At 42.4% G+C, this 115,710-nt stretch overlaps 3 protein-coding genes and 2 long non-coding RNA genes across 7 annotated transcripts in view; 3 read left to right on the top strand and 2 right to left on the bottom strand.

The window, feature by feature from the left end:
• The first annotated feature begins 11,168 nt into the window (after nucleotides 1-11,168).
• Nucleotides 11,169-11,990, top strand: ccl20a.3 (chemokine (C-C motif) ligand 20a, duplicate 3). The gene is made up of 4 exons (XM_034183181.1): nucleotides 11,169-11,290; nucleotides 11,395-11,509; nucleotides 11,591-11,665; nucleotides 11,756-11,990. Exons 1-4 carry the CDS (start codon nucleotides 11,224-11,226, stop codon nucleotides 11,796-11,798), a joined length of 300 nt encoding a protein of 99 aa, XP_034039072.1. The 5' UTR covers nucleotides 11,169-11,223; the 3' UTR covers nucleotides 11,799-11,990.
• Nucleotides 11,991-32,642: 20,652 nt separating this feature from the next.
• LOC117522254 lies at nucleotides 32,643-57,361 on the bottom strand. The gene is made up of 3 exons (XR_004564185.1): nucleotides 57,173-57,361; nucleotides 38,563-38,616; nucleotides 32,643-33,322 (listed from the first exon to the last, which is right to left on the bottom strand). It is a non-coding gene; the product is annotated as an uncharacterized LOC117522254 (long non-coding RNA).
• Nucleotides 57,362-60,580: 3,219 nt separating this feature from the next.
• Nucleotides 60,581-79,631, bottom strand: LOC117521109. Its single transcript, XR_004563891.1, has 3 exons — nucleotides 79,537-79,631; nucleotides 71,082-71,087; nucleotides 60,581-60,590 (listed from the first exon to the last, which is right to left on the bottom strand). It is a non-coding gene; the product is annotated as an uncharacterized LOC117521109 (long non-coding RNA).
• An 11,077-nt stretch (nucleotides 79,632-90,708) lies between these two features.
• ticam1 (toll-like receptor adaptor molecule 1) lies at nucleotides 90,709-98,053 on the top strand. Of its 2 annotated transcripts, XM_034183632.1 has the most exons (3): nucleotides 90,709-90,965; nucleotides 95,662-96,600; nucleotides 96,634-98,051. In XM_034183632.1, exons 2-3 carry the CDS (start codon nucleotides 95,783-95,785, stop codon nucleotides 97,598-97,600), a joined length of 1,785 nt encoding a protein of 594 aa, XP_034039523.1. In that variant the 5' UTR covers nucleotides 90,709-90,965; nucleotides 95,662-95,782; the 3' UTR covers nucleotides 97,601-98,051. The 2 variants fall into 2 exon arrangements, with proteins under 2 accessions (XP_034039523.1, XP_034039522.1); XM_034183631.1 differs by having other exon boundaries at nucleotides 95,662-98,053.
• Nucleotides 98,054-109,135: 11,082 nt separating this feature from the next.
• camsap2b (calmodulin regulated spectrin-associated protein family, member 2b) overlaps nucleotides 109,136-115,710 on the top strand; it is a 109,885-nt gene continuing 103,310 nt past the window's right edge. The window contains exon 1 of one of the 2 annotated variants that reach the window (XM_034184089.1): nucleotides 109,136-109,696. In XM_034184089.1, the coding sequence (XP_034039980.1) occupies nucleotides 109,567-109,696 (130 nt within the window). In that variant the 5' untranslated portion in view covers nucleotides 109,136-109,566. The remainder of the gene's footprint in view (nucleotides 109,697-115,710) is intronic. The other variant, XM_034184090.1, reaches the window with a different exon arrangement.

Raw genomic sequence — 115,710 nt, 5'->3', positions numbered from 1 at the left:
ACGAGAGCATAAGTTATTGACATGTGTTTCCCAGCTGAACTGGTTATCTAAGTAAATGCCTAAATACCTGTAAAAGCTGACCTGACTGATTTCTTTATCATGGATTACCAGAGGGGTATGATCACCAATAGAACGAGGGTCAATTATCATCTCCTTAGTTTTCTTTACATTTATGGTAAGAAAGTTAGCATCGCACCAGTGGACAAAAGACTGCACCTGCATACACACATTATCTATCTATCTATCTATCTATCTATCTATCTATCTATCTATCTATCTATCTATCTATCTATCTATCTATCTATCTATCTATCTATCTATCTATCTATCTATCTATCTATCTATCTATCTATCTATCTATCTATCTATCTATCTATCTATCTATCTATCTGTCTATCTATATATATATATATATATATATATATAGTTATTTATTTATTTATCTTAAAATGAATAGCTATTCCATTTTAATTATTTTAATTTGTGGTAAATTATTAAAATTAAATAACTTTATCATATATTTGATTAAAAATATGTGTGTCAAAAGGTACCTAATGTCTAATATTTCTAAATAAATGAGAAAATGCATGACCACTTTAACTTTTCACCTTTAAAATAAATTATTTCTTTTAAATGAGTAAAGTACATCATTCGTTTTAGGTGGGCTTCTGTGAATTATAAGAAAATGAAAGTGTATTTAATCAGGTTACATTTTATTTTATTGTGCAGTCATCAATGTCCATCTTTGTGTTTTCATGTACCGGGCAGAACAATAGCGCATGTTTTTAGTTTTGTTCGAATAGGTACAGGGTATTTTAAATGTGATTTTCTGTTGACCCATGGTTGGAGGAAAAAACATCAAACACTACCAAGGTGAAATCCAGATTGATTGTACCTACTAGATTGGCTAGCCGGGATGCCCCTTGGCTGACCTGGTAGGGTATTGGCCTTGTGAGTGAGAAGTCATGTTTGAAGCCCACCAGGAGCCACAAAGATATACCACTTGTGTACAATTACAGTTTTACCAAAAAAAAAAAAAAAAAAAAGATTCTTGGGTGGCTCAGATCATTCTACAGATTGATCTATCTAGATTTCGCATATGAAAGTGAAATGCACTTCCTCCCCCTTCATCTCCTTTTAGGTCACACGCACCAACCGCCCCTCCACACACTCACACAGCTCACGCATGCACACACAGATATACACACACGCAAAGATTTGGTTTTAAATTGTTTTGATGTTCTGATTTAAGCCTAAAGCAGAGTTTACACAAGGTTCTCATGTGTTTGATCATGTCTTAACCTGTCGAGCATGCCTGCATATAATGCTATTTCTGTTCCTGTATTACTCATTCCTTTATATCAGGAGCTGGAAGCAGTTTATCGAGAAATAAGAGACAACTTGGACATGTTTATATGTCCTTCTCCTGTACAAACGACACATCGGAATTGAATCAAACTTGGCACACACATACTTTGTCGTACAGGTGACTGACATAGGTTATTGAGTATAACCCCAATTCCAGTGAAGTTGGGGTGTTGTGTAAAATGTAAATTAAAAACAGAATACAATGATTTGCAAATCCTCTTCAACCTATATTCATTTGAATACACCACAAAGGCAAGCTATTTAATATTCAAACTGATAAACTTTATTGTTTTTGTGCAAATATTTGCTCATTTGAAATAGATGCCTGCAACATGTTTCAAAAAAGTTGGGACAGTGGTATGTGTGTTACATCACCTTTCTTTCTAACAACACTCAATAAGCGTTTGGGAACTGAGGACAGTAATTGTTGAAGCTTTGTAGGTGGAATTCTTTTCCATTCTTGCTTGATGTTCGACTTCAGTTGTTCAACAGTCTGGAGTCTCCATTGTCGTATTTTGCACTTCATAATGTGCCACACATTTTCAATGGGCGACAGGTCTGGACTGCAGGCAGGCCAGTCTAGTACCCGCACTTTTTTAGTACCAAGCCATGCTGTTGTAACACGTGCAGAATGTGGTTTGGCATTGTCTCGCTGAAATAAGCAGGGACGCCCCTGAAAAAGATGTTCCTTGGATGGCAGCATGTGTTGCTTCAAAACCTGGATGTACCTTTCAGCATTGATGGTGCCATCACAATGTGTAAGTTGCCCATGCCATGGGCACTAACACACCCTCATACCATCACAGATGCTGGCTTTTGAACTTTGTGCTGGTAATCATCTGGATGGTCTTTTTCCTCTTTTGTCCGGAGGACACGACGTTCATGATTTCCAAAAACAATTTGAAATGTGGACTCATCAGACCACAGGGCACTTTTCCACTTTGCGTCTGTCCATTTCAAATGAGCTCGGGCTCAGAGAAGGCGACAGCATTTCTGGATGTTGATGATGTATGGCTTTCGCTTTGCATGGTAGAGTTTTAACTTGCACTTGAAGATGTAGCGACGAACTGTGTTAACGGACAATGGTTTTCTGAAGTGTTCTTGAGCCCACGTGGTAAGATCCTTTACACAATGATGTTGGTTTTTAATGCAGTGCCGCCTGAGGGATCGAAGGTCACAGGCATTCAATGTTGGTTTTCAGCCTTGCCGCTTACGTGTAGAAAGTTCTCCAGATTCTCTCAATCTTCTAATCATATTATGGACTATAGATGATGGAATCCCTAAATTCCTTGCAATTGAACATTGAGAAACACTGTTCTTAAACTGTTGGACTATTTTTTCACATAGTTGTTCACAAAGTGATGATCCTCACCCCAACTTTGCTTGTGAACAGCTGAGCCTTTTGGGGATGCTCCTTTTATACCCAATCATGACACTCACCTGTTTCCAATTAACCTGTTCACCTGTGGAATGTTCCAAACAGGTGTTCTTTGAGCATTCATCAACTTTTGCACAAAACAAAAAAGTCTATCAGTTTGAACATTAAATATCTTGTCTTCCTGGTGTATTCAATTGAATATAGGTTGAAAAGGATTTGCAATCATTTTTTTCTGTTTTTATTTGCATTTCACACAACGTCCCAACTTCATTGGAATTGGGGTTGTACTTGGTGGTGGCCAAGTGGTTAATGCGCTTGGTTTCAGTTCAGAAGGTTCCGGGTTCAAATCCCACCCCTGCCACATTTCTCCATGTAATGTGGAGTTGCGTCAGGAAGGGCATCCGGCGTAAAACTTGTGCCAATTCAACATGCAGATCCACCTTGGATTTGCTGTGGCGACCCCAAGTGCAAACAAGGGAGCAGCCGAAGGGACTTACTTTACTTTAATCGTAGTAGTAGTAGTAGTAGTTGTATCTAAGGGGAGAGACATTTTTGTGCTGCAGAACTGAGCCAAACATAGCACACATATAGTTTGATATACAGGGACTGACGTAGGCTATTGAGCACTTTATAGTCCTGTCACACCTTGACCATTTAGCCTGCGTATGCCGACCATATTAAAAATGCTGGCATACACTGGCATGCATCTAATAAATTATGCACTTGTCACACCTTGACAAGTTATCCAGCGTATGCTGACAGTCGCGTTTCCACCAAGTGGTTCGGGTAAGTACTGCACGGTGTGGTGTGGGTCAGAAGAGTTAAGGCTGGTTTGGTTTGCATTTCTACCACCAGCAGATCCCTTTTGTTTGGCAGGTGGAACACTTAAATATTGACAAGCATGGCATCCAGCGCAGGTACGCTGTCACGCAGCTCCACACTGAGGCAAAACAGAGTCTTTTAACATAATTTTATTTTACTTTACTTTTGTCTTGGTGGCTCACAGGATTCATTGTCATTGCGTGCAGACTGCTGATGAGTCGACTGATGGTGGTAAATGCTGCCGTGAATGAATGAAGCACTGTGACTCTTTCAACTTTTATGTGCTGGCCACAGTCTGATCGGTCCCCTTGTATGGTCTGATTGGTCCCCTGTCTGATCAGTCAGACACAGGACCAGTCAGACCAAGACACCAGCATCCTCATGCTAAGAAACGCACCTAGAGCAGAAAAAGAGGGACTTGCTTTTAATGTGACGTTCCTGGCCATGACAAGGAACTAAAGTATTTTCAGACGTTGTTTTCCAAAATCAGGACTCTTTATGTGGATAGGTTTTTGGCCAGGTTGTGATGATGAATCTGATTGAAACAAACAGGTAAGATCAGAGTTTATGTTTACTTTATGTGAATGTTTGAAACAGTGTGTTTACATGAGGACTGCAGCTTTCAGCCAATCAATGGACAGCATTAATGGACGTATTTTGAGTTATGAGTAAATTACAAGAAACAGGTGTCAGCAATGACTAAACGTTTGTCCCGCATGTGCAGGACGTATGAGTCATATGTTGGCATACATCAAACATTTTAAGCATGCCCAAAAGTACTCAGCTTATTACGACGTATATCAGTGTGCTTAAACATTCTTCAACATGCTCTTAAACATAAAATACTTGCCCATAACTTATTAGATGTACACCCGTGTATGCCCAATGTTTTTAATACGGTTGGCATATAGTGGCTAAATCATTATGGTGTGGCAGGGGTGTTAGTAGTCGTAGTAGTACAGTATTTTGTTGCACCACCTCTGGCTTTTATAACAGCTTGCAGTCTCTGAGGCATAGACTTAATGAGTGACAAACAGTACTCTTCATCAATATGGCTCCAACTTTCTCTGATTGCTGTTGCCAGATCAGCTTTGCAGGTTGGAGCCTTGTCATGGACCATTTTCTTCAACTTCCACCAAAGATTTTCAATTGGATTAAGATCCGGACTATTTGCAGGCCATGACATTGACCCTATGTGTCTTTTAGCAAGGAATGTTTTCGCAGTTTTTGCTCTATGGCAAGATGCATTATCATCTTAAAAAATGATTTCATCATCCCCAAACATCCTTTCAATTGATGGGATAAGAAAATTGTCCAAAATATCAACGTAAACTTGTGCATTTATTGATGATGTAATGACAGCCATCTCCCCAGTGCCTTTACCTGACATGCAGCCCCATATCATCAATGACTGTGGAAATTTACATGTTCTCTTCAGGCAGTCATCTTTATAAATCTCATTGGAACAGCACCAAACAAAAGTTCCAGCATCATCACCTTGCCCAATGCAGATTTGAGATTCATCACTGAATATGACTTTCATCCAGTCATCCACAGTCCACGATTGCTTTTCCTTAGCCCATTGTAACCTTGTTTTTTCTGTTTAGGTGTTAATGATGGCTTTTGTTTAGCTTTTCTGTATGTAAATCCCATTTCCTTTAGGCGGTTTCTTACAGTTCGGTCACAGACGTTGACTCCAGTTTCCTCCCATTCGTTCCACATTTGTTTTGTTGTGCATTTTCGATTTTTGAGACATATTGCTTTAAGTTTTCTGTGTTGACGCTTTGATGTCTTCCTTGGTCTACCAGTATGTTTGCCTTTAACAACCTTCCCATGTTGTTTGTATTTGGTCCAGAGTTTAGACACAGCTGACTGTGAACAACCAACATCTTTTGCAACACTGCGTGATGATTTACCCTCTTTTAAGAGTTTGATAATCCTCACCTTTGTTTCAATTGACATCTCTCGTGTTGGAGCCATGATTCATGTCAGTCCACTTGGTGCAACAGCTCTCCAAGGTGTGATCACTCCTTTTTAGATGCAGACTAACAAGCAGATCTGATTTGATGCAGGTGTTAGTTTTGGGGATGAAAATTTACAGGGTGATTCCATAATTTATTCCTCAGAATTGAGTGAGTCTATAGTTTTTTCTCTCTGCTTGGTCTAAAAAAGTAACCGTTACTGACTGCCACAATTATTTTTCCTGATTTCTTATAGTGTTTCTTAAAGACAGAAAGTTGCCATTTGAAATGACTTTAGTTTTGTGTCATGTCTGTGATCTGCTTTTTTTCTACAGAATTAAACAACTGAATGAACATCCTCCGAGGCCGGTGATTCCATAATTATTGCCAGGGGTTGTAATTTATTTGCAAGAATCCCCCGCAAAGTCCCTCTGTTAAATAAAGAAGAGGTTACAATTTGCCAAAGAACACATCAACTGGCCTAAAGAGAAATGGAAGAATATTTTGTGGACTGATGAGAGTAAAATTGTTCTTTTTGGGTCCAAGGGCCGCAGACAGTTTGTGAGACGACCCCCAAAGTCTGAATTCAAGCCACAGTTCACAGTGAAGACAGTGAAGCATGGTGGTGCAAGCATCATGATATGGGCATGTTTTTCCTACTATGGTGTTGGGCCTATATATCGCATACCAGGTATCATGGATCAGTTTGGATATGTCAAAATGCTTGAAGAGGTCATGTTGCCTTATGCTGAAGAGGACATGCCCTTGAAATGGGTGTTTCAACAAGACAATGACCCCAAGCACACTAGTAAATGAGCAAAATCTTGGTTCCAAACCAACAAAATTAATGCCTCGCAGATGTGAAGAAATCATGAAAAACTGTGGTTATACAACTAAATACTAGTTTAGTGATTCACAGGATTGCTAAAAAAGCAGTTTGAACATAATAGTTTTGAGTTTGTAGCGTCAACAGCAGATGCTACTATTATTGTGAACACCCCCTTTTCTACTTTTTTTTTTACTAATAGCCCAATTTCATAGCCTTAAGAGTGTGCATATCATGAATGCTTGGTCTTGTTGGATTTGTGAGAATCTACTGAATCTACTGGTACCTTGTTTCCCATGTAACAATAAGAAATATACTCAAAACCTGGATTAATCTTTTTAGTCCCATAGCACTACTAGTATTCTGAATACTACTGTATCTGCCTTAAAACAGCCTAAAAGATAATACTATCTATAAATTCACAACCCCTATAAAAATAATATTAAAAATGTAATTATAAATGTGGAAACAAGTGTGAATGCTAAAGTGTCAAGTAAGAAGATCCTAGATGTGTCTTCTTCCTTATTAAGTACAGTGGTGGATGCTGGAATGAATGAGAGCTTAAGGTGGTTAATCGTACAACAACAACTGGATATTGTGGTACACTTTCTCTTTGGAGGATCCTTGGGTACTGCTGGAATGACTTTGTGTCAAACAAACGGCTAAGATTATCACTCACATTGTGATGGACCATCACCTGGAAGGAGTGGTGGCCAAGTGGTTTGTGTGCTTGGTTTCAGTGCAGAAGGTTCCTGGGTCAAACTCCACCCCTGCCACATTTCTCCATGCAATGTGGGGTTGTGTCAGAAAGGGCATTCGGTGTAGAACTTGTGCCAGTTCAATATGCAGGCCCTTCTTGGATCTGCTGTGGTGACCCTGAGTGAAAACAAAGGAGCAGCTGAAGGGGCTTACCTTTTTTGTGATGGACCATCACCTTTCAAAAGTAACCATAAGTGAATGCCTCTACAAGTTCTTATTTATTATTTTAGAGATGTGGGAATAGACTGGTTGTCTGCCTGGATGGTTGCCACGCCAGGACTCAAGGCGGTTCCGAGGTGTTATGGATGTGGTGAAGAGCAGCACCAGAGCATGCTACCAGACCAGATTTTACTTGACTTGACTCTAAAAGTTCAACCCTTTCATCACATACAGATGAAGTCATTAACACCAGGAAGTCATTAAAAACCTGGCTCTTAGTTTTGATCTAGCACAATTGCAAACCCAAACACGGATTCTTTATTCACCTTCTCAAGTGCTACAATCAGGATATTCATTGATTCTGCGAAGATCACAGCATCGTCCATGAAGTCAAGGTCAGTAAATCTTTCCTTGCCAGCAAAAGCACTTAAGTTGCTGGTTTCCTCAACTTTACCCAACATCCAGTCCATAAAAGCACTGAACAATTTAGGAGCCAGAACACACCCCTGATAAACACTAGTTTTCACTGGGGAAAAACCTCAGAGAGTCTGCCTATACGCTCCATACAGTACTCACAGTATCTGTGTTCCATGTGTACTCACAGAGCTGGAATGTGGTCGATGGTTGACGTTTTGGGTCTGAAGCCAGACTCTTCTGGTTGCTGAGCATCAAGTTGTTGGTCACTTTATTTCAGTATGTAGGGATGATACTTGTCTTCCAGACTGAAAGAAAGATGGGCTGCAATGACAGGAGAACATCTCTACCCACCTGGAGGAACTTAGAGGAACTGTAGATCCCTGGAGTGTCCCCTGCCCTCAGCTGTTTCACTGCCTTAGCAATTTCACTGACATTTGGTGGTTCACAGCTGAACAAATAAAAAAATATAAAACTTTTATGGTAAATATTGTGTTTGTATGCTCACAGATTATGTGAAAAAAAAAAAAATAGAGTACAGGTTTCTAGCTCAGTTTGTTCAGTTACATCAGCCATTGTCATTGGCTGATGCCGAGACCCTGATTCATGCTTTTGTTTCTTCCAGATTGGATTATTGTAATGTCTTATTTTCAGGGTTGCCGCAGTCCAGTATCAGGAGTCTCCAACTGGTTCAGAATGCTGCTGCCAGACGTTTGACACGAGCAGAAAGTTTGACCACATTACACCTGTTCTGGCATCCCTTCATTGGCTACCTGTCTCTGTGAGATCAGACTTTAAGGTTCTATTATTAGCCTATAAAGTTGTTCATGGACTGGCACCGACGTACTTAGCTTAAACTCTGTGTACCGTCCCGGGATTTTGCGCTCACACGATGCAGGACTGTTTGTGTTGTTGTTGGTATGTGTCGACGCGGGTGGAGGAGCGGACCTGCGTCAGACAGCACCCAGCGCTAAAAATAACCAGAAAGCGGTTCCAACAACAGAAACAATTTATTTTTCACCTGTGCATAATAATGTGTACAAAACTGAAAGAACGTCCTTCTGGTGGAGTGACTGTTGGCACGCTCTTAAGCGCCCAAAAGGATAGAAGCCCGGCGTTCCTGGACCCACTACCACCAGACAAACACCCCCCAGGTGGACACGACAAGCTGACTCTCTGTGAAGCAAGAAGAGGTGAGGTAAGTCAGCAGTTACAACAATATCTTTCAAAAGACACACGCTATCAGCAACACATTCAGGTCTGTATCTTTTTAACTTTATGCAAATGAGCAGCTTCTCACAACAGGTGGAGGATCACTTATCCTGCACGCCACAGCAGTGAGAAGCAAGCTGCACAATTCTCATCACAATTCAAGTATACTGTGTAACAAAACACCAAGTTACTATCAACAATTAATCAAACACTTAATTACCTTTAACGTGTGCTGACAGCATGTGTCCTCACCCTTCCTTGCTTCACGGGCTCGATGTGTCAAACCCAGGCGCGGTCCTCAGCGTCTCACAAACGAACATCACAAGGTCGAGTTCCCGGCAGTTCTGCTTGAATCACACATGCCTTAAATGCAGAACGCCATCCAATTATCTGCTTCAGCTGAAAGTCTTTAAGGTTGCATGTGAGCACCAGTCACAGGTGCTACACATGATGTTGATGAGGGTGAGGATTCTTCAGCCAGCACCTTCTCCACAGACAAATCAGTTCTCATGCCACCTGAAGAGCAAAGAAAAGAAAAGAACACCAAAACATCCAGCCACACCCCCCAACACACAACAGTTGTTTGTGCTACGGTTAATACAGTGTGTTGTATTTTATTCTTTTTAATTCTTTTTAAATTTTATTCTTTTAATTTTTTTGCTCTTTTTTTAATTGTGTTTTTAATTTGTGTTTTTTATCTCATTTTAAATTGTTTTTGAACTGTTTTGTGTGAAGCGCCTTGGGCAATGTTGTTGTGATTTTGGCACTTTTATAAACTGAATAAATTGAAATTGAAAATCACACTCACCAAATTTGCGATAATGTGAATCCCTGATATATTTTTTTTTCATGATGACCTATGAACTACTTTTAGAGAAACTGATGAAAATCCGTTAAATTGTTGTATCTTGGAATGATAAAGAAAGATTTAAAAAGAAAAAATCATGGATCCATCCCTTTATCCAGATCCAGTTCAAAAATTAATGGCTTCTATCTGGGGTCATGCTCCACCCCTTCACCAAATTTGAGGAAAATCAATTCAGTATTTTTATGGATTCCTGCTGACAGCCAAGCAGCACTGAAAACATAACCTCCTTGATCGGGGTAATAAACTTATCGATGAAGGTTTAAAAAAAACTATCAGTTGGTGGATGTAATAATGGTTTATGCACCCTTTGAGTGCCTTTCAACTTCAGAGAATTATTCTCTAAACTTGAAGGTGTTATGTTATGTATTATTATTATTATTATTATTATTATTAAAAGCCTTAGCAGTGAGGACAGGTAAATTCCTTTTCCTGACAGCTCTGAATGCTCTGAATGTTGTTAATGTTTTATTATTTCCTCTACAAACCACTATATGGTAAAGGAGCTACAATCAGACGAAATTTTTAATGAGCTAAAATATATGATATGATACGATACGATATGGTACGGTACGATACTGTACGGTACGGTACAGTAAGGTACGGAACGATACGATACGGTATGATATGATACAATACGATACGGTATGATACGATACGATAAGATACAATACGATACAATACGATACGGTATGATACGATACGATAAGATACAATACGATACGATAGATACGATACGGTACGATACGATACTTCTTCTTCCCAGGGTGAAAAAGAAGTCAGCAGGTCAAAGAGCTTTTTCTCATTGTGCACCCACCCTGTGAAATGAGTCTTTAGACAAGATTTAAAAGTCTCCACAGTATCCGACTGCCGTATGTGTGCCGGGAGATCGTTCCACAGAGCTGGGGCACGGTAGGAGAAAGCTCTGTGACTGGCAGACTTTTTATTCACCCTGGGAACACATAAAAGTCCTGCACCCTGAGAACGCAGGGCCCGAGCTAGTACATAGGGGCTTACCATGTCAACCAGATAGGGAGGTGCAAGTCCATGAATAATCTTATAAACTAATAAAGTACCTTAAAATCCGATCTTGCAGTGACTGGAAGCCAGTGTCGGGATGCTAAAGTTTTGCAGCTTTTTATTAAATCCATCCAACATGCTTCACAATAGGCTGACATGACTTCAGTAATAAAGGGGATAAATTCCAGCAGTCCATTGTGTTTGCATACCCGCCTCTTCATTTTGTAAATTCACTGGGGAAAGTGAGGGGAGTTTTTTTCTGTTGTTGCCGTACACTTGTGATGCGGGAAAGGAAAGCCCGTGTGTCTCTTTTATGAGTGGAAGTTTCCTGTTTCTCTGAGGAATATATAAAGCTGCTGTGATTAGCAGCGGCTCAGTAAAACCCGTCAAACTCCACTTGAGGACAGTCTAGTCGACAGCTGCCAATACAGAGGAAGAAATGGTGCAAATCAAAGGTCTAATCCTGCTCCTCACCATCTGTCTGTCAGATGTATGCACATCTGCAGGTATGTCCACACCTCAACATCTTTAATTAACTATTTAGACAAATGTCGCTGTCTGTCTTTGGTGTTATTTGTCATATCTGATCAGGCTGTCCTTTGATTCACAGCTTATCACAGTCACGGATGTTGTCGACAATACACCAGAGGCAAAATACCGCTGAATAATATCAAAGGATATTCAGTCCAGACTGTTAAAGAGATGTGTCCAATCAATGCCATCATGTGAGTGTCAATCACATTATGTTCAGCTGCTCTATAAATATGATAAGTTCAAATCAATCACACAACTCCTTATTTCTACAGTTTCCACACAAAAAGAGGCAAAGTGTGCACCAATCCTGCTTTTGACTGGGTGATGGACTATGTCAACCACTTAAGGTGAGCATTAAAAAAAAAAAAGTTAACCTGTTAATGTCAAAGATGTTCATAAGTGTAACAAAACAATAATTAAATGATTTATCGTTGCAGGAAAAAAGCAGAAATTGTTCACATCAAGACCTCGCAGGCTTAATGCGGTTAATGTGAGGAATGCAACAAAGCTTCACGTCTTCTTTTTTTTTCCTTTTGCTGTGCAATAAGTGTCGGCTCAGTTGTAAGAGCAGTGTACAATGTGAATGAATCTATTTTTGATAAACGTTTGTGCATGTAAGATGCTGTATTTGTATCATTTGTAAAGGTAGCAACATTAAATTTTGTTGGGGAAAAAAAATCAGAATTTGTTCAATTTGTGTGTGATGTTGTGGTATTTCACTCTTAAGTGGGTGTGACACTTTTCACATGCACTGCCAGCATTTATTTACTTCCTTGTTTGACCAGCTCTGGAGGTTTGCGTGCGGCAGTGAGAGACAACGTGGTAAGAGCAATGTGACATCAGCACAAAGAAGTTATGGGTGTTGTTTTTGCAGAAGTATTTCAATGCAAGCAGACGTGTTATTAACATTGACGTTAAATAAACTCCCATTCATATAATTATTCTAACCTAAATCCTAAAATATTTTATTCCTGCACAATTTCATCACGAGGACTTTTAAAATCAGTGCACAAACATATTGTGCAGTAGTTCAGTGTAAAATCATTGATATGTTTGAAAACACAGAAGTCTTGACTAGAGTTGAGTTAAACCTGTCAGCCTGTAAAATCACATTCTTAAATGATTCCATTCTAGTGCAGCAGAAAGGCAAAATGATTGTGCATTTTGTGACTAAACCATGAAATTTGACACACATATTCTAAATGAACTATTACTTATTTTCAGATGTGGAGGTATCCTGGAGCTGCCCTCTCATGACTTACAGGGGTCAATAAAGAATTGCACAGGGGTCAAAATTTAAAAATGTTCCAATCATATTGAAAAGTATATCATATTATTTGTCTGATCATAAGAATTCCAAAAAGGTATAGTTTAGACTAACCATGAAACAGCAAAAACAATGACAAAGGTCCATTTCAGTTTGTACAGGGGTCAAAAGATAAAGTTGTTCCAATTTTGGTAAAAAAAAAAAACTGATGCAAATTTTTGGTTCAGTTTGTTAGGGTTAGGTTTACAGTTGCAAAAAGGAATATTTAGAAAATTTAGAATTTCAAACCCTGGGGGGGAATTCAAGGAATCAGATGCTGTGACTAACATTTAGTAGATTTGGGAGTGATTTATAAGAAATCTCATGGATATTAACATAAGAAGGGTCACAAGTAATTTCAAAATCTCACACATGTGCACATGTGCTTCCTCCTGTAGTTAGTCTGTATGATGGCAATGAAGAAAAAGACAATATTCGCTATGGAATTCCCCCCAGATAAATATGTCCTTTTCATTCAAATGAGCTGTAATTTTGCATCATGTTACAAAAATAAACCCTTGGATTTTGAAAAAACTAAATTGTGTCAGAAAGGCCCTATACAGTGAGGAAAATAAGTATTTGAACACCCTGTGATTTTGCAAGTTCTCCCACTTAGAAATCATGGAGGGGTCTGAAATTTTCATCTTAGGTGCATGTCCACTGTGAGAGACATAATCTAAAAGAAAAATTCCGGAAATCACAATGTTTCTTTGCATGTTACTACTGCAAATACGTATTTGAACACCTGTGAAAATCAATGTTAATATTTGATACAGTAGCCTTTGTTTGCAATTACAGAGGTCAAACGTTTCCTGTAGTTTTTTACCAGGTTTGCACACACTGCAGCAGGGATTTTGGTCCACTTCTCCATTTGGGGTTTTCACGTATCCCATAATCCCTTGCGTGCCAGAGAGTCATTGCAATCAAAACAACATAGAGAATCCATACGATGACAACTGTATAAATGAATATTATACTACAAAAATGTCATTTTTTTATGCTTTTCATCACATTAATAAGAGACTGCTGCATGATACCCTGAAAACTTGCTAAAACAATTATAACAAAAAATCTGTGTCTACTACATTTAATCTGCGTGGAATTTAATAAGCGCAAATCGAATTTCAGACATATTATATATATTAGTCTGAAACAAAGAGGACAAACAGTGTTGTAAAGAACAATAATCAAGACGTTAAAGAGCAAACATCACTTTCCCCCAGAATGACCTGATCAGGAAGCGAGCGTAGCAGCTCCCATTGAAAATAACGGAGAGACAACCTGTGATTCTCGCATGTTTACATAAAACAAATGCAATAACATCGTCTAAAAAACAAGAGAATATATTCATGAAAGTTTTAGGCACAATATAAAAATATTTTTATGTTGCGATGTTAATTGTGTTGTCCGTGTGCAGCGGTTAGATCAGAGTGTCTCAATGCAGTTCTCAATGTTACTGAGATCTCACAGCGCAGCGACCTCTCTGAGGTTTTGTGGGATTTGAAACCTGAAAAGCCTCAATACAGATCTTCTCCAAATCTTTCAAGTTTAGAGTTTCAGCTTCCTCCAAAGATTTTCTATTGAGTTCAGGTCTGGAGACTGGCCAGGCCACTCCAGGACCTTGAAATGCTTCTGACGGAGCCCCTCCTTAGTTGCCCTGGCTGTGTGTTTGGGGTCATTGTCATGCTGAAAGACCCAGCCATGACCCATCTTCAATGCTCTTACTGAGGGAAGGAGGTTGTTTGCCAAAATCTCGCAAAACATGACCCCATCCATCCTCCCTTCAATACGGTGCAGTCGTCCTGTCCCCTTTGCAGAAGAACACCCCCAGAGTATGATGTTTCCACCCCCATGCTTCACAGTTGGGATGGTTTTCTTGGGGTTGTTCTCATCCTGTAAACATGGTGAGTGGAGTTGATTCCAAAAAGCACTATTCTGGTCTCATCTGACCACATGACCTTCTCCCATGCCTCCTCTGGATCATCCAGATGGTCACTGGTGAACTTCAAACGGGCCTGGACATGTGCTGGCTTGAGCAGGGGGACCTTGCTGCCCTGCAGGATTTTAAACCATGACAGCATCATCCATCTATCCATCCATACATTTTCTTCCGCTTTATCCGGAGTCGTGTCGCGGGGGCAGCAGTTCAAGCAAAGCCGCCCAGACCTCCCGATCCACACACACCTCCCCCAGCTCCTCCGGGGGAACCCCAAGGCATTCCCAAGCCAGCCGAGAGATGTAGTCCCTCCAGCGTCTCCTGGGTCTTCCCCGGGGCCTCCTCCCAGTGAGGCGTCCAGGGGGCATCCAGAAAAGATGCCCGAGCCACCTCAACTGACTCCTTTCGATGTGGAGGAGCAGCGGCTCGACTCCGAGCTCCTCCCGAGTGACTGAGCTCCTCACCCTATCTCTAAGGCAGCGCCCAGCCACCCTGTGGAGGAAACTCATCTCGGCCGCTTGTACTCACGATCTCGTTCTTTCGGTCATGAGCCAAATCTCATGACCATAGGTGAGGATCGGAACGTAGATCGATCGGTAAATCGAGAGCTTTGCCCCCTTACTCAGCTCTCTCTTCACCACAACGGTCCGATACAGCGACTGCATCACTGCAGATGCTGCACCGATCCGTCTATCGATCCCACGCTCCATCCGTCCCTCACTCGTGAACAAGACCCCGAGATACTTAAACTCCTGCACTTGAGGCTAGGACACTCCACCAACCTGAAGAGGGCAAAGCACCTTTTTCCGGTCGAGAACCATGGCCTCGGATTTGGAGGTGCTGATTTTCATCCCGGACGCTTCACACTCGGCTGCAAACCGCCCCAGTGCACGCTGAAGATCCTGATTTGATGAAGCCAACAGAACCACATCATCTGCAAACAGCAGAGACAAGATTCTGTGGTTCCCAAACCAGACCCCCTCTACACCCTGGCTGCGCCTAGAAATTCTGTCCATAAAAATAATGAACAGAACCGGTGACAAAGGGCAGCCCTGGTGGAGGCCAACGTGCACTGGAAACAGGTTTGACTTACTACCGACAATGCGAACCAAGCTCCTGCTGCGGTCATACAGGGACCGGATAGCCCTTAACAAAGGACCCCGGACCCCGTACTTCCGGAGCACTCCCCACAGGGTGCCCCGAGGGACACGGTTGAACGCCTTCTCCAGATCCACAAAACACATGTGGACTGGTTGGGCAAACTCCCATGAACCCTCGAGCACCCGATGGAGCGTGTAGAGCTGGTCCAGTGGGCCGCGACCAGGACGAAAACCACACTGCTTCTCCTGAATCCGAGGTTCGACCATCGGTCGAATTCTCCTCTCCAGTACTCTGGAATAGACCTTACCGGGGAGGCTGAGGAGTGTGTGACAGCATCATGTGTTACTAATATAATATTTGTGACTGTGGTCCCAGCTCTATTCAGGTCATTGACCAGGTCCTCCTGTGTAGTTCTGAGCTTTCTCAGAATCATCCTTACCCCACAAAGTGAGATCTTGCATGGAATCCCAGACCGAGGGAGATTGACAGTCATCTTGTGTTTCTTCCACTTTCTAATAAATAATCATAACAGTTGTTGTCTTCTACCAAGCTGCCTGCCTGTTGTCCTGTAGTCCATCCCAGCCTTGTGCAGGTCTACAGTTTTGTCCCTGGTGTCTTTAGACAGCTCTTTGGTCTTGGCTATGGTGGACAGGTTGGAATGTGATTGATTGAGTGTGTGAACAGGTGTCTCTTATACAGATAACAAGTTCAAACAGGTGCAATTAAAACAGATAAAGAGTGCAGAATAAGAGGGCTTCTTAAAGAAAAATTAACAGGTCTGTGAGAGACAGAATTCTTGCTGGTTGGTAGGTGTTTAAAAACTTATTTGCAGCAGTAACATACAAATAAATGATTAAAAAATCATACATTGTGATTTCCGGATTTTTTTTTTTTTTTAGATTATGTTTCTCACAGTGGACATGCACCTAAGATGAAAATTACAGACCCCTCCATGATTTCTAAGTGGGAGAACATGCAAAACCGTAGGGTGTTCAAATACTTATTTTCCTAACTGTATATCCTGGACAAACCCTCTGTGATTTCACCCACGGGTTTTTGGAAGAATAGATTTGAAACTTAAATAGTGCAGCTCTGGTTGTTACTCTCTTGGCAGTGCTTACTCTGCCGAAGTCTCGGCCAACCCATAACGTGTAAAGAGGTGAAGCATGGGCAAGACACCCCTATCTCAATTATCTAACAAGCTAAAGCTAACAGGAGACCTTGCAAAACTGCAGGGTGTTCAAATACTTATTTTCCTCACTGTAGCTTTAAGTCTCATGTATCTCATATTTGGGGCTCTATCTTCCATCAAAGCAAACAAAGCAGCACACAGTGCAATGTAATTGTCTTTGCTCATGCACAACTGATGCACTAGTTATGTGCATGTGTGCATCAATTGATGTGTTTGTCTAAAAATGAGGTGTAGCCAGAGGCAGCGCTGGTGCGTTAATATCAGGAAGCACTGAGCAGAAAGCGACTGCACTGAAAACCTGGTTGAACGCAGAGGTTTTAGCGACACTTACGTCAGCAGGTTCACAACACGTACACTCAGCTTGTACACACAGGCATTCACATTAGCAAAGCAAACTACAACAAAATTTAATTTAAAACAGATTTAACAATGAAATAAAAGTAAAAACTACTGAACAAATACCCCGTTATTGTACCATATTTTTATAGTAGGACTGGCTACTGTTAATAGGAGCACCAAGGACTGTGTGCACGTGGAGCTGCTACCACTCATAGAATAATTTCCTTATCAGACCACCTCTCATTTCTGAGTTCACCATCTAAATAGCAATGAGCCAAGGTGCTGGCTTACTTTTGTCTAAAAGGGAATGACAGATGACAACTTCATGCACAAAACACATTCAGGATTAATTAAGTGACTTACGCATAAATTCCACCTCTTTGCATCCTGAGCATGTTGTGTAAATAGTAAAGTGGAGTTGGACATACCCAAAATATACTTGGGTGATTCTTTAACTATGGGCACTATTGGCCTTGTAAATGTAATTTCCACCACACCATTGCCTTACAATATAAAGCGCCTTGGGGCAACTGTTTGTTGTGCTTTGGCGCTATATACATGTGCTCTGATGTCACTGTTTATCTCCATAGAAACTACCCAAACAATCTTTCATACAAACTGTTTAAAGGGACATTACAGTGTTGTGGTGGAAATTACGGCAATAGTGTGGGACAACTACATTTTGTTTAAAAAAAATCACAACAGTTGTATGACATTGAATACCCCAATTATGTTTTGATTATTTTACTGATATTTTACTCAGAGATATTTTAAAACATTAGAAAAAACGTTTCTTTACCATTCATTTTTATCATTGAAGATCAAAAGTCTGGGTGTGGGACAAGCACAAAACTGCAATATTTGCATATAATGATGCTGAAAAAAGGTGAAAAAGTCATCATAGACTACTACAACAAATTTCTTAACACACTTTCATTGTAAAGATAACTATAAAAGTGTGAAATTTCCCCTTTTTTCTGTTTTTCATACAATATGATGAAAGGACATAATAAGTGCCCATAGTCTAAGAATCACCCACTTATGCTTTGTGTGGACCATACACACCATAGATTGTGAAAATAGGTCCCTTGTCATGTCAAGCATTTTGAAATGTGAAACCATTTTTGAAACAAGTGGATCATTACCATTTTAGGAATTCTGACATAACTCATTTTTCTAAACAAACTGTTTCATTTGGCATGTTCAGGTATTTTGGTGGCATGGTGGCTTAGTGGTTACTGTTGCCTCACAGTAAGAAGGTTATGGGATCGATTCTCACCTGTGATCTTGATGTATGGGGCTTTTGTGGGTTCTTTCTGGGTGCTCCGGTCTCCCTCCCACATACAAAGACATGCAGGTTAGGTGGATCAGAAAGGTTAAATTGTCCGTGGGTGTGAATGTGTTTGTTGGTCTATATGTGATCCTGCAATAGACTGGTGTTCTGTCCAGGGGGAACCCTGCCTCACGCCCTGTGACTGCTGGGACAAGTTCCAGCCCCCTGTGATGCTCAGAATAGGGCACCGCAGTCTCGTTTGAACCCCCGTGTGATATCGCGGGATTTGACCACATCTGAGGACAGCCAGCACAAACACGGCAGAGACTAATCCCTGGGTGGCGTGTGGGAGTTTCAGCGCAAACCATTCGGGCCGGCTCGGTAAACTTAAAACATAGCGCCACCTAGCAGTCGTACCGGTTAAAGATGTGCCGGTTTAAAATGGTTTCTGCTGAACCCCCCATCCTCCAAATGGTTTGTGCTAACACTCCCACATGCCGCCCAGGTATTAGTCTCTCCCCACAAACATCATCACTAATGGGAAAATGGTGTTCTGTTTTGTTTTTGTTTGCAATCACCAAAGCAGTCGCAAAAAGTGCAGCTTTTTGATTCCCAGTGGAGAAGGGAAGACCAAGCAAATGTGAGAGGTTGTGTCGGTAAGTGTTAGCCTACACAGCTCCCAGACTAGCTGCGTTCTCTCGCCTGCAAATCTGCCTCGACATGTTTGAGCTCCGGGTCATAAACAAACCGCAACATATGTCCACTTTCCACTGCGTCGTCACTTTTTCTTTGCATTTTCACTTTGTTTGCTGTGTAATTTGTGCAAAAAATGTGAGAAAGTACCATGTTTCTGACGGGGAAATATGAGGGCTGCCCCCAGGTGTAGAAAAATTATGTCATATACGAGGTCTGTTAGAAAAGTATCCGACCTTATTATTTTTTTAAAAAAACCATATGGATTTGAATCACGTGTGATTGCGTCAGACAAGCTTGAACCCTCGTGCGCATGCGTGAGTTTTTTCATGCCTGTCGGTTGCGTCATTCGCCTGTGAGCAGGCTTGGAGTGAGGTGTGGTCTACCCCTCTCATCTATTTTTTATTGCGAATAAATGTCTGAACGATTTGGAGCTTTGCTGCATCAATTTTTTTCCAGAAACTGTGAGAGACCTCCAGGTGGACACCGTTCGAAAAATTAATATGGCTTTCAGCGACGATTTTATGGGGATTAAACAGATTACGGGGTGTTACTGCCGCTTTAAGGACGGCCCACAACTGCTGAGAGCGCGGCGCGCTCCCAGCCCCCATCGACAGGCTGACACACCCCGGGAACAACCAGATCATTTCCAACGTGAAAGCTTTGTTGATCCGGGACCTCGTCTGACTTTCACAAAAAGGCAGAAGATGTGGACATCAGCACTTTATCGGCACATTCCACCGTTACAGGAGTTTTTTTTCATGGAAAAAGAAGCGGAGGGACGTGCCACCGTGCCGCTCATGGCGCGGCACAAAACCACCTCGGTGTTGGTCTCACAGGACAGCTTACAGGTGGATTTCAGACGGCTGTCGGTTGCTTTTCAGTCGTGTGAATATCCAATTGTGATTGTGCATGAGCTGGACCTGCCCCAACATGTCCTGGAAGGCTTCATCACGGCGTTGCTTTGCGCCGAGCGGCTGCACCGTGACACGCGGTGGAGCAGCTTCTCTTTCCATGACAAAAACTCCTGTAACAGTGAAATGTGCCATTCATTTTTAAACTGGAGGCTGTCTTGATCCGGTATGTCATCTGACTAGCACAGGAATGGTGAAAAGACGTGGACATCAGCACTTTTCTGGCACATTAAGACAGACGTGTGGAGGAATTCCACGCGTCTGTCTTAATGTGCAGGACATGTTGGGGCAGGTCCAGCTCATGCACAATCACAATCGGATATTCACACGACTGGAAAGCACCCGAATCCATCTGAAATCCACCTGAAAGCTGTCCTGAGAGACCAACACCGAGGTGGTTTTGTGCCGCGTAATGAACGGCTCCGTGGCGCGTCCCTCCGCTTTTCTTTCCATAAAAAAACTCCTGTAATGGTGGAATGTGCCGGAAAAGTGCTGATGTCCACGTCTTTTCACAATTCCTGTGCTAGTCAGATTACATACCGGATCAAGACAGCGTCCAGTTTAAAAATGAACGGCTCATTTCACTGTTACAGGAGTTTTTGTCAACGCCGTGATGAAGCCTTCCAGGACATGTTGGGGCAGGTCCAGCTCAAGCACAATCACAATCGGATAATCACACGACTGAAAAGCAACCAACAGCCGTCTGAAATCCACCTTTAAGCTGTCCTGTGAGACCAACACCAAGGTGGTTTTGTGCCGCACCATGAGCGGCACGGTGGCGCGTCCCTCCGCTTCTTTTTCCATGAAAAAAACTCCTGTAACGGTGGAATGTGCTGATAAAGTGCTGATGTCCACATCTTCTGCCTTTTTGTGAAAGTCAGACGAGGTCCCGGATCAACAAAGCTTTCACGTTGGAAATGATCTGGTTGTTCCAGCGGGGTGTCAGCCTGTCGATGGGGGCTGGGAGCGCGCCACGCTCTCAGCAGTTGTGGGCCGTCCTTAAAGCGGCAGTAACACCCCGTAATCTGTTTAATCCCCATAAAATCGTCCCTGAAAGCCATATTAATTTTTCAAACGGTGTCCACCTGGAGGTCTCTCACAGTTTCTGGAAAAAAATTGATGCAGCAAAGCTCCAAATCGTTCAGACATTTATTCGCAATAAAAAATAGACGAGAGGGGTAGACCACACCTCACTCCAAGCCTGCTCACAGGCGAATGACGCAACCGACAGGCATGAAAAAACTCACGCATGCGCACGAGGGTTTAAACTTCTCTGACGCAATCATATGTGATTCAAATCCATATGGTTTTTTAAAAAAAATAACAAGGTCGGATACTTTTCTAACAGACCTCGTGTGTTATATTTTACCCCTTTAGGGCCCGCCCTCAAACGAGATTGCGGTGCCCAATAAAAAGATGAGTGAGTGAGGAATTTGTGAATATGAAGCAATTTAAAAACAAAATATTTCAGTCACTAGGAAACTGTAGCAGTCCTTTAAAGTTTTGATTATTTGGAAACAGTGGATCATTTTCAATAGTGACTGCTTCATTTGTGTAGTGTTTCAATGAAATAATCACATTGTGTTTTTCATATACTTGTATCCTTCTGAAGAAAATGTTTCCTTTATTATTTCAAGTGTTTTGAAACACCGAACCATTATTTGAAGCATTTGGTTCATTTTGTGTTATGTGCATTTTGAAACAGTAAATTATTTTCTCTTTCAAAAGGCTTATTTATTTCAAAGTTTCAAAATGTTTCTACCATCACTGTTGGTGGAACATTTTAGCATGGGTTTAATCCTAAAATTCAGCTTTTTCTATGCTTGGGGCTCGAAAAACAGTTTCATGGTTCTGGTTTGTATAACCATTTGATAAAAAAAAAAAAAAAACATTACCGTAAAACGTTTTTTAAATCATGGTGAGAGATTGAAGAGTTGTAAATATTAATGAATAAAAACCTCTTTGAACACTAGATGGAGGTATAATCACTTCAAAAAGGTGTTGTGAACTTTTGTAAAGCACATTCTTTTGTTGCTTATATCATTCATGAGTGAAACCTTTACATATGTACCATGGGACAATGCTCAGATGGAACTGGAGCACACGCACAACAGGGACTTCAGCTGTGTTTCCACACCATTTCCCTGACACTCATTGAGTACGTGCTCAGCAAGGTGCATCACACAGATGGATTCCGGGCCTTTGAAATGTGGTGATCCACGATTTACAATGCACAATATTTTTTTATGATTGCTGCATTTCGTGTCCAATCCCTGACCAGCAACTTTGGCTTTCGGCAACATTGACAAAGCTGAACAAACAGAGCATTTTCTCTTTTCACATGAATCTGTCCCAAATGACAGTTCGCAGCCACGCTCCCAGCCACTATATTACATCATCATCGCTGTTCTGCACCACTGCACAGAGTGCTTTTCCATGAATAATACAGAGAGACTGGGGAGAGTGGGACACGACAGCGAAAGAGAGAAATAAAATGATACAGACTATTGAGGGAGATGGAGATGGAAAAGGATGATGCACGTGTTCAGTTGCATCGCTGTCTGTCTGGATTGTGCGTCACAAATCATTGCTTGTTATATTTCTTTCCTTCAGGTGCTGCACTTTTACGTACAAGAACGGAAATGCTGTTGACTTGGCAGAAGCAAAATCATTAGCCCTGCCACATTAAGACAAAAAATAGATTGACACAGTTTGCAGTCAGTTGTAAGACAATACTGGATGGAACAAAAGCATTCCCTTTATGTAAATGTTAATTTATTGTTAGGGAAGCAACCTATTCAGTGGCCTCCTCATACTGCCAATGCTAGTTTATAGCAGTAGCTGTCATATTAGCTAGCACGCTACATAATCTTGTTTTTTTTAATCGACCTTAAAATATGCACAAACCATTTTAAAGCAGATTAATGTAGTTTGCAGTCAGTTGTAAGACAATACTGAACAAAACAAAAACCTTCCCTTTATGTAATGTTCATTTACTGTTTGGGAAGCAAACTATTCAATGGCCCAGTCATACTGTCAACGCTAGCTTGTAACAGTAGCTAACATAGCTAGTATGCCACATCATTTAATTTAAATAAAAATGCGACCCTAAAAATGTACAAACCATTTAAAAACAGATTAATGTAGTTTGCAGGACTGGGAAGTGCAAGTCAAAATTACAAAATGCAAAACACTGATACAAACGACAAAACACTTTTTCAAGTCCCCCAAAAATTTGCAAACAGCAGAGCCCACACAAGTCCCAAAACAAATTTACAAATGACAGATTCTGACAGAACAGGAATGTACCAAATGACAGACATTCCCCTTCATCATGTCCAATCAACTGAATTTTCCCCCAGATGGACTCCACTTAAGCTGTAGAAACATCTCAAGGTTGATCAGTGGAAACATGATGCGCCTGAGTTCAATTTTGAACTTCATGGCGAATATTGTGAGTACTTATGTACATGAAATTTCCTTGTTTTTTTATTATTAATAATAAATTTGCACCAAATCTTAAAAAAAAAAAAAAAACCTTTTTCCATATTGTCATTATGTGGAATTAAGTGTAGAATTTTGAGGAAAAATAAACTAATTTCATCCATTTTGCAATACAGCCATAAGAAAAAAAATGTGGCAAAAGTGCCGCGCTGTGAATACTTTCTGGATGCACTGGACAGACTATGATTCAGATCCTTCTGCAGAAGAACATAATGGTGACAGGATGTTATTTGTAAAACAGGCTCTTCACCCTACGGTCATATCTACAAGCAACAGAAGGAAAGCAACGACTTGCCATTCATTTTCAATCAGAGTGGGCATTTTGCAGTAGCAGGAGACAACGGATGCTCTGCTGCCATCTAAGCGGGGCCAAAATAGACAAGAATCCAAGATGGCCCAATACCTGTATTTCTGTATAAAGCTAATGTTTCTCAAATATTTTGTAAATGTTAGTGAGAAATAAACACTTCTAAATGTAAAGACTCTGTTTTTGCAATCAGATAATGCCTCTGAAGGGACTGACAAGACAATATACAGAGATGTTACCGTGCACGTCCCCAGAACATCCATCAATTGACAAAGCCAACTGCTTGTAGCGGCCATTTGTAGCTAATGTGACCATAGGGTTATGAAAAAAAGTGCTTCTAAAACAATATTCAGCCTTCTTTTTGTTGTCTAGGTAACTCCAAACTAATCACATTTTCGTACTTGGTCAGTGCCCTTTTCTGTCACAATGTGAGAAGTTAGGGACCCATGTTACATCATTTAGTGATGGGTGGGGACACTCATTTTTTTTTTTTTTTTTTGACAGCTGCATCATTTCTTTCTGACAATGCACGGAGCTATCTGCTTCACGTCTGAGTCACTTCATGTCATTTATACAGCGCCAAATCACAACAAAGGTGACTCAAGGTGCTTCACATTAGTAAGGTCTAACCTTATCAACCCCTAGAACAAGCACACAGATAACAGTGGTAAGGAAAAACTCCCTCTGATGATGTTGAGGAAGAAACCACAAGCAGACCAGACTCAGAGAGGTGACCCACTGCTTAGGCCATTCTAACAGTTTTTATAAAGATTTTTTAATCAAGCTGACGAAACAGGAAACAGAAAAAACGAGTTGCATCAAAAACAAAGTGCATTAGTGAGATGAGCATGCGGTCATTGGCACCACAGGCAGGGGGTCATCCAGCACCCTGGGGTGCAGGGCCTGCATCCATCCATCACATCATCAGTGGGCCACAGTACAAGCTGTCCTCATGGAAGAGTACACTCCAAAAGCAGACTTCAATGTGCTTCAGCCAGGGCATCTTGTGGTCAATCCAGCGCCCTGTGGTGCTCAGTCGACAGCCTTGTGTGATGTCATCAGTGCCTTGGACAGAGGGAAAAAGAGCAATCAATGTTTTGGTTAGGGTTATAGTTATGGTTAGGGTTAGGATTGGCATTTTCCACACGCATCACAGTGATGTAATGGGGTATACCCAACTACTCAGATTAATGTTTGTCAAAATGACCTGTTTGCATCGAAATGTGATGACTTTCATGTGAGACTAGGTTGGTCTGGCTGCTAAACACACTTCTTGGCTGGATAATACTATGCACATTATCTGCAGTATGAGACTCAATGTGGACTCTCTCTCAGGTCTCCTGTGCACTCTTTCTATGCTAGCTACCTATGCAGTAATACAGTTAATAGATGTTTTCACTTGGCAAGACTGAATAATGTACAACACCAAATCAGAAAGAGGTGGTACATATAAAAATGCAGATAAAAAAAAACAAAAAAAACACTACAACATTGATTCTTGCATATCTTCTATTTCATGGCAGACGGTATAAACCACAGATATGTGTGTGTGCTTGTGTTGTAATCATTTCATGTGGTAATATACTTCCATTTCTGTAAGAAGGTCTGGTGTTCAGTTCCACCCATGCCCAGTTTTTCTGTGTGGAGTTTATATGTTCTCCCTTTGTCTGCATGGGTTTCCGGCAGGCATTCCAGTTTCCTCCCACCATCAAAAAACATGCACATTAAGGTCTGGTCTTTTCTCTGCTTTTGACCAAGGCAGAGTCTACATCTGTAGTTGGTCCCCAGGCACTGGACTGTGGCTACACACTGCTCCTACTGGTTGGATTGTGTTTGGCTAGGATGGGTTAAATGTACAGGACAAATTTCATTGCATGTACAGTATGCATGTATGTACAATGACAATAAAGGCCCTTCTTCTTACATGGTTGCAGGTGACTGGTGACAAAATGAGCAATCAGGCAGATTGTGCGGGTGTTGTGAAGCCGCTTATATAAGGCACAGCTGATTGTTGTACTCTTTGTACACCACCGGACAGTGCTGGATTTTAGACCAGGTTTTTGGTGGCCTAAGGCGCCAACACTCTCTGGTGAGGGTCAATAACATTGTGCCCACTTGACAACTAATCGCACCTCATCTTTAGACAAACACTCCACATGAGTGTTATTGGTATTTTCGAGGATGTGGGCACATGTGCGAGGATGTGGTAAGTCTCGGCCAACCCTTAACGTGTAAAGAGGTGAAGCATGGGCAAGACACCCCTATCTCAGTTATCTAACAAGCTAAAGCTAACAGGCTAACCTTGTTTTTACCCAAAGTTAACATATGGCCATCGGATATTGCGAAGACCTGGCGTCCGTCCTTCTGTGCTCAGCATAAGTCCAGTTCTATTACTGCTACAGTCTTCAAAATCACAGGGAACATTCTTGGGACACAGACATTGGACAAGTTCAAAGAAAGCTAACCTTGACCTATTTTAAAAGGTTAAAATGTCACATTCTATTTGAATCTGTTTGGCTTTGTTTTGGAGTGGCAGGGGATGACAGCCAATCAGAGTAGAGCTGCACTATGATGTCAGTGGCTGGTCTCTTCAAAACCACTTTGCTTTGTGTATACGAGGTCTGTCCAAAAAGTAACGGACCTTTTTATTTTTTTCAAAAACTATATGGATTTGAATCACGTGTGATTGCATCAGCCAAGCTTGAACCTTTGTGCGCATGCGTGAGTTTTTTCACGCCTGTCGGTTGCGTCGGATTTTTATTGTCAGATCATTTCCAAACTGACCGCTGTTGATCCGGGACGTCGTCTGACTACCACAGAAATGGCAGAAGACGTGGACATCAAGACTTTTTCGGCACATTCCGCTGTTACAGGAGTTTTTGTCATGGAAAGAGGAGCAGAGGAATGCGCCACTGTGCTGCGAATGGCGCGGCACAAAACCACAGGAATTCGCGCGTCGGGACGGAGCCGCATGGCGCAAAGCAACGCTGTGCTGAAGCCTCACAGGGCATGTTCTGGCATGTCCAGCTAATCCACAATTTCTCGGATAGTCACACGACTGAAAAGCCACCGAAAGCCGTCCTGTGAGACCAACACGGAGGTGGTTTTGTGCCTCGCCATTCGCGGCACGGTGGCGCATTCCTCCGCTCCTCTTTCCATGACAAAAACTCCTGTAACAGCGGAATGTGCCGAAAAAGTTTGGAAATGATCTGGTTGTTTGAGCCTGTCGATCGCCGCTCGGAACGCGGCGCGCTCTCAGCCGCTGTGGGCGGTCTTTAAACCGGCTGTAACACTCCTCAATCTGTGTGATCCCCATAAAATCGTCCCTGAAAGCCATCTGAATTTAGCGAATGGTGTCCACCTGGCTGTCTCAGTTTCTAGAAAAATTTGATGCAGCAAAACTCCAAATCGTTCAGACATTTCCCTGACAATACAAATCCGACGAGGGGGGTGGACCAGTGCTCACTCAAAGCCTGCCCACAGGCGAATGATGCAATCGACAGGCGTGAAAAAACTCACGCATGCGCACGAAGGTTCAAGCTTGGCTGATGCAATCACACGTGATTCAAATCCATATAGTTTTTGAAAAAAATAAAAAGGTCTGTTACTTTTCGGACAGACCTCGTATATGCATGTCTCTCAAATATTATGTAAAAGCTAGCGAGAAATAAACACTTCTAAAATCCAAACATGCCATTTCTGGAACCTAACAACACCTCTGAAATCACTTTGCAGATGTTAGCCTGGTGATGTCACAGGGTGGTAGCTAGCTGCAAAACTGCTTTGTTTGTGCCTAAATATATTATGTAAAAGATAGTGAGAAATAAACACTTCTGAAAGTGAACCTGATAACACATTTTGCGAAGTTAGCGTGCACGCTAACTTCTGATAACTCAAAGCTAACTTCCTATGGCGTTAAATTTGTCTCATTAATACCAGCAAATGCACAGAGGGTGATCTACAAATATTCCTTGATTTGCATAAGTTGCACTTTGTCAAAAGCTCATGTATATGCACGCGCAAAGCCTCCTGCAGACGCTGTTAAAATGATTGACTGATTAATAGAGGGGCTTCACTAAACATGTACAAATTGTATGTAAGACAACAGGATCTTAATTAAAGAACTGCAAATTATAAAGAACATAAGACAGCTGAGGGAATTTTAGCATTGCGTTATGTATTTTTTTATTAACACATTTTTGATAACTGGGTGGTGGTTTTTATGACAGATGGCTTGGGTGTAGGTATTAAAAATTGTGACTGGCTTATTGCCTCAGTAAACGTGGAGTAACAGTGGCACCAACATCACCAAGCTACTGAAACTGACTATCACCGAAAGCACGTGTCACGTTGATGCATCATGTCAGACGCACTGAACTTACACTTGTCACCAAAGAACTGTGCCCCAGTAATGTGTGATGCATCAACATGACACATGCTTTCTGTTAGATATCTGTGCTAATTATTTTATGTTACTGATCAAGTATTTGCCTTTGTTATTTCATTGGAAGTCTCTGAGATCTGGTTTAAAGTTTAAACATGAGTTAAGTTTCACTTCCGTCATGCATGTGCAAGTTTCAGATACAGGGAGGGCTCCCCCTATCTGTGACAGCCAGTAACATTAGAATTGTGAGACTAAGCCACACCCACCCATAGGGTATAAAAGTGTTGTGCAAGCTACATTCGTGGTGCTTTCACAAGATGGATGCCGTGTGTGGAGACCCCTTTCAAGTTTCAACGTGACTTTTAATAAACTCAACATGAGGAACATAACGTTTTGGTCAAGGGCGCAATTTAGAACTAGAAATTGGGGGGGACAAAGTGCAAGGCCTGCAGGGCCGAAGCCCATAGGCCGGGGGTCTGGGGGCCACTTTAGGCCCCCAGAAGCCAATAGTTTCGAGATACGCTCAGATGCATTCTGAGCATCCAGAACAGTAATTTTAATGTTTTGAGAAGACCATAAAGTGGACACCATTTGACTTATGCAATTTGAAACTGTGGATATAAGTGCTTTATTCTGAGAATAGCCAACATTGATTTTATTAACATCCTGGTGTAAATAAGGTATCACCATTCTTTTTGAGTTCTACACATGTGTAGAACTCAAAAAGAATGATAGGTTGAGTTTTCATTTAAAAAAAAAAAAAAAAAAAAAAAAAACTGCAATGTGGTACAATATATTCATAAATATGAAAGAACAGGCTCTTAATTATTAACTATCGCATACTGTATTTTTTTTTCCACAAGATTTGTTTTTGCATAAGTTTGAAAAAACAACAGATCATAAGTTTAGGATAAATTACTTATCATGAATTTAATTTTCGAAGTGGCACTAATGACAACACTCATACTGAACATAATTTCGCTTGCATAGATTGATTTTGGAGATCAAGCAATAATTGCAGATGGGCTTTCTGAGGTCCCAGATAGCTTTTCTGATTTCCTTTTCTAACTTTCAGAATTTAGTAAATTAGCATATGGTCCATTGATACTTATGTGTAGACACTAGTCCCTAGAGGCAACTATTTTTAGTTTCAAATCAGGGCGAATGCAGTCCCAGAAAATTCCAAATGTGACAAACAAGAAACAGGTGTAAACAAGTCAATGCTGCTAAAAATACAAACTTACAGAAACAAAGATACTATTCTGACATGGTTTGCACATAAGACTGGCATAGCATGTTTCAAGTACACACATGTCAGAAGGTGGGGGGGGACATACCATATTCTGTCCCCCCTGGTTGAAAAGGTGGGGGGGACATGTCCCCCCTATCCCCCACCAAATTGCGCCCATGGTTTTGGTTCTTGGAAAGAGGCAGTATTTTACATAAACTGGGAGAAGTTACACTTTCCATGATAGCCATTTAAAACTGCTAATAGTGCTAACCTTATTGCAGATATTTGCTACTGAACCATAAAAGTGCTAACTTGGTTTGGGTGTTTTATTAACATATATATTTTGTGAACTTGGTGGTGGTTCTCATGATGGGTGGTTAGGTATTTGGATTTACATTTATGACTGCCTCAGTAACCATGGAGCTAACGTCACCAAGTTACAGTGCTAACATACAAACTAAAGAATACGAAAATTTTACTCAGAAATGCTGAAGCACAAACTTTAGATGTTCTGTTAGTACAATTAACCACACAGCAAGCAAGCCATATTTTCTCAGATATTTGTAATAAAATCCTCAGAGAAGACAGACACTATTGGTCCACAACAGCTAGTAGTCAGTGACAGCGGTCACCACTAACATGTCTAAAATGATCATTTATTTAAAAAATGAAGTCACCCCCAGTACAGTCGTCATCAAGGGCAAAACCTTTGTTTTTCGTAACAGGCTATAAACATGTTTATTTCTGCTCTCAAGTTGGGAATTGTCACAACTCGAAGCATCTCACTTTTAGAGTCACCCTCAAGTGGGCATTCAAGGAACTGCAAGTTTTTCCATTTTTGTGTTTGCGTTCCTTAACAGGACGAGAGGTTGGGGCTTGGCTGAGGTTTGTGCTGGGTCAAGATATAGCAGTAGAGTATCATGCAGGCAAACGGACATGATCACAACTAATAATAGCAATACAGTAGTGTTCAGAATAATAGTAGTGCTATGTGACTAAAAAGATTAATCCAGGTTTTGAGTATATTTCTTATTGTTACATGGGAAACAAGGTACCAGTAGATTCTCACAAATCCAACAAGACCAAGCATTCATGATATGCACACTCTTAAGGCTATGAAATTGGGCTATTGGTAAAAAAAAAAAAAAAAAAAGTAGAAAAGGGGGTGTTCACAATAATAGTAGTGTGGCATTCAGTCAGTGAGTTTGTCAATTTTGTGTAACAAACTGGTGTGAATCAGGTGTCCCCTATTTAAGGATGATGCCAGCACCTGTTGAACATGCTTTTCTCTTTGAAAGCCTGAGGAAAATGGGACGTTCAAGACACTGTTCAGAAAAACAGCGTAGTTTGAATAAAAAGTTGATTGGAGAGGGGAAAATTTATACGCAGGTGCAAAAAATTATAGGCTGTTCATCTACAATGATCTCCAATGCTTTAACATGGACAAAAAAAAAAAAAAGAAAAACAGAGACGGGTGGAAGAAAATGGAAAACAACCATCAAAATGGATAGAAGAATAACCAGAATGGCAAAGGCTCACCCACTGATCAGCTCCAGGATGATCAAAGACAGTCTGGAGTTACCTGTAAGTGCTGTGACAGTTAGAAGACACCTGTTTGAAGCTAATTTGCAAGAATCCCCCACAAAGTCCCTCTGTTAAAAAAAAAAAAAAAAAAGACGTGCAGAAGAGGTTACAATTTGCCAAAGTATATGTACTGTATATGTTGCGGACATGAAAGAGCGAAGCTCTTCAGCATCTCACCATGTCATTTCCGGTTTGCGGCTTCGTCTACCATCAGTTTGTGGCTTTTTACGACAATGTTGTTCAGTTTGTGGCTTTTTCCTCCACTGGGCAGATTTTTTGTGCCATTTCCGGTTTGTGCCTTCGTCTACCATAGAGCCAGCTTCGCGCTTAATAATAATAATAATCCCAAATTCGCACCTGGATCCCAGTCATTACCAGCACTTAATGGTGTTCTTCCTCGTGGTAACCTTAATTATTCCATCGCATTTCTTAGAGATTGGTTGAAAACATTTTACAAAGTATTGTAAACAAACAAACAGAAAAGCAACAGCAATCACAGAACCTCCTTGGCGAAGTTGGTAGTTTACAACCATTCCACCTGCTCGGATGATCCATGTGTCAAGTTTGGGTGTTTGTTCAATGCATTGAATGGAACCAAGGACAAACATACACCCAAATAGGGTTGAATACTTAAAGTACACCCAATCTGTCAGCATGGCTAATGATCACAGCAAATGCAAGTGTATGGATTTCAATATAACTTTATTGAATTATTCATCCAGTATTGTAAAAAAAAAAACAAAAAAAAAAACAATAAAACCATACAACCTTGTTTGACGAGGTCATAATACACTCATGCAACACTGATAGAGGATACAGAATGAGACAGTTACTACAGGAGGGACAATGAGAAATGGTGGTAGTGTGGCCAATCCCAGACAGTCTGAAGGTAGACAAGGTTATAGAATGCCTCCTCCCACAAGGGAGCAGACGTTACTGTGTTGGCTAATAACATATTGCAGTGTAAGATCAGCAGACAGGTCGTCTGTCATGGCATACAAGGAAGCCAGACAGGCTCTCTTGGAAACTCAGACACATAATGAGACATCAGGCCAAAAAAAAAAAACAAAAACAATTGAAGATCATATATCGGTGGGTTTACAGGAGCAAATACTATACAAAATACATTAACAAACATTATTTTTGCTGGCGTCCGAATCTTTATCCCATTTTAGCTTCTTTCATCCTCTGTCACTTGTTCTTTCGCGCAAACACGCAGTTAACACGGAGTTAACCAAGCACAGCGTATAATTAAACAAACAAAAAAGAGAGGGATGAAACATCTGAAGGAGAAGAGACTCCAAATGATTACACATTCACTCCACTTCCTTCCCCTTCGCTACACACATAACCACCAATTACAGGAGAAGAGAGGAGGACGAGGACAAGTGAAGCAGCCAGAAGTCTATTTGTGTATCTCTCGATCTCTCTTTTCTCTTTTCCTCTGAAGCCTCACAGCACCAGGAGGCGAGGAAGAGAGGAGAAAATACAAGTGGAAAAACAAGAACTATATATATATATATATATATATATATATATATATATATATATATATATATATATAAAGAAAGAAATCAGAGTGTTTCACATCTGGTTGTGGGATTGGCTGAGATGTAAATCAGGCAGATCTGGGCCACAGTTGCACTCATTGTTCAGTGAGCTTTTCTGCACAGTCCAACCCAGCGACAGCAATGAATGTTGATTGTGACCTTTGGCCTTCGGGTACAGTGAAAACAGCGTCACATTTATGGAAGCGTGCGTGATTGCACGCTCCTCTGGATTTGCATGCGCCCACTTGCAACATTCAGTGTTTTCTAGTCGTTTGTGATGTCGTTGGAGCGCACCTCAGGGCACAGTCAACGGTCGATGGTTTTTATGTGTTCCATACCAAACTCACCGACAGCGTTGAATGTTCACCGTGGCACGCGCAAGACTGCGTCCGTGACCCAAACAGACAGGCAGGACGGGGCCCGGCGCAGGAAGGGTAGACAGTTCTGCAAGCGGCGTGGGGGACCAGGACAGAGCCGAGGTGGTCAGCCAAACGGCGAAGGTCAGGTCACAGAGTGACACAGGACAGCAGCAGAATGAGTCGACTGTGCAGGACAAGGCTTTTTGGGTTCAGGTCTACAAATCATTAATCATGTATGTTTAAAAGTGCAAGATTATGCATGAGCACCACTGCAACAATCGGAGGAACTTGTAGTCTTTCATCTTTAGTTCAGTGCTGGTCAGAGAGGCATCTGAAACACACAGGAGGAAGTTATTAGCACAGCACGTTGCGCGGTGTTATTTCAGCGTTGCAGCATGTGCAATAGAAGATGGGAAATTAAAGGTCTACTTGTCCTGGAAACACTGTGTGCTGAGAACAAGCTGAGCCTGCTACGGTTCTTATGGATATCTAACCGAGAACAATGCCGCGCTGTCGCGCTGCGCAGCCAAGCCAAGCTGAGCGCTCCCATTATCAGGAGCAGGTCACTGCTGGAGAACAACTACCAATAGTGTCACTCCGCTGCGGCACAGACGCAGACTGACGTCAGGATGATAAACGCCGATCTGTGTTCATTCATTGCCCCCGTTTCATCGACCTACGGCGCTGATGTCATTGAGAAGACGCGCCTGCATCCATTACTCGGCTGGGCTGGGCAGCCAACATCAAGCATGTGCGAGATAACACACTTGCTACAATGGATGACTAATGCATGACTTTATTGCAGCTATAATTCAGAAAGTCATAAAACAGAGAATTTGGTTGTGTGTTGCCAGTACTGAAGCTCTGTGCACGTTGTTGTGGCATGACATCCTTTATCAGCACACAAAAGGCACTTACTGATTTGTGGGATGTGGGGGGGGGGGGGAAGCATGAAATTACAGTGAGGTAGTCCTGACTGCAGTATATTACTGTGTCTGTGAATATTAAAAACCCTTTTAGCATTTTAATGTAGTTATTTTATCTTAATATTGCCACTATTCAGAGTAACTTATTAATAACCTCATCTGTATAACTGTGGATTATTCTTTATTTTAAGATACTGTAAAATGTGTAATATACTGTACATACCACCCAATTCTTCTTGCTATATTAAATCTGATACTTCAAAGAAAGAAAAAAAAACTACCCAAAATTACAATGTGTGTATGAACGTGTGGGTGATTCTTACACTACGGGCACTTATTATGTACTTTGATCATATTGTATGAAAAACAGAAAAAAGGGGAAATTTCACACTTTTATAGTTATCTTTACAATGAAAGTGTGTTAAGAAATTTGTTTTAGTAGTCTATGATGACTTTTCCACCTTTTTTCAGCATCATATGCAAATATTGCCGTTTTGTGCTTGTCCCACACCCAGACTTTTGATCTTCAATGATAAAAATGAATGGTAAAGAAACATTTTTTTTCTAATGTTTTAAAATATCTCAATAAAATATCAGTAAAATAATCAAAACATAATTGGGGTATTCAATGACATACAACTGTTGTGATTTTTTTTAAACAAAATGTAGTTGTCCCACACTATTGCCATAATTTCCACCACAACACTGTAATGTCCCTTTAAAAAGTTTCTATGAAAGATTGTTTGGATAGTTTCTATGGAGATAAACAGTGACATCAGAGCACATGTATATAGCGCCAAAGCACAACAAACAGTTGCCCCAAGGCGCTTTATATTGTAAGGCAATGGTGTGGTGGAAGTTACATTTACAAGTCCAATAGTGCCCGTAGTTAAAGAATCACCCATGTACTGTTGATCGTTGTGCACCATGTGTCTCTGCATGTTACAGAACTGAAGGGAAACACCTTCATATTGATGCCAGTGCAAAACACTCCCAAACCAAATTTTTTTTTAGCATTTTTCTATTCTTTTCTTTTTGAAACAATACACAGGTGTATGTGAATGAATAAATGAGTTTTATTCAGCATGCACCATGCCCATGTCTATGATGAAAGACATTGGAGAGGTGATCCATACCCTGCATGCACATGGTTTGAATTATAGGAGGCACACACACAAAAGGTAAAAACATTCATTTGGGGAGGGGAGAAGGGTTCAAAATATATCTTCTTACCTGTAATATTAAATATTACAACATATTTCCCATATTCAAGCCTAGAACAAACTTGCAATGTGATTCCAGATGCCCCTAAAATGGACCAAAACATTTGCTAACATTAGTTGAACATCTCATATATGTCTGCCTCACTCCCATCATTGCAATAGCTCATTTAAGTCTACTGTCCAATGTATGGTGCAAGCAAAAGTATACTGTATACGAAGTAGCCATCTAGGTTATTTAATATAATTTACAGTCTTACCTTCAAAGGTTATTTAACTGTGTCAAGTGTCCACAGATGAATGCTCACAGTGAGTTCATAATTTTGTCTGAAGTTACAGTTTAACTTACTAACAAGTAGCTAAAGCTCAGGGTTTCCTGACCTAACTAATTTTGGATAAGGGCCCTCCTGACAGTCCTGGCAGAGAAGAGAAGACGGGACAAACTGATGGGCATTATGGATGATGCCAGTCACCCTCTGCACACCATCATCAGCAACCAGAGGAGCCTCTTCAGCCACAGACTTCTCCTTCCCAAGTGCAGGACCAACAGACTGAAAAACTCCTTTGTCCCTCAGGTCACCAGACTGTAAAACTCCTCACTCAGGGGGAGGAGGAGTAACAGGAAGACATGGGACAGGAACAGTAGTAGCAGGAAACCAGTATGTCTGGTATTTATATTTGCAAACTGTTTTTACTTTCACCTTTGATTAATGGGATTAATAAAGTTCCATCTAATCAAATCTACAGAATAGGGCAGACAGGTTTAGTGGGTGTGTTTCACAGAACATGCTGAAGTTCAGCTGTGGACTTCTGTGACATATGTCACAGAATCTTAAAACAAGACATTTCAGGTCAATTGTAAATATAGGAAGTGATTTCCTAAAAGAATGCTGGAGAATTGCAAAGTTTTATGGATGTTTAGCTGATTCATATAAGCTTTGCATCACCTCCATGGCACCATTGGATTTGGAGCTATAATGCAAAATGCTGTTGTTGGACAATTATGACATCATTTCATGGTATCTTTATGATGTTATCCAAACATTACTCAATCCAGCAAATGATCTACTGAATGATTTAAGCTTTATGGAGGTGATGATGGTTTAAGGATGGTTAGAGCGGTGGGCTCAAAACCAAAAGATCCTCGGTTCAGTTCCCTGTCACCGTAACAAGCCTGGAAACAGGTTTACAGAGACTGATGACTAACTGGCCTACAGGTGTCAGGGTGAGCATACAGGTTTTACATGGTGTCTCTAACCCTACTGGTTGTGGAGATATCCAAGAAAATGTGTTTTCCCAGCTATATTTTTGATGACTTCGGTATTGACCTTTGACTGATCTGATCGACTCCTACAGTTAATCATCTGAAGACACTCACCCAAGAAATATTCCTACCAAATTTGCTGAAAATCTGCTCACCTGGGTCTGAGCTATTTGTGCACAAGCAGGCACACAGACTCGATTTCGATAACGGGCACTACTGCTGACTCATGAAAGTGTGCCAGGCAGCATGGTGGATTAGTGGTTTTGCCTCAAAGCAAGAAGGTGAGTGAGCACTGGTGTGTTGCAGCTCCCAGCAGTGACCCCTTAACTGGAATAACCTGGTATAGAAAATTAATGAAAGTGTGCCCCTTTACAGGGGCCATAATATGCACCTATTCGGTGAGCTATTACAAGGGAACAAGTGTCTTAAAAACTGAAATTTATGTTTGAAACCCCAAATTAACCCACAGACATCAAGATGATGGATCATAAAAAAATCCCATTTTCATTTCCACAAAGCTAAATTTGCTTCTAGCAGAGGAGTTTCTCCACACATATTAATGGGAGGATGATCCGAATTGTTTGTGAAACTTTTATGAATTAGGTTATACTTTTATTAGTCACATAAAGTTAACACTGACTAGGCTTAGCTGACTGGCTGGAAATGTAATATATAACTGTGGAACTGACAGCGATATAAATCTACTTACCAGGAATCTCAATAAGTAGCATTTAATGTCATCATTCTACTTTTGTCAATGATTTGCAGTCATCTTTTCTGACATCTACCAGCCAGCTGGTTCAACTGTAGCCCTGCACCCTCTAATTTAACTAAATATCTGTGTTTTACTTCGTTTTCGAAGCCATTAAAGGAAGTGCGGCTCATTCCGAATGCTTGTATTGACAGGCAAAATATTCTTGGATATGCCGTGTTTCACTCAAGATAAATCCTGCTATTTTTCCTTTCGCACTGCGTTGTTTCAAAGCAAGATTTATGGTGCAATTTCGCCATGGCTGCTGCTAACGGGCGGTGACGCTGCCCTCCAAACACCCCCCACCACCACTAATAGAATTTGCGTGATTTGGAGGATGTTCAAGACTACATTTTAACTTTATTTAAATGTAAACTGTATATTAAAAAAGCACGATTTTGGACATTTTGCATAAATTGCATAAGTTATATTAACAACCCCCCCCCCACAAAAAAAAAAAAATACACTTACGCCTCACCCGACAATAAGACCGAAAATGAAAAATAGGCTGAGGGTCGAGGGAGAAGGGACAAGGGGGCTTTGTCATGGCAACCCCAGTGTCAGCCAGCCATTTCTTCTTAATCCCCCCGCGGTTCAATGTCGTGCCCTCTGAGGGGGAGCCTCCCCCTGCCTGCCCCGCGATCCTACAGCTGAATATTTCTTTTGTGTTTTGTAACTGTGTGTGTGGGTGCACATACGGGGAAGGAGGGAGGTTTCATAGACGTGGAAGGACTTGGGTTGGGGCGGAGATCATAGCTAAACCATCTTAAAGTGGGAGGGGTCAATCTGCAGACGAGAGTCTCAACATTACACCAGAGTGGTTAAAAACCAAAGATCAAATCACACACATATGCACATTTAAACACTATATTGATAGAGGAAGATAATCTTTTGAAATAGCAGATAATTACTGTACACCATATGGCAAACAGCCGGGCCTTTTCCGCCTCAAGCCTATCGCCGACCAACCCTGCACTTTTAGTTTCTGCTATGAAATTCTCATGGTCTCTGCCTCTGCCTGCGTGCAGCACTCTACATTACTGACAAAAGCGGTTTTGGACGAGTGGGATGGGAGAGATTTAAGCTGCTAGACAAAATAAAAAGCCGCTATTTGTTCCTGACAATAAAATGTCCCCGTCTCAGAGCTCCTCCACAGCTGCAGCCAGATAGGCTTTCGTTTCCAACTGCAGACGAACAGGCAGCAACGGCTCCTTCCTCTACTGTAAGCGGATTTACTGAGCGTGATGAAACTCGGGAGGTTTATAGTCGTCAATCTGTGATGACTAGAAACCTGAAATAGGAATGTGGTGTGCAGTGAAACAGGCACACCCCCCACTCCTCACAAAAAAAAAAGAAAAAAATGCATAAGAAATTTATGAAGGCGTTTTATTAGAGGCGAACGGTGTCTACCTGATGGCAACAGTCTTCGGGGAGTCACTGAAGTCTGCTACACAGGACGAACATCTGCAAAGAGACAGACACATTTAATAATAAAAGACACTCAAGGACATGAATTTCGCATGGAACAAAAATGGCACTTTCGTTGTCGTCTTGGAGTCTAAACAGTTTAAAATTGCAATTAGTGTGATTTTCACTGGCAAAAGAAAAGATTAATGCTCAGTGTATCCTGCGGAAATCCCAAAACACATTTCCCCTTGAGGCTGAGCGGCGGCAGGGGTGGAGGAAGTGCCAGCGGTGCGTCTCTGGGGTGGTCTGACGCGGTCGTGAGTGCAGCTTTAATGTAGTAGTGCGTCCACTCCAGTGTATACTGTACGTTTAGTTGTAATGACTAACAGACATGCCGCCTGTCTGTAGGGGCCTCACATGTCAGGCCGTGCCTACACATGTGAATGCTCTACTTTAATGGCGGTTTTCAGACTTTATGAAAAGTGTGCTTTGGTGTTCACAGAAGTGCAGTGTGGATTTTTCTTAGCGAAGGGAAAAATACAACATATCAAGAAAGTAAATGGTTGATCCCCAGTGGGTTTGATGACATAACGTGGTCATATGATTCAATTTGAAATGGAGTAATTCTGCACTCTGTGTTCAGTGCAGTGGCAAGTACAGCTAAGCTAAAAGTTAGCTTAGATAACGGCTAATTTGCCAACTGAAAAATTAATTCTGATAATGTAAAACCGCTAAAACAATGAATTGAAGTTACGGATAACTACTAACTGCTAATTTTATTATATTAATTTAGGTTTAGCTTGATATTTTTGGCTTCAAAACCCTCAAAAAAATAAACTTAAAGAGCTGGTTGTTTGATCCAATTTAAAATGGTACAAAATTATACCGTATGTTCAGTGCAGTGATGAGCACTGCTAACCTAAAAGTTAGCAGATAAGCAGTTATCTAAGCTAACTAAAATGTTAACTGTGAAACTAATAAACCACTAAAACATTTAGCTGAAATTAAGGATGCCCACTACTTCTACCTTTTATGATATTAATTTAGCTTTAGCTTGGTATTTTTTGCTTCAAAAACCTCAAAAATAAACCTAAAAAGCTGGTTGTTTGATCCCATTTAAAAATGGTACAAAATTATACCATATGTTCAGTGCAGTGATGAGCACAGCTAACCTAAAAGTTAGCTTAGATAACTGCTTATCTGCAAACTAAAAAGTTAACTGAAATTGATAAACCACTAAAAAAAAAAAAAAAAAATTAGCTGAAATTAAAGATGCCCACTACTGCTACCTTTTATGATATTAATTTAGCTTTGGCTTTTTCTTTGTTGCTCTAAAACTAGAGTTGCCAATGAAAATAAAGGACCCCCCCCCCACAGTTCCTCAGGTTCACTACTACCACCCAAGCATTGGTATATTTAATTTTGAACAAAGCATTTAGTCATATTTAAATGCTTTATAATCACAAAACTGTTAATGATAAACTGTGCAGTCACTGAAGTGTGCAATAACAAACAAATAATATTAAGGAAAACAGACATTTTTACTTAAAGAGGAAATAAAAAAAATTGTTAAACTTATTTGCCTTGTACCCATTGCCACCAACACTGTCAAGCCAGGGGTTTGACTCTTCCCACTCACGTCTGTACATTTTCAAACATTTTTGCTTTTTGGCTGTGGTGGGGTTTCGGGTGTAGACATGCCAGGCAACCTTTGACAGGACCACAAAGGTGACAAGGAAATGCAGACGTGAAAGTCAGGTCTATCCGCTGTAGCAAGGACCCGATGCGAGGTACAGAGTTGACCTTGGCAGTGCTTAATATTTCCTGTTTTATTTTGTTCATTATTCAGTTTTGATGAGTGTGTGAGGGACATTTATGAAAATATGGAAGAATTTACGTTCCGTATTGAATCATTACGAGATGCAACAATTAATTATCAAATAAAGGACAATTCTATATTTTAAAGGACAGGCAGCAACCCTATCTAAAATCCAAAAATAAACGTAAAGAGCTGTTCATATGATCTCATTTAAAAATAGTACAATACTACACTGTATGTTCAGTGCAGGAGTGGCCACAGCTAACCTAAAAGTGAGCTTTGATAACCACTAATCTACTAACTGAAAAGTTAACTGTGATAATAATAAACCGGTAAACAACTAAAATACAGTATGTCACTGAAGCTACCCAAAACAACAATCGCCAACTTTTATCGTATGAATTTAATGCATAAAGGAGTGGAACGTTGTTGGCGCCGTGTATGACAAAAGAACACTGAACATCAATCAACTTTTATTTATATAGTCCTTTACATAGCACAAAGGGTGACCACAGTGCTTTCCAGTATAACTAAAAACAGAAAAATCAAGGACAATATACACACACATCTTGAACTGTTTATCCAAGATTGGGTCATGGGAGGCTGGAGCCTATCCCAACAGTGACGATGTACAATGATAAAATAAAATCAAAGACAAACAAGTGTGTACATAAAACCAGAATAAAAAGTCACAGCACTATTAAGTATTAAAAGCCATTTTAAAAAGAAAAATCTGTAGTTTTAAAAAAGACCCAGATCAGTGATGTTGCATAGATGAGGGGGGAGCTTGTTCAAAAGTCTGGGCCCAACGACTGAGAAAGTCTAGTCACCCCAATGTTTCAGGTTTGATCTAGGGACATCCAACAGATGGAAATTGGATTACCTCAGAACCCTGCCTTGGTCACGTACCAACAATAACTCACTCAAATATGGTAGTACAAGACCATTAAGAGCTTTAAAAACAGATATTAAAATCAATTTGACAGCAGATCGGAAGCCCGTGCAGAGAGTATATGTGCCCCTCCATTCGAGGCCGAACAACCTAAAGTAACAAACTAACCTCAGTTTGGGTGCTTAATAAATCACACTTTTGGGGACTGTGCAATGGTCCTCATAACTATTTTCTATCCTGTGTCATTTTAAAATCCAGCACCATTCCACTGTTTTCACATAATTTATTATGTGATCAGTATAATATCATCTGAGGGAGTACTTATGTGCAAAACTGCCCTTGTCAAACTCCCCTTTATACGAGAACTGTCAACACCCCTCAAGGTCAATGTTTAGACACAAACTAGACCACAATACAATGCGCAGCACCACTTGGCTGCTATTACTGAAATAATGTATGGAGGGCAGCTTCCCTAGAACCCGTCTGGGAAATTGCATGTGATATACGAGGGCTGTCAATAAAGTAACGGTCCTTTTTATTTTTCAAAAACTATATGGATTTCATTCATATGTTTTTACGTCAGACATGCTTGAACCCTCGTGCGCATGCGTGAGTTTTTCCACGCCTGTCGGTGACGTCATTCGCCTGTGAACACTCCTTGCGGGAGGAGTCGTCCAGCCCCTCGTCGGAATTCCTTTGTCTGAGAAGTTGCTGAGAGACTGGCGCGTTGTTTGATCAAAATTTTTTCTAAACCTGTGAGACACATCGAAGTGGACACAGTTCGAAAAAGTAAGCTGGTTTTCAGTGAAAATTTTAACGGCTGATGAGAGATTTTGAGGTGATTCTGTCGCTTTAAGGACTTCCCACGGTGCGAGACGTCGCTCAGCGCTCTCAGCCGTCGTCGTCAGCCTGTTCAAGCTGAAAACCTCCACATTTCAGGTTCTATTGATCCAGGACATCGTGAGAGAACAAAGAAGTTTCAGAAGTCGGTTTCAGCATTTTATCCGGATATTCCACTGTTAAAGGAGATTTTTTTAATGAAAGACGTGCGGACAGGTCCGCGCGTCGGGATGCAGCCGCCGCGACGCTCCGCCACAGGAAAAACACCTCTGTTGAAAGCCTTAAGGACAAGTTGGAACATGTCCTGCCTGTTAAACAATTTCTCATATACTCACTCCACTGAAAGCCATCAAAAGCTGCCTGGATTTTACAAATGGTTAACAGGGAGGTGTTTTTCCTGTGCCGCTGCACCGCGTCGGCTGCGTCCCGACGCGCGGATCCGTCCGCATGTCTCATTAAAAAAAATCTCCTTTAACAGTGGAATATCCGGATAAAATGCTGAAACCGAAATAAATCAACCAATAAAAGCCATTTCAAGGAAGATCATCAGTGGAAAAACTGAACAATCAAACTCAGTTTCACTAAAATTTTAGTTTCTGAAGACAAATGGCAGGAACTGTTACGGTTGAACCAAAGCTGAGGCAGCAAACAGAAAATGTGCATCGTGGCAGAGTCCTTAGTCCAGAGAGCAAAGGCCACTTTGTAGCACAAGGTGCCAAGACATGAACCAAAAATAAAAAGGCACTGAGTTCGTGTCTTGGGACTGATTGGCAGGGTGGGGATGCTGGGTGACCTCTGACCTATTTAACCCCAGGAATGTTGTTGTGCTGGTGCGGGTATTGTTCCAGACACGCCGAGGAGTCCCCGGCTATACCTCCAATGAATACGTATGAATGCTCAATGTTCCTGAGGGCTTCTCTTTTCTCCCAGATCTCCTCTTTCTTGCCCATAATCCTCTTTTCTACTCCTCATCTCCAGATGTCAACAAACAAAAGGGACCAACAGGTCTGAGAGCTGTCATCTTCAGTTTGAAGTAACGTGTGCCAGGCTGACATGCTTGGAAAAAAGGCTGCAGTAAATGGCAGCTAAAAAAAAAAAAAAAAAAAAAAAAAAACCTACACTGTTTACTTTTCCTCGCAATTAAACCCACAGTGTCATTGATCCATCTTCTGGACTTAGGATGACATCATGGTAGTCTGTGAGTCTGGCTGTGCGGAGAATCTCACCAGCTGACTGATAAGAGGGTGAGACAGAAAATTACTGGCCAGGTATGTTCTTGACTCCCACATTGGGTTTTGTCAGAGGAAATGGCGAAATTTATGATGTCATTAAAAACATGCCAAAAGTGAAAGGCCTGAGAGCAGATCGTCTCTGGAGTCATAACAGATTGCTGTAGCTTCTGCTCACTACCACCTGAGATGATACATCAAAAACACCTTTGGGTGAGCATGCACAAACATAACTACTAGGAGAGTCACAAAACAAACATACCAATGAGTAATGGACTAAAACACAAAAACGTCTATGATAGATAGACAAACAGCGACAAAGAAGACAACACAAAGTGGGCAGATTTTTTTTCAGTAAGGAAATATTATACAATTACTATCAATACATAAAGTATTAAAAAAATGCATGAGTAGATCCTTGTCATTTCATTGCTTACGTGTATGTCATGTGACATGGATTATTCATACCATTTGCCATTGTGTTTCATTGACTGTGCAATAGTTCTTTTTTAGCGTGCAATTTTGGTGCTATATGAAATGTGCTATTGCACACCCCGACCACCGCGCATGCTCCCACTACCGGGGGTGGCATTTAGCTAAACATAGCGGAGTTTGTTTTGCTGGCGGATGATGATTTGAGGGAGCTAACTGACGCTGCTAATTCTTCTAACACACACAAAAACAATTCCACCACCCCATAAGCTGTTTGGAGGCATGAAGAGCTGTTAGAATGAAAAGCTGGACATATTTCTGTCGCAATTTCACTAGACTGAGGAAAGCCGAAGGCAGTCTGCACACGAAGTCAGAGGACGGCATCAGACTACTGAGAACAATTTTGGACTCCTATTTAAAGTTTGTGTTGGACTGTTGAGCACCAGTGACGAGCACCAAAATGCAAGTCCCTTTTCTGTTCATAAGTTAATAAAACATCAAATGACAAGGATCATTTTTTGCCATTATATAAAACAAATAATATTTTTCCATTCTTTCAATGGAACAAATATTTAATTTGGTGAAAGCTGGAACGTACCATTCAACGAGGCTTTCACCTCATGAAATATTCATACCATTGAACTCAAACATTCATTATTTGTATAATATTGACCAGGTGTCTTAAAAACACATCAAACTAAATCTCTTGCAGATTTAGTTGGCTAAAATCTGCCGATATTTAGTTGACAAAATTTATATAACAAAATGATGACTGTTATGTTTATAAATTAATAAAATATCAAATGACAAGGATCTATTTTTTCCATCATATAAAATAAATAATGAATGTTTTTCCATTCTTTTAATGGAACGAATATTTAATTTGGTGAAAGCTGGAATGCAGCATTCAACGAGGCTTTCACCTAATGAAATATTTGTACCATTGAACTCAAACAATTATTTGTATAATATTGACCTGGTGTCTTAAAAACACATCAAACTAGATCTCTTGCAGATTTAGTTGGCTAAAATCTTACGATATTTAGTTGACAATTTATGACATACAATCAATCAACCAACTTTTTTCTTGTATAGCGCCAAATCACAACAAACAGTTGCCCCAAGGCGCTCCACATTGCAAGGCAAGGCCATACAATAATTATGAAACAGTCTACGTCTAAAGCAACATAACCAAGGGATGGTCCAGGGTCACCCGATCCAGCCCTAACTATAAGCCTTAGCGAAAAGGAAAGTTTTAAGCCTAATCTTAAAAGCAGAGAGGGTATCTGTCTCCCTAATCTGAATTGGGAGCTGGTTCCACAGGAGAGGAGCCTGAAAGCTGAAGGCTCTGCCTCCCATTCTACTCTTACAAACCCTAGGAACTACAAGTAAGCCCGCAGTCTGAGAGCGAAGCGCTCTAATGGGGTAATATGGTACTACGAGGTCCCTAAGATGAGATGGGACCTGATTATTCAAAACCTTATAAGTAAGAAGAAGAATTTTAAATTCTATTCTAGCATTAACAGGAAGCCAATGAAGGGAGGCCAACACGGGTGAGATATGCTCTCTCCTGCTAGTCCCCGTCAGTACTCTAGCTGCAGCATTCTGAACCAACTGAAGGCTTTTTAGGGAACTTTTAGGACAACCTGATAATAATGAATTACAATAGTCCAGCCTAGAGGAAATAAATGCATGAATTAGTTTTTCAGCATCACTCTGAGACAAGACCTTTCTGATTTTAGAGATATTGCGTAAATGCAAAAAGGCAGTCCTACATATTTGTTTAATATGCGCTTTGAATGACATATCCTGATCAAAAATAACTCCAAGATTTCTCACAGTATTACTAGAGATCAGGGAAATGCCATCCAGAGTAACGATCTGGTTAGACACCATGCTTCTAAGATTTGTGGGGCCAAGTACAATAACTTCAGTTTTATCTGAGTTTAAAAGCAGGAAATTAGAGGTCATCCATGTCTTTATGTCTGTAAGACAATCCTGCAGTTTAGCTAATTGGTGCGTATCCTCTGGCTTCATGGATAGATAAAGCTGGGTATCATCTGCGTAACAATGAAAATTTAAGCAATACCGTCTAATAATACTGCCCAAGGGAAGCATGTATAAAGTGAATAAAATTGGTCCTAGCACAGAACCTTGTGGAACTCCATAATTAACTTTAGTCTGTGAAGAAGATTCCCCAGTTACATGAACAAACTGTAATCTATTAGACAAATATGATTCAAACCACCGCAGCGCAATGCCTTTAATACCTATGACATGCTCTAATCTCTGTAATAAAATTTTATGGTCAACAGTATCAAAAGCAGCACTGAGGTCCAACAGAACAAGCACAGAGATAAGTCCACTGTCCGAAGCCATAAGAAGATCATTTGTAACCTTCACTAATGCTGTTTCTGTACTATGATGAATTCTAAAACCTGACTGAAACTCTTCAAATAGACCATTCCTCTGCAGGTGATCAGTTAGCTGTTTTACAACTACCCTCTCAAGAATCTTTGAGAGAAAAGGAAGGTTGGAGATTGGCCTATAATTAGCTAAGATAGCTGGGTCAAGTGATGGCTTTTTAAGTAATGGTTTAATTACTGCCACCTTAAAGGCCTGTGGTACATAACCAACTAACAAAGATAGATTGATCATATTTAAGATTGAAGCATTAAATAATGGTAGGACTTCCTTGAGCAGCCTGGCAGGAATGGGGTCTAATAAGCATGTTGATGGTTTGGATGAAGTAACTAATGAAAATAACTCAGACAGAACAATCGGAGAGAAAGAGTCTAACCAATACCGGCATCACTGAAAGCAGCCAAAGATAACGATACATCTTTGGGATGGTTATGAGTAATTTTTTCTCTAATAGTCAAAATTTTGTTAGCAAAGAAAGTCATGAAGTCATTACTAGTTAAAGTTAATGGAATACTCAGCTCAATAGAGCTCTGACTCTTTGTCAGCCTGGCTACAGTGCTGAAAAGAAACCTGGGGTTGTTCTTATTTTCTTCAATTAGTGATGAGTAGAAAGATGTCCTAGCTTCACGAAGGGCTTTCTTATAGAGCAACAAACTCTTTTTCCAGGCTAAGTGAAGATCTTCTAAATTAGTGAGACGCCATTTCCTCCCCAACTTACGGGTTATCTGCTTTAAGCTACGAGTTTGTGAGTTATACCACGGAGTCAGACACTTCTGATTTAAAGCTCTCTTTTTCAGAGGAGCTACAGCATCCAAAGTTGTCTTCAATGAGGATGTAAAACTATTGACAAGATACTCTAACTCCCTTACAGAGTTTAGGTAGCTACTCTGCTCTGTGTTGGTATATGACATTAGAGAACATAAAGAAGGAATCATATCCTTAAACCTAGTTACAGCGCTTTCTGAAAGACTTCTAGTGTAATGAAACAGCAACAGCACACATGGGCAGCATACAACATTTAAATAAGTCACACATTGCAAGGCTTCAAAAACTTAGGATGTTGCAAATTCAGTGTTCCAGTTTGATACAGATTTGCTTGTTAAATTTTCTAGACTAACTTTTTTTTTTTTTTTTTTTTTTTTTTTTTTTACTTCTGCCGTTTTGCCTAGTATCACCACAGCTGTACCGGTGCAGATCTGCATGTTGATTTGGAGCAAGTTTTAGGCCGGATGCCCCTTCCTGAAGCAACTCCAGATGTCAAAGGAGAATGAGGCACATGTGGCCTGGAAGCGGGGACATTCTCATTGGTAAGGAAACACACTATATGCTTGCACTCTCTCAGTTCTATCACTCACTATCCGCTTGTAGGAGCATGACAATTCATTTGCTGCTCATCATTTTGTTCACCAATAATTCCGTGTATCACAGATCTCGTAATTTCATTACATTTGACATGGTTATGGGTCTACAAGTTTGAAAATTTACTAAAAGATTGAGTCACAAAGGCTACTAGTGGGGGAAAAGGTTGGTTGTGACATCACCAAGGAGGCTAAGATATAACAGATTGGTTTATTAAAAATATTTAATACCCAGTTCTATTCTGATTCAGTTTGTTGCCTGTAAGAAGGCAACCACAACAAACTGAAATAATCCCTTAAAATAGGGGAAAACATATGGATTTGTTTTTTTTTATGTTTGTTTGCTACCTCTGCCAGTGAGGGTTAGGGTTAGTTTTCTGTGTTTGTCTGTTTGCAAGATAACTCAAAAAGTAATGAATGGACAGATAACATTCTGGGGAAAAAAAGTGGTTCACTTTTGGAGGTGATCCAGAATGATAGTCTCGCACTGAGACCCAAAATAATGTTTGGCACATAGCAACATTTAACTCAAATCCCTCATTTTCTGAGGGATTTTATTTTGAATTTGATCTGGAACATATCTGGATCCAGGGTCTAGAAGGCATATTAAGCATTCAGGAACATTTAATTCAAGAATTTATTAATAGTGAAGTTTGATAACATTTTGTGAGCAGATGAAAAATATCAGAGGAAATCATTATGTAATTTTTGAGTCTGAAACATATCCTAGATCCAGGATCCAGAAGAATAAGAAAGATAAAGTAACACTGAACACAAAACTTATGACTGGATCTTGATGAAATTTTTTATGAGCATGTTGATAAATTTTCAGAAACAAGGCTCGATGCTAAATGCAAGTAAAAGTGGCTCTTTTGGCGGTGGAGAATATGTTGCATTTGTTTGTTTTTCCACTTTGGATAAACTCAGATGTAGATAAAAAAAAAAAAGCATTAAAGATTTCACCTAAAAGTGGAATAAATGGGTCATGACCAAAATATCAGAAGGGCCATGAGCCTGTGTTCCAGTATTTTGCAATTTAAAAAAAAAGTTCATTCATGTTTTAAATGATTAGTCATTTCATAACTGTTGAAAATGCATTTTTAAACCATCATCATCACGATGCATCTACTTTCTCCCCACATCCTTACACTTTTCTCCAACACTTTTTTGAAGACGTTTGTGTTATGAGCTGGATGGTCTGGAGATCAGAGAGGTCAGCTTGTGACCAGAAGATCCGGGATATGATTCCCAGTTAGACTGGAAAAATCTCAAAGGGCAAGGTCCTTCATCCCCAAGTACCTCCCGGTATGCAGGTGAGCACCTTGTGTGTGTGTGTAAGGCATCATTCTAAAGCACTCTAAGCATCTGATTCAGATGGAAAAGCAGTGCACTGTAAAAAATAAATAAATAAATAAAAATCTGAAGGTAATTCTACTTAAATACAAGTTTCAAGTTTGTTGCCTTTAAAGTGAGTCAAGATGCTGTTGACAGACGCGGTTGCTATGGTTAAAACTCACTGTTAAGTTAAATTGACACATTGAAAATTTTACTTCACTGAACCAACTCATAACATTCAATCAAAGTGTCATAATTCATGATGTTACGTGGAAGTAAGTTAAAGAAACAAGCTACAACACTTACTGACCATATATCTTTTTTTAACAATGTATAGAAATGCTGGAAAAAGGTGCTTTGCCCTCTTCAGGTCGGTGGAGTGTCCTTGCCTCAAGTGGAGGAGTTTAAGTATCTCGGGGTCTTGTTCACGAGTGAGGGACGGATGGAGCGTGAGATCGATAGACGGATCGGTGCAGCATCTGCAGTGATGCGGTCGCTGTATCGGACCGTCGTGTTGAAGAGAGAGCTGAGTAGGGGGGCAAAGCTCTCGATTTACTGATCGATCTATGTTCCGATCCTCACCTTGGTCATGAGATTTGGCTCATGACCGAAAGAACAAGATCGCGAGTACAAGCGGCCGAGATGAGTTTCCTCCGCAGGGTGGCTGGGCGCTCCCTTAGAGATAGGGTGAGGAGCTCGGTCACTTGGGAGGAGCTCGGAGTCGAGCTGCTGCTCCTCCACGTCAAAAGGAGTCAGTTGAGGTGGCTCAGGCATCTTTTCCTGATGCTCCCTGGACGCCTCGCTGGAGAGGTGTTCCGGGCACGTCCCATTTGGAGGAGGCCCGGGAAAGACCCAGGAGACGCTGGAGGGACTACATCTCTTGGCTGGCTTGGGAACACCTTGGGGTTCCTCCGGAGGAGCTGGGTGAGGTGTGTGTGGATCAGGAGGTCTGGGCGGCTTTGCTTGAGCTGCTGCCCCCGCGACCTGACTCCGGATAAAGTAATAAGTAATATTGAAAAGAAAACCACCGTCTGATTAGCTTGTGTAACATCACACATTTCCTGACAATGGTAATAGATATCAATTCTGATTATTTTTCCAGTTCTTTTATTGATTCCTCATCAATTTTCTGTGTGGGGAAACACTGTTGCTCTATGTGAGTTTTCAGCATCAATGCAGCTGTTTTACTTGTTTGTAGATACAGAGCTTGGTGTCATGGTGTTACCTTTGAGGTCATGACCCATGAATTTTTACAGCACCAAACTGACAAAAGCATGCACTCTAAAAAATATTACACTATTCAACTTAAAAAATAAAGTCTTTAACAAATCTTTAAATAATTTCAAGGCAGCCATTACTGAGTGTGACTTTTCAGACCTAATTTAAGTTTAGAAAAGCATTTAATTAACTAGATTAGTTCACTTGACATACTTTGCCCTCTACAAGGTTAATTAACTTGAGCCAACTTAACTTAAAGCTTTTGGTGTCATTACGTAGACTTTTATTATTTAAGTTATTCTAACCTCTATTTTACCTCTGTTCTACTCAGAAATGTCCATGCAAATTGTTACTTTTATTTTGTGAAGTTTTTTCAACTTATTTCACTTAAGTCGTAATAAATTACATGTTGCAATTCCAGTTTAATGATCAAACTGTCCAACTGTTTTGTAAATCGGAACAATTTCATAAAAATATTTGTAAGTCATCAGCTTCCTAAAATGTGAACATGCAAAAACCTTTTTTTTCCCCCTATGCTGAAAATTCTCTTCAATTTCACTAAGACAAACTAACGCCATGAAGAATTTTTACATCCGCCAAAGGTGAAATAAAATCGGCATTTATTTATTTGTCTATCTGTAAGCAGGATTACGTCAAAACTATTGCACGGATTTTGATGAAATTTTCACCACAGATGAATATTAGGCCAAGAAAGACTCCATTAGATTTTGGAGGTGCTCTCCATCCAGTGTCGCAGACCAAACGCCCCCCCTTAAAAATTGGTCCTCCCTGCCTTCACTGCGCATGCGTCATTTGGGACCACAGCAGCTTGTCTGAGATGGACTCTCTTCACCCAAAGTGATCAAAGGGAATAATGTGATTATTAACCATCAGATGACAAAATAAAACCTCTTAAATCAGTCTAAAGCCAGTTTTAGGCAGAAACTAGGCAGTTTTAATCAGAAACAAGGTGATACTTTGAAATTACCGACACAGTGAACACATCAGCTACCAGCTCATGTAGCTGCTGTGCTCTGATCGCTGCTTCTGTCTTTTACAGTGGTGTCAAAAGTACACACATTTGTTACTTAAGTAGAAGTATAGATACTGCAGTTTAAAAACACTCTGGTAAAAGTTAAAGTATCAACTTGACCTCTTTACTCAAGTAAAAGTGAAAAAGTATGTGCTCCAAAACCTACTTAAAGTATAAAGTAACCTTTAAAAAAAAAAAAAAAAAACAGGTAGATGCCACTATATGAATTGAAAGCTTAATTTACAATCTGATTCGTTCTACATGTGGCCCAAGACCCAAAACCCAAAATTACCCCCCCAACACCACCTGCACGAAAATGTTTCAATTCTAGAAGCTCTGAAATGCAATCTGGGACTATTCCAGACAAACTGGAGTGAGTGCAGCATCCATTTAGTGAAGGAAAAAAAAACAACAACAACAAAAAAAAACCATAACTTTTCCTTATTCAAATTCATTCCAGTAGTATTCTGCTCTTACAAGGATGCAGCAGTTTTCTAGTTTGGCAGATAGTTCTGGAGGAAATCACTGAAGAAATTAACACATTAAAATATGGTTTGACCATCATTAAATAAGACAGGGATGAAGTGGAGGTGTAAGAGTCACTAGGTGTTCACAGGAAACACTTATTTATGTATGTTCATTGTTAGTTGCTTTTATATTTTCTGTTGTGTTTCTATTCAGGTTCTTTTCCCCTCTTTATCTAAAATTATATATAATAATCATTAGATTATTGATATATAAACAAAAATAAATTTAAGAAATATTACAATTTGAAAACAAATGCACCCGAACGTGATGAGAGCTGCAACTGCTTAATGCTAACTTTTAACATTGAAAACGCCATAGACATGCTAACGCGTTAGCGTCGCTCCCGTTTTTAAGTTATAAAATACATCAGCTGTTTCAGAAGACCATAACAGGTCGGTTTAACGTAGAAAACCGAAATAATACTCAGAAGTATGCTCTTTAGGATTTTAGCGGGGGAAAATTAAGCGAAAGAAAGAAAGAATAAACGAAGCAATAGGTCGAAGCATTCAATCTGCGAACCACTGCTTGGATTGGTTCACGGTTCAAAGCAAAGCCGTGCTGCAGAAAAGTTGATTACAGGCGCACATGACGTGAAATATATATCTATATATAAACATTAAACTGAAGCCAAGAGTAACGAGGCTGTTTGTTTTAAAAATGTAAGGAATAGAAAGTACAGATACTTGTGTGAAAATGTAATGAGTAGAAGTCAGAAGTAGGCAGAAAAATAAGTAAAGGAGTAAAGTACAGATACCTAAAAAGTGTACTTAAGTACAGTAACGAAGTATTTGTACTTCGTTACTTGACACCTCTGGTCTTTTATGATAAAATAACGCTGAATTTATGTGGAAATGATTGTTGTACAAAAGCTTCAGCTGTCTGTGGCTGAGACAGATGATGTCTGGAGTGCAGTTCGAAGCAGAAATGAGGTATTAATCAGTGAACCACAGCTGATGATGGATGCGCAGTGAAGGTAGAGTGGACTGATTTTTAGGGGGGGACCATTCAGTCCCCGACAACAGTAGAGCTGATTTCACTCTACAATAGAGTGTTTTTACTCTAGATCAAATGTTATCCCAGCAGAGTAAATTTTACTCAGCAAAATTTACTGCGTAAAGACTGTTTTTAAAAAACAAAGGTAACGGTGGTGGTTTGCTCTAACTCAGGAGGTTTCTCCACCATTAAAAAAAAAAAAAAAAAAAAAAAAAAAGGAGTGGCTGCACAAACCTGATTCCTTTCAGCCATTCGTTCGCCTTTGTCCCAAAGGACAAAACAAGCAGCCTCCTGGCTACACTACAGCGGCCAGATACCTGGGAAGTACGGCTGAAAAGGAGGTGCAAACCAACAATAGGAGCAGGAATAAGGTGTGAATCAGACGTGCAGCACGGCCGACCTGCTAAAACAGAAAGGCTATCGAATAAAAACAGAAACACGAGGGCGTTGTGTAGAAGTGCATCGTGAAGAGCTTGAAAATCATAAAAAGAGAAACAACCTCTTTCCCCTGCCTGTACCCCTTTCTTCTTTCCTCATTAAACATACTGACTGTATATAAGGGCCTGAAGAACTTTGAAGTTAAGGAAGGCAGGTCCCCACCCACCCTTTTTTTTTTTCTTCCTTCCATTTCTGTACTTTCATGCCAGCTCAGCAGAAAGAAGGCGGCTCCTGTATACGAGGTACCGCATAGGGGCGAAGTCAGTTTAAGTCCTCCCCAAACCGAGCACAGCAGGCTAAATGTAAAGCTTTACATTCCACACAACGCGGCCCGCCTCAGCAACTGGACCTCACTGTCACACCCCATAAAGCAACGTTTAAAGTAGTGGGATGGGGGGGGAGGGAGATAAGGAGAAATAAGGATGAATCGGGAGAAAATCACTCAAGAAGCTGAAGCGAGTGTGAAAAAGCCCACAACAAAAGCTCTTTAACTGAAATTCTGATGGCAGGACTCCAGTATGCCGAAGAAGAAAATATACTTTCAGGGCAAACTGCTGCAGGGAAACATGGGGAAAGTGAAAATGCCATTGAGAGATTGTCAAGACTATAATCCTCTGTATTTCTCAACTGAGAGGGAAGTGATGACCCACGAGTTTATTTTCGAACAGTCCACAAAGAATGCCTGTTATTTCCTGGCGTTGCTCACCTCCATATGAAAGCCCCCCCCCACCCCTCCCCTTTCCTTTAGGAACAATGGGAAAGATTCCAAAATTTCCAAAGAGAATTTCTTATGGAGGAAGACAATAGAAAAATTGCAACACAACTGAGCGAGACTGTGGCTTTCGGCTTTGACAAGATGGGGAATAATGCAATACTTTTGTCTTACGACGACTATACTTCATGATTAAAGAGGCTCCAACGGCAATAACATCTCATAAACAAGTGGAGGATGATGTTTAATGGCAGATAAGAATCGATGCTTGACAGCTTGCTGCCATATCGGTTACATCTCCCATGCAGAATTCTGCTAACTTACAGCACAAACTCCCACATGAAAGGAGCTTTTGAAGCTTTAGAATAGGCAATTTGACAAAGGTCTGACTTTATTAAGCAGAACACATAGTTCAGCAGCATGCAGGATGATTTAAAATATATATGTATATATCATATCGCTTCTCTCAGCAAATGCTCTGAAAGATTTGATCTGAAAAGTTTCTCCGTGCCGACTGCAATACAGATAAGGAAATGCCAAAAGAGTCTCTCTCACTCACACACACACACAGTTTCTTGAATAATCCAAAGAGTATGTTTGCTTGTAAAGTGCAAAAAGTTCAAATGTCATGTGCTACTGAATGAGCAATAGGCTCTGAAAGCACCTGGCTTGAAACCAAGTTGACCTATGCCTGTAGCTAGCTAAGAGGTCATCTTCTCATCTAGATAGGCAGTATGGCTTGAGGTGGGAGTGCGTTGGTGTCCGTTACTGAGCCTTTCCATTTAATGAACGCCAGAACTGCACACGTACAAACACACAAAAGGCTCCTGCTGTCTTTATTTGTTACCCTCTGCATTGGCAAAGCAGCAATAGCAGAGTGTTTTCACTGGTGTGTCTGTAGACAAGATAACTCAATAATGGCAAAGACAGTTTTTTTTCCAGATTTGGTGGGAATATTACTCAGACAAGAGGTGTTTAAATTTTGGAGTAGTTTAGACAAATTGCAGGTCAAAGGTCAAGGAAAACATGGTCCAAAGTATATCTCAACAACCAAGAAGCCTTGATGGATCATACTTGGTGAGAGTATTATTTGGATAGATATCTCACTGATTAGATTTGGGAGTAGTTTGGTCAAAGGTTAATATCCAGGAAAACACGGTCTGACAACATCTTTTTTGTATATATCGCAACAACCAAGAAGCATGTTCTAAATAATATAGTGATCAGCTAAATATTTGTCATGGATTAGTGCAGATTACTTTATAATGAAGTCACACAGAAATCTTGACAAACTCATACATAATCAAAATCAACTTGTGTGTTAATATTGTGGTGTGTAGAGCATGCAGGGTAGATATCGGCCCTCTGGTGCCTTTCATTCTTTGAAGCAACAATCCCGGTCCAAGAATATTTACTAAGAAATAGAAGGAGAAGAAGACTTCTCTCAGCATCCTTTGCTTCAGAAGCCAGATATGATGTCATGATGAGTGGCTAAAGCAAGAACCGGGGGTCTCTGGTGAGAATCACGTGGTAGTGGAAGAGGTGAGATGGCACTGTCTGATGCAAACATTACAGTTTCGCTGATAACAATTACAGGATTATTTTGGGGTTTTGGGTGGGATGGGGGTGCGGGGGTGAGCTGTTACAGGAAAGGGTATGAGAAGGAGATAATGTGGAAAACCTGAGAGCCTCTCGGCTCTGATGGCAGGCTGCTGCTCTCCGTAATGGCACAGTGAAGCAAATCCATCGCATGCACTGACAATGACGAACACCTAACTGTGTTCAAGATAAGTCAACATCCAACCATAGCAGCTTATATTCAATCCTGCAGCAGATATGCACACAATTTGTCAGAGAGCAGGAGGTTTCTGCTTTTCTTTACTTTTTCTCTCTTCATGAAGAATCAAATGAAATTGAATTTTGTGCCCTGAAGAAGGATGGAAGGGAGGACATCACAGCTGATCACATCAGCACCCCCCACACACACACTGAGACTGAGTGTGCCCAATAAAATGTAATTATCACTTATCTCCAGAAGAAGAGTGTCAGCGTTTGTTAAATACGCAACCAGTAGAGAGCATTCGTTCTGTTTTTTTTTTTTCTTCATTAAATATAGCACCCTGTACAGCCTATTAAATGCAGTACCGCATATCCAGATGGCAAAAGAATTTATGGAGGCTGCCTCATTAACCTTAAGGCGTATTAGTTCTTGGCACTGCTGCGCGTTGCACGCTGCGTCTGAAGCCTCCATAAAAAGCTCTAAACTACCCTGATAATGTGATTTTTTTTTTTTGTAAGGGGGAAAAATGTGTTGATTTACTCAGTCTGACAATGCCCACCCTGAAAAATGGAAATCTAGCTGGTTAACCTTGTGCTAGAGGCCCAAATTCCACCAAGAAGTCGGATTCCTAAAGGCAAAAATCCGAGAATCCGTCACGAGCAAACTTACCCCGCTTCAAATTCTCGTTTTAAACACATAACTGCATCTGTCCGGGTGTTACCGTGTGAGACTGGGCTGTACTTATGACCCACCTATTGCCTACCCATTAAATATGTCCCGATCCCCCGCCGCACAGGTGCGCATTTCGCTTTTCTGGTTCCGCGAGGATCGCATCATGAGTCACAGGGTGGCGGCTTCAGAACGATCGGTGTCTTGTTGTTTCCCGCTGCTCTTCAGGTGTCTCAGCCGGATTCTTTGCAGCGGGAGAGGTCTGCTGTAACGTCGATACACTGACAGATGGCGCGCACACAAAGCCGGTGCGCATTGTTCAGATGAAAAATAATAGCCACCATTTATCAGTGCGCGCCGACTTCCAGGCCCAATGGAAACAGGAGACTGTCTGCTGAGTGGAATGAATCAAAGTTAGTAACGTCTGGGAGTTGGGGGGCTTGCAGAATTCCTTTGCGATCCGGCAGGCTGTTAAAAAAAAAAAAAAAAAAAAAAAACTTTCCAAGCAACGCAAATTGCACGCGATGTAAAAGTTGGAAGTGTGGAGCGAGACAGAGAGAGACAGAGAGAGAGAAATGCTTCATTTTTGCACAGACAAAACGGGAAGTCCCTTATGAAATGATGAAAGACGCCCTTTCCCCCCCGACACACACGGTTTGAATAAAATCACGCACGAGTATTTAGAGACACACAACCGCCTCCACCACTCAAAACATCATATTCATTCACATTTTTTTTAATCCGTGCATATGTACCATGAATCCATTCTTCAAATTCTCTCCACAAATGTAATATAAAAGCAGCAATTTCACCTTTTACAACAGCAAAATAGACATTTTACGCAAAGCGTTAAAACAACCAAAGGCTATACTGTTTTAATCAGTTGATGTATTTTACACGGTGGCATACTTACAATTTTTTTTTTTTAAATATCCACATGACCTCCCCTGTGCGTAACTGTCACCGTCCTGGCGAGGATGCGTTTTTCTTCAAGTGTGCCACGGTGACATTTTCACTCTCAACACCTCCACAGAAGACAAACTCCGCACAGACTGAGCGCCCGTCTCTCTCTGATCCACGGATTACGCCTGCTGGAGGGGGGTGGATAAGGAGGGGAGGCATCCGGTTTATGGATCTCCATCAAGGTCAGGATTGGCTCAGAGGACGGGAGCGTCATAAACCACGCGCTTTCCATTGGACGCTGCAGGGCGCGGGGAGGGACCGTTGCGCGGAACCGGGTGGGGAAGCGGAGTGGACGCTCGCAGCAAAGGGGTGCATGCAGACAATGCCTGTCAGAAATCCAGTTTTCATTGGTGGGTTTCAGTAAGATTATGGTTTGCAGTAATCTGATCATACATTCTCGTTGTAGAAGTCTGTATAGTTTTATATGCATCTGTTATCGAAATGTAATATTTCATTATCTTCTTATTGGAGTATATGTCACAGAAAACATCACAAATTATTCAGGTTACATCCAACATAACAAAAAACATTCAATTACTCCTCATTAAAGGGGACATATTGCGCACAATAAGTTTTTTTTTTTATTTATATATTGCAGTTAAATATGGTTTTGGTATTGATGATATATAACCCGAAAATCCCACAATTCTGTTTTTGTATGTAAAAGTATACATTTGCAGCTGAAACTATATGTTATAGACAATGGACACACCCACTATGCGGTCTGTATGACATGCTCACTGTGTGAAGCCCTGTTCACACAGACATGATTTTGCCCACACCTGTCCGTGATAACACCATGTCAAAGTTGTGGTGAATCTTGACCACATCCTGTGAACTCTCAAACCTTCTCTGTGACAAATGACCTTATTATAGCAGAAAAGATGATTCATCACAATTAAAATAAAAACTGCTGCAATTAAGCACAATACCATTGATGAAGAAATGAAGTAATAAAGAAATCACATGTACATAAGTATTCACAAACTTTGCTCAATACTTTGTTGATGCACATCTGGCAGCAATTACAGCCTCAGTTCTTCTTGAATATGATGCTACCCAGTCCGAGGTCAAGAGCACTCTGGAGCAGGTTTTCATCCAGGATGTCACTGTACATTGCTGCATTCACACCAAAAAGTTCAATCTTTGTCTCATCAGACCAGAGAATTTTGTTTTTCATGGTCTGAGAGTCCTTCAGGTGCCTTTTGACAAACTCCAGGCAGGCTGCCATGTGCCTTTTACTAAGGAGTGGCTTCTCTCTGGACACTCTACCATACAGGCCTGATTGATGGATTGCTGCAAAGATGGTTGTCCTTATGGAAGGTTCTCCTCTCTCCACAGAGGAATGCTGGCGCTCTGACAGAGTGACCATCAGGTTCTTGGTCACCTCCTTGACTAAGGCCCTCCTCCCCCAATTGCTCAGTTTAGATGGGTGGCCAACTGTACAAAGAGTCTGGGTGAATCCGAACTTCTTCCATTTATGAATGATGGAGGCCACTGTGCTCAGTGGGACCTTCAAAGCAGCCATATTGTTTCTATACCCTTCCCCAGACTTGTGCCTCAAGACAGTCCTGTCTCGGAGGTCTACAGACAATCCCTTTGACTTCGTGCTTGGTTTGTGCTCTGACATACACTGTCAACTGTGGGACATTATGTGTAGACAGGTGTGTGCCTTTCCAAATGATGTCCACTCAACTGAATTTGGAGTCCAGATGGACTCAATTAAGCCGTAGAAACATCTCAAGGATGATCAGTGGAAATAGGATGCGCCTGAGCTCAGTTTTGAGCATCATGGCAAAGGCTGTGAATACTTATGTAGTTGTGATTTCTTAGTTTTGTGTGTGTGTGTGTGTGTGTGTGTGTGCGTGTGTGTGTGTGTGTGTGTGTGTGTGTTTGTGTGTACATACATACAGTACATTTGCAAAAATCTAAAAAAAAAAACTTTTTCACATTGTCATTATGGGGTATTGTGTGTAGAATTTTAAGGAAAAAATAAATTCATCCATTTTGGAATAAGGCTGTAAAATAACAAAATGTGGAAAAAGTGAAGTGCTGTGAATACTTTCCAGATGGACTGAATGTGAATGCAACTTTTTTCTCAACAAAGTCAGCGATCGTATTCTTGAGAGGGCTGTGAAGGAGACTGTCTGTGACCCTCCTAAATCGCTGACGGTCTTATCTGTGCGACTGGGACTTTAGCTGCTGTCACTTTCATGATTTGAGTGGCAGTGATTGCAGAGATGGTAAAAATGCTGACAGTATTGTTGTGAATAGAGTCAGACTAATTTACAAGCTCACCAAGAGCTTGCCATGAGTGTGCACCATGGAAGCACCCCAGGTGCAGCCTTTCTCAAACAATCCAGTATTTTAATGTTGCCTTCATAAATGATTGATCTGTGGATTTGTGCTGATAAATGTATTTTAGGAAAGTAAAACATGCACCACAGCACAGAAATAAACCAGCTCACATCTAATGGGAGTAAAACATGTCTCTCCCATACTCGGTTTTAAACTACATGTACTGTACATGGACAATGGAGCACAGTTGGCTTTGAAAGATCAGACTCACAGTCATTAACTCTAACTGTTTTAAGCAGGCAGGTTGTGTGTTGATCATGGATAAAGTGGTTCAATGTTGCACTGAATTAAGGCCACATGGAACATATATTATTAAAAAATAACAAAGAATTTATTTGGTGCTGCCTCACAACAAGAAGGTTGTGGCATCGCTTCCTCCATGGTCCTTTGCATGTGGCCTTTGCATGTTCTCACCTTGTTTGTGTGGGTTCCCTCCAGGTGTTCCGGCTTCCTCCCACTTCCAAAGACAGGTTTGTTGATTTGGAGACTTTAAAGTGACTATAAGTGTGAATGTGTTTGTCTTTGGCCCTGCAATAGATTGGCATCCTGTCCAGAGTGTGTGTTTCTCACACAATGACAGCTGGGATGGGGTCCAACTCCCCCATGAGCCTTAATTGGAATAAGCAGCTATAGAGAATGGATGGATGGATGGATGGATGGATGGATGGATGGATGGATGGATGGATGGATGGATGGATGGATGGATGGATGGATGGATGGATGGATGGATGGATGGATGATGGATGGATGGATGATTTTACAGGATACATGCTAGGCTTCGGAAAGCCTAGGAAACTCATACAAAATTAGATCAGATAGAACTTTATTAATCATTTGTGAAGACTCCCTCAGGGAAATTGAGGTTCCCAGCACACAAGGTAAGAAGCACAAAGAGTACCAAAAGAGAAAGTAAAAAAAAAAAACAATTTGCAAATATAAATCTAAATACACAAATATAAATACCAGACATACTGTCCGCTACTGGTTTACTGGCTACTACTTTTCCTCTCCTTCCTGTCCTCTGTCTTCCTGTTACTCCTCCTCCCACCGAGTGAGGAGTTGTACAGTTTGATGGCCTGAGGGACAAAGGAGTTCTGATGAGACAGAAGGCTTTTTTTAATCTTCTGATACCGAGTCTTGATCCAGTCCTTGTCTTTTCATAGATGTTACACTTGCACAATACACAAGTACACCCCTTGACAATTAAACAGTTCCACCATGCATTAAGAAAAAATAGCCTGCAATCTGAACTCCTTCTTAAAGTTTTTTGATAAAATAATAAAGTAAACAAACAGATTTTTAATGGCTTTTATCAATTACACTTTGTGTTCTCTGGAACATCCTGACAATTTGTGGGATCTCCAAGAACTTACTGCACATCCAGCCTATAAACAGGTATTATGGGTGTTGTTCCAAGAAGGGAAAGAAACTCTATTTTCACTGTTTAATGCTTGTGTGGACTGGGCTTAGGGAAGGACTGTGGAAACCAGTGACTCACGTGCTTTTGTTGGTGAGGAAAGGTTTACTGACTTTGACTTCATGGGCAGTACTGTGATCTCTACGGAATCAATGGCTACCCTGATTACAGAACATGAGAAGCTGAGTGAGGAATCAGAGTGTCTGGGTTTGCAATGGTTCTGGACCAAGACTAAGATCCAGGGTTTCAATGACTCCTTGACCCAGTGTCACAGACCAAACGGTCCGCCCTTAAAAATCGGGCCGCCCGTTGTATCCCCGCATGCATCATTTCAGACCACAGCAGCACGTCTGAGACAGAATCTCTTCACCCAAAGCAATCAAATGGATTAATAGGATTATTAACCATCAAAGGTAAAACCTCTTAAATCATTCTAAAGTCAGTTTTAAGCAGAAACAAGGCTGTTTTAACCAGAAACTCGATGAAATTCCGTGATGCATTGAAATAACCGACACACAGTGAATTCATCAGCTAGCAGCTTGTTTAGCCACAGCACTCTGATTGCTTCCGCCACCTTTTATGATGAAATAATGCTGAATTTATGTGGAAATGATTGTTGTACAAAAGCTTCAGATATCTGTCGCTGAGATAGATGATGACTGGAGTGCAGTTTGATTAGAAACCAGGTGTTAATCCATGAACCAAGTCATCACGGGGGACCGATTTTTAGGGGGACCATTTGGTCAGCGACACCAGCCATCAGAAGTTTATCTGTTTGTGGCAAAAGCATTGAGCCCTTAGAGACATTCACTTATCTCTGCAGTGACGTTCATGTTTCTGAGTCCTTGAGTTTCTGAGTTTTAGAATTCATCATAGTACAGAAACAGCATTAGTGAAGGTTACAAATGATCTTCTTATGGCTTCGGACAGTGGACTTATCTCTGTGCTTGTTCTGTTGGACCTCAGTGCTGCTTTTGATACTGTTGACCATAAAATTTTATTACAGAGATTAGAGCATGTCATAGGTATTAAAGGCATTGCGCTGCGGTGGTTGAATCATATTTGTCTAATAGATTACAGTTTGTTCATGTAAATGGGGAATCTTCTTCACAGACTAAGTTAATTATGGAGTTCCACAAGGTTCTGTGCTAGGACCAATTTTATTCACTTTATACATGCTTCCCTTGGGCAGTATTATTAGACGTATTGCTTAAATTTTCATTGTTACGCAGATGATACCCAGCTTTATCTATCCATGAAGCCAGAGGATACGCACCAATTAGCTAAACTGCAGGATTGTCTTACAGACATAAAGACATGGATGACCTCTAATTTCCTGCTTTTAAACTCAGATAAAACTGAAGTTATTGTACTTGGCCCCACATTCTTAGAAGCATGGTGTCTAACCAGATCGTTACTCTGGATGGCATTTCCTGATCTCTAGTAATACTGTGAGAAATCTTGGAGTTATTTTTGATCAGGATATGTCATTCAAAGCGCATATTAAACAAATATTAGGACTGCCTTTTTGCATTTACGCAATATCTCTAAAATCAGAAAGGTCTTGTCTCAGAGTGATGCTGAAAAACTAATTCATGCATTTGTTTCCTCTAGGCTGGACTATTGTAATTCATTATTATCAGGTTGTCCTAAAAGTTCCCTAAAAAGCCTTCAGTTGGTTCAGAATGCTGCAGCTAGAGTACTGACGGGGACTAGCAGGAGAGAGCATATCTCACCCGTGTTTGGCCTCCCTTCATTGGCTTCCTGTTAATGCTAGAATAGAATTTAAAATTCTTCTTCTTACTTATAAGGTTTTGAATAATCAGGTCCCATCTTATCTTAGGGACCTCATAGTACCATATTACCCCATTAGAGCGCTTCGCTCTCAGACTGCGGGCTTACTTGTAGTTCCTAGGGTTTGTAAGAGTAGAATGGGAGGCAGAGCCTTCAGCTTTCAGGCTCCTCTCCTGTGGAACCAGCTCCCAATTCAGATCAGGGAGACAGATACCCTCTCTACTTTTAAGATTAGGCTTAAAACTTTCCTTTTCGCTAAGGCTTATAGTTAGGGCTGGATCGGGTGACCCTGGACCATCCCTTGGTTATGTTGCTTTAGACGTAGACTGTGTTTCATAATTATTGTATGGCCTTGCCTTGCAATGTGGAGCGCCTTGGGGCAACTGTTTGTTGTGATTTGGCGCTATACAAGAAAAAAGTTGATTGATTGATTGATTGATCTTTTCGGTCAAGAGGTGCGATTGAAGAGCTCATGAGGTTGCTGGGCAGAGGCATTTAGTGATGCCGTTATCTTTGCAGGAGAACAGAGGTCCAAGTCTTTAGGGTCCTGATGATTCCTGTCTTACTGAATGCTAACCGGTGACCTAAAGTGACGACTAGATGCTGTGTTCTAGCTCTTTTGGAGAATCTTTTAGCTCCCACTGAAATTACTTTTGTGTCCAAAACTGTTATTTAGGGGAGCGTCAGATGAGGAGTATCACTTGCATTGTGAGGGAGTATCAGTTACAACATTTCTGTCCATGTGGCGTGTTTCTCTGGGCATGATCTAGTTTGCAGGTGATCCCGTGTTGAGGACCCCAGTGACTGGAGAAGGTGAAGAGGAGACCTATATTTCCTCAGATAGATGGCTGCTTTTGAGAGGTGGGGATGGACTGGCCATCTGCCCATGTGGACATCGAGGACCTGTGGTGGATGCAGTGACACCAGTGCATGCTCCCAGACATGATCTGCTAGGTGTCAGTAATAGTAGTTAAAAGTGTGGTAAGATGAAAGAGAAGGTCATAGTACACACTCCTGTCAGGATGGTAACAGAAATACTCCAACAGCATCACACACCTCGATGCTAATTGCTAACATGGCTTGTTGTGTGCTTTATTGGCCTGACAGATCATCTAAGAAGTGTGTGCTGCAGTTTTTCTGTAGAATGAGGTGGTGGCTTACACACACAGAAAGCCACACTGCTGAGATTGCCACCTTCCCTGCAGGACAGACACACACACACACACACACACACACACACACACACACACACACACACACACACCACACACCAACACACACACACCACACACACACACACACACACACAGCCACATACAGCATATATAAGGCACTTTATATGTACTCACAGCTTCGATTGAACAATTGAGCAAAACTGGACCAGTCAAAGTGTGAAGTATGACACTGTAGAGGGATCACAGTAAGAGTCATGTTTAATAAAGCTGACGCTGATCAGGCAAGAAATGCTTTGATCGAACACAATATTGATCTTTATATCAGACTGGGATATTCTGAGTAATTTTGGTATATCATTTTAGTGAAAACTATTCACACCCATTGGTCTTAAAGGGTTAATAAGATCCCTTTTTAAGAACTTGCTTGAACTATTTTAGCGTACTGATTATATCCGCCAAGGACGTAATAAATCATCAGTGTTTGATTATTTATTATTTGTTTGTTTGTCTGTCTGTTAGCAGGATTACATCAAAACTACTTTGTGGATTTTGGCGAAGGTTTCACCACAGATAGTAAAGAAGCTTGAATCTTCGACTGGACTGGGTTGCTTGACGCGAGGACGTTTCGCTTCAAATCGCAGAAGCTTCCTTAGCTAAAATTCTTGCTCTGGAAGTCTGACTTCTGTCTGACTCTTGTAGAGAAGAATAAAACAGAAGCCTGTTGTGTGGGCCGCTGAAGAGGAGGTACTGCTGGCCCACCACCACCAGATGGCGCCCTGCTTGGAGTGCGGGCTTCAAGCACGAGAGGGCGCCGGAGCCACTGGGAGTGACAGCTGTCACTCATCCTCAGCACCAGCTGTCACTCATTCATCTCATCACCATCACCATAAAGGCCGGACTGCAACTCCACCTCCTCGCCGAGAAATCAGCTACCATTCAGGTAATTTTCTCTGCTGACTCAAAACGTTGAGTAATAATCTGAAACTTCTTTTGCAGCCATTATCCTGTGGTGGTTGCCTTATCTGGGGATTGGCGTTTGGTGTGATCAGCGACGGCTTCGCTTCACACTCCAATCAGATAAGTGGTTAGACAGGAGCTGCACGAGTGTGTGATTGGAGGTGGAGGTTCTCCCTCCTTTACTGAACACTGACTGTGGGATTACTGAGTGTGCGAACTCACACTCATCAGGACTGTCTCTGTTTTCTGCCAGCAGTACTGGGTCTGACTCCTGAAGACAGCGGCCACCTGGGGCGCAGGGCTTGGCGGCTCCGGTGTTCTTCAGCTCCATTGGTGGTGGAAGCTGTGTGGGGATCCGGCTCTTCTCTCGCCAGGCGTCTTCTATCGTCGAGCCTGCCCACACGTCACCTGGTGTATGATTGACAGTCCACCATATTGTTATTGTCTGTACGTCGTTGTGCGATTCACAACATTAAATTGTTACTTTTGGCTTATCCATTGTCCGTTCATTACCGCCCCCTGTTGTGGGTCCGTGTCACGACACTTTCACAACAGGATTTCTCGGCCAGCGTCATGGATCCCGAGGGGCGTCAACCATCGCTTGAACAGCCAATGGAAGAGCGAGGTACACAGGCGCCAGCAGGAGGCGTGTTGGGTGAGCTGCAGCACATCTTAACCGCCTTTACCGCTCGGTTGGACTTAGTTACCGAGCAGAGCAGTGTTCTCAATCGTAGGATGGAGGCTCTCACCGCCCAGGTGGAAGCGCGTGCTCAGGGCGCTGCTGCAGCACCTCCTCCTGCTGACTGTGTGCCAGAAACAGACATTCCGCTGGTCGTTCAACGAACCCCCCCCCCACCATCCCTGAAGCATACATAAGCCCTCCGGAGCCATACGGAGGCTGTGTGGAGACGTGCGCAGACTTCTTGATGCAGTGCTCGCTCGTCTTTTCACAGCGTCCCGTCATGTACGCAGCAGACGCCAGCCGGGTGGCTTACGTTATAAATTTGCTTCGAGGAGAGGCACGCGCCTGGGCTACGGCGCTTTGGGAGCAGAATTCACGGCTCCTAACGGTTTATACTGAGTTTGTGAGGGAGTTCCGACAGGTGTTCGACCACCCTCATAGAGGCGAGATCGCTTCAAGTGTGCTGCTGTCGATACGGCAGGGGCGTCGGAGCGCAGCGAAGTATGCAGTCGACTTCCGCATCGCGGCAGCGCGAGCCAGCTGGAATGCTGTTGCGCTCCGCGCCGCCTTTGTAAACGGACTGTCTCTGGTCCTTAAGGAGCACCTGGTGGCGAAGGACGAGCCGCGGGATTTAGATGGGCTTATCGACCTGGTTATACGGTTAGACAACCGATTAACGGAACACCGACGGCAGCGAGACGAGGGGCGTGGTCAGGTACAAGCCGTCCCTCTTCCTCCCGGGTCTGAAAGGAAGCCGACTTCCCCACGCTCCACTGCCAGGGCTCTCCACGTGACAACAGCTCCCCCTGCTGACGTTGCTATGGAAACGAGCAGGGCCAAAAAACGATCAGATCAGAGACAAAGGAGGCTGATCCGTGGAGAGTGTTTTCTCTGCAGCTCTACCGAGCACACACAGAGAGAATGCCCCAAACGGTCAAAACAGCAGCACTCGTCCTTAGAGACTGGGCTAAGGGTGGGTCACAACACCCACGTGGGGAAACCCCGACGATCTGCACGAATCCCAGTCACGATCCTGAGTAGGGATCTAACCCTTCACGCCCCAGCACTGGTGGAAACGGGGTCGGAGGGGAATCTGCTGGATAGCAGATGGGCAAAGGAGGTTGGGCTCCCTCTAGTGGCCTTACCGTCACCATTGTCGGTGCGGGCGCTAGATGGCACCCTTCTTCCACTAATCCACACCAGACACAGCCAGTGACATTGGTGGTGTCTGGGAATCACAGGGAGGAGATTGTGTTTTATGTAAGACCTTCTACCTCCCGAGTGATTTTGGGTTTTCCATGGGTGTTAAAACACAATCCCCGGATTGATTGGGCGTCTGGGGTTGTGGTTCAGTGGAGCAAAACCTGCCACCGGGAGTGTTTAGGATCCTCGGTTCCACCCGGTGTGACAGCTAAGGAGGAGGTTTTAATCCCCCCCAATCTGGCAGCGGTGCCGGCTGAGTACCACGACCTTGCTGACGTCTTCAGCAAGGATCTGGCACTCACGCTGCCCCCACACCGTCCGTACGATTGTGCCATTGATTTGATACCGGGCGCTGAGTACCCATCCAGCAGGCTGTACAACCTCTCACATCCGGAACGCGAATCAATGGAGACCTACATCCGGAACTCGTTAGCTGCCGGGTTGATCCGGAACTCCACCTCCCCGATGGGTGCTGGTTTCTTTTTTGTGGGCAAGAAGGACGGCGGACTCCGTCCATGCATTGATTACAGAGGGCTGAACGAGATCACGGTTCGCAACCGATACCCGTTACCTCTGTTGGATTCAGTGTTCACGCCCCTGCATGGAGCCTAAATTTTCACAAAATTGGATCTTAGGAATGCTTATCACCTGGTTCGGATCCGGGAGGGAGACGAGTGGAAGACGGCATTTAACACCCCGTTAGGTCACTTTGAGTACCTGGTCATGCCGTTCGGCCTCACCAATGCGCCCGCGACGTTCCAAGCATTGGTTAATGACGTCTTGCGGGACTTCCTGCATCGGTTTGTCTTCGTATATCTAGACGATATACTCATCTTTTCTCCGGATCCTGAGACCCATGTCAAGCATGTATGTCAGGTCCTACAGCGGTTGTTGGAGAACCGGCTGTTTGTGAAGGGCGAGAAGTGTGAGTTCCACCGCACTTCTTTGTCCTTCTTGGGGTTCATAATCTCCTCCAACTCCGTCGCCCCTGATCCGGCCAAGGTTGTGGAGGTGAGAGATTGGCCCCAACCAACGAACCGTAGGAAACTACAACAGTTCCTCGGTTTTGCAAATTTCTACCGGAGGTTCATCAAGGGCTACAGTCAGGTAGTTAGCCCTCTGACAGCCCTGACCTCCACAAAAGTCCCCTTCACCTGGTCAGATCGGTGCGAAGCCGCGTTTAGGGAGTTGAAACGCCAGTTCTCGACTGCACCGGTTCTGGTGCAGCCCGATCCCAAGCGCCAGTTTGTTGTTGAAGTGGATGCCTCTGACTCAGGGATAGGAGCCGTGCTATCCCAGAGCGGGGAGTCCGATAAGGTTCTCCATCCATGTGCCTACTTTTCCCGCAGGTTGACCCCAGCTGAACGGAACTATGACGTCGGCAATCGGGAACTTCTTGCGGTGAAGGAGGCTCTTGAGGAGTGGAGACACCTGTTGGAGGGAGCATCGGTACCATTTCCGGTTTTCACGGACCATCGGAACCTGGAGTACATCCGGACCGCAAAGCGTCTGAACCCCAGGCAAGCCCGCTGGTCGCTGTTCTTCGGGCGTTTTGACTTCCGGATCACCTACCGCCCCGGGACTAAGAACCAACAATCTGACGCCCTGTCCTGGGTGCATGAAGAGGAGGTCAAGACCGAGCTGTCAGACCCCCCTGAAACCATCATCCCCGAGTCCACTGTCGTGGCCACCCTTACCTGGGACGTGGAGAAGACCGTCCGGGAGGCCCTGACACGGAGCCCGGACCCGGGGACAGGTCCGAAGGACAAACTGTACGTCCCACCAGAGGCCAGGGCTGCGGTCCTTGACTTCTGTCACGGTTCCAAGCTCTCCTGTCACCCAGGGGTGCGAAGGACCATGGCAGTGGTCCGGCAGCGCTTCTGGTGGGCGTATATGGAAACCGACGTCCGGGAGTATGTCCAGGCCTGCACCACCTGTGCCAGGGGCAAAGCCGACATCACAAGGCCCAAGGCCTCCTCCAGCCTCTGCCTGTGCCTCGTTGCCCCTGGTCTCATATCGGCCTGGACTTTGTCACGGGCCTCCCGCCGTCCCAGGGCAACACCACCATCTTAACGATAGTGGACCGGTTCTCTAAGGCGGCCCACTTCGTGGCCCTCCCGAAGCTCCCGACGGCCCAGGAGACTGCAGACCTCCTGGTCCACCACGTCGTGCGTCTGCATGGGATTCCAGCAGGCATTGTCTCAGATCGTGGTCCTCAGTTCTCCTCCCAGGTCTTGAGGAGTTTCTGCAGGGAACTGGGGGCCACCGTCAGTCTCTCGTCTGGGTACCACCCCCAGACGAATGGGCAGGCAGAGCGGACGAACCAGGAACTGGAGCAGGCCCTCCGCTGCATGACCTCCGCGCACCCGACAGCCTGGAGTGACCATCTGGCCTGGATCGAGTACGCTCATAATAGCCAAGTTTCATCTGCCACCGGCCTCTCCCCGTTTGAGGTGTGTTTGGGGTACCAGCCCCCATTGTTTCCGCTAGTGGAGGGAGAGGTCGGGGTGCCCATGGTCCAGGCCCATCTGAGGAAGTGCCGTCGGGTGTGGCGTACCGCCCGCTCTGCCCTGCTCAGAGCCCGGACGAGGGCTAAGGCCCATGCAGACCGCCGGCGTTCCCCGGCCCCTGCATACCAGCCCGGGCAGACGGTTTGGTTATCCACAAAGGACATACCTCTGCAAACGGAATCCCAAAAGCTGAAGGACAGATTTATAGGACCCTTCACCATCGTGAAGGTCCTCAGTCCAGCCGCAGTGAAGCTGGCAGCTTCACTGCGGATACATCCAGTATTCCATGTCTCCAGACTCAAACCCTGCCACACCTCTCCCCTCTGTGCCCCCGGACCGGCGCCGCCGCCTGCCCGGATCATCGACGGGGAGCCGGCTTGGACTGTGCGCCGACTCCTGGACGTTCGTCGACAGGGCCGGGGGTTCCAGTATTTGGTGGACTGGGAAGGATATGGACCCGAAGAACGCTCCTGGGTGAAGAGGAGCTTCATCCTGGACCCGGCCCTCCTGGCCGAATTCTACGCCCGGCACCCGGACAAGCCTGGTCGCGCGCCAGGAGGCGCCCGTTGGGGGGGGGTCCTGTTGTGTGGGCCGCTGAAGAGGAGGTACTGCTGGCCCACCACCACCAGATGGCGCCCTGCTTGGAGTGCGGGCTTCAAGCACGAGAGGGTGCCGGAGCCACTGGGAGTGACAGCTGTCACTCATCCTCAGCACCAGCAGTCACTCATTCATCTCATCACCATCACCATAAAGGCCGGACTGCAACTCCACCTCCTCGCCGAGAAATCAGCTACCATTCAGGTAATTTTCTCTGCTGACTCAAAACGTTGAGTAATAATCTGAACTTCTTTTGCAGCCGTTATCCTGTGGTGTCTGCCTTATCTGTGGGATTGGCGTTTGGTGTGATCAGCGACGGCTTCGCTTCACACTCCAATCAGATAAGTGGTTAGACAGGAGCTGCACGAGTGTGTGATTGGAGGTGGAGGTTCTCCCTCCTTTACTGAACACTGACTGTGGGATTACTGAGTGTGCGAACTCACACTCATCAGGACTGTCTCTGTTTTCTGCCAGCAGTACCAGGTCTGACTACTGAAGACAGCGGCCACCTGGGGCGCAGGGCTTGGCGGCTCCGGTGTTCTTCAGCTCCGTTGGTGGTGGAAGCTGTGTGGGGATCCGGCTCTTCTCTCGCCAGGCGTCTTCTATCGTCGAGCCTGCCCACACGTCACCTGGTGTATGATTGACAGTCCACCATATTGTTATTGTCTGTACGTCGTTGTGCGATTCACAACATTAAATTGTTACTTTTGGCTTATCCATTGTCCGTTCAATACCGCCCCCCTGTTGTGGGCCCGTGTCACGACACTTTCACAACAAGCCAACAAAAGCTGGAGTTTTAAACCTAACCAGACCCCTCCTACTGAGAGGCAGACTGCTATAGGCTAGTGACTAAACAATAGCTCTAATTAGCAACTATTGTGCTGTAGTTAGCACACCTAATGGCAGGACAGCTGTCCCTCTAATGATGATGACGTGAATGACTCATTACCATGAACAAAAGACTGAAACTCCTTTGACCTGAGTACCCCATTGTAAACAGGGGATAAAGCGTGTCTCAGACCCCCTCCCCGGTTAAGGCTGGGTTTCAAACGTTTCACAAAGAATGCCTCCTTGACCCCTCTCTCAAACCATTTCTTCTCTCTGGCTAATATTTTAACTTCCTTGTCCTCAAACATGTGGTTAGTGTCTTTAAGGTGGAGGTGAACCGCAGACTGAGGTCCACTGGCTGTTGTGAAAGTGTAGTGACACGGACCCACAACAGGGGGCGCAAATGAACGGTCAATAGATGAGCCAAAAAGTAACAATTTAATGTTGTGAAGGTGCACAACGAATACACAGACAATCTCAGAATCTGATAACAGTCAATTCACAAAGGTGACGTGTGGGCAGGCTCGAGGATAGAAGACATCTGTCCTGAGAAGAGCCGGAACCACACGATTTCCGCCGCCACCAAACCTGGTGAATACTGGAGCCGCCAAGTCCCGAATTCCCAGGTGATCACCGTCCCCGACTGTCGGATCTGGTACTGCTGGCGAAGAACAAAGACAGTCAAGTGTGGGTGTGTGTACACCCCGTAACAACAACGGTGGGAATGCTACGTCCACCTTTAACACACACTCGTGCAGCGTCTGTTTAACCACTTATCTGACGAGACGAAGGACGAAACAGTCGTGACCCACGCCGGTCCTCTGGTTGACAGCTGCAACACAATAGCTCTGGAAATCACTGAATGCTGGCAGAGAATATTACCTTCATAGAAGTACGATATCTCGGCGATGAGGTGGAGATGACGTCTGGGTTTTATGGAGTGAGATGATGAAGAATGAGTGACAGCTGTCAGGAATTAATGAGTGACAGCTGTCACTCCCGGCTGTGTCCGTGGCGGCAGCGCCCTCTCGTGCCTGAAGCCCGCACTTCAGGCAGGGCGCCCTCTGGTGGTGGGCCAGCAGTACCTCCTCTTCTGGCAGCCCACACAACAGGACCCCCCCCCCCTCAACGGGCGCCTCCTGGCGCCCGACCAGGCTTATCGGGGTGTCGACGGTAGAAATCGGCCAGGAGGGCTGGATCCAGGATGAAGCTCCTCTTCACCCAGGAGCGTTCTTTGGGTCCATACCCCGCCGGACCGGGAGCACAGAGGGGTGAGGTGTGGTGAGGCTTGATTCTGGACACATGAAAGACTGGGTGGATCCGCAGTGAAGCCGGGAGATGGAGCTTCACTGCGGCAGGACTGAGGATTTTGAGGATCTTGAATGGTCCAATGTATCGGTCCTTCAACTTAGGGGAGTCCACTTGGAGGGGGATGTCCTTCGTGGACAGCCACACCTCCTGCCCGGGCTGGTAAGCAGGGGCCGGGGATCGCCGGCGGTCCGCATGGGTCTTCGCCCTCGTCCGGGCCTTCAACAAGGCAGAACGGGCGGAGCGCCACACCCGACGGCACTTCCGCAGGTGGGCCTGGACTGAGGGCACACTGACCTCTCCCTCCACCACGGGAAACAATGGGGGCTGATACCCCAAACACACCTCAAACGGGGAGAGGCCGGTGGCAGAGGACACCTGGCTGTTATGCGCATACTCGATCCAGGCTAGATGTTCACTCCAGGCCATCGGGTGTGCAGACGTTACACAGCGCAGGGCTTGCTCCAATTCCTGATTGGCCCGTTCTGCCTGTCCATTGGTCTGCGGGTGATACCCGGACTAGAGGCTCACACTGGCCCCCAGTTCCCGGCAGAAGCTCCTCCAGACGTGTGAGGAGAACTGGGGACCACGATCAGAGACGATGTTGGTGGGTATCCCATGCAGACGGACGACGTGGTGGACCAGGAGGTCTGCTGTCTCCTGGGCTGTTGGGAGCTTCGGGAGGGCAACGAAGTGGGCCGCCTTGGAGAATCGGTCCACTATCGTGAAGATGGTGGTGTTGCCCTGGGACGGCGGGAGGCCCATGACGAAATCCAGGCCGATATGGGACCAGGGGCGATGAGGCACAGGAAGTGGCTGGAGAAGCCCTTGGGACCTCTTGTGGTCTGCCTTGCTCCTGGCACAGGTGGTGCAGGCCTGGATGTACTCCCGGACGTCGGCCTCCATAGACGCCCACCAGAAGCGCTGCCGGACAACTGCCACGGTCCTTCGCACCCCTGGATGACAGGAGAGCTTGGAACCGTGACAGAAGTCCAAGACTGCAGCTCTGGCCTCTGGTGGGACGTATAGACGATTCTTCGGACCAGTTCCGGGGTCCGGGCTCCGTGCCAGGGCCTCCCGGACGGTCTTCTCCTTGTCCCAGGTGAGGGTGGCCACGATAGTGGACTCCGGAATGATGGGCTCCGGTGGATCCGACAGCACCGTTTTGACTTCGTCTTCGTGTACCCGGGACAAGGCATCCGATCTCTGGTTCTTGGTTCTTCAAAACGTCCGAAGAACAGTGACCAGTGGGCTTGCCTGGGGTTCAGCCGCTTGGCGGTCCTGATATACTCCAGGTTCCGATGGTCAGTGAAAACCGTGAACGGCACAGACGCTCCCTCCAACAGGTGTCTCCACTCCTCAAGAGCCTCTTTCACCGCAAGGAGTTCTCGATTGCCGACGTCATAGTTCCGTTCAGCTGGGGTCAACCTGCGAGAAAAGTAGGCACACGGGTGAAGAACCTTATCGGTCTCTCCGCTCTGGGATAGCACGGCTCCTATCCCTGAGTCAGAGGCGTCCACTTCAACCACGAACTGGCGGCTAGGGTCGGGCTGCACCAAAACTGGCGCAGTAGAGAACCGTCGTTTCAACTCCTTGAATGTGGATTCGCACCGATCTGACCAGGTGAAGGGGACTTTTGGAGAGGTCAGGGCTGTCAGGGGGCTAACTACCTGACTGTAGCCCTTAATGAACCTCCTATAGAAATTAGCGAAGCCGAGGAACTGTTGCAGCTTCCTACGGCTTGTTGGTTGGGGCCAATCTCTCACCGCCGCAACCTTGGCCGGATCAGGGGCGACGGAGTTAGAGGAGATGATAAACCCCAGGAAGGACAAAGACGTGTGGTGAAACTTGCACTTCTCGCCCTTCACAAACAGTCGGTTCTCTAATAACCGCTGCAGGACCTGACGTACATGCTGGACATGGGTCTCAGGATCCGGAGAAAAGATGAGAATATCGTCCAGATATACGAAGACGAATTGGTGCAGGAAGTCCCACAAGACGTCGTTAACCAAGGCTTGGAACGTCGCGGGGGCATTGGTGAGGCCGAACGGCATGACCAGGTACTCAAAGTGACCTAACGGGGTGTTAAATGCCGTCTTCCATTCGTCTCCCTTCCGGATCCGAACCAGGTGATACGCATTTCTAAGATCCAGCTTAGTAAAAATTTTGGCTCCATGCAGGGGGGTGAACATGGAATCTAACAATGGCAACGGGTATCGGTTGCGAACCGTAATCTCATTCAGCCCCCTGTAATCAATGCATGGACGGAGTCCGCCATCTTTCTTGCCCACAAAAAAGAAACCTGCACCCATCGGGGAGGTGGAGTTCCGGATCAGCCCGGCAGCTAATGAGTCCCGGATGTAGGTCTCCATTGATTCGCGCTCAGGTCGTGAGAGGTTGTACAGCCTGCTGGATGGGAACTCAACGCCTGGAACCAAATCAATGGCACAATCGTACGGACGGTGCGGGGGAAGGGTGAGTGCCAGATCCTTGCTGAAGACGTCAGCAAGATCGTGGTACTCAACCGGCACCGCCGTCAGATTGGGAGGGGCTTTGACTTCCTCCTTAGCATGCAAACCGGGAGGAACCGAGGATCCTAAACACACCCTATGGCAGGTTTCGCTCCACTGAACCACTACCCCAGACGGCCAATCAATCCGGGGATTGTGTTTCAACATCCAGGGGAAGCCCAAAATCACACGGGAGGTAGAAGGAGTTACAAAAAACTCAATCTCCTCCTGATGGTTTCCAGACACCACCAGAGTTACTGGTTGTGTCTTGTGTGTGATTAAAGGGAGGAGGGTGCCATCTAGTGCCCGCACCTGCAATGGCGAAGGAAGCGCCACCAGAGGGAGCCCTACCTCCCTTACCCATCTGCTGTCTAGCAGATTCCCTTCTGACCCCGTGTCCACCAGTGCTGGGGCTTGAAGGGTTAAATCCCCGCTCAGGATTGTAACTGGGAGTCGTGTGGCAATCTGTGTGTGTCCCACGTGAATGTTATGACCCCCCCCTTAGCCCAGTCTCTAAGGGCGGTTGTTGTCGTTCTGGCCGTTTGGGGCAGTTTCTCTGTATGAGCTGCAGAGAAAACACTCCCCGTGGACCAGCCTCCTCATTTTGGCCCTGTGCGTTTCCCTAACAACGTCAGCAGAGGGAGCTGTTGCCCCACGGAGCGCTGCGGCTGTGGAGCGTGGGGAGGGCGGCCCCTTTTCGAACCCGGAAGGGAGAGGGACGGCGCGTATCTGGCCACGTCCTTCGCCTCGCTCCAGACGGCGTTCCTCCAACCAATTGTCTAACCGTATAACGAGATCGATAAGCCCATCTAAATCCCACGGTTCTTCCTTAGCTACCAGATGCTCCTTCAGGACCGATGACAGTTCGTTTATGAAGGCGGCACGGAGCGCAACGTTATTCCAGCCGGACCTCGCAGCCGCGATGCGGAAGTCGACTGCATATTTGGCTGCGCACCGGCGCCCCTGTCGCATTGACAGCAGCATTGTTGAAGCGGTCTCTCCTCTGTTAGGGTGATCAAACACTGTTCTGAACTCCCCCACAAACCCAGTGTATGCTGATAACAACCGTGAGTTCTGTTCCCAGAGCGCCGTAGCCCAGGCACGTGCCTTACCCCGAAGCAAATTAATTACATAAGCCACCTTGCTGGCGTCAGACGCGTACATCACGGGTCGTTGTGCAAAGACGAGCGAACACTGCATCAGAAAGTCCGCGCACGTCTCCACACAACCCCCGTACGGCTCAGGGGGACTTATGTATGCTTCAGGGGATGGTGGGGGGGTTTGTTGAATGACCAGTGGAATGTTAATACCCTGCACTGGGTCGGCAGGAGGAGGAGGAGGAGCCGCAGCAGCGCTCTGATCGCGCGCTTCCACCTGTGCGGTGAGAGCCTCCACCTGCGATTAAGGATGATGTTTTGCTCGGACATCAATTCCAGCCGAGCGGTAAAGGCGGTGAGGATTTGCTGCAACTCACCGAACACGCCTCCTGCAGACGCCTGTGCACCCTGCTCTTCCATTGGCTGTCCAACAGATGGGTGACGCCCCTCGGGATCCATGACGCTGGCCGAGATATCCTGTTGTGAAAGTGTAGTGACACGGACCCACAACAGGGGGCGGAAATGAACGGTCAATAGATGAGCCAAAAAGTAACAATTTAATGTTGTGAAGGTGCACAACGAATACACAGACAATCTCAGAATCTGATAACAGTCAATTCACAAAGGTGACGTGTGGGCAGGCTTGAGGATAGAAGACGTCTGTCCTGAGACCACACGATTTCCGCCGCCACCGAACCTGGTGAATACTGGAGCCGCCAAGTCCCGAATTCCCAGGTGATCACCGTCCCCGACTGTCGGATCTGGTACTGCTGGCGAAGAACAAAGACAGTCAAGTGTGGGTGTGTGTACACCCCGTAACAACAACGGTGGGAATGCCACCTCCACCTTTAACACACACTTGTGCAGCGTCTGTTTAACCACTTATCTGGCGAGACGAAGGACGAAACAGTCGTGACCCACGCCGGTCCTCTGGTTGACAGCTGCAACACAATAGCTCTGGAAATCACTGAATGCTGGCAGAGAATATTACCTTTATAGAAGTACGATATCTCGGCGATGAGGTGGAGATGACGTCTGGGTTTTATGGAGTGAGATGATGAAGAATGAGTGACAGCTGTCAGGAATTAATGAGTGACAGCTGTCACTCCCGGCTGTGTCCGTGGCGGCAGCGCCCTCTGGTGCCTGAAGCCCACACTTCAGGCAGGGCGCCCTCTGGTGGTGAGCCAGCAGTACCTCCTCTTCTGGCAGCCCATACAACACTGGCGCCCTCTCTGCGGTGCTGGTATAGCCTTTTGTGTAAAGGTTGCTTTGTTTCACCTATGTAGTGTTCGTTACAGTTTTCCTGACATCTGATAGAATACACTGCATTGCTCTGTTTGTAACTAGGGATCCTGTCCTTAGGGTGAACTAATTTCTGTCTCAAGGTGTTATCCGGTTTAAAGTAAACTGGGATTTTGTGCTGTCTGAAGATCCTCTGTAGTTTTTCCCCTACTCCTGCTAAATAAGGGAGATACACTCCTCTTGTTTGGGATATAATATTATAATATTACCCATTTAAAGGATTACACTACATGACATAACTCCAACATTCAAGATCTTCCAATTATTGTCTTCATTAAGAGTCCTTTGACAAAACAAACCTAAAAATGTTCAACGAATTTGAAGAGAACTGCTATGAATAAATCAAATATTCTGTACTTTGTCTCTCTGTGACAGTGCACTGACCTGTGTGTGCACGCTAAGAGAAAGCCAGAAGTGCAGAATTTTGCACACAGGAGCAGAGATGAAATGGTGCATGGATAATTCTCTCCTCAGATCCTCTGGTATACTTGCTTGGAGAGTACACAGCTGAATCGATAGTGCTCGAAGCTTTCTCATGTTCCTCTTCCCACATCAGCGCTGATCTGCTGGGAGCCCATTTTGCCACCAGAGAAGTCCAGGACAGTCTCTTTCTAGATGTGATGCTTTGAAATAAAAAAATAAAAACTCCAGCGCTGAGCTGTGGGAGCGTAATTATAATACGATACGCTCACATCCATAATACACACTGTGAGGTGTTAACCTGCAGTCTGTGCAGACAGAGAAATCCCAATAACCACTGCAGGGGCTCATCTCTGACCGGTATCCATGGTGATTGAACACATTTCTCCACACGTCAGAAAGGCGGTGTGTCTGTGCTGCACCACACCGGCCCATTATTAAAGGCCAGACCCTTGGACTGGAAGGAAGGAAGGAAGGAAGGAAGGAAGGAAGGAAGGAAGGAAGGAAGGAAGGAAGGAAGGAAGGAAGGAAGGAAGGAAGGAAGGAAGGAAGGAAGGAAGGAAGGAAGGGCCAAACAGTGGCTCACACCCGTTTCATTGTGACCCAACAATTTTACAGCCTTCTTTGGAGAAACTGCTAAAATAGCGCGCTGCTCGGTGAAGCGAATTTCAACAAAGCGCCACATCATCTGATTACGGCACAGCTTTGTGGGCTCATTTGCATACCTGGTGGGAATAATTCACTCTCAGACGTAGCACCTAGATTTATTCGGTCTAATTTCAAACATTCACAGAAGAGGAAAAAGCACTGGCTTGATTTAAGCTTCTAATCTCTCTTTCCTCTTAATTTAGCGCCAGCGTCAATTGTGGCTCTTTTACCAGTGTCAGCCTGTGGGAATTTTAGGTGTGTGTGTGTGTGTGTGTGTGTGTGTGTGTGTGTGTGTGTGTGTGTGTGTGTGTGTGTGTGTGTGTGTGTGTGTGTGTGTGTGTGTGTGTGTGTGTGTGTGTGTGTGATTATTCCAGATTCTAGAAGTTCAAACTGTCTCAGTATTTAGAATATTCTATAACTGTGTGGACTTGTGAAGTGTACATGCCAAATGTGCAGCCATCGGCCTTAAAGCAATTAAAGTTGATATTTTGGGATGAGGCCATCTTCTCCTCCTTCTTCATCTGACCATATGAGGGTGAGCAGACCTCAACTCAGCCCTGGACTCAACACAAATGGGAAGTGTCCGATGTGCGACTGTTGATTTCCATGACAACGTATTAAGCCAAGGCTTAAACCATGGTTATCTCATACTGTGCCTAGTAAGAGTGACATCTCCAACTGCTCCAGTAATGAGCTGTCTAACGTGCTGTCATCCTCGGCAGATGGTGTATATAGGCTACTCATCTCTTTGAGAATTATCTAGTCTAGCCTTTCAAAGTTTTACCAACAAACTGATGTTGAGACATTTGTGAAAATCCATAGATAGACTTATACATGATAAAGTGTGTAGAGGGCTGTTGGGTAAATTACAGTCACAGAAAACTGCAACAGGCAAATGCAATTAAGGCATGCCAAAGGGGTCTTAAAAGAGATAATGATGTTTGTAGCTTAAAATGCATCAAAAACATTGAGTATCCAAAGTGTAAGTTATTCCTTAAACCTTCGACCAATACCTCGAGAAATCTAACCGATGTGTGTCTAACTAAAGAGATAGATACACTACCTTTTATTGTACAGCCAAACCCTTTTACAATGAAAAAAGAGTTGAACCAACTTAAATGAATTATTTCAATTGGTAGCATCTAAATATATTAAGTTGTTTGAACTTAAATTTGTAAGTTAGAGTTGATCTAACTTATTAACTTAAGTTCAAACAACTTAAATTATTTAGATGCAACCAATTGAAACATCTCTTTAAGGTGGTTCTTTTTTCAGTGTACACTGCAATAAAGTTCCTTCAAGTACACAGTCTCTCAGAGATGTTATTTCATTTCTCAAGTTATAGTTTTACTATAATTCTAAGGAATTTCCAGCAAAATATCATTAAGTGGCAACTCAGCAATAAAGCTTTGATTATGCTATCTTGGATCAAAGGTCAACAATCATGGTCAAAGGTCAGTAATGAGATATCAAAGATCAAAGGTCAGTGATCAGGACTGACTCGGGACTCGGTATAGTGCAGCAGATAACAGAATATTGACAGTGGAATCGTTCAAATGGTTATGCAAGCACCAAATTTGGCAGAAATACTCCTTAGACATTACTCTTTAACACAACAACAACAAAAAAATGGCCATTTGAATGTTCAATAGGCAGCCAGGTAGGGGTCAATTGAGGAATTACACAGGGGTCAAAAATTAAAAATGCTCCAATCATATTGAAAACTATACCACAGTTTTTGACTCATCATAAAGATTCCACAAAGGTATAGTTTGGACTATCTACAGCTGAATGTTCTGGAGTTATGGGGTAAAAACAGCAAGAATGGTGACAAAGGTCGATTTCAGTTTGTACAGGGGGCAAAAGTTACTCCAATTTTGGTAAAAAAAAAAAAAAAAAAAAAAAGTGGTGCAAATTATTGGTTGAGTTAATAGGGTTTCAAAAAGAAAAAGTTTGCACCTTGTGTCATCCTTAGTTATTATTTTATGGGGTAACATGATAACTAAGGGGTAACATATGTCACACGTCATAGAATCCAATGGATGTCGACATTGTTTGACTTTTACTTTGTAGATCAAACATTCAACACAGTCAAAACTATTCCATTTATTAATCCCATTGAACGATTGCTTCAGTTATCTGCTGCACTACTAATCAGGATAAAATGTTAACAATCTGGATCAAAGATCAGATATTGCATCAGCCATCAAGATTAAATTTCATCAGGATCAAAGACTAGCAATGTGGTCAAAGATTGTCAATCAAGAAAGAATCAAATGTAAGTGATTGGAATTAAAGATCAGCAATCAGGATCAAAGTTCAGTGACAAACATCAAATACATCAAAGTTCAGCAACTGGGATGAGTTAGAATAAAATGTTAGTGATCATTATCAAAATTAAATCCTGATGACCATGAAAGTCACAAATGAGATCAAATATCAGAAATCAGGATCAGTGTTCAGTGAACAAGATACCATATCAGTGATTAGAGTCAAAGTTCAGGAATTAGGATGAGTTATCAGAATTAAAAGTCAGTGATCATTAGCAAAATGAAATCCTGATCGCCATCAAAGTCATGATTGAGATTATCTTCTCATGCAGCTCCACTTATTCCTTTTAATTTTATATACCTTTTAATTTTTCTGGTTTAACTGCTCTGGTTTCTTTGTCAGACTGTATGTATGTATGTATCAGGCTTCTCCTTGCTTCTGTTAGTTTGCTGTTTTTTGCTCAGGTTACAGTGTTTTGTTTTTGATCCCATGACTCCAATTCCCAATTCCCGTCTTTCACTGTCCTTGACAAGAGTCTATGTCTTTGAAAATTCTGCTGTTTGATCCCTTGAAGGACTGTTGCTATTGATGAACTGGTTTTTGAACTCTGCCTGGCTTTGGATTATCCTCCTGGTTTTTTTCCCCACTCAAAGATTCTGAGACTATTTTGGACTTATTACTGTGTAAGTTCTTGGTTCCAATGTGGGGTTGGAGCCCTCCTTAGGGAGTCTCCAAAGATCACAGAGGGTGCACAAGGTTTTTGTTTTTCAAAATTACTAATTACTCACTCATCTTCAACCACTTACTATAATTAAGGGTCATGGGGAGGCTGGAGCATAACCCAGCAGTCACAGGACGTGAGGCGGGGTACACCCTGGACGGGACAACAGTCTGTCACAGGGCCATATATAGACAAGCAAACACATTCACACGCACACCTATGGACAATTTAAAGTTTCCAGTCTACCTAACCTACATGTCTTTGGATGTTGGAGGAAGCCAGAGAGAACCCACACAAACACAGGGAGAACATGCAAATTCCACACAGAAAAGCCACAAATGGGAATCGATCCCATGACCTTCTTCTTGTGACACAACAGTGCTAACCACTAAGACACATGCTGCCCTTATGTGACACCCAAAGCTAATTAAAACGATCATTTTCTTTGTATGAACCAAAGAGAAAAGGGGGAAAAGGCTGAGCTAAGGGAACTCAGCATTCCTTAGGCACAATTTTGGGGGGGGGGGGGGGGGGGGTGAAAACCACTGGTGTACCTGAACCAAGTCAGCATTATGATCATTCATTCTGCCTTTTGGTGCTGCTGCAGCTGAACTATTATTTTGTAACAGTAAAACCTGTTCAAACTGTCCTTTGTTGTAGTTCTCTGCTATGAGGTCCTTGACTAGATCACTACAAACAGGAGCTCTGCAATGACTGAACAGTTTGCCACATGGCAGTGCCATGCAGAATTAAGATCAGCTTATGGGGCGTGTCCACAGATCAAATAGATATAACAGATATGGAGTTTTGTAACACATGTCACAGAAGACAAAAACCAGTTGTTTCACCTCAAAATTTGTGTTTATGCCAGGGCAGTTTCTACCTGTGCACACAGAAACTAAGTCTTTGTAGGACTTTGACGATGTTTAACATGAAATTCCAACCATTTTTTTTCACTGTAAAACAAGGACTAAAACATATTCTGCACAATATGGTCCCTTTAAGATTGTTGCAATCATCCACCAAACGCATTTTACCTCATTTGTAGCTATAAAATGCGGATTATCATTAGACACATGCAGGTTTTGTTTACTTGATAGGTCCGAAACTCTTCCTATACTGTTCCCTGCAATAGTTGCCTCGCAGCTAATTGTGAGCCCCAGTGTGAGCGCCTTATCGCACATCATCAGCACCTTATCTCACATCATCAGCAGTACATGGCACAATCCCTTCCAACGCTAGACCACCTCAGCCAATCTTGCATGCAACTCCACCATCATGCGTGCCTCCTGTTGGCTTTCATTCTTTCACAATGTCAGGAGCGAATGCTCCGTCTCAATTAATCACTGAGTTTCTAATGGAATGCTTCCCTTCAGGATGAGGCCCATCACACAGGGGGCTGCAGTCAGCGCTGTCACTAAAGCTGCTCTGATTGCCTGAACACACTCCCAGCTTTGGAGTTGCTGCAGATGTCTGCTAATTGTGGTGATTATGGCAAATGGAGGGGGGTAAGAATATGTAATGAATTTCCCATTGCTTTCATGCCTCACATCCTTTGGAGAGTATGTGCATCTGGTATCCAAGCCGAACATCCGCAGGGTTTGGAAACTGACAAAAGTGGCATGAACGTTGGGCACGGGTGACAATTCTAATGCCAACTGCAGCCACATTGGGCCCATTTATTCTTTTATTTCTCTTTATTTTCAAATGGTTCTCCCCTTATCCATCTTATTTTGTACTTTCTCTTCTCTCATATTTTTTGAAACTGCTCTGCCTTTACATCTGGGTGTGTAGCTGAATTTTTAAAAAAAGCTTTCTTATTGTCTTTTTCTAATTTATAATTATCTAATCATAAAAGAGCACACTTTCATTTTTATACCAGAGAAATCAAATTTCACTGCATGCAAATTGGTTATGCAGCTTATCAACCTATTAAATTGAAGGGATTATACACGCAACTTAAATTTTTGTACGTTACATCCCTTAGTTATCGCGCTCTTCTGGACATCCTACTCTGGACGTTGAACTGGAACAAATATGTTCATATATTTAGCATATTAATGAGGTTAAATGTCATAAACGCGTTCGCCTCTACTGGAAATGCAAACACGGCTGATTTGATGTGGATGTGCACACTTGTAAAGCTAGATTTAGTTTAATTCCTTTGGGGCAAGTGCCCTTCCTGTCACACTGATCAAATACATTCTTTTTGATATGACTATAAAGCGCTCTGCGCCGCATCAGTGTGTGCGTGTGCGCGTGCATGTGTTTGTCACTATGTGTATATGTGCTATGAGTTGGGGGTGTTGTGTATTCTATATCCATCCCCCATCACCAGGGGCTGTATTATGCATTGTTGTTAGCATGCCCTACATGCTCACCCAAGCATGTCCCGGTGTGGTACAGTATGCACATCTTCCCGTCCCCACATGTCGTGTCCTGCAGGCTCACTTCATTTACCTTTGCTCCTGAATTAATGCTTGTTAACTGTCACATTAGCTCAGATCTGTTGGTCCACTTTGCAAGTAACAAAAAAGCCCGGTATGTGGTCGCCGTGAATATTTTTGCTTGGATAAACACCATACGCATGGATTCATTTTGACTACCTAGGCTCCCTAAAGCAGAAACCTTCCACAGTGTTTATCGTATCTCCTCGAAAACTGAATAAGATAATCAGACATGTTACATTTTAATGATATATGCTGGTTTGGTTTGGTTTTGTTGTTTGCTCGCCACAACTAACATAGGGATGTCAAATTTGAGTATTTTTATAGTGGTTACTTGAGTAATAATGAGATGAATTAAAGAGGTCATGAGTCACAGCGTGGGTGTGGCCTTGAAGCTTCAGTCTAGGATTTAGGGGTGTTTTGGAGGGGTCTCTCTTGTTATGTTGAAATCTGAGGAAATGCAGGTAAAACTCATATTCATCCAATTATTATCTTACAAAAAGAAGAGCCATAATAATAACTAGTTGCTAATTTGGCCATATTGTGCAGCCCTACTGTCAACTAGCTGAAAAGTTTGAATATGAATTTATATCTACATTTTAAAAAAAGCTTAAAGTAGCAGGGGGTTAAGAGGGCTGTAGTTAGAGGGTCTGGGGGGTGAAGCCCTAAGGAAGCTGAAGGTTTTTAGTCATGCTAATGCTCTCCAGAAGCATTTACTGAAAAAAATTTCTGAAGGCGCTAAATGAGATGGTGAGATGATAACTTTGCTCATTCATAACCATGACATATACATATTTATAACTAGTTGAATAAAAGGCTCATTCAAATTATTTATCTCTTGAATTCAAGTTTTTGAAATGTGATGATCTGGTGGATTGCCACATATCTCAGTTAATATATAAAGCACCAAAGAAGTAAGATGGAAGTGTTTGAAAAGTGTGGCACCAACCAGTACGAGCTAAGAGGAACAAACATGGTAGAAGTGATGAAGGAAAAGCGTGTTTCTGTGAAAGGTGTTATTTTTTGACAGCATGAACAAAGAGGTGATAGATTTTAAAGACATTACAAGTTTTTACAAAGTTTTAAAAATACTAAAGAAACATAAGAAATTGAAGTGATGAATTATGTTTATGCTGATAAAAATTGCAAAGTACTATTGTAATGACCATGTGTGTGTGTGTGTGTGTGTGTGTGTGTGTGTGTGTGTGAGAGAGAGAGAGAGAGAGAGAGTGTTTGTTCATAGATCGGTGAATTTTTTATGTTTTTGTGTACTGAGGAAACTCTATTCTGCATTAATGAATTCAACAGTGATAAGGAAATGAAAACTAGAGCACCGTGCTCATACAGTGCAAACCTCCTCCAACACTACTTTCCAATTCCACAACATTTTACTTTGGAAAAAATTTTCAAGGTCAAAGTCATGTTAGAAGTGGCTTTTCATAAGCAAAAATATAATACAAAATATAGATCAAAACGGGTTTTCAATGTTAAAATTAAATATCCGCTAAATCCACAATACAGATCAGATGTGGATTAAACTTAGTCTATTCATTCAGAGTGCCAGTTTGCACCTCACTGTTACAAATGAGAGTGATTGAGGCACTTTTGATTGAGAAATAATGCAAAATGTACATCAAATGGCTTTATCAATATTAAATTCACGTGTCCATAAAATCCACAATTCGGATCAGATCCAGAACATTTCAATTCAATTTATTTTATTTGTATACCACCAAATCACAACAATGCTGCCTCAAGGTGGTCCACAAGAGTATGGTTGAATCTTTTACCAAACCTCCTGAGCGAGAACACAGGCAAAAGTGGTAAGGAAAAACTCACTCTGGTGATAATAAGGAAAAAAACCTCAAGCAGACCAGACTCAGAGGGGTGTCCCACTGCTTAGGCCAGTCTAACACATTTTTACAAATTTTACAAGAATTTCTTAACAAACAGAAACAGAAACAACAGACATAGAAAAAAACAGAAGATCAACAAAAACAGTCCTTAATTCAAATTAAAAAGTAGTCCATTTTGGGTCTTTAAACTTAGTGTGTCCATTTCCACACCAGGTGGGACTTCCGACACAAGCAGGGCCTCCAGTCATCGGAGAAATAGGCAGGGCATCCTGAGGTCAGTCCGGCGCCCTGGAGTGCCAAACTTTGTCAGGCAATACTGAGTGGCATTCTGCACCTCACTTTCAAATATGAGAGTGATTGAGGCACTTTTGATTGAGATATAATGCAAAAAATACACCAAATGGGCTTTTCCATATTAAATTCAAATGTCCAACAAAATCCACAATTTAATAAAATGCAGATCAAACTTTGTCAGGCAATACTGAGTGGCATTCTGCACCTCACTTTCAAATATGAGAGTGATTGAGGCACTTTTGATTGAGATATAATGCAAAAAATACACCAAATGGGCTTTTCCATATTAAATTCAAATGTCCAACAAAATCCACAATTTAATAAAATGCAGATCAAACTTTGTCAGGTGATAGTGAGTGCCAGTCTGCACCTCACTTTCAAATATGAGAGTGATTCGGGCATGTTTGATTAAGATATAATGTAAAATATACATTAAATGGCATTTTAAATGTTAAATTTTTGTGGTCTCAAAATCCATCTGCAGTCTGGATCAGATCCGGATCAAACTTTGTCAGTTTATAAAGGATACCATCCTACACAATGCTGTCAAATATGAAAGAAATTTAATCTTTTTTGACAGTTATAAATTTTTGAATATTTATTTAATGTTAAAGGATAGGGATTTTTCCAAGATTTTTCCTAACTTTGATCTTTGCCCTATGACCCTGAAAATTGAAGCTCTTGCCAATCAGGATATGAATCTTCAGTAAAATTTCATAACAGTATATGAAAAATTGTGGGCTCCATTCTGTTCACAAACAAACAAATGAACAAGGGTAAAAACATGACCTCCTAGTTCGTTGCTGGAGGTAATAAAACACAGTGAGAGTGAATAAATTCAGTTTAATGACAGTACATGCATTGTACAATGGACAAAACTCAGAGGACAAACAATTGAGATTTACATGTTTATGCCTTTGTGTTTTTAATGCAGAAATTTCAAACAACATCACAATGTAATTTAGCTTCTTTCTTTCCTTAAATAATCCTATTTTATAATGTTTTATAAAATACACTTCTGGAATCATAACATTTTTTGCATTCCTTTAATTTTGTCATACTGGGATTTTAGCATGTAATTAGGAACACGCGGCAGTGGCCTCCAGAGCTTTGGATATGAAAGAAACTGGCAAACTCATTTCAACCTGCATGTAACCTCAACCACACCTGCTCCTACTTTTCAACAAGCATGAGATGAAAAAATGATTTCATGCAAAAAAAAAACCTAGGCTTTCCCTGTGTTTGAATAACTTCCTTTGGGTTTCTTCTGAGTGCTGTGGTGCAGGTGTTTCATGTCCTTCAATAGAGGCCAAAGTGTCCTTGTGTCTGTGTAGTTCTTCACGTGTACATGTGCTTAGACTATATATTTGCTAGCCAGAAGCAAGTGTGTTAAATTCTCCAAGCATGTGTGACGAATCAAGCGGCTGGGAAAAGAGCAGCAGCACATTGCCACAACCAAGCTCCTCTCACAATCTGAACTCTAAAGACGAAATTGTTACTCTGTCTTACTGATCCTCGTTTGTATCTCTCTTTTCCTCCAAACGTTTTGTTGCAAATTTTGCATTTTGCAGAATGTGGGCGAGAGATTAAGTGAGACAGATTAAAAAAAAAGAGAGCGACAGAGAGAGTGCATCCCCCCACTCGTATGTCTTTCATCCTAATCCATAGTCTGTGTCCAAGAAAGGGCCTCCTTTTCACCCGTCTGACCTAAAGCCTCTTACACATGACCCTTGTGTGTCTCCCTCGAGGCTCTCTCCCACGGCCAGAAATCACAGTCTCAGACACTAACTCACATCTGTGCATTTTAGTTTAAAGTAATCAGGCATGGAAGGGGAGTGCTGCATGTGTGTGTGTGTGTGTTGAAATAATGCAATAGTTCAACTAAGGGGGGAAAAAAATCAGCAGAGGTCAGAAGACATTTGTTCCAAACACCCTTAACAAAACTGTACAATCCTGGGATTTGCAGAGGCGACAGATCTGCGTGTTTTGCCTGAAGGTGAAGTCAAATCTGCAGCCAGCCTGACTAACACAGCTGCCGGGGGAGAGCGTGTATCTTGTTAAAATAAGTGACCTCAATAAAGACGGACGTTTGACAGTCGGTTACGTAACTGACTGAGGATGATCCCCAGGCTGTATCTGTGAGCTTTCATGTTTGGGACAGAATATGTGCAAGTCTGTGAAAGATGGGGGTGTCAGGTGTACGAGGGAATGCAAGAATGTGCATATAAATTTTACGTGCATATACATCCTGTCATGTGCTGTTAGCTATTGACGGGGTAAGCTTAAACCTAAGTGTGTAGGATTTGGGGTTTATGTTGGCATCTTGGATATGTAACTAGATACAATATGATTCAGGAACCATACTTTTTATTACGGAAGGATGTGATTCAATATCGTGTGCTACAATTCTTTCTTTAATCTAGGCATTTATTTTCCAATAAGCCATAGGTGGCCATGCTTACCTTCAAATACATATTTCATGAAAAATCAGAGACTAGGGACTAGACCAGTGGTGTCCAAACTATTCCAGAAAGGGACAAGAGGGTGCAGGTTTTCTGACTTTAGCAGGTGATTTCACTGATTAGCATCCCTTTGAACAGGTGGGATGAGTTCATCAGTGAAATCACCTGCTGAAGCCAATGGCTGCAAAGAAAACCTGCACCATCTCTGCCCTTTCTGGAATACTTTGGACACCACTGGACTAGACCTTCTTCAGTTTTGTTTTGTTTTGTTTTGTTTTGTTGTTTTTTTTACTGCTGTGCTGCAGCACCTCTGCTCACCTGTTGTTCACCACTTGGGGCAACACCCCATATAGTAGGTGAAAGCCCAACAAAGAAGAAACCAGAAGAAGCCAGCTGTTGTTAGCATAAAATAAATTTGATGTTCTGAACCAGTATGAAAATTTTAAGAAATTGTGAACTCACTATCATGTTCAAATGGGTAGATTTATCTATTATACAGTTTACCATTATCAGACATGCTAATTTTGTTTTTACATTGTAAAGCTAATGGTCCTCTAACCAGATCCTCGTGCTGAACTTGAACTTTTGCAAAAGTTTGAAGTCACAGAAATAAATTTATACACTGACAAGTTCATAGTACATTTATATCAATTCAGAGGTCTGTATATTCGTGTAGCTACAGCTATTACTTTTAAATACATTTTTGATATCTTAGCCTTTCATATCTATGTAGAAGCAGGCACCCTCATTGAGGCTGCCATATTGCACTGCCATGTTGATACAGTAGCCCAAAAGAGACACACTGGCGCTTACCCTGCCTTTCATTTTGTAGCACAGCCGGAAGACTGAAAAAAACAGAAGAGTCAGTGGTTGCACCCACATGCCATATTTTCTAGACCAGGGGTAGGCAACCTGTTCCAGAAAGAGCCATGAGGGTGCAGGTTTTCTTTGCAGCCACTGACTCCACCAGGTGATTTCACTGATTAACTGATTCCATCTGCTCAAAGTGATATTAATCAGTAAAATCACCTGGTGGAGTCAGTGGCTGCAAAGAAAACCTGCACCCTCATGGCTCTTTCTGGAACAGGTTGCCTACCCCTGGTCTAGAGGATAAGACATGTTTTTTTTACTAGTTTGGGAGGTCCTGCGACTTATATTTTGGTGCAGCTTATTTCTGGAAAAATCATGCTTTTGTTTATAATAATACATCCATCCATGTTCTATACCCGTTTACTCTGGTTAAGGGTTACAGGGGGGCTGGAGCCTATCCCAGTGGTCAGAGGGCATGAGGTGGGTACACCCTGGGCAGGCCACCAGTTTGTCGCCGGGCCACATATAGACAGACAAAAACACCCACGGTCAATTTAAAATCTCCAGTTCACCTAACACGCATGTGGGAGGAAGGCGGAGCACCCGAAGGAACCCACACAAACACAGGGAGAACATGCAAACTCCACACAGAAAAGCTCCAGGTGGGAATCAAACCCACGATGTTCTTGCTGTGAGGCAGCAGTGATAATAACCAATCCACCATACTGCCAATATTATATTAATAATAATAATAATAGCTGTTTTTGTTTCCCAGGAATCAAAGCACTAAATAAAATAAGCTCCAATAATAAAAGAGTAAATGCAACGATAATAAGAAGTACAGTACAACAATGCACAATAATCTCCACCCCCCTCCCCACACACACTTTTTCTTCTTTAAGAGGCATTTCATGACTGCTGTGACTTATATAATCTGGTGCAACTTATCCACTGGAAAATACGGTATTCTCTCTACTGGTTGCTGTTGCGTGCTAACAAGGTTCAAATCCCTCATTCTTTTGTGAATCGGTACCTTGTATCTATTGTTCACCACAGGTAGGTAAGCGAGCATGAATCTCTGTTGCAAAAAGAAGCAAAAATATGAAGGGAAACAAAATTGTGACCTGTGATGCCAAAATGAAATCTACAACCTCACCACTAGATGAAAAAAAAAAAAAAAATCCTACACGCTGTAACTCCAAAACAACCGAGCTGCGGTTTATGCAACGTGGGCTGCATCACTCAGTTAAATGGTGAGGATATGACATGGTGACGAAGGCGACATACCATTACAACAGTTCTGTTTGGTGGGGGATGTAGAAACCGTGCCTTCTATAGAGTTACTGTACTGCTTCAGAAGTGGTTTTAGAGTCAACATATCAGACTGCACGAAAACAGAAATCCATCTGTCTGCACTGAGGGATTTTGCGTTGGCTGGTGCTGCGCCTGGTGTGACCCCACCCCTGGTAAATACAGGGTTGAAGGTTTCCTGCATGGATAAAAATACACTTGCCTCTCAGAAGAGAAGGAAAAAAAAAATCAGATTTCTCGCCTGTTTTTGTGCCTATTGTGTTTAAGGAGCTTAAGCATTCCAGACTTTTTGCAGTCGTCACCAATTACAAAGATTTGCAAGAATATAAGGAATGCAAAAGTATATCTACAAAGTGCGCGTTGTTTGGTGCAGCGATGTTGGGAGGAACGCTGCAGAATTTACATTCTGTCGACTACACACAGTTCAAACTTGGTAGTTGTACTCATGAGGGCTCCTTCTTCCTCTTCACTTTTGTACCTCATGAGTCTCCATACCTCACCAAAAGTTACATCCTCATTTGGAGCTGCTGGGTTGTTTTTTGCTGGAAGGTGACATACTGTAGGCCTAAAACTGCTGAAGGTACGTCAGCATGATTAAAAAAAACACAAAAGACAAATTTTAACGTGTCGTGGCATTTTATCAGCTCAGTTCCAACTGTGTAAACCAGAACGTCCGGCTGTGCTGGATAAGAAACACTCTGGGTGACTTCCTTATTTGAGCTGGAAACCTGAAGCTGTCTGTCATGGCGCCTGGAGTTTACACCGGTAAGTACAATTTAACAAGGAATGTTTGCAGTAAACCAGAGCTTCACTTTGGAATTCCTACCAAAATACAACGTTTGAGCTGTTGATTAGAGTCGTACTGTAGCAAACAACACACTTACAGACATAAACTAGACAGGCATTCATGAAACAAGGCTCAACAATGCTGGAATTCTGTGTTCAGGTTTAACAACTTTAATCAAGTTCGTGGACTTGTTTTTTTACAACACAACTTCATTAACATTCAGAACGCTCTGAGTGTATATGACACTGTAGCAGGTTTACTTGTGGACATACAAAACATTTCAGTTGTTGGCTACTTGCTATGTGATACATGGCTAAGAGGTTTTGTGAAGGTCAGGATAACTTTGGAATTTTACAACATAGGCTCTGTGTTTAGATATTTTGGGGTTCACTCGGGACAAGCACAAATTAATCAGTGCAGTATTGATTTACCACGCAAATGCTGTCACTGGCCAACCTGCTTTATATAACACTGGCTACGTTTACATTGCGTTAATATTCGGGATAAGGTCAATAATCCGGTTTCTGAATCATTAGGAATAACCCGTTTACATGCTTAAGCAGACAGAGTTACTTCTGTATACATGGTCGCTGGTATCATTTGGAATATCCCCATCTAAACAGCGACACACATCTTCCACCGGTGCTTGATTTGGTTTGGCGTTCGTGCAAATCCTGCTTCGCGTAACTTTTTGGCCACCTTCTTGTAAATGTCGCTATCTCTGTACTTTCTACCACCAATAAAAGACATTATTATTATTATGTCTTTCACAATACTAATGAAGTACTCAGTTTCCTCCTCGTTCCAAAAGTGTGGTGCTGTGCTGCCGCGTCTGGATTTCCCCATGCTTATTTATCTCTGCTTCTCTGGTGTCTGGTGGGTTGCGCGCGCGGCATACAAGTAGTTGCCGTACTCAAAAGACCAAGATTCCTTGCAGATAGGACATGCGCAGAACACAAAATAATGTTGAATGAATGAACGAATGAATGAATGAGTGAGTTTATAATTATTATAATGCAGTTAATGCATTACTCCTTCATGGGGAGCCTTAGAACTTTTCAGCCTACCCTCGTATACATACACATACGCAGATATATACACGTATACATACCTACATGCACTTACATACATACGCACACACGATGACAATACCAAAAAGAAAAAAACGTGCAAACTTAGTCAGTGAACTCAAATTTACAAAATATAACCAGACAATACTGGCACACAACACACAAACCCGAAAGTAATAACAAGACCTAAGTCTTCAACTATAGCATGCAATTTTGTTATTCTTGTAATGTCTTTTAAAGCCTACTAACGTACCAAGTACTTTAATGTTGTCTGAACAGTTGTTCCAGATGTTAACACCTTTGACAGATACACAATGACTTTTTGCAGTAGTTCGGATGCTTGATTTTTCAAACAATAAAATTCCTCTCAAATTATAACTGGAGTCCCTCATTTTAAAAAGATCCTGGCCATGTTGTGGCAACAGTTTATTTTTAACTTTATACATAATTTGTATTGTAAAGTAATCAACCAAGTCCCAGAATTTTAGAATATGCAAACAGGCAAACAATGGATTCGTTGGCTCACAATGTGATTTGTTACAAATAATTCTTACAGCTTTCTTTTGCAACAAAATGATTGGATTAGTATTAGTTTTATATGTATTTCCCCATACCTCAATACAGTAGGTCATGTATGGAACGAGCAATGAGTGATATAAAATAGTTAATGAGTGTTGGGAAATTAAATCTTGTGCTTTATGCAGAATTGCAATGGCTTTTGAGATTTTGGATTTAACAAAATTAATATGCATTTTCCAGCTCAGTTTATCATCAATGACAACACCAAGAAATTTTGTATCAGTTACAGTTTCAATTTCAGTATCACTTAATAACAAATTTCTGCAGGAAATCCTGGACTTGTTACCAAATATAATAGACTTTGTCTTACCAAAGTGGAGCGATAATTTGTTTGAATCAAACCATTGTTTAAACTTCTGTAGTTCCTTCTCCATCATGTCCAAGGCCTGTCCCAAGTGATCCCCACTACAAAACACAGTCGTATCATCAGCAAACAAAATACAACTGACGGACCTGGAAGCCAAACATATGTCATTAATATACAGAAGAAACAACAACGGCCCCAGAACTGAACCTTGGGGCACCCCACAAGTAAATTTCATGAGTTCAGATTTTGCCCCACCAATATGTACACACACTGATATCTATTGTATAAATACCTAACTATCCAATCATATGCCAGTCCCCTGATACCATACCACTGTAGTTTGTCCAATAGCACAGTGTGGTCTATAGTATCAAATGCTTTCTGTAAATCAAAAAAAAAAAAAACCCCAACAGTATATTGCTTATTTTCAATTGCATTTGTGATCTGTTCAACAAAAGGAAGGATAAGCGACCTAATCCAAACCCTAACCACAAAACATTTAAGAGAAAGTTCCTCAAAAGAAACTTCCTCAGTAGTTGAGATACCGGGTTTAAAACCTCACACTAAACCCGGACGCACACATAATAGGGGTCAGTTCTGGGGATGCAAGATATTCTGAATTTGTATTTGCATGCACTGTACATGCATGATGGGTCCAGTCCTCTTTCACGTGTCAGCTGTTTCTTTGGGATTTCCGGTAGCTGGAAGCATTAATCTGTGTTCACATCACAGATTTGATGAGTCACTATTTGAAGAGTTTCAGTCAGGTTTTAGAATTCATCATAGTACAGAAACAGCATTAGTGAAGGTTACAAATGATCTTCTTATGGCCTCAGACAGTGGACTCATCTCTATGCTTGTTCTGTTAGACCTCAGTGCTGCTTTTGATACTGTTGACCATAAAATTTTATTACAGAGATTAGAGCATGCCATAGGTATTAAAGACACTGCGCTGCGGTGGTTTGAATCATATTTATCTAATAGATTACAATTTGTTCATGTAAATAGGGAATCTTCTTCACAGACTAAGGTTAATTATGGAGTTCCACAAGGTTCTGTGCTAGGACCAATTTTATTCACTTTATACATGCTTCCCTTAGGCAGTATTATTAGACGGCATTGCTTAAATTTTCATTGTTACGCAGATGATACCCAGCTTTATCTATCCATGAAGCCAGAGGACACACACCAATTAGCTAAACTGCAGGATTGTCTTACAGACATAAAGACATGGATGACCTCTAATTTCCTGCTTTTAAACTCAGATAAAACTGAAGTTATTGTACTTGGCCCCACAAATCTTAGAAACATGGTGTCTAACCAGATCCTTACTCTGGATGGCATTACCCTGACCTCTAGTAATACTGTGAGAAATCTTGGAGTCATTTTTGATCAGGATATGTCATTCAATGCGCATATTAAACAAATATGTAGGACTGCTTTTTTGCATTTACGTAATATCTCTAAAATTAGAAAGGTCTTGTCTCAGAGTGATGCTGAAAAACTAATTCATGCATTTATTTCCTCTAGGCTGGACTATTGTAATTCATTATTATCAGGTTGTCCTAAAAGTTCCCTGAAAAGTCTTCAGTTAATTCAAAATGCTGCAGCTAGAGTACGAACGGGGACTAGAAGGAGAGAGCATATCTTACCCATATTGGCCTCTCTTCATTGGCTTCCTGTTAATTCTAGAATAGAATTTAAAATTCTTCTTCTTACTTATAAGGTTTTGAATAATCAGGTCCCATCTTATCTTAGGGACCTCATAGTACCATATCACCCCAATAGAGCGCTTCGCTCTCAGACTGCAGGCTTACTTGTAGTTCCTAGGGTTTGTAAGAGTAGAATAGGAGGCAGAGCCTTCAGCTTTCATGTTCCTCTCCTGTGGAACCAGCTCCCAATTCAGATCAGGGAGACAGACACCCTCTCTACTTTTAAGATTAGGCTTAAAACTTTCCTTTTTGCTAAAGCTTATAGTTAGGGCTGGATCAGGTGACCCTGAACCATCCCTTAGTTATGCTGCTATAGACGTAGACTGCTGGGGGGTTCCCATGATGCACTGAGTGTTTCTTTCTCTTTTGCTCTGTATGCACCACTCTGTATTTAATCATTAGTGATTGATCTCTGCTCCCCTCCACAGCATGTCTTTTTCCTGGTTCTCTCCCTCTGCCCCAACCAGTCCCAGCAGAAGACTGCCCCTCCCTGAGCCTGGTTCTAATGGAGGTTTCTTCCTGTTAAAAGGGAGTTTTTCCTTCCCACTGTCGCCAAGTGCTTGCTCACAGGGGGTCGTTTTGACCGTTGGGGTTTTTACGTAATTATTGTATGGCTTTGCCTTACAATATAAAGCGCCTTGGGGTTTGTTGTGATTTGGCGCTATATAAATAAAATTGATTGAAATTGATTGATTGATCATCAAGGTAAACAATATTGCAGCAAAACCCATGACAAAAAGGTTTTAGAGTGACCTTTTATTGTGAAACGTGCAATAATCATGCTGCTTAATCAGCATGTTGACATGCCACAGCAGCCAGGTGGATGGATTCTGCTGGCAAAAGTGAAGTGGTCACAAACATGGATTTTAATTAATTTGTGAATTAATTTGATTGAAATAAGCTTTTTGTGTGCATAGAAGAAATCTTACATGTTTTACTTCAATGTATGAAAAATAGGAATGAAGACAAGTGTTGTTGTGTAATAATGACTTTATTTTCTTTACAGAGTAATGAGGTGCACTGGGACCTGCACAGCTTGAATTCTGGAAGAAATGGAGGAAGGTTGGGAAAACTGGATTTGACTGAGTGGTTTATCAGTTCAGTAGCAGCATCAAGGAAAACTGACAATGACTCACATGGGGCGTGAAAATCAGGGGACAGGACTGAGAGAAGTCTTTGACATTCTGGCTAAAGCGTCCCATGAGCGACTGGTAAGCGTGTCAGTCAAGCTGGGAGAGTCTCCTGAAGATCAGATTGTGCACGCCTTTTGTCTGATCTTTCTCCAGAAAGGACCACAAGCCCTGAAGAATCTCCAGTCGCTGAGGGAAAACTGCCTGGCAAACCATCTGGCTGAGAAGTGGCAAATGTCCGGCGGTAAATTAGAAGACTTCAGAGAACATTGTGCTCATGTTCAAGACTTTACAAGAGAGTGTCTGAAAACTCTGGCACGGATTTTCAACATTTTGTCTGACCAGAGGCTTTGTGATCCACTTTTAAGAAATTTGGCGTATCGGCGAGCCGTGTCTTGTACCAACCAGAAAACCAGCAGTTGTGAGGATCTGGAGTATGATCAACTCAGAGAGGAAGCTAAAGATTTGTGTGGACCTCAGTTTGAGGAGTGGATGTGTTCTTCTGGAGAGCTCAAGTTGGTTTCGAACCGAGATTCTGACGGCAGCCTTGAGGCAGGAAGACCAACCTTGAGTGTTAGCTTATCTCAGGTTCAAACGCAGAATACCAGCGCTCACAGTTTGCCCAGCCCACTGCAGGCTAGCTCCTCAGTGTCCTCGTATCCAACTCATATAGAGTTAAGTTTACCACCAACAGCCATAATAGGAGGGGATTCTCAAGGAAGTTCAAATAACCCCAAAACGTTGCTTTCCTTCCCTCAGCAATCTGATTACAGTCCTCAGCCTGATTCTATCAGCCATCCTCTGTTTGAGTCAGCGACAGACTCGAGGCGGCACGCCGCAGCCTGCGAAACCTCAGACTGGAGTCATTCGAACACTCCCATTCTGAAGAATGAGACTCCAAAGCCATCAACAGTACCAGCTGCTACTCCAAAACCAGTAACTCCAGACCCAACTAACACTTTCCCCCATAAACCGGCATTTCAGCGTGACATGCACGACTGCATGAGCGCAGACGAGGAAGAAGAGGACATATTCTACCCATTCGTCATCCTGCACGCGCCGGAGGATGCGGAAATGGCCGAGAGCATGAAGGAAAAACTGGAGTCTGTCATCAGCTGCGAAGGTGCAACCTTCTCCGAGGAGTTTGCCATCCCGGGTAAGAGTACTCTAAGATGTGTTGAGGACGCCATCAACAACTCTGCCTTTACTCTTCTGCTGCTCACCCGCAACTTCAACACGCGCATGCTGGAAATGAAGACGGACTCCGCTCTCATCAACTCCATGAGCAACCAGCATAAGTACAACACCGTTATCCCCGTGCTGCCGCGAGAAAACTGCATATCCAAACAGAGTATGCCAATGGTTCTCAAGACCTTAGTGCCGCTGGACGAGAAGAAGAACTTTGAGGCAAAAGTCCGAAAGGCTTTAACGCCGATGAAAATCAAACAGCAGAAGAACATCTGGACCGCTGAGCAGAGAGTGAAAATCCAGTTGAGGAAACAGGAACAGCAAAAGCTCGCAAACAAGCATTCTAAGCAGCTGATTCACGAGTGGAAAAAAGCTCAGTTGCTTGAGCAGGAAGGCCTGAGATATGTCATGGCACAAAAACTTCAAATGGATCCTAGGAGTATCCCTACGTTTCCCAATACGCTCCCTGATGGTGGGGAGGGCAGAACGTGGTGGCAACCACATTCCAACATCCATATCGAAAATGCAAAGTACATCATGATTGGTAATGACTCTCAGATGACTGTGGGAGTGGGTGGAGTTGGAGATAATGGCAATGATTTAATTTTCAAAGAGGAGATGCAATAAGGCTACAGATTTCTTGTTGAGAGAAAAAAATAGTCAATTTAAACACTAAAATACCACCAAACACTCTGGATTATTTGCTGTAATGTGTCATAAAACTTAATTAATATGGAACAGATAAACGAGATTACAGTGAAAAGAGGTTATTCAGCAGAGCAGTCTTTTTCAGCCTGTGAATGATTTAGTTTCAGCTGCCATCTACTGCCCAATGTGTGATAGTACAATTACTGATCCGCATTAGCTCACGTTGACCACTAGGGGGTGCTGCAAACGTGTTAAAATTAGAGTGGCATCCTCTGCTACTTCATTTTTAAAAAAAATTATTTTATTTACGTTTTTATGGTGAGATGTTGGTTAAGTGTGTCAAGAAGCCAGTGGCGGCGCCAGGAAATTTTTGTTGGGGGGACTGAGGTGAGGCTGGGGTAAAAGTTGGAGGGGCGCCAAAAAATGTCGGCGAAATGAACAATATATAGTAACTTGCTTTATAAATACCAAGGTACATGTTTTAGTCACCTGTGCTCCTCTAAAATGTGGTATCAGTGCACACATACATCACTTAGAATGACTGCAAGGTCAGTAAACTTGCACATAGGTATAAATAAAGATAAGTAAAGTTTTAAGAGTGGCCGTAATAAATGTTTAGGAAACATAAATTGTTGAAGTATGGAGTTAAATTTGTCTCATTAATACTTGCAAATGCACAGAGGGTGATTACAAATATCCTTTCATTTGTACACGTGCTTTGAGATCCACAAACAAATTTCTGATTTGTAACTTGTGTGTGGGTTTTTACAAATAAATGTTTATTTGCAAAACTAAACATTCTGTTTGTGAAGGGTGATTCAGCATTGGTGGACCACCGAACACACACATTCATCACTTTGCTCAGTTATGCAATATTGAGACATTCTCAGCGCAAAACTGCAGTTGAGAGCCACAAATATGTCAGTCGCTATTCACAGTATTGGCAGAATTATTGGGGGGGCTGAGGGGGGCTTGGCTCATTATTGGGTGGGCTTAAGCCCCCCCAAGCCCCCCCTTGGCGCTGCCAATACAAGAAGCTGTTTTAATGTTAAATATTATTGTTTGTTTATGTGGGTGTGTGATTTTCTATGGTTTGACAAGATTTTGAAAAGTACTTCATAGTTGTAATTTGTGTTCCAGAAATTCCAAACTTTTTTATGAAGCTATGTCTGAAATTCAAGCTATATGTATGACTGTTTGTACATGCTTCATTTTAATGAATGCATTTTCAGTTCACTGTGGAGAAAGGTCCTAAAATAACAACAGGAGACTAGAAACAGTTTAGTAATATACAGAATGTTAGACCAGTCTGTGGAGGTGGTCCCAGTTGCAATAGTGAAGGGGTACGTTGATTTCAAGCCCTGCCGTCAGAAGAAGGCAAGGGTGGTGCCTATCCCTGGCGTCAGACAGGGGCCAAACTTGTGACGGTGGAGTGGAGGAGGTTGTGTTTTTGGTCAGCAACTGCAAACAGCAGAAAAGTGAGTTAGAAGTGATTTTTTTTTAAAGTAATGTGTGTGTTTCCTATTGGTTTTGAGTTCATTTCTTACAACCCCAATTCCAATGAAGTTTGGACATTGTGTAAAATGTAAAAAAACAGAATACAATGATTTGCAAATCCTCTTCAACCTATATTCAGTTGAATACAGCACAAAGACAAGATATTTAATGTTCAAACTGATAAACTTTATTGTTTTGTGCAAATATTGGCTCATTTTGAAATGGATGCCTGCAACACATTTCAAAAAAGCTGGGACAGTGGCAACAAAAGACTGGGAAAGTTGATGAATGCTCAAAGAACACCTGTTTGGAACATTCCACAGGTGAACAGGTTAATTGGAAACAGGTGAGTATCATGACTGGGTATAAAAGGAGCATCCACTAAAGGCTCAGCCAGTCACAAGCAAAGATGGGGTGAGGATCACCACTTTGTGAACAACTGCGTGAAAAAATAGTCCAACAGTTTAAGAGCAATGTTTCTCAATGTTCAGTTGCAAGGAATTTAGGGACTCCATCATCTACAGTCCATAATATAATCAGAAGATTCCGAGAATCTGGAGAACTTTCTACACGTAAGCAGCAAAACCGAAAACCAACAATGAATGCCCGTGACCTTCGATCCCTCAGGTGGCACTGCATTAAAAACTGATATCATTGTGTAAAGGATCTTACCGCGTGGGCTCAGGAACACTTCAGCAAATCACTGTCAGTTCACACAGTTCGTCATTCTGTTTTTATTTACATTTTACACAGTGTCCCAACTTCATTGGAATTGGGATTGTAGATGAGGACCAACTGCTTCCTAATAGAGATACGACTTGAAAATTGAGTTTTCCTGGTCAAACGTGTACTGTTACATTACTTAAATCATTACATTATTTAAATCGTTAATTCCTTAAATCATTGATTTCTTGATTTCTTGGGGTGGGAGTTGACCTTTTTTTTCCCAAGTCAAGCAAATTCACTTTTATTCAAGTACAATATTTTTTTAAAGTTTTGTTTAGCATGTTAAGTTAGATTTTATTTCATTATTGTCTTGTGGAGTTTTGTGTCATATCCCCACTATCATATGATTCTTATGTGCTTCGACTGCAATAACACCTCCATGTTGGCTCTTGACTTTTCCAAGTGGTGCACTGATGTGATGATTGTTTCTTTTCATCTGAAGGGCATTTGAGCTTTTCCCCTTAATATCACAAAAACCATTAATGGCAATCATCCTGTGTGGAACACTCTGTGCTTACTTTGTGGTCGGTCTCATAACGCAATCCACATCAGGCCACATAGTGCACGGTGTAACTATTTCATTTTCTTACTTCATACAGATTATTGTATTAGAAGTACAAAAATTACACCTGGCACACGGTTCCTACAGTGCACAAACCATGACATCAGAAACTGTCAATCAACTAGATTTTTGAACAGTATTTGTATGTACTTTGATATATGATGTCAGTTTAATCCCAACATACAAAAACATTTACCTTTTTTTATTACATAATGTCAGTTCTATGAAAAGATTAACCCTTGAGTTTTTACACATTTTATTTTTTCATGACATCAAATGTAAAATAAGTTCACACTTTTTTATATTAAAATTTCTAAAATCATGCAGTAAACTTACAGTGCAAACAAATCTGTACAATATGGAATTCATAAAAAAGAAAAATATCAGTTAAAACAATAGATTTAATAAGTATGTGCCTCCATTAATATAACACAACTAAATCACTTTTACAGCCAGATTTCTTTAGACAAGTCAGAGGATGGATACATGAACATTTCCAAGTCACTTGGACTTCATTTACATCAAACATTAAGAAATACAAACAGTATGATTCTGTTTGGTAAATCTGTGTCAAGTGGGCAGTTACCAAAAACTGATTCACCCTGCAAGAAACTGGCAAGTGAGGGAAACCACCAAGACATAAGCAACAACTCTGAAGGACATATAGACTTCTGTGGCTGTGACTGAAGAAACTGTGAATTGTTCATCTTTTGTCTGTTGCAACACAAGTCACTTCTTCAAGTAGAACAAAATAAAGTCTCCCATGTGCCTTCTGCCATACTAGCTGAAAATCATGTGCGTCGTTCCACCGTGAAGCTGTATCACTGGTGATGCTGGAGACAAATGGTTGTCCTCCAGTCGCAGCCACAGAAGCCTATAACTCCTTCAGAGTAGTCTGGATGCCTTGATGGCTTCTCTCATTTCTTCTCTTAGGGAGGAAAGCCATCAAGAGACACCCAAGCCAAATTGTGAGAACAATGCAGTTTTACCTACTTAACACAGATTTACCATGCAGTACCATACTATTTGTATTGGTACAAATGAAGTCCATGGATGTATTTAGTGATTTGGAAATGTTCATGTATCCATCTCCTGACTTGTCCAAAGAAATTTGGCTGTAAAAGTGATTTAGTTGTGTTATACTGTATTAACAGGGATGCCTACGCGTCCCATTGTTTTAGATTTGATATTTTCATTTCATTAATATCATGTTGTAGTGATTTTTTTTTTCACTGTGCATTAAAGGGCTTCATTGTAGCAATTTAAACATAGAGACCTGATTTTTGCATTTGATGTTATGACAGATTAAAATGTGTAAAAGCTCAAGGTTCACAAACATTTTCCCAGCACTGTAGTTGAGATGTATGAGCATTAAACAGGGATTAACACTGTTTATTTTGTCTTCAGTAGAATAATTTTGCTGAGCTGTTACTGAGATTTAATTATAGGGTCATTTGAGGTCAAAAACCAAAACAAGATTTACGTTCTCAGGACAAATGTTCAGTCTGAGTAAATTAAAACTCGGGGTCACTAATTAATTTAAGGTCAGAATCAGCTTTCAGTGGTTACTGAGATTATAGCAAGGGATCATTGTGTCTGGGTCAAAGGTCAAACCTGCTATTTTGCCACTTCAGTTTAACTCCACCACATAGAAATACAGGGTCTCTAAATTAACTAATAATTTAATGAAATCTGTTCATCAGCCTCAGTGGTTATTGATATAATTGTGTCAGTTTCCATGGAAACGCTTCACACACACACACACACACATATATATATATAGTTATAGTTATAGAAATAACTTAGGACCCAAGTCATACAGTTTGCTGAAGGCTGGACTTTCTGCTCATGGTGTTGATTTTCATTAAATAAGCTGCAGCAGTGAGATAAAAGTACTGATGTTTAAAACATGTCTACGGTATCTCACTGTGAAGTGTGCCGCTAAATATTTTTATAAAATGTCAACACATAAGAAGCAATTACGCTCATAGGTTAAGTAACAAATTTAAAGTATTTCAGATTTGCAATAAAATGGAATCTTTGTTTGTTTGTGTTTGTTCGTTTTGACTATTGTATTCAGCAAGCTAAAAAGATTGAAATCTGTGTGGTTCTTCACATTTTTGTTGTACACTATGAGTACTTCCAACAATGTTTCCTTCTCTAAACTTCAAAGTAAATGAAAAGTCAACAAAATATTTTTCCTGAATTTGTTAAGCAGTACAAATGACACATACACCTTTTCATTGTCGGCATTTGCATATCGGTCGCCAGGTGTCTTAAAACACACACTGAGAGGGTACTCAAGGTGGGATGGTTGGGTGAGGTATGAAAGCATGTACTGGTGTCCCACGTTTCCGCATCTTTGAGTCCTGAATGGCAACCACCCAAACAGACATCCATCCCCACCTTTCAAAGGTACTCAGGTGAACCGTGGCGTCCACTTGGACTTCTCCTGATGCTGAGCTCCTCAACACTGAATCAACTGAGTGCTGAATTATACCCAGATAAATGTACCACATGGCCAAAACCTTCCCTCAGAATGGTCAGCATAGTCTCCTTAAACAGCTTGATTGACACAAATTCCAACAGTACTCAAGGATCCTCCAAAGAGTCTTAGTACCAAAGGCATACAGAGCACTGGTTAGTGTCCAGGAAGTACCAAGACCCCAGAGACTTGGACCTTCATTCTCATGCAAAGGTATCAACATTTGCCACCCACCTCTGTCCAGCGATGTCATGAATCCATAAGCTCTTTCCAAACATCTTGATCTAAAAGGCCGAGGACCCAGACGCATGAACCTCACTGCTAAGACAAGTGTCTGTCTCAGCACTTTCACCACATACAGCAGCACGGTGGATTAGTGGTTAGCACTGTTGCCTCACAGCAAGAAGGTCATGGGATCGATTCCCACCTGTGGCCTTTCTGTGTGGAGTTTGTGTGTTCTCCCCGTGTTTATGTGAGTGTGCTCCGGTTTCCTCCCAGTGAACTCCCCAGGTCTCCCTTGCAAAAGAGATCTCGATCTCAGTGAGACTAACCTGGTTAAATAATGGGTTACCGCAGAGTCATGTCACTTCCGGCGAAGTGGCCAATCCGAAGGTAAGAATTCGTACTTCCGCGACTGGCCGCCCGATGAAAACAAGCTCGGGCTGCATTGATTGTCTATTGAAATCAGATGGTTTTGTTTTGTCTCTAACTTGCTTCTAACATCCAGCTGACGGCTCTTACTGCCTGAAACAAAGACATTTATATACCAAACTGACCTGAAATGAGCCACTGTATATTAAATTGACTTTATTCAGGAGTCTGAGCCCTTTGAAAAGTGACCAAATTACATTTATCATAGCTTACAAAATAACTGGTTCTTTTCTGTTTGATAACCCACATTAATTCATACTTTTGTCCACATTTACACTCAACAAAAATATAAACGCAACACTTTTGGTTTTGCTCCCATTTTGTATGAGATGGACTCAAAGATCTAAAACTTTTTCCACATACACAATATCACCATTTCTCTCAAATATTGTTCACAAACCAGTCTAAATCTGTGATAGTGAGCACTTCTCCTTTGCTGAGATAATCCATCCCACCTCACAGGTGTGCCATATCAAGATGCTGATTAGACACCATGATTAGTGCACAGGTGTGCCTTAGACTGCCCACAATAAAAGGCCACTCTGAAAGGTGGCAGTTTTATCACACAGCACAATGCCACAGATGTCGCAAGATTTGAGGGAGCGTGCAATTGGCATGCTGACAGCAGGAATGTCAACCAGAGCTGTTGCTCGTGTATTGAATGTTCATGTCTCTACCATAAGCCGTCTCCAAAGGCGTTTCAGAGAATTTGGCAGTACATCCAACCAGCCTCACAACCACAGACCATGTGTAACCACACCAGCCCAGGACCTCCACATCCAGCATGTTCACCTCCAAGATCGTCTGAGACCAGCCACTCGGACAGCTGCTGGAACAATCGGTTTGCATAACCAAAGAATTTCTGCACAAACTGTCAGAAACGATCTCAGGGAAGCTCATCTGCATGCTCGTCGTCCTCATCGGGGTCTCGACCTGACTCCAGTTCGTCGTCGTAACCGACTTGAGTGGGCAAATACTCACATTTGCTGGCATTTGGCACGTTGGAGAGGTGTTCTCTTCATGGATGATGCGAAGGAGATGTGTTGCACTGCATGAGGCAAATGGTGGTCACACCAGATACTGACTGGTATCCCCCCCAATAAAACAAAACTGCACCTTTCAGAGTGGCCTTTTATTGTGGGCAGTCTAAGGCACACCTGTGCACTAATCATGGTGTCTAATCAGCATCTTGATATGGCACACCTGTGAGGTGGGATGGATTATCTCAGCAAAGGAGAAGTGCTCACTATCACAGATTTAGACTGGTTTGTGAACAATATTTGAGGGAAATGGTGATATTGTGTATGTGGAAAAAGTTTTAGATCTTTGAGTTCATCTCATACAAAATGGGAGCAAAACCAAAAGTGTTGCATTTATATTTTTGTTGAGTATATTTTTATATGTATTTGTTAATACCGTTATTGTAGGTTTAAGTACGCTATTATACTTTATACACTAATTACCATTTACATGGTGTAGATTTTTAATGATTCCGTTTATGTGTTCTTTTTAAAGATATCAACATGTAGTACTTTAGTTCTTAGATTTCCATTTGATAGCATATAGATTATGCTTTTTATTTTCTTATAGTATGCCAACTCAGCCACATGGGGTGTGCAGCCAGTACATTCTGAGTGCCGGTCCCAAGCCCAGATAAATGAGGAGGGTTGCGTCAGTAAGGGCATCCAGCGTAAAACAAGCCAACCCAACTATGTAGACTCAGAATCGAATTCCCATACCGGATCGGTCGCGGCCCTGGTTAACAACGTCCGCCACCGGTGCTATTGCCCAACAGGGTGCCGGTGGAAATTGGGCTACTGTTGGGCGAAGATGACGACAAAGAAGAGGAGGAAAACGTTGCCACAAACAGCGGGAGAAGAAGAAAACTAGAAGGGTGGAAATGAGAGTGGGGACTTTGAATGTTGGTAGTATGACTAGTAAAGGGAGAGAGCTGGCTGATATGATGGAGAGGAGAAAGGTAGACATATTGTGTGTGCAAGAGACCAAGTGGAAGGGAAGTAAGAGCAGGAGCATTGGCGGTGGGTACAAGTTGTTGTACCATGGTGAGGACAGAAAGAGAAATGGTGTTGGGGTCATTTTAAAGGAAGAGTATGTTAAAAGTGTGTTGGAGGTTAAGCGAGTGTCTGACAGGGTGATGAGTGTGAAGTTGGAAATTGAAGGGGTGATGATGAATATCATCAGTGCATATGCCCCACAGGTAAGTTGTGAGATGAAGGAGAAAGAAGATTTCTGGAGTGTGTTAGATGAGGTGGTGGAGAGTGTGCCCAAGCATGAAAGAGTGGTGATAGGAGCAGACTTCAGTGGGCATGTTGGTGAAGGGAACAGAGGTGATGAGGAAGTAATGGGTAGATATGGTATCAAGGATAGGAATGGGGAAGGACAGATGGTAGTTGATTTGCAAAAAGGATGGAAATGGCTGTGGTGAATACCTACTTTAAGAAAAGGGAGGAGCACAGGGTAACATATAAAAGTGGAGGAAGGTGCACACAGGTGGACTACATTCTTTATAGGAGATGCAAGCTAAAAGAAATCAGACTGTAAGGTGGTAGCAGGAGAGAGTGTCACTAGACAGCATAGGATGGTTGTTTGTAGGATGACTTTAGAGGTAAAGAAGAAGAAGAGAGTGAGAGCTCAACAAAGGATCAGATGGTGGAAGCTGAAGGAGGAAGACTGTTGTGTGAAATTTAGCGAGGAGGTGAGAGAAGCACTAGTTGGAGGGGAAGCAATTTTGGACAATTGGAAGAGTACTGCAGATGTGGTGAGGGAGACAGCTAGGGCAGTACTGGGTATGACATCTGGACAGTGGAAGGAAGACAAGGAGACTTGGTGGTGAAATGAAGAGGTCCAGGAAAGCATAAGGAGAAAGAGATTGGCGAAAAAGTTTTGGGATAGTCGGAGAGATGAAGAAAGTAGACAGGAGTACAAGGAGATGCGGCGTAAGGCGAGAAGAGAAGTGGCAAAAGCAAAGGAAAAGGCATATTGCGAGCTGTACAAGAAGTTGAATAGTAAGGAAGGAGAAAAGGACTTGTACCGATTGGCCAGACAAAGGGTCAGAGCTGGAAAGGATGTGCAGCAGGTTAGGGTGGTAAAAGATGCACATGGTAATGTGCTGAGAAGTGAGGAGTGTGTGCTGAGAAGGTGGAGGGAATATTTTGAAGAGTTGATGAATAAAGAAAATGAGCGAGAGAAAAGGCTGGATGATGTGGTGAGAGTAAATCAGGAAGTAAAAGAGATTAGCAAGGAAAAAGTGAGGGCTGCTATGAAGAGGATGAAGAGTGGAAAGGCAGTTGGTCCAGATGACATTCCAATGGAGGCATGGAAATGTCTAGGAGAGATGGCAGTAGAGTTTCTAACCAGATTGTTTAATAAAATCTTGGAAAGTGAGAGGATGCCTGAGGAGTGGAGACGAAGTGTGCTGGGTCCTATTTTCAAGAACAAGGGTGATGTGCAGAGCTGCAGTAACTACAGAGGCATAAAGCTGATCAGCCACAGCATGAAGTTATGGGAAAGAGTAGTAGAAGCTAGGCTTAGAAAACAGGTGAAGATCTGTGAGCAGCAATATGGTTTCATGCCGAGAAAGAGCACTACAGATGCAATGTTTGCTCTGAGAATACTGTTGGAAAAGTACAGAGAAGGACAGAAAGAGTTACATTGTGTGTTTGTGGACTTAGAAAAAGCTTATGATAGGGTGCCAAGAGAAGAGTTGTGGCATTGTATGAGGAAGTCTGGAGTGGCAGAGAAGTATGTTAGGGTAGTACAGGACATGTACAAGAATAGTGTGACAGCGGTGAGATGCGCAGTCGGAATGACAGACTCATTCAAGGTGGAGGTGGGATTACACCAAGGATCAGCTCTGAGTCCTTTCTTGTTTGCAGTGGTGATGGACAGGTTGACAGATGAGATCAGACAGGAGTCCCCATGGACTATGATGTTTGCAGATGACATTGTGATCTGTAGTGAGAGTAGAGAGCAAGTTGAGTTTAGTCTGGAGAAGTGGAGATATGCTTTGGAGAGAAGGGGAATGAAAGTCAGTAGAAGCAAGACTGAGTACATGTGTGTGAATGAGAGGGAGCCCAGTGGAATAATGCAGTTACAAGGAGTAGAAGTGGTGAAAGTAGATGAGTTTAAATATTTGGGGTCAACTGTTCAAAGTAATGGAGAGTGTGGTAGAGAGGTGACGAAGAGAGTGCAGGCAGGGTGGAGTGGGTGGAGAAAGGTGGCAGGAGTGATTTGTGCCCGAAGAATATCAGCAAGAGTGAAGGGGAAAGTTTACAAAACAGTAGTGAGACCAGCTATGTTGTATGGTTTAGAGACAGTGGCACTAACAAAAAGACAGGAGGCAGAGCTGGAGGTGGCAGAGCTGAAGATGTTGAGATTCTCTTTGGGAGTGACAAGAATGGACAAGATTAGGAATGAACATATCAGAGGGACAGCTCAGGTGGGACGGTTTGGAGACAAAGTCAGAGAGGCAAGATTGAGATGGTTTGGACATGTGCAGAGGAGGGACCCAGGGTATATAGGGAGAAGGATGCTGAGGATGGAGCCACCAGGCAGGAGGAGAAGAGGGAGACCCAAGAGAAGGTTCATGGATGTGCTGAGAGAGGACATGCAGGTGGTTGGTGTGACAGAGGAAGATACAGAAGACAGGGTGAGATGGAAACGATTGATCTGCTGTGGCGACCCCTAACGGGAACAGCCGAAAGAAAAAGAAGATTTTCCTATAGTATAGAATACATAGATAGATAGAAAACAATATACATTACATCATAGCTTCTGTTTCTATAATAAAATACCATGACCATGACCAAATCTCCTGTATTAATATTTAGGTTTTAATACCTACTCCTGTATATTATATGGTACCATATTTATTGTATATGTTGTTTATTACCCTCAATATTTAAATATAGTTATATATATTTGATGTCTTATCTTTCTTATGTCTTATTACTTATTATTATATACTTTTTCTTGAGCTGCTTGGGTGGGTAGGGAGAGTTCCCATGGGATAAAAAAGCTTTTCAACCTACCATCCCTAGTTCTCAAGACCAGGCACCTAAGTGGCTCTACGCTACTCTTTTCTACTCTTCTATTTTACTCTTCCTTTTTAGATATTTAGATATACCTTAGTATACTAGTATAGTTCCACCTTAGAATTGGAATATAATATAAGATATACCTTAATGAATTTACATGTATTTGTATTGAGCTCGGCGATGTTTTCATCGGCCAAAAATGGCCACCAGAGGGCGCTCGGTGTAAAGTCCCCGGCAGCCCACACAGACGATCAAGTCCAGAAAGTCATTGAAATCCTGGATTTTACTTCGTCTTAATTCAGGACAATCGGAAACGCGCAACATAATAGACCAGCAGAATAATCCAAAACAGAGTTTGAAGAGGACTTTTTTTTTTTTTTTTTTTTTTTTTTTTTGGCGGTGACTCGTGCCTGGGTGGGTGGACCGCGCATGCGCACTGCGCTCTTTGCGCTGATCAGTGCGGCAGGGAAAAAAAAAAAAAAAAAAAAAAAAAAAAAAAGCGCAGAGACGCCGCCAAGATAGAGGGAGAGAGGAAAAACATTTAGAAAAGGAAGAAAGAAGAAAAGATGGGCACAGACGGCTGCCTGGGTGGATTTATGAGGCTTTCCGGTCGTGTGGAACCGTAACCGGCCTCTGAGGAGCAGCCTGGGAAAAAAGAAAAAACATGTCAGGGAATCTTCAGAAATCCAAACGACTAAAACATAAGAACTGCGCGCTGCTGTAGCGGTCTGTCTTACTGACATACACCCGGAGCTGTGTGGGAGAGGAGCGGCGTTCCACCTCCCAAAAAAATCATCGTGACCTGGAACATCAGAGCAGACTCAAAAGTTTTTTTTTTTTTCAGAGGAGAATTTGCTGCATTGGATTCCTCTGGACGGGATGTCAGCAGGAATTCCACTGGCTGTGTGATATTCCCGGTGCAGTGTAAGAGGGAATTCTTGGATAAAAAAAAAACAACAACAACAACATGGGAGATGCTTCAGGCGACAGGCAGACCTTCATCGTTCCTGCTATCAAAAGCTTCGATCATTATGACTTTACGAGGGCCAAGATCTCCTGCAGCCTGACGTGGCTCGTGGCCAAAGCTTTCGGCTCGGGTAGGTGGCGGCAGCCCCCCGCTTCTTTTTCATTTTTCTGCACTAATTATTCACTTTAACACGTGTAACACTGCGGACAGCTGTGTTTATAAATAATTAACACGCCGCAGTCACCCCCAAACCCACACATAAAAAAGTGCCGACACCCTTTGCCTTTATGACGTCAAAACAAATGAGAAGAAACAGCCTTCATATAATGATGATGATGATGAAAGGCATCAGAGGGCTGATGCCCACTGTGTGCTCTACACACCATGAAATCAACATATAGGTCAACTAGTGCAGCAGATAAGAGAATATTTAGAGCGGAATCCTGCAAATGGTGATAAAAGCATCACATTCGGCAGAAATAGTCCTCAGACAATCCTCTTTTGAAAAAAAAGATTGGCCACTTGAATTTTCAGTTGGCGTTCAGGTAGGGGACAATTGAAGGATTACACAGGAGTCAAAATTAAAAGATGCTCCAATCATATTGAAACCTATGCCACATTATTTTTCTGATCATAAAGATTCCAAAAAGGTATGATTTGGACGGTCTGTAACTGAATTCTATGGAGTTACCGGGTAAAAAACAGCAAGAATGGTGACAAAGGTCAGTGTCGGTTTGTACAGGGGTCAAGAGTTAAAGTTGCTCCAATTTTGGTAAAAAGTGATGCAAATTACTAGTTGAGTTAATATGGTTTTAAAAAGTAATAGTTTGGACCATGTATCCTCCTTACTTATCACGTTACCGTGTAACATATGTCACATGTCATAGAATCCAATAGACGTGGACCTTGTTTGACCTTTTATTTGGAGACCAAGCATTCAACACTGTCAACACTATTCCATTTATTAATCCTATTAGCTCAACCAATAAGTTGCATCACTTTTTACCAAAATTGGAGCAACTTTATCTTTTGACCCCTGTACAAAATGAAACTGAGCTTTGTCACAATTCTTGCTGTTTTTATCCCGTAACTCCATAGCATTCAGTCACAGATAGTCCAAACTATACCTTTGTGGAATCTTTATGATCAGGCAAATAATGTGGAATATTTTTCAATATGATTGGAGCATCTTTTAATTTTGACCTCAGTGTGGTTCTTCAATTGACCTCTACCTGACACAGATTGAAAAGTCAAGTGGCCAGTTGGTTTTTTCAAAAGAGGAGTGTCTAAGGTGTATTTCTGCCGAATTTGATGCTTTTATCACCATTTGCATGATTGTTTCCGTTATCTGCTGAACTAAACATACAGATGTCAGAGGTCTCAAACTCATTCCAGAAATGGCCGAGAGGGTGCAGATTTTCTTTGCAACCATCCACTCCACCAGGTGATTTCACTGATTAACATCACTTTGAGCAGATGGAATCAGTTTATCATTGAAATCACCTTGTGAAGTGGATGGTTGCAAAGAAAGCCTGCACCCTCTCTGCCCTTTCTGGAACGAGTTTGAGACCTCTCCTGTAATGTGTTTTTTGACTATGCAGGACTTTGGTGTGACTGCATTATAAATGACTTCATAATGCAGTCACAAATATTTTGATGAAAGTATAAGGTTGTGGATACAAGTGGCAGATTTCTCCGTCAGGTATCTCCTGAATAGGGTGAGAAGCTCGACTATCTGGGAGGGATTCAGAGTTGAAAGGAGCCAGTTGAGGTGGTTCGGGCATGTGGTGAGGATGCACCCTGGTCAATTTAATTGAACTCATTTATATAGCGCCAAAGTTGCCTCAAGGCGCTTCACACAAGTAAGGTCTAACCTTACCAACCCCTAGAGCAGTGGTGTCCAAACTATTCCAGAAAGGGCAGAGAGGGTGCAGGTTTTCCTTGTAGCCACTGACTCCAACAGGTGATTTCACTGATTAACATCACTTTGAGCAGGTGGGATGAGTTCATCAGTGAAATCACCTGCTGGAGTCAGTGGCTGCAAGGAAAACCTGCACCCTCTTGGCCCTTTCTGGAATAGTTTGGACACCACTGCCCTAGAGCAAGCACACAAGTGACAGTGGTAAGGAAAAACTCCCTCTGATGATTTGAGGAAGAAAACTCAAGCAGACCAGACTCAAAGGGGTGACCCTCTGCTTGGACTATGCCGCCGACACAATTGACAATACGAATATACAGGAAGGGAGGTCTTCCAGTCCAACTAGGAGGAGGCCCCAGACATGCTGGCGGGATTCTATTTCCCAGCTGGCTTGGGAACACCTCAGGATCCTCCAGAGTTACAGGACTTGGCGAGGATAGGGAAACGTGGGTTGAGCTTCTTAGTCTGTTGCCACCAGAACCTGTGTCGCAGTCAGAACTGTCCCCCCTTCTGTTCGGTCCCCCCGCCTTCACTGCGCATGCGTCATTTCGAAGTGTCAGCAGCGATTCACCTATTATCATCTCGATTCTGCTTAAAACTGCACTCCGGTCATCATCTATCTCTGAAGCTTTTGTACAGCAATCGTTTCCACATAAATTCAGCATTATTTCGTAATAAAAGACGGAGGACCGATCAGAGCGCGACACCAGCACATCTGAGACTAACTCTCTGAGTCTGACTCTCTACCACTCAATGGATATAATGTTATTATTAACCATCAGATGACAAAGTAAAACCTCTTAAATCATTCTAAAGTCAGTATTAAGAGGTGATAATCTGTTAATTGTTATTAACGCGCCTACATGACAAATGCGCAGTGAAGGCAGGGGGACCGATCAGACTGCGACTTTGGGTTTTCACATGCACAAACTAACATAGAGGATCACTCAGACTAGGGGAGTGCTGAGACCCTGACACCAGATAAGCGGCAGAAAATGAATGAATGAATGAATGTGCTGCCTGTGTATTATTCACAGTGGGGTTATGTTGTGCAAATTGAGTTTATTAATCCTTATTTTACAGTTAAACACAATTGTTATTTCATGTGTAGCATTGAAACCACCCCTTTGTAAATTTAAATTTCATTTATCAAATTAAAATTTTGCCAGAAACAATTGTACGCATGCTTGCTGCGTCAGCCGCACCTACCATGCCGATCTTCAGTCTGGATGACATGCCCACAGTCTGTGAAGGAGGGACATCCATTCCCTAAAGTGAGATGTGACAGAGAGAGCAGTCAGCTTCTTAGGCTTTGGATCAAAGCTTTAATTTCTGTTGATACTGTGAAAACTGTGGTCAGCATACGGTGCATGTGGAAAGTATTCACAGCACTTCACTCAACAGTTTAAAAATCCTGACGAAGCGCCAGCTGCATGAACGAAACTGCGCGAAGGTTAAATGATGCCAATGAAAGTCAACAAAAGTCCAGATTTCTTGTTTCATCAGGGCTTTGTTGCCCTTCGTTAAGTGCCGTGTGACTGGGCTATTGCAGCCTTATTCCAAAATAAAGTAAATTATGTTTTTCCCCTCAAAATTCTACTTATAACACCCCATAACGACAGCATGAAAAAAGTGCCTGCTGCTGAAAAACATCCCCACAGCATGACACTGCCAATACCATGCTTCACTGTCCTCCAAACATGATGGTTGGCATTCATGGCAAAGAGCTCAATTTTGTCTCATCAGACCAGAGAATTTTGTTTCTCATGGTCTGAGAGTCCTTCAGGTGCCTTTTGGCAAACTCCAGGTGGGCCGCTGTGTGCTTTTTACTAAGGAGTGGCTTCTATCTGGCCACTGTACCATACAGGACTGTTTGATGGATTGCTGCAGAGATGATTGTCCTTCTGGAAGGTTCTCCTCTCACCACAGAGGAATGTTGCAGCCTTGACTGAGTGACGATCAGGTTCTTGGTCACCTCCCTGACTAAGGTCCTTCTCCCCCAATCGCTCAATTTAGATGTGCGGCCAGCTCTAGTGAAAGTCCTGTTGGATTCGATCTTCTTTCATTAACGGATGATGGAGGCCACTGTGCTCATTGGGACCTTCAAAGCAACAGAAATGTTTCTGTGCCCTTCCAAAGATTTCTGCCTCGAGACAATCCTGTCTCAGAGGTCTACAGACAATTCCTTTGACTTCATGCTTGGTTTGTGCTCTGACATGCACTGTCAACTGTGGGACCTTGTATGCAGACAGGTGTGTGCCTTTCCAAATCACATCCAATCAACTGAATTTACCCCAGATGGACTTCAATTAAGCTGTAGAAACATCTCAAGGATGATGAGTGGAAACAGGATGCACCTGAGCTCAGTTTTGAGCTTCATGGCAAAGGCTGTGAATACTTATATACGTGTGATTTCTTTTTTTTTTTTTTTAAGAAATTTGCAAAAATCTTAAAAAAAAAACAAAAAACTTCACATTGTCATTATGGCGTGTTGTGTGTAGAATTGTGAGGGGGGGTGGATTTCATCCATTTTGGAATAAGGCTGTAACATAACAAAATGTGGAAAAAGTGAAGCGTCGAGAATACTTTCCTGATGCACTGTAGGTGGGTGAGAGTGTCACATTTAGGAGATTTTTAACTTGATGTGCAATTTCAGAATCAGCGCAGACAGTTATCGAAGTGCTGGATATGCACAAAAAAGTAAGAGTGAAGACTGTCCAATGAGCACATGAAACATTTTCAGATTATTTTCTTGTATTGGAGAATTTAACAGGGTGTACCTTGCCTCTCGCCCTGTGACTGCTGAAATAAGCTCCAGCCCTCCGGGGCCCCTTAATTAGAGTAAGTGGGTATCGAAAGTGGATGGATGGATTGTGTGACAACAACAATATAAAGAACCACTATGAGGCAACAGCTTTGCACGATGCTGCCACCTGTAGCTCTGGCTTTGAAATGCATTCTTGAAGTTGTCATAGGAAATAATTCTGTTTTAAGGTTTTTTTTTTTGTCATGTTTTAGATTAATTATTTGTTTTAAAATGTAGCGTATATTTTAGCCAAAGCGGGAGCATTTTTTGATATGCTGTGGTGTTTGTCCTCTTATCACTGCTCATGTTTATTGAGCAGGATTGCTGCCTGTTGCTAACTACTTCCCACTGTTGAAGTTCAGGCCAAGTTTAGGGACTTATGCTGTGATTAGGTGATATATAAATAAATTGAATTGAACACTATTAATTATCTATGCGAAACAACGTATTCATTAATTATCCACGATAATGCTTTTATTTATTTGTTTTTTTGTTTTTTACTTTTCTTGACTTTAAGAAGAGCAGTCAGAGGTTGCAGACCCTTGCCTGTGAACATTTTTCCACTTTCAGATGTTGCTTTCACTCAATGATACAAATGGAAACATATTTCTTCTCACCAGATCCAAATGAGTCATTTCAGCTGAGTCACTTCATGCAGAGTGGCAGACGGGGATACCCATACGCCCCCTTTCTCTTTAATTTTTTTTTTCTTTTAACATTAGGACTTTCTCAGCAGAAATAACAGCCAAAATGCCCCCCCCCCCTACAGAAAGTCCTTTGATGGAAAAAAAGAATATCTCTGTGTTGGTAACAGCATAAGGTTTGGATAGCAAAATTGTAGATGTGAGTAAAATGGTTCCGCCTTGTTTTCATATCCCATTTGTATAATATCCGTGAAATGTGCAGTATGCCCTCTGGTGTTTTTCACAGAGAAATGCTTTTCCTTACAGAGACCACAGCAGCCACAGGCGAGAGTCTATGTATACATCATTTGACAATATGGGCATATCTACCACCCAACTAAATTAGTTGTAGCCGATTAACGAAGTCAGACTGTGTGTAGCAATATGGCCGCCATATTTGTATTGGGTAGCAAAGGGATGGATCACGCTGGGATACTCTTTGTACGAGTGAGATATTTTCCATCTATAAAGAGGAATCAAACGTACTCTAAACACTGCTGTGTTTTTGGTTGTACTGCAAACTAAGACAAGAGCCTGGACTTTAACTTTTGCTTACTATGGTTTCTGCAAAATCTACTGCAAAATTTGTTTGTTTGTTTTTTCCCCAAATGTACTCAATGCAAAATCTGCAATTAAAAAAAAATTCTAAAGGACGAGGTTCACACATACATCAGACATCATGAAGGCCTCCTGAGAAATGAATTGTTCAGTGACTGTCAAGGATTTATACACAAGGA

This window comes from Thalassophryne amazonica, chromosome 12 (genome assembly GCF_902500255.1).
Source record: "Thalassophryne amazonica chromosome 12, fThaAma1.1, whole genome shotgun sequence".
Taxonomy (NCBI): Eukaryota; Metazoa; Chordata; class Actinopteri; order Batrachoidiformes; family Batrachoididae; genus Thalassophryne; species Thalassophryne amazonica.
Note: the sequence above shows the minus strand (reverse complement) of the source record. Positions and strands in the feature narration are given on the sequence as shown.

Bases quoted from the DNA above. Each gene is read 5' to 3' on its own strand.
- ticam1 (XM_034183631.1), top strand. From the start codon at position 95,783: ATGACTCACATGGGGCGTGAAAATCAGGGGACAGGACTGAGAGAAGTC.
- ccl20a.3 (XM_034183181.1), top strand. From the start codon at position 11,224: ATGGTGCAAATCAAAGGTCTAATCCTGCTCCTCACCATCTGTCTGTCA. The intron at 11,510-11,590 runs GTGAGTGTCAAT...TTATTTCTACAG, and splicing joins TGTCCAATCAATGCCATCAT to TTTCCACACAAAAAGAGGCA. The intron at 11,666-11,755 runs GTGAGCATTAAA...TTATCGTTGCAG, and splicing joins GACTATGTCAACCACTTAAG to GAAAAAAGCAGAAATTGTTC.